Raw genomic sequence first — 138,789 nt, 5'->3', positions numbered from 1 at the left:
TTTTAATCCTTAGTTATAAACGCAAAAAATTTTATGATTTTTCAACTTCAAAATTACTTTCAAATTTTCGCGTTTTCGACAGATTTCGTAAAATTTTGAAATATAAACGCTTATTAAAAAAAATTGTGAATTACGATTTTTAATTTTTTTTAGCTACAATAAGAACAACTCATAAGGAACCTTGTATTAAATTCTCAAATCTTAGAATTAAAAAGAAAAACTTTTATGAATTTCTATCTAAGATAATTTGAACATTGCCGTAATTTTTATGTACTTAGTCAAAATTTGAACTGTAAAATCTTATAAAAAAAATTTGTGACAATATATTTCTTTTATTTTTCAACTGCTATTGTAAAAATATGATAGGAGCCTTGTATTAAATTCACAAATCTTAGATTTAAAAAGAAAAACTTTTATGAATTTCTATCTAAGATAATTTGAACATTGCCGTAATTTTTACGTATTTAGTCAAAATTTGAATTTTAAATGCTTATAAAAAAAATTTGTGACTACACATTTCTTTTATTATTCAACTGCTATTGTAAAAATATGATAGGAGCCTTGTATTAAATTTTCAAATCTTAGATCAAAAAAGAAAAATTTTTATGAATTTCTATCAAGATAATTTGAACATTGCCGTAAATTTTACGTATTAAGTCAATATTTGAACTTCAAATACTAATAAAAAAAATTGTGCCTATGTATTCTTATAATTTTTTAATCACTATAATAATAACTTATGAGGAACTTTGTATAAAATTTTCAAGTATTTTGATATGGCCAAAAAATTTTTACCGACACTTCAAAAAAAAAATTTCAGACAAATTGAAAATTTCAGTCGTCTATTAATATCTCAAAAAAAAAATAAAAATATTTTAAAAATAAAATCATGTAAATTAACTGATAAAATTTTCACGTATCTACGACTTATACTTTTTGAATAATAACAAATATTTTAAATCACACTAAGTTACACTATTTCGTAAAAATTTAAAATTTAAACGCACTTAAAATTTGTCCTATAATGATGCTTCGAGTTGTCTCTATAACTACTTTAAAGGAAAACTTATGGAAAACTTAGTGTTGCATTTTTAATCCTTAGTTATAAACGCAAAAAATTTTATGATTTTTCAACTTCAAAATTACTTTCAAATTTTCGCGTTTTCGACAGATTTCGTAAAATTTTGAAATATAAACGCTTATTAAAAAAAATTGTGAATTACGATTTTTAATTTTTTTTAGCTACAATAAGAACAACTCATAAGGAACCTTGTATTAAATTCTCAAATCTTAGAATTAAAAAGAAAAACTTTTATGAATTTCTATCTAAGATAATTTGAACATTGCCGTAATTTTTATGTACTTAGTCAAAATTTGAACTGTAAAATCTTATAAAAAAAATTTGTGACAATATATTTCTTTTATTTTTCAACTGCTATTGTAAAAATATGATAGGAGCCTTGTATTAAATTCACAAATCTTAGATTTAAAAAGAAAAACTTTTATGAATTTCTATCTAAGATAATTTGAACATTGCCGTAATTTTTACGTATTTAGTCAAAATTTGAATTTTAAATGCTTATAAAAAAAATTTGTGACTACACATTTCTTTTATTATTCAACTGCTATTGTAAAAATATGATAGGAGCCTTGTATTAAATTTTCAAATCTTAGATCAAAAAAGAAAAATTTTTATGAATTTCTATCAAGATAATTTGAACATTGCCGTAATTTTTACGTATTAAGTCAATATTTGAACTTCAAATGCTAATAAAAAAAATTGTGCCTATGTATTTTTATAATTTTTTGATTACTATAAGAATAACTTATGAGGAACTTTGTATTCAATTTTCAAGTATTTTGATAGGGCCAAAAAAATTTTATCGACCCTTCCAAAAAAATTTTCAGAAATATTGAAAATTTCAGTTGTCTATAAATATCTCAAAAACAGTCAAAATATTTTGAAAATTAAATCATGTAAAGAAAATGCCAATCTTAATAACTGGTAAAATTTTCAAGTATCTAGGGCTCATACTTTTTGAATAATAACAAATATTTAAAATCGTTTCAGGATAAATCGTTATCGTTACGCTATTTCGTAAAAATTTAAAATTCAAACGCAATTAAAATTTTTCCTATAATGACGCTTCGAGTTTTCTCTATAGCTACTTAAAGTAAAACTTATGGAAAACTTAGTGATGTATTTTTAATCTTTAGTTATAAACACAAAAAATTTTATGATTTTTCAGCTTCAAAATTACTTGCAAATTTTCACATTTTCGACAGATTTCGTAAAAATTTGAACTATAAACGCTTATAAAAAAAAATTGTGCCTATGTATTCTTATAATTTTTTAATCACTTTAAGAATAACTTATGAGGAACTTTGTATTAAATTTTCAAGTATTTTGATAGGGCCAAAAAAATTTTATCGACACTTCAAAAAAAAATTTTCAGACAAATTGAAAATTTCAGTCGTCTATAAATATCTCAAAAAAAGTCAAAATATTTTGAAAATTTAATCATGTAAAGAAAATACCAATCCTAATAACTGGTAAAATTTTCAAGTATCTAGGACTTATACTTTTTGAATAATAACAAATATTTAAAATCGTTTCCGGATAAATCGTTATCGTTACGCTATTTCGTAAAAATTTAAAATTTAAACGCACTTAAAATTTTTTCTATAATGATACTTCGAGTTTTCTCTATAGCTACTTGAAGGAAAACTTATGGAGAACTTAGTGTTGTATTTTTAATCCTTAGTTATAAACGCAAAAAATTTTATGATTTTTCAACTTCAAAATTACTTGCAAATTTTCGCGTTTTCGACAGATTTCGTAAAATTTTGAACTATAAAAGCTTATTAAAAAAAATTGTGACTTACGATTTTTAATTTTTTTTAGCTGCAATAAGTATTAAATTTTCAAGTTTTTTTGGTCGTTCAACATTTTTTTACCGACACTTCAAAAAAAAATTCTCAAAAAAAGTGTAAATTTCAGTGGTCTATAAATAACTCAAAAAAAGTCAAAAATTTTTGAAAATTAAACTGTATATAGAGAACACTAACATAAACATTTGGTGAAAATTTCAAGTATTTCAAGTGATTATTTTTTGAATTACAACCATATAAAAAAATCGATTTGGTCAAAAACTGATTTTGCGTAAAAATTCCCGTTTTTCTGTCATTTTTTTTTTTGTTATTCTCGATTTTTTTGAAAACTGTTGGAAAATGTTTACTTTTGACCTCTATAATGCACCAAGGATCTTCAATTTCACATCGGAAACCACCCCCAAAGTTTGAAATCGAAGCATTATTTCGACTAGTTATGCTGTACACAGACACAAAAAAAAAAAAAAAAAACACACACATCATTGTAAAATCAATACATTCATCACTTCGTTCAGAATCTAAAATCAAATGATTTTTCACTTTAATCATAACAATTGATGAATATTTTATAATTATAAAATATATTGTACACTTATTAATTATTACTATCGCATATTCTCTGTCGATTATAGAACCGAGTAAGTTGATTTAATTTTAAATAATTATTTAATATTTCACTAATTATTATATGCATTTTAAAATTTTAAATATAGGTATTTAAAGTTTATTCTTATGTTTGTATAATATTCAACATAATTTAGACAAGAAGTGTGATTTTTTTAAATATCTGAATTATTGTTGGATACAGAATCGCCCATTCAAATTTCGCGCGATCGTGGTTGTCACGTCCCGCGATGTAACGTTGTCATCCTGGTTGTCCGCGGCTGACACCACGGAGGGGGACTTTCCCGTTGTGGCTATCCGCCGCGCCGGTTGCTGTACACACACCACCGTATTGTCGTCGTGTGCCAGCCGTATACATGAAAACTTTGTTGTCGCGAATGACGCGAACCGGTGCGTCGTTTTCCATTAACACCGCCTTTTTATTTTCTCATGTTTTTCGCAACCGTGACGTCCGTGCTCATCTTTCTATCGCAACTGTCGTGTTCGCGATTTTGCGTCGTTTTGGCCGTTCGTGTCATATACGACCGTTTTGTTGTCGTCGTCCGCCCGAGCGTGGTCGTGCGATCTGAGCCTAGCTCGCTCACAAGCACGTGTTTGGTTTTCGTTCGCCCGTCTTACGCTGTGTCCTAGGTGAATCCGACAAATGCGATTATCGTTATACGACGCGACCAATACAATTCGCGTATCGCGTTGTCGTCCGTCGATCCGACTGTCGCTATGGTGTCCAATGTAAATACGACATTACGACGAATACGATAATATTATTGCGGTGGATCGTGCTAGACTCTAGTGGAATATGCAGCAGCGCAGAAACGGTCGTGTCCTAATATTCTAAAGTTGTATTATTAATATATACATTATACCTATATAATATATATATACATACAGACTACAGTGTTGGTTAAATATGTCTCTGCCATTAACTTTATTAAATAAAATGGTTCTAACTAAAAATACAGCACTTAAGTATTTATTATATAAAAGGTATGTTATAAATTACCAAAATGTATATCAAATAAAATGTGAAATTATAAATATTAATTTGTTCAGATACAAAAAAATGAAAAGATCGTTTCATACCAATTCAGGCATTTTAAAAGACCGTTTTGTTTTTGGAGAGTTTTACCATTTATATAATCAACTCCGGAATAATGATGTTTTGTTTCGATCGTATACCAAGATGACCGTTGAAACATTTGACTACTTAGTAGAAATGATAAGACCAGAATTTAACCTTAAACATACAAATTTTCAAGATCCCATACCAATCGAAGGAAGATTAATTGTAACGATCAGGTAAGAAAGTAATGCCATTTTTAATTGAATTACAAGTTTATAAGGAGCTAGGTAAATTGGGTCCGCGATAATTTGGGTTCGTTTTGAAAGCGGTAAGTTGAGTCCCGGGTATAAAAAGGTAATAGGTAAATTGGGTCCCGGCTATAAATCATTGGCGCAATTAGGTCTAAAATATTAAAAACTTAAAACTTAAATATTTCATACTTATGTAATTTACTTTTGAATAATTATGTTACAATAATACGTCATATTGCATACAGTGGTACACCGCCTGGACACCAATTAATTCTACGCATGATGTTAATGTGTGTATTACACTGGCCGTAGCCACTTTTCTCCAAAAATTAAATACCGTAATGTTGTAAACTCGTAACTTTGATTAAACCTAATAGATATATATACGAGTATATTTATCAGTATATTTGTGTCAGTTAGTAGTTATTATCGATTTTGATGATGATTACGTACAGATACACGTACGATATATGGGGTATTTCATTATATTTTTAGTCGCCTGCTGAACGTCAACTTGTGACTATATCGTGTCTTACAGCTATATACAGTTACACAATTTTACAGTTATTGTTTTTTTTATAAATCTTGAAAATGGAAATAATGACTAGCGAAAAAAACAAAACTGTTATTATAAAATATGGTCATAAGTTTAGGTTTCACAAAATGTTGAAAAATGAAGTACAGAGATGGACCTGCTGTAACAGTACATGTAAGTGTTTTTTTAAAACTTATAATGGTGTTGATACTGAGATTTTTAATGATCACAATCACAATAAACCTAGCGAACAACAACCGGCAAAAATTAAGTAATAATCTCAAGAGAAAAGCGGTAGAAGAGATATCGGTGTTGCCATCGAAACTTATTTGCAGAGAGTTAAAAAACTCTGATATAAATAGTTTATCTTTAAATGATACTTCTTTAGTAAAAAGAAATATAAGAAATGCACGTTTATCTGTTCATCCCAACATACCAAAAAACATAACAGAAACGCATACTGTTATGAATGAAATGGCATTAGTTACTAATAAAAATGAATCATTTTTATTAGTTAATGATTGCAATAATGGTATAATTGGGTTTTCAACAAAAAGTAATTTAGAAGTGTTATGCGAAATTAGTACAATATTTTTCGATGGCACTTTTAGAAGTTGTCCAAAATATTTTTACCAATTTTTTACCATTCACGGCCTTGTTGGCGAATCATATATTCCACTTGTGTTTTTTTTATTACCTAATAAAGAAACAGAAACCTACGTACGTTTATTTGAACATACTGTAAATAGTTGTGCACAATATCAATTAATATTTTCTCCTGATGTAGTATTTATAGACTTTGAGATTGCTATACATACGGCTGCAAAGCTTGTTTGGCCTAAAATCAATATAAAGGGATGTCGTTTCCACTTAGGACAAAATTGGTGGGAAAAGATTCAAGCTCTTGGTTTAGTAAACACATACAACTCTTTAAACACAGAAAAAAGCGATTTTTTAAAATGTTTTTTTGGTTTGCCGTTTTTAAGACCCGAAGAAGTTGGCGAATGTTTTGCACAAGATTTAATGGCAATACAACCAAATGACAAACAAATAAAAACATTTTGCGATTATGTACTAGATAACTACATTTCACCTGATGCTACATTTCCCCCAGATATTTGGTCTGAATTTGCAGCCACCACTAAGCGTACAACAAATAGTTGTGAATCCTATCATGCTGTACTAAACCGAAGATTTTATAGTCCCCATCCTAATATTTTCAATTTTGAGGACGAACTATTACAAATACAGTCTGAGACACATATTAAACTACGAAGTACAATACAAAAAAAGAAAATCACGCTCGGTAAAGAAAAATACTTAAGAGAACAAATGATGAAATATACTAATAATATAATAACTCGATTAGAATTTGTTAAATGTTTATCATTTAAGTTTTTACCTAAAGCATAATATTTTTAAATATTTTTTGTAAAATTTGACGTACTATATCATTTAGCGTATTAACATTTTTTCCCGGTACACAATTTTTTAATTATTTATACCATATATTATTTATTTAGAACATAATATTATAAAAACCACATATATTTTAATTTATATATTTTTTTCCGGGACTCAACTTACCTACAACCTTTTTTTATCCGGGACTCAACTTACCTACTACCTTTTTTTTTCCGGGACCCAATTTACCGAGATAAGGTCATATGGGACCCAATTTACCAATCCCGGTCTATAAACCTATATTATATTTTTAAAAAAACAACAAAAAAACTCAATATAGGTATATAACAGACATAGTTAAACAATATGATTGTCAAATATTCAAATTTAAACAAATAATAATAATTCAGTGTACCTTCACTGAAAATGATTATAATAATAATAAAACAAATTCTCAAAAAAATAAAAAATACTTTTACCTTCAACAACAAATTATAACCTATATAATATTTAAAAAAAAAAACAAAAAACCAAGGAGCCTTGTGTTAAATTTAATTAATACAAGGCTCATAATATATTTTTACAATAGCATTTGAAAAATAAAATAAATATATATGAATATTTTTTTTTTTAAAGCATTCAGTCTGAATTTTGACAAAATACATAAAAATCACGAAAATTCGCAAATAATTTTAAACTAGAAATTGATAAAAAATTTTCCTTTAATATCTAAGATTTGAAAATTTAATACAAGGTTCCTAAAATATTTTTACAATAGCAGTCGAAAAATAAAAGAAATGCATAGTCACATTTTTTTTTTACAAGCATTTAAATTTAAAATTTGACAACATACGTAAAAATCACGATAATTCGCTAGAAATTTATACAAAATTTTCTTTTTAAATCAAAGATTTGAAAATTTTTATTAATCTATAATATATCCTAGACTGACAAATCATCTCCGTTCAGAATCGTTTTTTGTATACAATGATACCTATCATTGCATTCAAATCTAACCTACCCTAGTCAGAGGTCCACCCCACCACCTAATGTACAGCAGAGCGACATCCACTTACCAGCTTTTTTTACGTTTAAAATGTTATTTATGTGTTGAGCTAATACCTTAGTATAGATAATTATTTAAATGATTTTTTCACGTATCTACTTACAGCTCCACATATTTTTGATTAGCTTAGCACATATTTTTCATTAGTTTTTTCGATTTACAGGGGAATTGTTATTTATAAATGTTGGACTGACCCAACGGACGACCGAAGATTTCTCGATGACCAGGCCTGATAGTTATATTATTGGTTGACTGGCTATGAAAAAATAAACCTTTTTTTTCTTTAGATCTTCATAAACAGAAGAAATATTTTCTCATTTCTCCCTGGTTAGAGATTCAGTTTTTTTTAACTTAACAAACTTAACCACGTTCTATGTTTATTTCTACCAAAGCTTGCGTTTTATTTACATTTTACGTACCAATATTAGTGAGGCTATTTTCAACTTTCCAATATAGCCAATATTTCCCAAATATATTACTCGAAAATTCTGAAAGTGGACTCGCAAATTCTCGCAAATAACTCTACTGAGGTATTAGCTCAACACATAAATAACATTTTAAACGTAAAAAAAAAAGATGAAACATGGAAGTCAAAAAATACTTTACGCAAAATAAGCAAAATAAAAAAAAGCCATTTTGAATATAAAATAACATAAAAAACAACTAAATTAATCAAATAAACTAACTTAATTTTTTAATTCAATTAATATTACCTAATTAAATTCCCTTTAATATATCAACCAATATTATTTTTATTCAATTAATATTTTTTTATCAACTGAGGTAGATATATTTATTTAATACATCATGTTTTTAGTTGATTATATTTTTTATACACGGTTTTTTTAATTCAATTATTATTTTTTATTTAAATTATATTTTTTGTATCAATCAATATTTTTTAATTTCATTATTAATTTTTAATTAAATTGTATTTTTATATCAACCGATATTTTTTTTATTCAACTAATTTTTTAAACCACATTATATTTTTATATTACTGAATTTTTTTTATACTTTATTATTTTCTTTCGTTAGATTATATTTTGTTATCCTCAGTTTTTTTAATTCAATTAATATTTTTTAAACAAATTATATTTTCATATCAACTAATATTTTTTAAATTAAATTATTTATTTTTAATTAAATTACATTTTTTATATCAACCAATATTTTTTTAATTTAAGTGGACTCGCAAATTCTCGCAAATTAGAGGCTATCATTTGATACCAATTTCAAAGTTTTAGGACAACATGGGTGGGCCAAGTTCACGGTAAAAAAGTGGGTTTTGTGGGTAAATGGTCGACTCGCAAATTCTGAAAGTGGACTCGCAAATTAGAGGCTATCATTTGATACCAATTTCAAAGTTTTAGGACAACATGGGTGGGCTACGTGAACTTGGCCCACCCATCAATATTTCACAAACGGCTTACTTGCAAATTCTGAAAGTGGACTCGCAAATTCTCGCAAATTAGAGGCTTTCGTTTGATACCAATTTCAAAGTTTTAGGACAACATGGGTGGGCCAAGTTCACGGTCAAAAAGTGGGTTTTGTGGGTAAATGGTCGACTCACAAATTCTGAAAGTGGACTCGCAAATTCTCGCAAATTAGAGGCTATCATTTGATACCAATTTCAAAGTTTTAGGACAACATGGGTGGGCTCCGTGAATTTGGCCCACCCATTTTTATTTTGCTTGCTGCTCATAAACGGCTAACTCGCAAATTCTAAAAGTGAACTCGCAAATTCTCGCAAATAACTCGCAAAATATTGGTGAAGATTTTAAGTCGCTACTCCAAAGTGGGTGGGCCAACTTCACGTACGTACTTTTTTGCTCTCGATGTTTAGTAAATCTTCTAAATATTTATCTTTATTTTTTTTTCTTGCGAGGCAGTGAGTGATCGGCATTATTAGTAGATAAGTTTGTTGTTGACATTGATATTGATGGTGAACTGCATGATTCAAATGTTGGAATACATTCAATTCTTTGAGTAGTTCCTGTTTCAGTTTCCGACACATTTAATATATTCATAGTATTTGAGTCATCGTTATCAATATGATCTATATCACTATCATGGTCTCCATATTTGGCAGGACATTCTTGAAGTGTATCTTTTAAAAACATCATCGATTTATAATAAGACCATTTTCCCAAATACACCTCAGCCCCTTCTTGCAAATCTCCGGAACGACTTTTTTAAATTTTTTTTTTCTCTCAAAAATGTATCCCGTAAACTTCTCCATTTCTTTTTTACTTCTTCCTCTAAAATTTAAATTATTTAAGAAATTAATAAACCAACGCGACATAGAACCAACGAAAAATAAATTAACACACACACACACACATCATTGTAAAATCAATACATTCATCACTCCGATCAGAATCTAAAATAATACATTTTTTTATTATTTTTTTTATGTAGGTACTTGGCAACAGAATTAGCATTTCGACAATTAGCGCTAACATTTCGAATTTCAAAGACTGCAGTATCAAACATAGTCATCGAAGTATGTATCGTTATTTGAAATGCATTAAAAAAAAAACATATGCCTACTCCTACAGTTGATGATTTTAAAAGTGTCGCTAATGAATTTTTCACACAATGGAATTTTCCAAATTACCTTGGAAGTATTGGAGGGAAACATATTAGAATAAAATGTCCTCACAATTCCGGTAGTATATTTTATAATTATAAACAATACTTATCTATTGTTTTAATGGCTGCCGCTGATGCCAATTCTAAATTTTTAATGATCGACGTTGGTTCATTCGGCAAAGATAGTGATGGCAGTGTTTTGTGTAATACGTCGTTTTACAAACGTCTTGAAAATGGTACTCTTAAGCTACCAAGTCCATGTAATTTACCGAATTCATATCAGAAAGTATATATATATATCATATCGGCGACGAAGCTTTTCCGTTGAGAAATAATATGAAACCGTTTCCTAGAAAGCAGTTGGACGACCACAAATCATATTATAATTATCGACTCTCAAGAGCAAGGATGACGATCGAATGTGCTTTTGGTATTGCATCTTCGAAATTTAGAATTCTTCTAAAAGCAAATAGAAACCAAAGTCGAAAATGCTGATCACATCGTTAAAGCCATTTGCATATTACACAATGTGATAATTGATAAGGAAAAAGAAATATCGTCATGCCAAAATCACCTGTCAGACAATTTGAATAAAAATGTACGTGAAAAAAATAATGCTATGTTGGGACTTCGTAGATCCAATAATCGTGTTTCGCGTACTGCAATTGACGTAAGAAATACGTTTGTAGAATTTTTTTAATTAATAAATTAGCGTAAAAATAAGTATTCATAATAATTGCAAGGGATGTAACTTATTATTTATATTAGTTTATTTTATATTAATTTATTGCATTTTATTGTTATTTATTAAGTATAATTTTGCATATAATTTCTATCAATTTCGTCTTATCTTATCTTAAAGTTTCAATTGATACGTATTTTATATTTAAGATTATTTTTCCTAAAAAATCATATTAATATAATTTAATTGTATTTTTATTTTATTTATTCTAGCCTCTATGTCTATATCTAGATATATTATAATGTAGCCAATAAAAGTTATTAAAATATACAATACGTATTTTTCATTTTTGTTATTTTGGCTACTTCGTCCCATTCCTTGTCAGAAATTACCCTGTCTTTATATTTTTTGTCCCATTTATTCCATAAAATTTTTCTTTTTTGAACTTCCGTAATTAATAATTCCATGATTACGATACGTATGAATCGCACGACGCAACGACCAAACACCAAAAACAAACTATTTTGTTTTTCAATTAGTACGACTAAACGCATACGAAAAACCGGTCGTATTTGTCGTGTCACGTAGGCCACTTCCATTTGTTTGGGTTATTTTGTTTATTTTAAGAATCGCATCGGTCGCTTCGTATAACGATTATCGCATTTGTCGGATTCACCTAGGACACGGCGTTACGCAGTGCGTTAACCGCCGACCGCGGGATTTGTTAAATTCGTTGTTATTTTGTTTCGCAACATCGGGCTTCCACCCCGTGAATAAATTGACACATCCCGCATTGTCAGTAGTTGTGGGTGTCTTACCCGAATTGTATCGCAGCAAGCAACACTTGACGTTGCCGTAATCAACATTCGGAGCATTGGCGCAATCTGGCACAACCTTACCTTGCCGATCATCGTTGTTGCGGAACAGCTGCACCGTCGCCGTGTTGTCAATCGTCATCCCACCGTTATCAGGTCGTACGCACGTTACTATTTTCACTACTGTTTAACTTTTGTGTTCGCATTACGCTACATCATTTTTTATATAATATTATTTGAATGTTTTGTATTTGAATTATTCGCGAATTTAGTCATCACCTCGTCTTGTAATCGCGCACTTTCTGTTGGGTTTATTTTTACTAACCTTAGCTCGTAAGCAATTTTGAACTTCATAAATATCAAAATAAATTGTTATGAAAATTGTTATACCCAAAAGTAAACCGTTGTTATTTTCCTTTGCTATAGTCCTACCTAGCTTTTAAGTTACTATACAGTCCACTCCTTACCTTCTGCACATCTCGACAGAAAACTCACGACGGAGATAGCGAACGCATCGGTTGTACGTATAACGGTCACCTGCACATACACACACTCACGTACACTCGTTGCCCGGCTTCATTGTGCAGCCGCAATCGCACAATTATTTTTTCCGAGCTGATAAGAAAAAAACATGTGTTTTATAATCTATTATATATTAAATATTAACTACGTGTTTAAAAGGTTTAATGCTACGCATTGCCTGATAGTAGATATAAGAGTATGAATATGTTATAAGTTATAAACTTATATAGACACCGTGCAGCCACAGGAAAACAGCGCGCTCTGGTAGTTAATAGTTTAAATTGTCACAGGATACAAATATTCGAATGAAATAGGACTAATACTTAGGTAAAACTTTAAAAAATTTTTACTTCTACTTACATATTTTAGAATGATTAATATTTAAACTTGTATATTTTTTGTATAATATTTCATACCTAGTTAAGTATAACAAACTGGTAAATAAAATGAATAATAAAAATGTTCTAATTTTGGTATGATAAAAATTGTTCATCGACAATAATTCTGGTTTAATATTGTTGTAAATAAATAAATCACATTCATTTAACCCTGAAGTGAACATTAATATCTGGCATTGTGTGTAGTATATATGACTTTTTTCAGACTGACTTTTCTATCAATCATTTTTAAATAGCTTAAATTAGGTATATTAGTAATGGGATCAACAATGTCCTTATCTTTAAATGAAATTGGACATTTAATTTCTAGAACTTTTTGTGGTGTACCATCAACTATTAGTATACCATCTGGTGTAGCACAAATCCATGGTTTCTTTATATGAATGACTAGTCCAAATTTTATTACCAATAAGTTAACCATCTTGGAATAGACTTCAAAAGCTATATCTTCACTTTGTAGTCCATAAGTTACATATTTTACTGCAGCCTTTCCTGTTAATTGTTTGTTATTATATAAACTTTTTGCTAGAGCCAGTTTTTTTTCATCTGTTGAGGTTTTTGAAGTCTTGATTTTATGAGCTTTATTACTTGCTGAAATCCTAAATTTTCTATTTTCTAACCAAACATGACCAGATTGTTCTAGAGTCTTATTAAAAATATATTTTATATCTTCTTCAGAAACATGAATGTAATTAAAAAAAAATTCTTTCTACTTGTGTTTGTGTTTCAATTTTCAAATTATAACTCAATGGACTAGACAATGACAACAGATTGGAATTTTCGATGAAATAATTTTTATCAACAGGAGCTACATCTAATCAAGGTTTTTTTGGATTAAATAACTCTGCAATTTGTTTGCCTTTTTTATATTTTTCTTCACCAGCTTTAGACGGCTTACCCCATGTTTGAGGTAAATCAGTTTTTGATGACGATTCTTCATTGTTAATATAGTAGTAAACAGCACCAATGTGTTTACATTTTTCGCCAGCCCCAGCAGCACATTCACAGTTTGCAGACTTGATTACCCTTGAACCATCAAGCTAATAAAATAGGCAAAGTAAACATTTGTTGACAACAGTTCAAAATACAAGTATTAGTATTTAGTATCAACCTAGATACTTGTCTTAATTATAATTGTAATGAAATAGTTTTGGAATATTTTTAACTAATGTGTTTAAAATTGGTAGGTATGTTTATTTTGTTTATCTTTCATATTATGAGTTTATTATAAAGTAAAAAAATGTAAAACTTTAAATTAAAAATTAATAATATATTTATATACTAACATTTTTTAAATATATAGTATTAGGTACTTATTTCATAAGTAACACACAGAACACTATTAATAAAAAAACAATTATTGTTGATCTTACTTCAATTTTTACTCTGTAAGGTGGAGAAGTAACAGAAGCTTGTCTTATAACTTGACCACTTATAAAACATGGACCCATAACAGTTTTGAGTTCTTGGACATTTATGACATGTCCACTTTTAAGTAAATTTAATGACTTATCTTTATTATATTTTTTATTAGAGAAAATAGTTTGAAAACCATAATGTAATATTAAATCACTCATTGTTTATTTCAGTTTTCACTAATAATTACTAAATAATAACTATTTAAAAATATTAGTTGTTTGATACTTTCAGTTAGTATATGCAGAAGCAGAGGGCAGACATGCAGTACGCCAGTACCTATACTGTATAGGCAATATAGCTGATAACTTTTAGCATTGTTTTCAAAATATTGATTGAAATTATTACATTAATTGTGTTACATTTTCAAATACGAATATCAAATAACAAATATTTTTTCTTAAAATACCATTGAAACGTGCGTAGTAATATCCTGTAAGTACTTCATAAATAGTCAACCCGGAGCGCTAGCTGTACTCCTGCACGGCGTCTTATAGTACTTATATTTCAATTTAAGGTCAAACGATTTTTCTACCTTAATTATTATGTTTCGAAACTTATATTCTACCGAAAAACTTAAAAATGCATTGCAAATTTCAAATATATGATTTGATTATCCACTTTAATCATAATATTTTATAAATATTTTACAATTATGAACTATATGAAACACACATTTTTACTATCGGGTATTCTCTGTCTATTATAGTACAAGGTAAGTTGATTTAATTTAAAGTTATAATATAATTTCACATGATTTATAATAAGCATCTTTAATATATTTAAAGTTTAAACTTATGTTTATATAATATCCAACATAATTTAGATAAGAAGTGTGATTTCTTTTTTTAAATATCTAAATTATTTTTTCCGAGTTGCTAAAAAAAAAACCTGTCAGATATAATCTATTATAATTAAATATGAACCTTAAACTACACGTTTATAATGTTTAATTCTAAGCCTGGTAGTAGACATATAAGTATGAATATGTTATAACTTAGAACTCTATTTCAATTAGATTCAAATGATTTTTTTACCCTAATTATTATGTTACGAAATTTATATTGAACTGAAAAACTTGAAAATTCATATCAAAAATTTTAAACAAATAACTTGATTTTCCACATTAATCTTAACATTTGATGAATATATTATAATTATAAAATATATTATATACTTATTAATTATTATCGGGTATTCTGTGTCTATAATAGCACAAGGTATGTTAATTTTATTTACCTAATAATATAATTTAATTTTCCACTATTTATAATATGCATCTTAAATATGTTAAAATTTTAATCTTAAGTTTATATTATACTCAACATACTTTAGATAAGAAGTGAGATGTTATTTTTTAAATCTCTGCATTCAATTTTCCAAGTTTCTAAAAAAAAAATGCTGTTAGTTATAATCTATTATAATTAAATATTAACCTTAAACAACGTGTTTATAATGTTTAATTCTATGCATGGCCTGATAGTAGACGTATAATTATGAATATGTTATAACTAAGAACTCTATTTCATTTTTAGGTCAAATGATTTTTCTACCCTAAGTATTTTGTTTCGAAATTTTTATTCTACCAAAAAACTTAAAAATTCATTGAAAACATTTCAAAAAATCGCATGATTTTCCACGTTAATCATAACATTTTACGAATATTTTATAATTATAAAATATATTATACACTTATTAATTATTATCATGAATTCTCTGTCTATAATAGAGCTATGTAAGTTGATTTAATTTTAAATCATTATTTAATTTTACATTAATTATAATATACATTTTAAAATTTTAAATATATTTAAATTTAATCTTATGTTAGTATTTAATATCCAACATAATGTAAATAAGAAGTGAGATGTTAGTTTTTAAATCTCTGCATTCAATTTTCCGATTTTCTTAAAAAAAAAGCTGTTAGTTATAATCTATTATAATTAAATATTAACCTTAAACTACGTGTTTATAATGTTTAATTCTATGCCTGGCCTGATATTAGACATATAAGAATGAATTATGTTATAATAACCTAGAACTCTATTTAAAATTAAGGTCAAATGATTTTTCTACCCTTATAATTATGTTTCGAAAATTATATTCTACCGAAAAACTAAAAAATTCTTTGCCAACATTTAAAAAAAATCAATTGGTTTTTCACTTCAATCATAACAATTTATGAATATTTTATAATTATCAAATACCTTATACACTGATTATAATTATCGGATATGCTTTGTCGATTATAGGGAAACGTAAGTAGATTTAATTTTACACGATTTATGATATGCATCTTTTATATATTTAAAGACTAAACTTATGTTTATATAACACTCAACATAATTGAGATAAGAAGTGTGTGTGTTTTTTTTCAATATCTGAATTTTTTCTAAAAAAAAGCTGTTATAATCTATTATAATTAAAAAATACCCTTAAACTGCACATTTATAATGTTTAATTCTAAGCATGGCCTGATAGTAAACATTTCAAATTAAGGTCAAATAATTTTTCCACCATAATTATTATATTTCAAAATGTATATTCGGCTATAATAGATATATAAGTATGAATATGTTAAAATTTAGAACTCTATTTCAAATTAGGTTCAAATGATTTTTTTACCCTAATTTTTATGTTTCGAAATTTATATTTTACCGAAAAACTTAAAAATTCATTGAAAACATTTCAAAATATCACATGAATTTCCACTTTAATCATATCATTTTAAGAATATTTTATAATTATAAAATATATTATACACTTATTAATTATTGTCGGGTATTCTCTGTCTATAATAGAGCAACGTAAGTTTATTTAATTTTAAATCATTATTTAGTTTTACACTATTTATAATATGCACCTTAAATACGTTTTATGTTCAATCTTAAGTTTATATTATATTCAACATACTTTAGATAAGAAGTGTGATTTTATTTTTTAAATATCTGCCTTCAAGTTTTTTGAGTTTTTTTAAACATAAAACTGTTAGTTATAATTTATTATAATTAAATATTAACCTTAAACTACGTGTTTATAATGTTTAATTCTATGCATGGCCTGATATTAGACATATATGTATGAATTCATATCATTATAACTAAGAACTCTATTTCAAATTAAGTTCAAATAATTTTTCCACCATAATTATTATATTTCAAAATTTATATTCGGCTATAATAGATATATAAGTATGAATATGTTAAAATTTAGAACTGTATTTCAAATTATGTTAAAATGAATTTTGTACCCTAATTCTTATGTTTCGAGATTTATATTCTACAAAAAAAAATTGAAAAATCATTGCAAACATTTCAAAAAATCACTTGATTTTCCACTTTAATCATAACATTTTATGAATATTTTATAATTATAAAATATATTATACACTTATTAATTATTGTCGGGTATTCTCTGTCTATAATAGAGAAACGTAAGTTGATTTAATTTTAAATCATTATTTAATTTTACACGATTTATAATATGCATCTTTTATATATTTAAAGATTAAACTTATGTTTATAATATAATACTCAACATAATTGAGATAAGAAGTGTGTGTTTTTTTTTCAATATCTGAATTTTTTCCTAGTTTCTAAAAAAAAAGCTGTTATAATATATTATAATTAAAAAATACCCTTAAACTACACGTTTATAATGTTTAAAATACTTATTAAATTTTACACTATTTATAATATCCATCATAAATATGTATAAAGTTTAATCTTATATTCATATAATATTCAACATAATTTAGATAAGAACAGTGATTTTTTTTTTAAATTTCTGCATTCAATTTTTCGAGTTTTTTTGAAATGAAACTGTTAGTCATAATCTATTAGGTATGTTTCGAAATTTATATTCTACCGAAAAGCTTAAAAGTTCATTGTAAACATTTCAAATAAATCACTTGATTTTCCAATTTAATCATAATAATTGATAAATATTTTATAATTATAAAACATATTATACCTACTTTTGTTAATAATTATCGGGTATTCACTCTGTATAATAGTAAAACGTAAGTTGATTTAATTTTAAATAATTATATAATTTTACACTATTTTCAATATGCATTTTAAATATACTAAAAGTTTAATCTTATGTTTATTTTATATTAAACATACATTAGATAAGAAGTGTGATTTTGTTTTTTAATTATCGGCATTATATTTTCCGAGTTTCTAAAAAAAAAAACCTGTTAGTTATAATCTATTATATATTAAATTTTAACCTTAAACTACGTGTTTATAATGTTTAATTGTATATTTGTATGCATGACCTGATAGTAGAGATACATTCAAGCCTGGGCATAAACGCGTTAAAAAGTTAAAAGTTAAGTTAATTTTAACTTTTAACTTAACTTTTTAAAATTTAATTTTCATAAACTTAATTTTTAACTTAACTTATTTTAATTGATATAAACTTAATAAATAACGAGTTACTTTTAATCAAATTCGAGTTTAGTTAATTTATAAATAATTAAATAATAAATATAATGAAGTATATAGTTGGCTATATTCTCAAACAGTTTTAGACATTTAGTTTCCTGAAAAAGTATTCAGAGTACATTCTTAAATACCATGTTATTTTTATTTAATAATTTAAAAAAAATGTAAAATACTTGTCAGTTGTCTGTATTAGTGTGTTAATAAATCAAAAGAATAAAAGATTGTATTTTTTTCATTCTTACTACATAGTTATATTAATTCAATACCTATATATAGAAAAGCTATTGGCTATTTCCTGTGGTCAATAATATTTAGGATTTTTATTATTTATATTGATATTATAAATATAAAATAAAAAAAAAATAACTTAACTTAAGTTAATTGAAAATGTTCATATAACTTTTAACTTAACTGAGTTAAAAAAAGAATTAGATTAACTATTAACTTTAAACTTTTTAAAATGTTTTCCATTAACTTAACTTAACTCAGTTAAAAATTATCATTAACTTGCCCAGGCTTGTAAGTATGAATATGTTATAACTAAGAACTAGAATATTTTTTAATATTTGTTAATATTTGTTAATATTCAATTGGTCTACAATATCTTTTTCTATTCCTAATATTACTAAGGAATTTAACCGGTCATCATTCATTGTTGATCTAAGAAATGTCTTCACTAATTTTAATTTACTAAATGTCCTTTCATTTGAGGCAACATTCACTGGAGAGTTAACGCCAAACGACATAATAAATTAGCACATGGTAAAATATGTTTGACTTCCTCAGACTTTTCCATTAAGGATTCAAAATTTTTTGAATCATCTGGTAACATGTTAAATAATATCTCTAGTTGAGTTTGGACTAAATCTAGATCTTTTAGATTAGAGCCTGTATAAGTACTATCTACTGGAAATAAAAAGAGGGAATTTGTAATATTTTATTGTATATCAAATAATACATGAAAAACGTTACTTTAGTTTGTTTTTTTTGTGCATAATGTACCAATAGTTCTATATATGTATATTTCATTGTATTTTAATGTCTTACCTCATCTAATACAGATTCTGTTATTCCTTCACGTTTAGCTTCAGTTTGGATACGCTACATATTGTTTGAGTTGAACTTGACTAAATTAAAAATTATACATATTATATAGTAGGTAGTAGGCACTTATAGTGAAATCAGAATAAAAACATTTTTATATTTTAAAATTTATTTAGCACTGTATCTGTATGTCTGTATATTTAATGTTATATGAAAATTCTATTCTCAATATTTTTTACCATACATAATGTATCAAGAACTAATATTATAAATGTGAAATTTAAAATTGGATTCAATTACGGTGTATAACAATTAAAAAATATAAAAGCTTACCGGAATCATATTATGCAGTTTTATCTGTTTGGATAAAAGTTGTGAAGTTTTGGCCGCACTTTCGAACGGGTTTTTAGGAGCGCCAACATGTTTCACATTTATCCGTTTACCATTATGTAACTTCTCTTCGTGCTTTTTCTTAAAATCATCGTCAAATGTATTTCCACATTCTAAGCACTCGACTTTAACACGTTTTCTCTTACGTTTAACATTAATTGTGGCACTCATTATTATAAAAGTAAAAATATAAAATTATAGAGACTGAAAAACTTTTGCAAAATGTTAAGCTTAGTTTAGAAAATAACAGCGTATTACTAACTGTTCAGTCTATCATGTACACTATGTAGTGATATTGTATAGCCATATGGGTGACAATACAGAGTACAGACAGTCGATTTGACGATTTGTACTTTGTACATCAGATCTATTTTTAACATATTGACATATTGTTATCGAGAATCGAGCATATTATTCGGATGGAACGACAATATTTCATTGTCATTTTATTATTATTTTACTTATCAGTTATTACTGTTAATAGTTATTAATTTATTATTAATTATGATATTCTTATTGAATTATAAATAAAGTAGTTATATAAATTTCATAGCAAAATATTTGAACTCATAATTTGACTGTGCAATATAAAATATTTTTTCAAATACTTGAAATATTATTATAATATTATAATTGTTGAATATTGTTAAAATTGCCGACTCAACGGATCGCTGAGCTATGTGCCGACTGGGCCCCACTAGATGAGTTGTGGGGGGTGGCCCCCCCTACACCCCCCCCCCCCTCGGGACGGCCCTGGTAGGCAGTAGTAAATTAATTCACTACTTACAATATATAATAATGATAATTGTATATGATAAAGTTAAAATTTGTATATAATTATATTTATCAATAACAACAATAGTCTTCTTTTTTGTACCCACTATAATAATAAATACCATATAACAATATATAATAACGATAATTTATACAATTTATAAACTCCGATTCAATAATAATGTCAATTAAAATGAATGCATTTAATAGCCTTATTGGCCCAATATAGTACCTAAATGACAAAAAAAAATAGGAACAATGAGTAAAATAATGTAATATAATTGTTGGCCTACCTATGCCAGCTCAACAAGAGTATAATATGAAATAGAGCCTGTTGGCTTAACAATGTACACTATTGACACGGCTACGGTGGTGTTGATCCTGGTAGGTGTCCGCGGTTGGCCGGTCGAACCTTGTGGAGGTGGAGGTAGTTTTGAAAAATAATACGCACGACACAAATTGTTTCGACAATACTATTATTTATATTTATTTTAAATATCAGCACGACAGGTTGATATGCGACGATACAGAAAGAGAACGTGGTTTAAGGTTTTCGTCCGGTCGGTATGTGTTCGTGGGGGAAAACAAAATTTTCAGCTATCAAATAGTCGGTGCGATGGTTGGATTGCGAGAGACGTGCGGGTTGGTTCGTATCGACGTCGGCGTGTTGGTGAATGTCGCGCGGAGGTCGATGAACGAGAGAGCGTATCGCCGGAGGTTAGCCACTGGCTGGGACGATGACCGTGCAGCTCGAGAAGTGAAAAGAAAAAGAAAGAGGAAAGAACGAACGTAATAAAATTATAAAATGTTTTTAGGTTGTTGGAATGTTGGCTAGCCTCTAGCGATAGAGGTGTAGAAAGGGGAATTGTACGTGAGCTAATCTAGCGCAGCCTAGCTTACCACAGACATACTACCCATTTCTTCAAACAATAAACAATTAAACGTAGTCCGTGCTTTAGAGTTAGGAATGTTCGGGTGAAACATAATATATGACAATATTATGTTATAGTTGGTGCTTATTATAATTTAATATTTATGTAAGTTTATTTGGCGTGAATGGTTTATCATTAAAGTATAAATGGCGCCAGATTCGCTCATGTACGATTCCCCCTCGTACACCTCTCTCAAGGACACTAAGAGGCCCGGCGGTAAACGTCTCGTTTCCAGTCCAGTGTTGTACCTAGTAGCAAGGGGTAGACAATTAAATTTTATAACTTGGTAATCATACTTATCACACAAAAAGGTGGAGGCCATATTCTAATTTATGAATCAGTCTGTCCACACAATGGTAATAACATATCTACAATTATATTGTGTAAATATATAATGAAACTTAATAACAAAATACACAAAATGATACGGTTCAAGTTAAAAATTTAAAATCTTTAAGTGTTTAAGTCCAACTTTTTGCAATTTTGGCTTATTTTTAATTAAATAGTACCTAGGTATATTATTCAATTATAATACAATTTAATTCTAATATGATATAATATATCATATTATGAATACGAACATTTGATGTAATTCTTTGAAGTATTTTATGTATTCATTGTAAAAATTAATACACCGACAACCACAATCAATTGACAAAAAAAAAAAATTCAATTAATACAAATAACAGTTAGCACAAGCGCAAAATAATATGTGAAATTGTGAAAAAGCAATAGGTCAAAAATATGTATACAAACATTACAAACTCGATGTATGATAGTGTTCATTAAAACTTAATTTCATAACCTAACAAATTCTATGACAGCATAAATAAGAAGATGACGGCCACCATCCCCACTACATGCTAAACGTTCCTTGCTTTAAATGTCCTTTCTAATTTCATCTATTCTTTGGTAGTAGTCCGTGCCGACAGGGAGAGAACGTGCGAAGTGATGGCACAATAACAATAATAACACTCGCGCTGCTCAATGGCGCGAACAACCCTAATTACTATGTTTCGAAATTTATATTTTACCGAAAACCTTGAAAATTCATTGCAAACATTTCAAACAAATCACTTGATTTTCCACATTCATCATAACATTTGATGAATATTTTATAATTATAAAATATATAATACACTTATTAATTATTGTCGGGTATTCTCTGTCTATAATAGAGCAACGTAAGTTGATTAAATTTTAAATCATTATTTAGATTTACACTATTTATAATATGCATCCTAAATATATTTAAAGTTTAATCTTATGTTTATATAATATTCAACATAATTTAGATAAGAAGTGTGATTTTATTTTTTAAATATCTATATTATATAGATAGAAAGATAGAAGATAGATTTTATGGTATATGTGTAATAATGCATGAAATGCCTATGGAATTAAGTAGACATCCTTATTATAAGGAGCACAAACATCGAAAAATAAGTAGGTACAGAATATCAGTAGTAAATTATTAAAAAAGACTCATTTTGAGCGTTTTGCTGGCACCCCCAATATAGATCTCTTGTATTTTATTAGGGGTTGTAACACAAAATATGATCCATGAGCACATATCAACGCAAACGAAATCTTTAGTAGTTAGAATTTTAAAGTCTAGAGGTGGGATGCTAGGAAATTAGATTTTTTTAAATTATTATTTTGTAAGCTAAGTGCAACCAACTGGTACTACAGCTGTTGATGTATATCTTCTAATTGAATATGATTTTTAGTGAAACAAATACTATTATGAACTAAGTATTTTAATTTTGTTCATATTTATTTGCTGTAATTAACTAATAAATTATGAATAACCTAATCTTAAATTGTTTATATCAATATAATACTTATACCGTAAACCTGAATTTAAATCATGCGTTTGCTTGACTTCCATCGTTTGTTCGTTGTAAAATTCTACAAATTAAATGTTTTGTAGAAGGTCATATTAGGTCATCCATGTAATATAATTTTTGTGTATTGTGGTTTATTAAATAATATGTTTATTATTTTCTTTCTAGTCAATGCAGTAAATGCAAATAGTAAGTGAATATTGTGGTATTTTTTTTTTAATTTTAATTCTGAAATTAAATTTATGTGATTTGTGTCTCATAACTTTTGTAAAAATGACCACCCTCAAATTTTTAATTTTTTGATGAGTACTATTGTAGTTATGAATCCATTCAGTTAGGCTATTCATCTTATTTAACAATATTTCGACTCTGAATTCATGAACTATAAAAAAAACTATGTTTCGTTTGGTTTGGTTTCAAATAAATCAATTAACTTTATATTTTAAAAGCGTTTGTATGTTTCAATCAATCCGTATCTAAGATATTACAGTAGGTCTACTATTAATATCCCATAAATAACAAATAATAATAATTTTCTTTTTTAGCTATGGTTAATCGTACGTGTAATATTTTCAATTTAAATTATAATACGTAAAATGTATTTATAGCATGAGTTTAATTTTTCAACAGTATTAAAATATTTTTTTTTTTTTAATATTTAGTGTACCTATCTATGATTAATTTAGGTTTTTTAAATGTATTAAAAATTAATATAAAATATAATATATAATAGCAGAGTATAGTTTATTATAATATAATACAGTTGAATATCGGTATGATAAATTTTACAATCTAATATTCAACAAAGTGAGCAAATGTATATTTTTTTTGTGACAATAGAGAGAACAAAATAACGCAATTCGTACATTTATACCGAACAGACATTGCAGAATATATATCATTTACGGATCAGGTTGTTTTCGCCCGATTTTTCTTCAACAATCCCCAATTATTCATTTATTCTCTGACGATGCATATACCAGAATATTACGATACAATAAATTTTACTATTGCAGCAAACCTTGTTGTGTTTTTGGGCATGCGCAGAAGATAATTCCACACATGTGCAATGCACCCAATTTTTCCCGCGAGAACTATCATCGTGCTCCATCAATGAGTAAAACTGGTATCTACCTTCATAATTTTCAAGGTTAGGTTCAAGGCCGGATTAAGCACCTATTGGGCCCCGGAGCGGCCGGAACTGAAGTTTTATACGGGCCCTTTCGACAAAACATTCTTTACAAAGCCGCTCGCTACGCTCGTGGAACGATACATTTTTTAAAACTATTTCACAAATTGTCAATAACACGGTTATCTACACAGGTTGGAGCTCGCGCAATTGCGTGTGGTCACAGGCGGCGGACATGTGAACTAAAAGCGCTAGTTGTTTCCAACCCGGATCTGGATACAATTAAAAAAAGATACATTTTCTACAATCTGTATAATTAAATAAACTTCTCGCGACCCCCCAACAATTGAATCACAACCACCCAGTAACACAATGTAGCACGTTAACCACAACAATATATCTATACTATAAAGTAAACCACAAGTAAAGGTATTGTTCGCGCCGACTGTGAGTATCGCAAGGCTCGCCGCATTTTAGCATTTATGCGATAAGATCGTCCAGGTAGTCTGCGCGGTCGAGCTCCCATCCTCCTCCTCCCATCGGATAATTATCTATGTAAATATTGTTGTGTAATTAAGAATGTATATTGTCTTTGTTTTTTTCTCGTTTGTTGTATTCTATGTAATGTCTTTGTATATATTCATTCGTTTATCATATCTTTTTTTGTTTTGTTGTTGGTGTGTGTTCGCTATTACAACACTCGTTTTTTCTCATGTGTTTTTCTCACCATTTTTTCTTTATATTGTCAATCGCCACTGCGGCATTGTTGTTTGTATATTGTTAATCGCCACTACGGCATTGTTTATCTTTGTATTTGTCAACGTACCTTTGTCGTGTGCTAGTAAAGCCACCCTTGTTGCACAATAAACTTCACCACAACACCCATAAGTGAGTCATTGTTCTTTTTATACTATACACGTTCTTCGCCCATGTCTGAGTGTGTTGCAACATGGCGTTACGATCGGGCGATCCTCAGTGACGTATTTAGGGGGGGGGCTAGAGGGGGCGATCGCCCCGGGCGGCATTTTTATAGGGGCGACATTAGATTTTTACATAACCCATTAATTAATGAAAATGAAAATGAAAAATATGTGAATTTTAAATATTTATTGTTTTGTAATTATAGTTGATAATAACTAAACCTATTTTATATTAAATATTTAAATGTGATTAATTTATAAAGATAACATAATGTTTAAAGTTTGAAATCTGCTTTTTTTTCTAACTTTTGTTCTAAAAAGGATGACGATAACGGGTTGTCATCGGAAAGTAAGCTCCAACGCGCTCGGTAGGTTGAAAAAGTCAAAAAAATTGGCGGAAAAACATTGGCACCCGGGCGCCAAATTTCTGAATACGTCTCTGGCGATCCTGCGTCAGCTGTTGATGTTGGTTGTCAGCACGCGTAAGTCCGCCAGCAACCGGTGTGGTGTGTGAGAGGCCGCCAAGGCTACCCAGTTCATCTTTACCACCTTCAACACGCATCGTACTCATCTTAGTTTTTAATTAATTTTAAGACCCCTTTCTAGTTGTAAGCCCTGCGCGTCATTGCATCAAACCGGACCAGACCACAGCCCCCCCCCCCCCCGCTATCATAGTGTAACGATTGTTACATACAATATATATTATATTAACATGATATAGAAACCTATGTACTATATATATATGTATATCATATACATAACATAAATAATATTATGCTGAATATGTATTAAGCCCCTCCTGTTCCGTAATATAAATATTATTGTAAGGCTACGGCCAAATAGGAATATGGAGAAGAAGCTAGTTCTCCGCGATTACCATCACGCTCACCTGAACTCCGTACAATTCCACATTTTTGGTAACTTTGTTCGTAAACCGTAAGTAATAATAAATCTGTTTGTATTAATAATAATTTAGACCAATCGTTATTTATTTGTAATATTAAGATCCTAATAACATTCATGCTCCCGAGCTACGGTGACAATATATTCAAAAGAACGATAGTTTCTTCCCTGAATATCTTATATTTAACGGGTCATCCCCGACTACGTTACAATAGATAACCTGTACCATCCTGTCTCCCGTGTAACTTGGTTCCTGTCCCTTTGTCGTGTAACCGTTGGTCCAGGCGGCCGCCGTCATCGTCGTCTATTAATTATAAATTGTCGAGTAGTGATTTGGGTTGCCTATTCACATCGTTGTTAGGGGCATCGGTAGGACGTGAGAGGAGTTGCCTACACAGTTGAATCGCGGGCGCTGGCCACCTCCGTTTGTGGCAGTTGGTCCCGTTCGGCATCAACTCCAGTCACATAGTGCCTCACCGTACAGGCATCATAAAATTAATTACAAAAAAATCATCAAAAATTGCATTTAATCATAAAATACAAGATTATTTTATGAAAAATTAAACAAAATATGTATTTGGCACATTGCTTCTCTGCTGTGAATTAGGTGTAAATGTAGTACAGTTTTACCTCTGTAATTTAACTAATTATAAATATAGAATAATGTTGACTGTATTTTTTTATAATTATATATTATAAGTACAATTAAATTCCATTAAAAAAAGTTACCTTGTTATGTTGAAAAATGAAACTGTGTAGTTTGTGGATGAAATATTGAAGCATTTTTTTTTCTATTTTTCTCTTTTTCATTAACATCTTATTTGTACCTACTTGAATATTAAGAAATTATGCGTAACTTATTAAAATAAGTTCTGTAGAATTCAAATAGATATGGTGATTTAATTAAAATGATGAATTAATGGTTAAATCTATTAAATAGATTAGGTAAATTCTAAAGAGTTACTGATGTATATGATGTAGAATTGGAAATTGTCATGATGTTTATTATTACAGATCTACGTAAAGAATACTTAAGGTTTATAACAAGTATGTACAATTTGTAAAATAATAATCTGGTGTTAGAATGATGTTATAATTTTTCTTATATAATACAATATATACACGATAATAAATAAATAAGTATGGGGGTGTAGTGTCCGGGCGGATTAAGGCGTCGGTTGCGATGCACACCGTCGCGCGTCGCCGATTCGAATCCCGGTCATGGGCGGCATCGTTTTACAGGCAGTACACGGTGTCTGGAAAAAGAGGCCACCTTTCCCACCCGGGCATGGCAGAAACCTACGGGTGCCCATATGAAATTCTGCCAAAAACATCCACGAGTTCCAAACCAACAGTTCCTCCCTCACAGTTCCGCAGACTAATGACCCTTGCTGTCGAAGCCTCAACCTAAATAATAAAAAAAAAAATATTAAATAAATAAGTAGGTACTAACAAATTGGGATAAGTGATGCTTGTTCAAGCTATCAATAGATTAAAGCATCAATGCTGTAAAAAATGTGCAAAGATGGGCCGTAACTTGCCATTATTAAAATAAAAGTGTAATGTTTTAACATAAAAGAAAAAAATTGAAAAAAGTCTTCTCAGTTTTCATAGCTCAATTAAATGTACTAAATTTAACAAGTTACCCCGTGGGATATAATGTAGTGATTACCAAATCCAATGTTTTATTATGTAGAGCTCGGGACTTAAACCACTAAAAATCATTAAAATAAGCCCTTAAAAACATCATTAAAAGCTCTCAAATAATCTTTTAAAAAACTTAAATTTTTGCAAAAAAATTTATCAAAAGACAAAAAACTAAACAATTCTAACTAAAAAATGAAACAAAATAAAAATAAATCTTTAACTTTAAATAATAAAATAAATTTAACTTAACTTTCGAGACTTTAAGGATTTTCCGAGGGATTTTCTGAAAAATTAAATGTAAACGATATTTATAATAGTTGAAAACATTATAAAAACGTAGAAATTCTGTATCAAATAAGCAAAAATAATAGAAAAACGGGAAATAAGCATTTTTTTGAAAAATCGCTGAAACAATCGAAAAAAACACTTTCAAACTTAATAATTAAACGTATTATAATATGACAAACAATTCCATCATAGCACTATGCTACATTTTAAGTCAATCCATAAAAATAAGCAAATGCTTTAAGTCCCGAGCCCTGGTTATATGATATGCATAATATTATTTTTCTTTTTTCAATTTTTTTTCATGAAATTAATCCGTCTTGATAAGTGTTAACAGGATTTAACAAATCCAGGTCATAAAATATATTTTATAATTATTAATAATTACATTTTTTTAGATGATGCTAGTACGTATCATTAAATTATATTATTTTGTAAAACATGTTGTTTGTTTTAAGATTTTTACTCATACAAAATTTTTCATTATGAGAAGTGTAGGTAGTAGGTATCCATTACAAGATCCAAGGAACTAACATTATAAACATCTAAGCAAGCATCGGACTTCGATTAAACACAACTACCTAAAAACAAATTTTGGTGGAGTGGGGTACACTAATAGAATAATTTGAAAAATGTGTTAGTATATTCAATTAGATATTGTTTATGTTGCTTGATAATTAATATTAAATATTAAACGTGTGAATGTAAGTGATCTGAATCATAAATATATTATTCCCTAGAATATAAAAGAATAATAAAAATAATTTTGGATAATTCCAAAACCCTATTTAATCCGTGTCTTATTTGTTTAAATTTAATTCAAGTGCTTAAATGTCATTTGTCAGCGTACATCTGTGATTTTAAATAATTTCTCTAATGATTAAACGACTTTAAATTATTAACCAATAGGTTAGTTTTTTTTTCAATTGTATTGAATGATTCACATTTTTTTTTTTTTTAAGGAGTTTTCAAATTGTCTCTGACGGCTGTAGCATTAAGTGAACATCAGTTTATTATTCTTCTTCTCAGCTTACCGGTCTATTAAGGACCATTGTTGCCTTTAAAGGCCACTACATCCCTCTATATTGTAAGTCACCTCATATGTCACATTCTGGTATATGGCTTTCAAATCCTAGGCAACTACATCGATCCACCGGGTCCTGGATCTTCATAGGGGTCTTTTTTAGTTCATTTTTTCCACGAATACTTTTTTTATTAGTTGACCATCCGCTTTCCAAGTGTGTCCAAACAATTCTAATCTTTTATTTCTAATAAAGGCTAGAATATCTGATCTTTTGTATAATTTCTATAGCTCTTCATTTTTTCTTCTATCAAACGTGTATGTTTCTCAGTTAAATCGTGGTCCAAATATATTCCGGAATCTTTTTCTTTCATATATTATTAACTTTCTCTCATCACCTTTTTAATGACCTTGTTAATGGCCATTGATTATAAATTATAGTATTTATAATCAATGATTATACGTAGTATAGTAACACCTGCTCTCGCTCATGATTCTTTCATTTATTTCTTGGTGCATATTGTTCTTGTTATTGACGTTTCCTCCTAAATACTTGAAGTTGTCTACTGCATCGAATATCCATGACATCACCATGTATTTAATTTATTTTTAATTTATATTTAAGCTCATTGATAGGATTGCCTTAAGTAGTCTCTCGGTTGTCTGGGTAACTTCCTCTCTAGTATCACCTATCACTAAAATATCATCTGCGTAAGCCAACATCACTGATTCTCCACTTATCTCTATTTGCCGTTGTTCATGGATACCGTTGTGCCTAGCCACCGGTCGTTGTGTTCACGCCACCGACTTTTCGTCGTTGCCCAACCGTCTTGGCCTTTACTTGTGTTTTGTTTCTCTGTCTACCGGAATTGTTTTACGTCGCGAACCGGTGCGCCGTCGCCGTCAACAACACCATATTGGTTGTTTTCGTGCGCCCGAACCGTGTGGTGTTTCGTTTTCTCGTGTCGTATCGTCCGTTTTTTGTACGCAGTGCGTTTCCGCCGTTATCCCCACTACGTGTCTTGTCGTTTGTCATACGCCGTTCACACGCGCCGGCTCGTAATTATTGCCCGAACCGTGTTGTGCTCGCTTCTCATTGTCGTGTCGTCAAATGTTCAACGAGAGCTCAACCATTCTGCGATTGATTAGTAACGAAGTCCACGAGGTCGTTGACTCGTTGGCCGATTTCGCCATCGTTGATGTTCGGTGTATCGTCGCATTCAGGACTACCTCCACCTGCTGATTGTCATTCCGGGGCAACTACACCGTCACCGTGTTATCACCGCTATTCAACTCCGATACTAGGTCGTACACACGTTATTTCGTATTTATTGTTTACTTTTTTATTCGTATCATCGTGAAACGTATTACCACTATTACCTGTGGTATTACTTATTTGTTGTCGAGTTATTATTAAATTGATTTATTGATCTGCTGACCGGATTGTGGTAGCGCATTTTTATTATTTACTAACCCTAGTTGATAAGTCATTTCCGTTTCAGAACATTACAATAAAATATTGTTCTGTACATTGTCATATGCCTACCACAAGACATTGTTGTTGATAGTTACCTCATTATTATACATAAACTCAAAAGCTTAGCCCTTTCCTACACAGTCCATCCTTTCAATCTCTTCCCTTCCCTTAGATCTACGAGGAAGGCAACTCGACGAAGACAGCGACGCGAATCGTGTTTACATGTAACTGCCGCCTGCGCACACACACACACACACTTATACATGTGTCACCCGGCTACGCGTGCAGTCAATCGCGCACAATACTATCGTCCTCTTCGTCCTACTACAACTATCATCACACAACTAGTACACGTACATCGTCTGGGAGGCTAGGAATTAAACATACGCCAGCGATGTAACGTAAGCGGGCAACACCTGATGAAACAAAACGACGTCAATCTGAACGGCTGCTCTATGCAGCTTTTCCAGGTTATGTAATGTTAGTTCCTTGAAAGGTATTTCTGCATTTTGATTGTTACCGGTAATTCTTTTGAGAATATTCATATAAATATAGCGGCACATGACAAACACAGTTTAGTTTGTGGTGTCATGTTTGAACATTGTATATTTTAGTATTTTTTTGAGATCTTTTAAAATAATTATTTTCTATGATATTTTGATTCTGTCTCTGTAAAAAGTATTAGGTATTATTGACCAAAACTTTGAAATTTAAATTTTTTTTTACAATAAATAACAATTTAATTTTTTTCCAGTACAATCCAGAAGTATGTTATCAGTTTTATTTAGTAAAATATTTAAATATGTTTATCTTATGGTATATGTTTTTACAAAATTTCCATTGCTGAAATATAGGCAGAAAAATCAAAACAATTTCAGGGAGGGCTAGTATTTTAAAAATAAATGTGTGTTTGTGATACTGACTTAACCTAACTAAAAAGCGTTTTGTTATTGTGGATGGAAAATTTACTCAGTGATGTTTTCTATAAATTTTTAGTAGTATTTCCAAGTCTAGGAACTTATCGGAAATATCAAAAAATTTAAAAAAATTAATATTTTGAAACATTTAATTAAACTTGTGGTTGTAAATGATTTGAATCAAAAATATAGTATCCCTAATATCACTGTAAGAGTGTCTTATTCAAATTACACAGTGAAAAGTACATTTTCAGCGTAATTATGGGCTTTTAAATAATTAAAATGATAATACTTGTATAAATTTAAACCGTATATTCTGATTGGCGTGTTATTCATACTTTAATGATCCAAGAAGGTCTTAAAAAGTATTTTTCTCTTGAGTAACACATAAATATTTCGGTAATATTCTTTGTTTTTGGAAACATTCTATGGATAATAATCCTATTATATAGGCAGTAGCCTATATAATGAAGTTGGAACAACATCATAGTTTATCCAACTCTGTTAAATTTCGTCAAGAACAGGTTATCCCAGGAAACATACTATAATATTATTATCTTTACATTGACATTATTATTATTTTTTGTACTTTTTTTAGCACAATTTTATCAATATTTGATCTTAATAAAAAGTATTTGTAAGATTTATTAAAATCAGGAAATTTAGAAATATTCTATAATTAATGTGTACATTTTTATTTAATTTTAGACGATCGAAGTGAGAAATCAGTTTTTTTTCTAAAATATGTTGTTTTATAGTTGTATTTATTTTAAAATATATTTCATTTTGAGAATTATTACGATCATCTATTTATTTAATTGTATAAGAGCAATGTAAGCGAAGGGCTTCAATTCCGCATTAATAAAATCTGTCTATTTTATAAAAAATGCTAATGAAATATATAGGAAGTTTCTTAGGGAATTCCCGGGAATATTCCAAAGTCTAGGAATTTATCGGAAATTACTGTTGCTTTGCTCAGTGTAGCTTTTCATAAAAACATTTTTATCGTTTAACTAAAATTCATCAAATCTATACTAGCTATTCAAACTACATTACATCAAATACTTTTATGAATAGGCTTGAAGCTTGAGGTATTCAATTTTCTTGAAAAATGTACATGCATTTTTGTTAATTAACTTCTCATGGGTCAATGCTGTGCAAGATTATTAATATCTTTTTTAAAATTAAAATTGTATTTATACTTAATAGCTAACCAAGTATACATAAAATTAAATGTTATGAGAGATACGCATTATAGTTTTTGGATAAATATGAGATTCATCTAAAATTGTTCACCCTATGAATATCTTGTAGAATCTTTAGAATATTTGACCTATAGTTTGACTGACTATTGTATGATTTAGAATGTAAAAACACAAAAAAAAAAAATGAAAATTTCCACAATGTAGTTAATTTTTTACAGACTTGACTAATCGATTCAATGCTGATACCGATGAATCAACTGGTAATATATATATAATATATAATGATAACTATTATAAGCGTGTATTAAAATTAACCCTTGTAAATTAACCCTTGTCGTATTGTCTCGTCGTACAAGTGCGTAGAATAGCAAATTTTACGCTCAGCAGATCACTTTTATCTCCGTTAGTTTAAAATTTTGAGTGATTTTTTTGAAATTGACCTATTATAAAAAATTATTATCTAGGGCATCTCATCGGCTTTTTATTATATTTTAATTTTAAAGCGAGTTATGAGTGTTTTCAAATATACAAACAATTTACAATTTTAAAATAAACTTGTACGACGAGCGATCTAGTAACTGGTGTTTTGGGAATTAATAATCGATGGGTAATATTTTTAAATAACAAACGATTCGTTGAAACTACGAGACAATTTCATAGTTTTTTTCAGCTCAAGTAATTTACATCAAAGGAACAGGTTATTCCAGGTGACATAACATATTTTTTAGCAAGTCTGGAGTTTCATATGTTGGACATTATACATTTTTGTACTTTTTTTAAATAATATTTTTATGATTCGTTAAAAAGTATTTGTAAGATTTATCAAAATCAGGAAATTTAATAATATTTAATAATTTATATGTAAAATTTCTATTTTATTTCGGGGATTGTATATAATCACTTTATATTTATAAAATATGTGTTTATTTTTACTAAGTTGTTTATGAGAAGTCGTAACGGTTACACCATGTGACGAAATAAAAAAGTCATTATCAAAACCATCTGTTATGAACCCCGATTATTATAATTATTAGTAGTAGTAGTAGTATTAGTAGTAGTAGTATATAATTTATTATCATAATATTATTACTTATTTGTGATGTGGGGAACGAACGCTAACTCAACACTCAACGGGCTAATCAGTCGATGTATGTTTGCGTCTGTAAAGATAGTGTGTAGTAATTTGTATCTTCAATAAATATTTTTACTTACCAAAATTAAACCTTTCAGTGTATTATCACATTTCATATCATTTCATCCTTGAGACGGCATCGAACCAAAAGATCAAGTTTTCGATGGCTAAATTTCAATTGAATGACGAGTGAAAAGCGCATCGAGTAGTGTTGACGCCAACAAGTGACCATCTACATATTACCTATAAATATTGATATCACGTCGAGGTCACCAAAATGTAGGAGCCGGGAACGAAACAATAATAGTCCGCAAAGCCCGGTCAACAAAATACTTCACGTGTTATGTATAATATACTCTGATATAGAAACGCGCGTGCCGATACTGCTGCTACAACGTTCGGCACAAGACAAAAATGTCACGGCGGCCGTGTTAATTAATAATATTTGCATAACTGTCGCGGCGGGCGGCGGCCGTGCTAACAGTCCGCGCTCCGTCGTCGATGACGGCGATAGCGCGTCGTATAATCTATGCATTATATAATAACTCATGTGAAACATTAAATAATAATTATTACAAAAATACAACAAAATAAAATAAATAATTATGTGCGTGGCGGCCGGTGCAACGTGATATCAATATTTATATGCTATATGCAATATGTAAATCGAAATAAGCAAAACGCCTATGATTATCTTATATTATTATCTTGTATTATTATCTATTTCGAAATTTTGCCTCGCTTTTTTTGTCATTTGATTCAGCTTCTGATTTTATACTATTAATTCTATTATTATACTTGAACATGGACTTGAATACTTTATTTTATGTATAACAATAAGTAAAAGACAATCTTATATAATAATTTAAAATAAAATTAATTTCCTTAGATAATAATAAAAATTTTCCCTATATGTGGCGACATTGAAATACAATTTTCCCCGCAAGGAGCGTTGAGAGTTAATTTTTTTCAAGTGTCAGTTCTAGAGTCACAATATTTGTCTTCGTTGTGCAACCTGTATATCTTAAATCGTGGTTACAACCATAGATAATAAAGAAATGGATGGGCCATGCTATTGTTCTCATCTGTGACAGAAGAGAACTTAAGTTACCAATATGGTTACAAAATGTATCACAGGTTACTGATTATTGGTATCATAGGCTTTATCAGTTTATCACCATAAATATTAAATAATAATAAATCAATATATTACTATATTCGTATCTTGTCTTGAATAGGGAAATAAAATAATTAAAGTTTTAACTCTTAATTTATAATATTGTGAATTACAACTAAAAATGATGTACTAATTTGCATCAATTAAACATATATTTTAATAAAAACGATTGCAGCGAAAATATATCCATTTAAGATACTCACTGGGACCAATTGACGAATTTAATTATCTTAAAATATTTAGATATAGGTACGAATGTATCACGAATTAAAAAATAAAAATGATACCATAACAATTAGGTCTAAATACACAAAACTTGTTTTATTTCAAAACCAGTAACTTTAATATGTTTTTGTGTGATTTTTAATTTTAATTTTAATGTAACTAAACTTATTCATTAACCTATTATTTAACCTATGTTTATACTTTATCATGACAAATAAATTAAATAATTTCTTATTTATCATGTATTTTATTATTATCTATTGCCAAAATGACAACATAGACCTCATGCTAGACTTAACCTAAGTCTATAATTGTCGATTGACAATAACAAAATTGAAAATATCATTATTTATCATTAGTTAATATTAGTTATATCATATTTATTTATCTATTGAATAGATTCTATTCTGTGATATTATTATAGATTATATTATTATAAGTTTTTGACATAGTTCCCTATAGCAGATCACCCATTTTATTTTAATTTGTATTTATACCGAACAATTATTATTTTATTATATCAATATTATTGTCATCATTAAAAATTATTAATTATCTATGGTTCTATGCCCTATCTGATTGTTGATAGTCGAATGGTAATTAATGGGCTGGCATATTTTAAAATTTCGCGCGCCGAGACGTCATGCTTTAAAATTGTGCTACCCGGCAACCACTATCTAACCACTGTGGTAACATAAGTTCTCTTCGATCACAGAACGCTCCGTGTATAAGGTATAGGGATGGCCAATCCATTTCTTTATTATCTATGGTTATAACAACCAAGCAATGGTGGCAATGGTGCTATGATCCCTCGCCATACCAAGAAGTTTTCGAGCAATCAGCACTGGTTTCAATCACTAAACGTATATTTATATCAGTATATCCGTTGAGATGGGATACTTCAATTTCAACATTCTTATAAACGATTCCGTTTATACGACAATCAATCAGGGGCTCGCCGACCCACCTGAACCAATATCAGCGAACGTGCAGAATCTGCCAGATCCCCGAATTTTGAGAGACGTAAGTCACCGTACCGGATTCTCGACCAATGTAACCCACCTCTGTCGCTTTTAAAAGCCGACCGTTCCCGGTTCCGACTCACGGCAGCAGTCGCTATTGACAGCTAGACTCTACTAATGATTGACCCAGTTCCCTAAACTCTTAATCCCTCGAACTATATTTTAACTTACTTTGTAAATGGGATGGTGCCTTTTGCCCGTTGTGGAATTACGCCGAACACTATACAGTTGACTTTCCGGCCTGACTGTCGTCCTAGTGTACTCACCACCCATTGGACATAAATAAAAATGTCTACAGAGATAAACAGATGAAATGATTGCCAGAAAGTCAGTATTATCATTTCAAAATATGAAAAGGCCTTAGGGCAACTGTTTCAAAGTATAAACGAAAATTCCTTACATTTTTAGAGGAGTTCACAATTTGAGCGGAGGGCTTCGATCCCAAGCAACTTGAAAGCTGTCTATTATTGGAAATACTAATTAAATATATAGGATATATAGATATAGATTCATATCTGATCTCAACTTACCGCTTAAAAAATGTATACAAATTATCACGGAATTAATTTACGTAAGGTGATATAAGGAAGATGTGCTTTGTAGTTTATGAATAATTGTGGAGGTTTAATTAAAATGTTTTTGTTCCGATAAATAGGTTTTAGAATAAATATACTATATCTATCCTAATAAGTGTTCTTAACTTATAAAATGTTTAATGTAGATATACAAGAAACAATTAGAAATTATCATAAGGTTTTTTTTTACAGATTGGGGAAAACGATTCTCATTATTTTTATTTAGTATGTATTAAAATTATAAATTATTATAAAAGCTTTGATTGGGTATCTCGTGTATTTATTGTAAAGTCCAGAGTACTATACAGGGTGATTTTTTAAGCATGCTCGCCCCATTTTTATGCTTAAATTATGCATATATTCAAATTTTGATTTTTGGAATATTTAAGTGTAGTTAAAGGCGATATTTTTGAGTACTTAGATTTTTCACAACTTTTAAGGAGTATCCTGTAGCGATACCAACTTTGGTTTTTCAAATGACAACCTATATGTTTTAAAGCAAAATGTGATTCAGATAATTTTTCTGAAAATTTTGACATATTGCAATCAAAATTCGAACGAAAACTTCCAGAGTTATTCTACTTAAAATACTAAGGAATAAGGATAAAAGTCTAATACTTAAATGCCTACGTTGTAAATGGATACGATAATTATAATTCGGTATACAATATAAAAATAAAATATTTGTTAATAATCACTACTTATTACTAAATGGCCAAATATTGCATCTGACAATTTTCAAAAGAAAAGAAAATATGAATAAAATAATATCCTTTTTATTTTATCCATGTTACCTATACCTTATAGGCAACGTTAATATTTGTATAGCATAGGTATACCTACTTATAATAAAATACCGAACAATAGTGTACAATAGCACAAATGCGAAATATGTACGTGTATCCATTTACAACGTAGGCATTTAAGTATTAGACTTTTATCCTTATTCCTTAGTATTTCAAGTAGAATAACTCTGGAAGTTTTCGTTCGAATTTTGATTGCAATATGCCAAAATTTTCAGAAAAATTATCTGAATCACATTTTGCTTTAAAACATATAGGTTGTCATTTGAAAAACCAAAGTTGGTATCGCTACAGGATACTCCTTAAAAGTTGTGAAAAATCTAAGTACTCAAAAATATCGCCTTTACCTACACTTAAATATTCCAAAAATCAAAATTTGAATATATGCATAATTTAAGCATAAAAATGGGGCGAGCATGCTTAAAAAATCACCCTGTATATTGGGCATCATACATTTTAGTATTTTTTTAATTATTCTTGATGAGATTTTTCTGTTTTGGTAAAAGCATTTGAAAGACTTCTTAAACTTAGACAATTTAAAAATATTTAAAATCGTTAGTAATCAGTTTGTTTTGTAAAATATGTTTGTCTAATTGTCTTATTATAGTAGTGTATATTCATACGAGGCATCCATTGATATGAGAAACTTAAGGGGATTCGATACCGACTGGTTTTAAAGATTTAAATATAGGTAATTTCTATATTACGTGCGTGCAAGGCATGGTTATGCCGTTATGCGTGTGTAGTAACTGTTTATTAGTATGAATGACTCTCAGACCACCAACTAAAATGTGAACACTCACGCACGCTTATGCACATATCACACCTTGTACCACGTAGGGCACGTGAGCAAAATTAAATCGACCAAAACATCCAATCTTTTGTGCATCAGTCCGATTGACCTAATTATGCGATGAGACTTCTAAAAACTGATTTAAATTCGTTATTATGTCTTCTATAGATCAACCGAGTCACTATTTAGAATTTACAATTTTAATTTAGTGTAGTCAAAACTTAATTTTTTTTTTAATTTCACAAGTTTTTAATCCATATTTAAAAGATTAGGGGCCAAAATTTGAAAAAGTGGCTCGACTGATCTCAAGAAAATATAATAACGAATTCAAATCAGTTTTAAATATCTTATATTCTTATCACATTATTAGGTACATCAGACTCATGGACTAAAGATTGTTACGTTTAAGTCAAAAAAAACGGTCAGTATCGAATACCTTTAAGTGAATCCATAAATATTCCAGGTAGAGCTAATATTTTTAACTTAATTTTTTTCTGGTGGGGAGGGGGTCTGATGACACACAATCTAGAAGGGGAATCGTAAGTTCCTACACGAGAGTAACAGGTAGACAATTACATACGTTAATTCCTACATATGTGATGTGTAAGTTCCTACACGAAAAAAAAAAGGTACGTATGTTAGTTCCTACACGACGAAAAACAGGTACATGTGTAAGTTCCTACACGGTAAAAAAAGGTACACGTGTAAGTTCCTACACTAAGAATATTATAAGTTATCAATCTAAAACAGTTATATCATATTATAATACTGTCATACGTATTAACTCTTTACAATTACGATTATTATTTTTTAAATTATTAAATATTATATAGAATGGATAATTTTTATTTTTATTTTTTTCAATAAATGACAAATTATTATTATATTATTACAATTATTATTTTTAAAATTATTAAATTGATAATATTTATAAGGTAAATTATTAAATATAATAAAGAATTATATATTATATAAAATAAAGAATTAAAATGTATGACCGTATTATAATATGATATATCATTATAACTAGGTAATATCATATTGATAACTTATAATATACTTAGTGTAGGAACTTACACATGTACCTATTTTTTACTGTGTAGGAACTTACACATGTACCTGCTTTTTACTGTGTAGGAACTTACACTTGTACCTGGTTATTACTGTGTAGGAACTTACATATGTACCTTATTTTATCGTGTAGGAACTAACATATGCATCTTGTTTACCTGCTAGGTCTCGTGTAGGAACTTACATTCGCCCATCTAGAAAACCTAAATGTTTCTAAGGGGGTCAATGGAATACTTTAGAAAATTTGTTATGAAATTCCCAAGTTCATGAACTTATTGGATACATTATACGTACTTTCTTCAAAATTTAAATATGTTTGAGCATTTATTAAACTTACATTTTTTTTGTAAATGTATTGGGTAAAGTCAGTGTCGGCCTGGCCATGGCCGCTGGGCCGCGAATGCGGCCGGGGCCCCTCCGTTTTTTTTTTTTTTTTTTTTTTTATAGTCAATTTTGTTCTTATTGGGTTTATAGGGAATAGGGACCCCCCTCCCCCGTAATGTATTTATCGAAATATTCAGCTGTTATAGGAGCAATTTTTCTTTAGGGGCCCAGGAAATTGAAAATTCATTCAATAGTCATATGCTTTTCCATAGGTTAGGTTAAGCTAAGTTAGAGGAGGTTTTTTTGGATTAATAGCGCTACTGCAAGTTAAGTTAGGTTTTATCTTTATTTAGGACAAGACCACGAGGACCCCGCTTGCCCGACCCTACAGCCTGTGGGGGCCCCGGTGCCCCACTGTTGGATTCAGCAATCATACAAATATTGCATAAAAAAAATGTATTATGTATTAATTTACAAAACCTACTATACGTCTATAATATCTGTATAACATATAAATATATAATAATGATGAAGGTATGACATTTACTTATGAAAGTAACTTACACAATATTATTCTTATATAGCTTATGGATATATCTCCTAAGTTTAAATATTTTATAATAGAAATATAATTTTAGTTTTCGTAATTTTATTTCTGTGTTATTAATAATTATTATTTATTGTTTTGTAGCTTCAAACGTTTCAATAGTTTCATAATTTATTTTTAAACGAGTGATTTCCATCGCGTCGGCTTCGCGTTTATATTATAATATTATTATAATGTTATTATTTATAAATAATATTATCGTATCCCATCGACCATAGTTATTTATAAAAATATTGTCGACTAACATAACTAGGATAATAATATGTACACAGCTATGATTATTGATTTGTTATTTTATTAATCTGACTGCTGTAGTCGTGTACTCGCGTGCTGTCAGTTATTGTTAATTGTTATGCGATACCTATATTTGATGTTATACTGTTGTCTATTGTTAATTTATTTACCGTGAATGTGTGCAATTAATTTATGATCATGAAACGTATATATAAATTTGGGGCCGCAAAAAATGCAGAAAGAAATAAAAAAGGGTATTTTCAAAGCTTAAATGTATAAAAACAAAACTTCGCTCAACGTTACACCAAAATCACCTTACTCCATTAATGTTGATGGCTATAGAAAAAAATATAGCTATTGATACTCAACAGTTGATAGAAAAAATAGCTTATTCTTCTCAAGAATTAAAAAAATTACTTATTTAAAAATTGTGCTTTATTATTTAAAATATTCTTACTAGGTAGGTATTTCAAAAATAATTAGTTGTAAAATTGCTTTTATATTTAAGTTAACTCATGAATCGTGATCATGATATTATATAGGTATTATATATTATGATCCATATTGCTGAAAATGTAAAGTACCTATATTTAAAGAAGTATATTAAAATAATGTTTCAACAAAACACAGTGTACATTTTTTGGGGGCCCCTTAAAAAAACTGATCCACAGGCCTTTGATATGCCAGGCCGACACTGGGTAAAGTTGTGTCAAGCCTCAACTGATTTTAATCAATCTAGAAATAAAAGCCTGACAAAAATACGTTAACTCAGAATGATCGGATTTCAATTCTGTAAAAATATTAGTACTTATTGTTGTTATTAAGTTATTGTGGAGATACATTTTAAAATAACTGTTTAATTTTTTTTTTAAAGACATTAAGGTGAATCTAAAAATTACAAATAAATTAAGAAACTCAACTAAAATTTAACATCAATTTTTAAAGAAATATTAAAAATCGATTTCCAAAACAACCTAGAAAAATGTCGATCGACTCAAAAAAATTTTCAAAATTGAAATCCGATAATTTTAAGTATGTTTAATCTTATCAGGTTTTTGTGTCTAAAATGTTAAATAAAATCCAAGTTTCCAACCTCCTTGATCAAATTCAGTAAATTTTAAAATATTAAATAAGCAAGTAATAACTATCTAACATTTTTATTTATTTCCAGATCTCCTCGGTAGGTTATCACTTTCATTTTGTATAATATATTTGTCTTATAATGGTATATGTTTTTCTTATTAGGTTTTACATCAGGAAAAGCTTAAGTGTAAATCCATTAAAATTCGAGGAAGGGCTAACAATTTTAGCATTAATGTGTTTTGGGTTGGAAGGGGGCTAAGATCCTATGCAACTAAAAATCGTTCAGTTTTGGTGAGGCTTATGGAATAGGTACATATTTTCTCAGAAAATTCCTGAAAATAATCTCAAGTCCAAAAATTTCAAAGTAGATATTTAAATTTTTTGTTTAGATGTTTAGATGTTTAATTAAACTTGTAGTCATAAATGATATATATCACTAAAAATATTACAGGGTAATATTAAGGCTGTTAGATAATTCCAATATTTTTATTAAATTATATTAATTAATGATATTCAAAATATACTAGTAAATATCAGTTGGCCGTGTAATAATTTGGTTTTAAATAATTTCTCAAATGTAATAATTATTTAAGCTGTCTAGTATAAATGTTGTTCTATTCGTACTATGAATGATTATTTATTTTTCATGAAGGGATTTCTACAACAATTAGAGTTATATTTTAGAAATATTTCTATTCCCGGAAAAATTTCTTGGATTGTAGGTATATAATTAAGTGGTAGTTAAAACAACATTTTTCCAGCTCAGGTTTATGGTGTAACAAGGGCAGGTTATCCCAGGGGACATAATAAATTAATTTCCGAGGCCAGAATGCTGTGTGTTAGACATTACAATAATAACTTTTTTGCATAGTAAAAAAATATATTGTATTAATTTGTGAAAATCGTTATACCTACTTCAAAATATTTAATAAATAATAGCAGATTTTTTTTTATTGTTATTATTCCAATAGGAGATAACTGTACGTAATCAGTTTTAATTCGTAAAGGGTGTTTGGTTTAAACTGTATCATTATTTATCACAATTTGTCGAAAAACATAAAAATTGATCAATGTTAAAATACGACTTTGTTATTAATATCTACTAATTTTAATTTATTCCAGATTCAACTTGTACGTAATCAGTTCTATTTTTTATAATGTGTTTGTTTTAGACTGTAGCATTATTAAATATATGCATAATTTGTTTATAGATTTTCCTTGGGGGGGAGGGGCTGGCCAAACGTTCGTAACAGTCGGGAACTGAATGTTATTTGCGCGGCCGGCGTGGCACCGTGTAATAGCCTGCTTTATCATATACATAATTATTTCACATATAACACAATATTATAAAGAAGAATTAATACAAAAATAAACAGATATGTTGTGTACTTGTGTTTGCGTGATGCGTAAGTCGACTGCGGGATATAGCGAGTAATCATTTTTTAATTATAGTGTTGTCGTATCGACAGAGGGCTTCGTTCCTACACAAATGAATGCTGAATGTTTTTAAGGAATTCTAATGAAATATGTAAGAAAATTTCTTAGGATACCCAAGTCCAGGAATTTATTATCATGAATATCCATTAGAGCATTTTTGATCAGAATCGACTAGCGTATACAATGACCTTTTATCTTTGAATTCATATTTAACAAATCTATAAAAATCATTCAAAATACAATCATTGTTCTTTAATGTGATTAATGTGAATTTTGTCAATATTTGAACATTAAACATATAGTCATTAAAATATGTAAATCCATTGCTTTTTCTTTTTCTTATTTATCTTGCGTCGTGACCAGTGCAGCAGTTAAAATACTAAAGCAGATATAATGCATTGAATAATGTTGTTCAAACTACCTAATGGTGGATTGCAAAATATTGGATAGTTGAAAAAAAAAAATTAATGATATTTAATTTATTAAAAACCAAAACATGTTTTCCTAATTTATCGATAAAATTCAGATTTTATTTTTATTTAAATTAAAATTTGATTTGTAAGTGATTATTGATTAAGTTTAAGTAGAGTGACATAAGTAAAATAAGCTAAATAGTTTTCGAATTAATTTAGAAATTTGTTTAAAATGTCCCACCTGGTATTTGAAGAATTTACAAAATATTTATCCTAAAGTGTTACTGGTAGTATGATGATGATATGCCAAAGACAAAAGGAAATTATTCTAATGTTGGTGTAGTTTAATAGATATTAAAGATAGGATCATTGAAGTTAATCCAAATATGTATAATTACTATTAAAAGTGTATTCTAAATGAAAACAGATTATAAACAATTTCCGAAGAATATTCTAAATGTTAGGAATTTATTGGAAATAACAGATTAATACGTCTTTTCTCAAAGTTGATTACCTTACAATGATGTTATACGTATCTTTCAATTCAGATTTAATCGTATTACTGGTGTGCCCGTCTTTTTATATTTTATTGTTTTATGAATATCTCATTTATAGATTGGGCCATTTAAATTACTCGTTGTAGAATCATTAATTTTAATAAAATAATAATGAACAGCAATTTTTATGTGTATAATAGTAATTATCACTTAGCAATCAAATCTATTGCATAATGGTTCTCAGATAATAAATAGGGATACCTTTTCCTGTGAGCCTCGAAGACAGATTTTTAAATTTTGAATATTTCTCTCGAAAACAAATACTTTAATGAGTTTATAAATTGTGTAGGGTTGCTTATAACATTAATGTGTGAAAATTTGTTTGATTAAATTTATTGTAGTTAAATAATTATGGTAAATCATTGGGCATCAAATTTGTCAAGGACTTTCCCGTGCAGGATCATTTTATACTTTTTTTACATTTTTCTTACGTGATTACTATTATAGAGTGAAATAAGAAAGATACACTTTGTAATTTTCTAATAAATGTGAAGATTCAATTAGGTACTATGTTTTCCTCATAGTGAAGAATTTATTGAATCTACAGAATTGTTATCCCATACTGTGTTACTAACTTATATAAGCAAAATATTATAGAATGTAAATACATTAAAAACAATTGAAAACTATTAAAATGTTGTTACAGTTACTGATGATGAAAAGAGAAAGGTTTTTTGTTCTACGGGTATGTAAAATTCAATTTCTGTGTATTAACATTAAAATTAATCATGAAGACATAAACAGTAACTATGTACCCAGTGCTTTAATTGAGTGGGGACGCGGAGAGTCTGAGTCCATTTTCTTTGTAGAAAATATTTATGCATACCACTTTTAATTACATCAGAATCAATAAGATATTTCAACATAAAGGTACGCACAAATTTTTTACAATTTTGCATTCCCTTTCTAATTTTTTAGAATTAAATACAAAAATAATTTGAATAAGAGGTTTTGACCTAGGCATAAGTTATCGACAGGAGATTATGATTTATGAGAAATTTTCATAGTATATCTAGTCCAAGTGAATGGTATCAAAAGAATAGGTTATGCTAGGAGATAAAATATATAAATTAGCGATTCAAGTGCCATTATATTGAAAACCATATTTGTTTATTAGTATATTAGTATATTTCATAATTTATAACAATTTTTATGTTTTTCTAGATAATTCAAGTACGTAATCAGTTTTATGATAAAATATTTTAATTGTCTTATATTGGAGTTTATCAAATTTCCATAGTGAGAAGTTTATTTGGAAACTCATTAACATTTCAAGGAGGGCCAACAATTTTAATATCAGTTAGGGGGCTACGATCCCAAATTATTACAAGATAATAGAAAAACTTTTGGATAATACCAAAAATGTATTTAATTTTTAAGATGTTATACAAATCAAATTTAAGATGTACTATTAAGTGTAATTTGGGTGAGCAATGGTTGGATTTTGAAAAATCTGTCCATTTGTTTTTAAAACATGTATATATTAATAATCGAAATAACAAATACTTGTAGGTATCCCTTAAGTAGTTAAATATTAGGTACATTAGAAAAGGAAGATATAAATATAATTTTAAAAATGTAACTATTTACAATAGTAATCAAGTACCACTTACGCAATCACACGCTTTTTGCTTACAAATCTTAAGCTACAAAAGTTACGAAATTGAAATTTGGAAATGGTTTCTCAATTGATCTAGATCTGAAATATAACTGGAATTTTAAATATTCACATTTTACAGAGGAAGTGAAAAATGGATCTTGAGATTCACGGAAGGAATTGAAATTGTTTTATAGTTTGTGAAAGTTATCCTAGGTTGAAAATTATAATAGTAATAATAGAAATTATTAGTTATTAATTTATTATCAATTTTCTCCGTCATATGACGTAAACTCATGTATCAAGTTGTCGTTCTCATTACCTCAAATAAACAATTTCTATCTTGAAATAATTAATATAATATAATTATTTGTTGACTTCTAATTCGAAAACCACTTCACTGATTTTAACGAAAAAGCCGATGATTGTCCTTAGACCTATCTGGAAATTTTAAAGAGGAGTTTGAACCCGATATCGAAATAACGCTACGCTGAGAGTTATAGAATATGAATCGCGGTGTACCAAAACGAAGATACACCAATTTAACGGCATATTTTTTATTGAATTATTTTAGGCAATAAGAATGTTGTCGCTTAAAGCATTGATTGTTATATCAACGTCTTTTTTAATTTCTAATTTGATGTTGAGATGAGTGTTGATTGAAAATATTTCGCGGGATTTGGGACAATTAACATGATTTGAGGTGGATTTGCTTGGGGCTAGAGATTTATTTGCAATATACCTAGAGGCAGGATCAATTAGGTCGGTCGTTTAGGTTTGGACATCATCGAGTGAGGTGACATAATAATATATATTGATTTGTGAACTGTGAGTGTCTCATGTTGGACATTTTACATTTTAGAATTTTTTTTCAAATGTTATTGGAGAAAATTCTTATGTCTTAATAAAAAATATTAAAAACAGGAAACTTAAAAAAAAATTTTAATTAATGTCAATATTTTAATTTTATTTTTATTCTAGATTTATTAGGTACGTAATCAGTTTAATTTTTAAAACATACGTATATTTACACAAAGTTTTCCGTTAGGTATGAAAATAATAGGTGGTAATACATTAATTTTTAAGGAAGGCTAACCTATTTAACATCAATGTGTCCGAGTGAATATTCTTGATTCCAGAAATGTGTAGTTAATATTTAAGCGTTTTTTAAAATATTATTCATAATGTGTTTCAATGTTTATATAAAATTGTGGTTGTATAATATAATCCGAATCCAAATATTTTATATCCTAATTCTACGACACAGTTAATGCTGTGGTAGGGTCCACTGTAGTATCAATTGAACATTAGTAGATTATGTTCATACATACAAATTGCAAGTGGCATGAGTAAGTACACAAGGATTAAATTATACTTCTTTACAGTGGGTACGAATAAAAAACCACCAAGATCAGCATCATGGCCAGCAATCACGACACACACATTTCTATTGTTTTTTTTTATTCTAAATTAAACTTTGCAATATGTGACACAACCACATTGTGTTAAATAATATTTCACCTAGTTTGGGACAAAATGTCTCATTTATAGTTATATGCAATACCTATACATCATGTTATATTAATTTAACAAGTCGGGAGTATCATCTGTTGTCAGACTTGTAAAGTACTTGAGTAAAAGTATTCAAATACTTTTTAAGTACTCAAATACGTATTCTAAATACATTTGAAAAAAGTACTTGGGTATAGTATTTGAATACTTTTTAAAATACTTTTTTCGTCTTACTTTTTAATTATTCTAACTTAATTATTCTTATTCTAATTAAATTTTGTTCTAAAATTAGAGTTCTAAAATAAAAAAATAATTTAGTTGATTAATAAATAATAATTCAATTTATCTATAAGGTCATTAGTCCAAGGAAAAAAGATAAAACATATTTAAAAAAAAAAGTATTTGAAAGTATCTGTAAAGTATCTTTTACAAGACTAGCTGTGTGTTGTGCATTATATGTATATATTTTTTCGTTTTTGGTTTGCTTCTAAAATTTTTGTTGATAATGTTTTTCCGTCATGATGAATTGTACCAGTAATATTTATTAAAATCTTAAAACATTAAAAAATTTATATTAATTTTTTTTATTCTCCAGATCGTATTGTATCGAGTACGTATTGAGTTTTATTTTGTATACAGTGTTTTCGTATAGAAAATGTTATGTTATGTTCATACAAACATACATTTCGAGTTGTAAGGAGTACATCCAGATTAAATAATACTTTACAAACAAAAAACCACCAATGCATCATGGTTAGCGATCACGACACACACATTTCTATTGTTTTTTCTTATTCTAATTTAAACTTTATAATATGTAACACAACCACTTTGTGTTAAATAATATTTCGCTTAGTTTGGGACAAAATGTCTCATTTATATATTAATATGCAATATCTATACATCATGTTATATTAATTAACAAGTCGGGAGTATCATGACGTGTTGTGCATTATATATTTTTTTTCATTTTTGGTTTGCTTCTAAAATTTTTGTTGATTATATTTTTCTGTCATAATGAATAGTTTTAATAATATTTATTAAAATCTTAAAACATTTAAAAATTAATATCAATTTTTATTATACTCCAGATAATATTGGTACGTAATGAGTTTTATTTTGTATACACTGTTTTCGTATAGAAAATGTCAAAATTTTCATTCTTATAATAATTAGTATCGCTTTGGGACTAGTATAGAATAACATTTTAGTTTAATTTGCGACCAAAATTCATCTTTATATGTGCTTAGAATCATCATCCACCATGTGGTATGGAAATCTTAGTAAATAATCTATGAATTATGAATCTTAGACACAGTTGTTAATATGCTGTAGTGGAATCCACCGTAGCGTCAATTAAAACATTAGTGGATTATGTTCATACATACAAATTGTGAGAGGCGATGAGTACACGTGGATTAAATAATACTTTTTTACAGTGATACGAACAAAAAGCTACCAAGATTGGCATTATGGTCAGCCATGGGGGTGTTCATGTTTTATATAAATTATAAAAATATTTCAAATTAACGTATATTATGACTATTTTCATAATATATTATGCCGTCATTATAATATGCCGTCAAAATAAATAAAAATAGAAATATATTTTATTGCCCATCCTTTTAATTATTTCATTTTCGTGCCCATGGCCCTTACAATAAATAATAAAGTTACATTTTAAAATTACTGTTCGGTAATAGTATTTAATTTCCATAATGTAATATGAATAAAATTTAAGTTATATTATTTAATGTTAGTCATCAGTATAAAAATTAAATTTTTAATTATTTCTTTAATATACTAATCGTTTAAACTGCCTAATATGTCTAATATCAATTTTCGTCATACTCATACCACACCCACGGCCAAATTTTCCATCTAATATCAAATACACGGTTAGTAGCTAAGTCGAAGTAAATACATAATGAATATTTATTTTTATGTTTTTAGAATGAATGCTAACTACATTTTTTATCGAATTTTATCCATTCCTATATAAAAATGATTTGAAAACATAAAAATTCACTAAAAATTTTCAAAATATTCTCATAAAAAGTTTAAAGTAATACATACATTATCCCCCTCCCCCAATCTGAATTTTGCAATTTTTCGGGCCAATAATTAGTATTCAATTCCTGTGAATTCCTGACCAGCTTTTTATAATTCCTGGTCTGATAAATTTCCCGGAAATTCTAACCCCTCTTTATAACGACCCGCTAATGCTACCCTACCCGATAGCCTGGGTTGTAAACCACATAGCGCATGGCTGTCGCATTGCTGCTCATAATGTATAACATTATGAACCCCCGCGCCACGTGGCGAACTGGTCGCTAGATTCATGGCGGCCGGTGGACGCTTCTCGTGTCGTCGACTTTAATCAGTCATCTTGTTTATATTATCAGCTATCGCTTATGGACTGAGAAAGCGATCATTATGTAATTGACAAGAATAAATCCTAAATACAATTTCTCATGAAAAAAAAAAATATTTATTTATTTAATAAATTATTTATATAACACTTAATTTTTTTTATATATTTTTTCATTGAAAACGACCTTAAGGTCTTTGTCAGTGCGTATCTTAAGTGGATAGTAAGGAGACTATGTAATCTTTTTATCTATGTATAAATCACTATATACATGATACTACCCCCTAACTCCAAGAGGTGACATATTATGTGGTATTTACTTCTAGTGGAGTTGGACCTATTGGAAACTGGATGACGCAATCGGACGAAAGCATGGGAAATTTGTGATCGCGTAAAACCACACAAATTTTTTTACACTTTACTGTGAATCGAATCGATGACTGTGTGAGTCACGATCAACTGCGTGAGTGGGTAACTACTACTCCACTTTGGTTCTACTTATAATTTAAGTATTTAACCCTAATAAGTAAAAGTAGCCCTAAAAAAATAAGATATTCAAACATATCTTGGGGGGTTATCACCCTCCCACAAATACGCCGCTGTAGAGTCCGGGGTATCATGATATTGTATTGAGCATCATTTGAGCATCATGTGTTTTGATAAAATTTATCAAAATTGGGAAATTTAGTAATATCCATGTTTATAAATTGTATTTTATTCTATAATCTAAAAGTACCAAATACATTTTTAAATATTATTTGTTGGTTTATGATTGTTGAAAATGTTAATAATGTCATTTGTAAAATAATAACAATTAGTGTGTGTTGCACCTAATACACTCAATCACAAAATGTAATATGAATTTATTTTTCAGTAATCTTACAACAAACTCCAGTTACTGACTTCTGTGAAATTATGGTTACCGAAGACGATTCCGCAACTTTTTTTATAAATGTATTATATAGTGAAATATTATTTACAGTTTAACTTAATATATTAGTATAAATATAAATTAAATTGATTTAGAAATATTTAAACTTGATTTTTGTTATATTGTTAAGTTGTTGTCAACTCCCAATGGATGTATTTTAAGTTATGGCTAAAATTAATGTACACGTTTATAGCGTTAATATTTTGAATTTTAATGATTACAATACAATAGATTTTTTTTGTTTCACAATGTTTTACAATAAAATATATACATTTATGACGAGGGAGAAAAACTCTTATTTTTTCCTGATAATTGCTATGTACTGACGTCCCGCTAAGACTACTAAATACGTTTTTACACGTAGATGTACATAAATGTCCCTGGGGCATATGATTTCACCACCGATCACATTGTGCCAAACCTCGATCGCCGGTGCGAGTAGAATAGAGATTAGAGAGGAAACGCGGAGTTTAGGACTATATAGACGCCGTGCATTTGACTGAACACAGCGCAGTGTAGTGGACAATGACCGAACTAGTCAGGGGATACACAACATTATTATAATCATTGATTATAAATACTATAGATTGCTCACTGCAATACAAAATACGCTGCGCGAAAATTATTTCCGATAGAGTGCGGTAAGGTATTATTTTCGTCTACAATAAATTTAATTCTAATCGCCGGCCGCATCGTCGTCATCGCCGACCGCCGTCGCACGTCGTCGTCAGCCGTCGTCGTCATCCGTCGTCACCTGACCGAGTGAGTCAAGTTACCCGCACTCTCGCGTCGAACAACTATTTGCGTTTTGCGGGTTTGCACCACGCAGCTTGCGCCTCGTATTCCACCGTTCACCGTTCACGCGTGGCAAAACTCGAATCCAAAAAAATTATTAACATATTCAATCGCTAGCAACAGTAGTACTAAGGTTGAAACTAGATTATCATTTTTGAAGGGATAAAATACTTATTGGTACATATATTAAGAGTCCCCACTCTTCCAATATACCAACCTCATTATTTTAAATACAATACAATATTATTTTTATTTATACGCTTTTTTATTCATTTTACAATGAACTATAAACACAAATATTAGGATAACACCATTTTAATCGATGGTTTCATCGAAGAAACGATGATCAAAAATCGAAAACATAACAATTGGTCTATAAATATTGCAATATATTTAAAAAAAATTTACAACACGCAATTTTGTAATACCACATGAAATTTTAAAAAGTACAAAATAAATAAATAATAACTGATAGTTTTTAAAATGTTTCAACTCAAAATAAATTTTACTGTTTTGTATATTATGTTAAAAAAATCTTATTTAAATAAAATAACATCGGTATGAAGATTAAAAAAATAATAAAGAAAATAACACAAAGAAAAAAATGTAAAATAATAATAATATAATATTATAATTAATTAAAAAATAAAAATAAAATAATAACATATGCAATGAATATTATACTATTTATAAATATTTATCTACATTAATGAAATATTTATTAATAATGTTTAAACACTTTTAATTTTGCAATTTGCTGGACACCCTTATTGTGTAACTCCGTGTTATAGTCCATTTACACTCTTTAAATATTCTTGCTCTAAATAATAATTCAAGTATATATAAATAATGTAGTTTACACGGTGACACATTTAATTTAAAAATATGTTTATTAATTTTTCTTTTAGATATGTCTAAAAGCTTAAAAACTATTTGTTTTTCGTGTTTTATTTTTTCAAATTCTTCTTTAAAAATATTAAGGCATGTATTTGTGATCTTAACAAGGATATTTGATGGAGCTTTTAATCCCTGTGTTGATTGTTCATTTACATTAAACATCTTGTATGTTAATAATTATTGTGATTTATCGTTTAGATCTATAGATGTAATAAGATTTTTTTTACATTCTTCACAGTTAAAATTGTTTAAACATTTGTACGCTAAGTATCCTGCAAAATAACTAATAGCACAATTTTCTAATGATGTTTTATTATTTGTCATGTTAATTACTATAGAATCAGAACTAGAGTCAGTATCACAATCGCCTATTAAATTATATTCATCACTTAAATTGTCTTCTTGAATTTCTTCAGAATATGGAGGTTTGTTAATTTGCACATCATTTAAAGTTTCCACATTAAAAAATTCATCACCGTCTTCTTCACAATTAGAACTTTCAGAACATTTCATTAAACTGTAAGAACAAATTGCACTAAAACAGCAACGGAATGTTCGCGCAGTTGGATTCTTATTATACCCGTTTTTCTGTCGCATTATGGAAAACATTTTCTAACGGATTTTGTGTTAATTTATTAGTCATTAAAAAATATTCTTTATTTGGTAAATGTGCATGCATTAATGTTCTTTCTGATTCGTAAAGACCAATAATAGCTGTTAATGTCCACCTAAGTCCAATAAAACATGGGGGTGTAGTTGAATTATTATTTTTTAAATTTATTTTTACAGCATTTTCGAAAAGTGCACAAAAGTTTTTTAAATTTTGAAGGACTTGAGGATTTCGTTCGCTTAAAGGACGTCTATTCCGATTTGCGTCATACAAGTTTTTGCTATTTGCAGAATCAAACATATCATCAACATTTTCAATAAAGTTTGTTGTGTCTAGTGCGGTATTGGTTTTTAATTCACCTGTAGCAATGCACGTTTTAATAGAAGCTGCAACAGATCTGCTGAGTATTTGTATTGCCAACTTACACGACATTTCTTGAAAAGCGTTTGGGGCAATGTGAGCTGGTGTAATTTTACACATTGCTCGTGCAGTTTTACTTTTTATGTCCATTTCATAAGCTCTTTTAATATCACTAAATGAAATTAATTTATTTTCAATTTTTATATTTCCATCTAACAAATTATTCCGTATGCTTTTAATCAAATGAGGCATATCGTAAATTAAAAATAATTTTTGACCATTTATGTCTACTGATGGGTTATTGTACGCTGCACCGAGTAATGAAAATATTCTTCTGTTTTGTGATCCCTGATCGCATACTATAGCAGAAGGTATTAAACCAAGTTCTAATAATTTTAATACACATTCATTAAGTATGTTAACTAAATTATCACCTTTTATTCCATTACCTGTAAAAAAATATGAGAATGGAAATTTCCAATTGACGTACAAACCACGGATCATTATAACGAGTGCATAGGAACCAATTTTGTTAGTTCGTCCTAAAGTTCCAAGATCTTCATATCCCTCTATTACGTCTAAAGCTTTGTTATATTCTATCGCTTTCTTAATTGAAATTTCATCTAATAAAATTATAACTTTTTTTTCTTGAAAATTCATACAAGAAACTTTAAGTTTAATTTGCTCCATGTACCGTGGTGGAAATCCAGTTGAATAACTGATCGAATTTAGCCAACGACGTACCGTACATTCGCCAGGTAAAATAATTTTATTTTTACGCATAAATTTATATGTTGATGGCGATTTGTAATAAAGAGATAAAGATAATTTTTTTTCATCACTAGTCCATTGCTTACGCGATTTGTGGTTAATTTGCATTGTAACTAAACTTTTTGAACCTATTAATGGAAATTCAATTGATTGTAAAAATTGTTTTATATTTTTTTTATGTTTTTTTTTTCATATGGTTTAAATTTATTTTTCAGAAAACTAATTGTTGCTCTTTTTTTATTTAATAGCTTTTGCAATCGATGCATCGGTTTTTTAATCGTTCATTTTTTAATTGTAGTTTTGAAGTAGAATTGAAAGATGTATCATTAATTTTTTCTGAACTTGATGGCAATTCGGATATTTCAGAAATATATTTTTGTGTGTTTGGTGTAATAGAAAGCGATGGACTAAACATGGATGTTCCTGCGTCGTTTAAGTTAAAACTATTCGCCATCACAGATTGGTACTTATTTTCGGGAGTTAAAACTTTTAAAACTTCAGGTGATTTAGAATCTATAAAATTTATATTTAACATCAGTTACTAATTTATAATTTTTCAGTGTGATTTAATAGTAAATAATTACTGAGTCAATAAATCTAAATTAATATATGCCTATATAGGCTATATAAAACTAAAAAATAATACAATTTTAAAATGCTATATAACTAACTCAAAAAGAGTTGAAATATTTTTAAAATTATACCATACCTATATAGAAAATACAAATATAAATATTTGGGGAAAATTTAAATAATCTACGGTTATTCGTTTTTTAATTACGATATTAAATAAGATCGTTAGTTTACGTATACACATAGGAGCACATTCAGTCTTAAACTAGGGAATGCTAAAATGTTTTACCTTAAAGTGACCCGTGGGGGGCTTCGCCCCACCCACCGTACGATTATATATACCAAACATATATTATTATTTTCAAATAAAATTAGAAATAATTAAATTAAAAAAATATAATATAATTAATTTTCAATAAACAATGTTTATTCTGTCTAATATATTATAACCAACACTAAATACATTCCTTTAGTATATGAAATCAATTAACAACAAATTTGTATTATTTAATATATTGTAAATTTATAAATATAAAAACTGAAACAATTAACAAATTAGAAAGAGATTATAACAATAAGAGATTTTTTTGAAAATTTGTCAATGATATTTTCATTTTTTAATCCATTCGTCAGTTCTCTTTCTGTATACAAAGATGAAAGAGTAGTAAATCTAGATTGTACCATAATAGTATGTAACCAATTTTTTATACGGCGCAAAGAAGAAAATGATCTTTCGCACATTGCCGAAGAAATAGGTATAGTTATTGCAACTTGGAATTTGGATTAATTTAAAAATCTTTGGATATACACTTGGATACAAGCATTCATAAGATCTTTTAGCAAATAATTTTTAGTCAGACAATTTTTGAATACATCATCTCTGCTTTCAAACTTTCATATGAAGTTCCTAAAACATTCTGAAAATATGCAAAAATTGAAAAAATATGCTAACAAAATCCTATTCAGTATTCTAGTAATAAATACTAAAAATATACCTGAGTTAAAACAGCCAATAACATAACATGCATTTTTCGATGCTTTTTAAACGCAGCGGGAATAACCAACAAAAATCAAGGAAAAAACGGAAATTTTTACGCAACGCATTCTTCTGTTTGGTGTTACACAGTAGATACATGAAATTTTCACCAAACGTTTATATGTAAAATCTCAATACACCATAAAATTTTCAAAAAATTTTGACTTTTATTGAGCTATTTATAAGCATTATAAATTTTCGGTTTTTTTTCGTTTTTTTTTTTTGCTAACGTCGATAAAAAAATTTTCCTTCCGTCAAAAAACTTAAAAATTTAATACAAGATTCTTCATAACTTGTTTAAAGTGAAAATCAAAAAAAAGTTGAGCGTAAATGTGTCGGTAAAAAAATTTTGGATGACCAAAAAAACTTGAAAATTTAATACAAGGTTCCTTATGAGTTGTTCTTATTGTAACTAAAAAAAATTAAAAATCGTTAATCACAATTTTTTTATTATAAGCGTTTATAGATCAAATTTTTACGAAATATGTCGAAAACGCGAAAATTTGCAAGTAATTTTGAAGATGAAAAATCATAAAAAATTTTGTGTTTATAACTAAGGATTAAAAATACAACACTATGTTTTCCGTAAGTTTTCCTTCAAGTAGTTATAGAGAAAACTCGATGCGTCATTATAGGAAAAATGTTTTGAGCGTTTGAGTTTTAAATTTTTACGAAATAGCGTAACGATTTAACGATTTATCCTCAAACCAGGTATAATATATTATATGTATATCTATGATAATATAAGCCATAAGGTATTATGAATTATGATAACTACATTCAATGTTTTTGGAAAAATTGATTAACCATGCCTTTTGCAAAATGCGTCCTAATTGAAAAATAAAATATTTGTTTCAAAATAGAATATAATATTACAATATTTAAATATAATATAATATATCCTAGACTGACAAATCATCTCCGTTCAGAATCGTTTTTCGTATGCAATGATATATCATTGAATTCAAATTTAACACCATCCATTATAGTGACCCGCTATGTAGTAACCTACTGTACAGCAGAGCGACATCCACTTACCCGCTTTTTTTTAATAAGCATTTTAAGTTAGAATTTCGACCAAATTCATCGAAATCTCGAATATATTTTTAAAATTAATTTTCAGTTCAGCACCGACAAATTGTCTCCGCTCAGAATCGTTTTTCGTATACAATGATATATCATCAGCAGTGTTAGGAACAGATAACAAAAAAATCATCTGGATAAAGATAAAGATAACAACACTAAATTGTATCTAAGATACAGATAAAAGATAAACAAATTTAATTCATCTAACAAAAAGATAAAAGATAAAAATATTTTATCCAGATAAATAACAGATAATTATAGAAATTAAAATTAAAACAACTAATTTAAAAAAACATATATAATGTCATGTAAGTACATGCCTATATAATATGTTTATTTTCGACTTAACTTATTATATCATGATGTGTATCACCAAACATTAACTTCAACACATATAATTATATAAGGAACCAATAAGATCCAAGGGACTCTAGGGAGTAACAAAGTATAAATAAAAATTTGGGAAGTCACCCTGCTGAAGTAGTTGTCAAGTGGACCAAAAACAAAATTCACATAGTTAATAATATTTTTGGTACAGATCTATCTAATTTTCACTAAAAAATTTATCTTTTAAATTTATCTAGATAAGTCAAATATTTATCTAAAATAAATACTTAGATAACTTATATTTATTTATCTAGATAAGATAAAAGATAAAATAATTATTATCTGGATAATTTATCTAGATAAATTTATCTAGATAAGTCCTAACACTGATCATCAGAGACGTAACTAGAAGCATTAAATTGAGTGGGCTAAAGCCCATAGCTTAAATTTTTAACATAGGGAATGGGTTATGGAGCTACTCCCTCACCCATAGGCCATAATAAACAATAAAATATACTAAATTATGAACACCAAAATTTTCAATAAAGAAGTAAAATTTAAAATATTCAATAGCAAAGTACATTTATTATAAAATACTATTTTTTTTTATTATTATTATTATAACTGCATTTTTCATTGCAATCATCATTTTTAATTGTGTTTGATAATTCACGCGCAATGTTAAGAATACTTAAATTTGTAAATCTGTTTTGTGCCATATTTGATCTTAAATAAGTATTAATTCTTCTCATTGAGGAGAACGATCGTTCACAAGAAGCAGAACCAATAGGAATAGACAATGCAACATGCAATAATTTGTAGATGTTTGGATATATGTCATATTTTACAACAGAATGAAGTATCTCTCCTTGAGTTAGAGCTTCACAATCCTTTTTTTTGTTTTCCAAACAATTTTTGACTACAGCAAGTTCACATTTTAGATCAGATTCTTCAATTTGTAACAGAGACTGAAACAAATATTTTTATGATAAAGAAATAAACACAAAAAAAACATTTAATTTTGCATGAATCACTTACCTTATAATGATTGACAAAACAGGAATATTTAAAATTAAACAGGAAAATAGTTGTATTACACCCGTCCTACTAGCTTTAACTGTTGCACAACCTGCAGCCGTAACTTGTTTCACACTATTATCGCAATATTCGATATCTATTATCATTTTTTTTCATATCACACATGATTGTGTTCTATTGCGATTTATGTAAACAAAAATGTATTATTTCAAGTATTTCAACAATTTGCTTGTTTTCAATTCATATTTCATATTAGATGGGCTTGAGAGGCTAAAGGGAGGCTAAGCCCACCCAAGCCCCCCCCCCTATTTACGTCTATGTATATCATTGAATTCAAATTTAACAACATCCATTATAGTGACCCACTATGTAGTAACCTACTGTACAGCAGAGCGACATCCACTTACCCGTTTTTTAACTATAAAATGTAAATTTAAGGGAATTACCCGTTTCCGCCAAAATTTGAAATGACCGATTCCGCCATCGTCCGTTTCCGCAAATTTAAAAAGGTTCGATTCCCGTTTCCACCAATCTACCTGCTATGGAATAATAATTATTATTATTCATAGTTCATAAATTTTAAGTGTTTTGGTTCATCGTCAATCGTAAAAATGTTTTAATTAATTTCAATTCACTAACACTACGTACACATGATGCGTTAGTAGGTACATAAGGAGATGTTAGATACAAATGAGCAATAAGCGATAGTCATAGTTGTACACATTAATCTATGATAGTGGCGACTTTAAATACACACATACATACAATATACAGGGCGATTTTTTTATCATGAACCACTCATTATTTCAAAAAGTATCAATGTTTTTGAAAATATTTTTTTACAAAGTTTCATGTTGTTAAAAAAACAACGTTTTTATAAAAAAATTATATTTTTTAATATTTTTTATCCTTATAATTTTTTAAGTTTTTTACTTTTTTGAATGGCAACCTAGAGTTTTAATTTCATATTCCAAAGCAGAATATTTTTCTAAGTATTTTGATACGTAAAAGTCGAATTTTGGACGAGTAGTTTATGAGTTATAAGTATTTAAAGTTTAGATTGGCGGAGTGGAGTGGTACGGGGTTACCCCGCAAAATGTTTGTCCACTACTCCGCTTGTCTAAACTTTAAATACTTATAACTCATGAACTACTCGTCCAAAATTCGATTTTTACGTATCAAAATACTTAGAAAAATATTCTGCTTTGGAATATGAAATTAAAACTGTAGGTTGCCATTCAAAAAAGTAAAAAACTTAAAAAATTATAAGGATAAAAAATATTAAAAAATATAATTTTTTCATAAAAACGTTGTTTTTTTAACAATATGAAACTTTGTAAAAAAATATTTTAAAAAACATTGATACTTTTTGAAATAATGAGTGGTTCATGATAAAAAAATCACCCTGTATATTAGGCACCTATCTATACATACTTTATAAAATATATATTTATAACTTAAATATGGAATCATTGTATATAAATCTATAAGATTGAAACTACCGATAAGAACATTTTTTACTCCATAAAACTACTATATCTATTTATGAATAAGTGACTTTTACTTTATTATTGTACTTATTAAAACTACATAACAAAATATTATGTAATTATTATTTGCTTTATTGTTTGTAAATATATTTTCCAATATTTAATATTATCATATTATATACGACGTACAATTACTACTTCAAGTTGAAAATAATACGAATAATACTGCAATTAATACAGAATATTAAAATATAATATATTATATTATTATAATATATATAATTATAATAATTTTACCATAGCAGGTAGATTGGTAGAAACGGGAATCGAACCTTTTTTAAATTGGCGGAAACGGGCGATGGCGGAATCGGTCACTTCAAATTTTGGCGGAAACGGTACATGCCCAAATTTAAATGTAGAATATAATACATCTTACTTACCTGAATGAATTATCCAAGTTTTTAATGTGTTTTCATTGCTTGGAAACGTATGAAAATTTGAGTTAGGGTTATTTCTTTTCGATTTATTACAGTTAAAATACTTACACTTTTGGCCAGACATAATTCAACCATAAAACGAGAAATAAAATTGTAACAAAAATATTATTAACGAATACGGTGACTAACGTTCACGATAAAGGCTCGTTGACAATTTAGTTACTACTCGAATAATATTGTACTACTGTTTTTCTTTGATAAACGAATAATAATAACTTATAACTAATAATAAAACTGAATGAGTGGGAATATAAACATACAAATACTACCGTACCATCATTGATTACAAAATACAAACACTATAAAGTATAAATACTACAGGTTGATTTGCCTGCATTCCTGAAATAAAGTGGAAGAAAAATGAAATAATTTTTAATAAAATACAAATTCTAGTATACATATTAAAGAATTATAAAATTTAATTTCTCAAAATAAAAATTTCCAATTTAAGAAATTTGAATACGTATAATTTGTTAACTATATAATAAAAACGACGCTGTTTCTACTATTTGCGTTATTTAATTTAAAATTGACAATAACAATGAGTATTTAAACTCGAAAAAAAGTCCCCCTGAATTTTAGCGTTTTACATTTTTTCGTTTAATCCAACGCTTTAAAACGCTCCAAAAACGAAATAAGGGACCAAATCAGTGTTTTTCGACAATAATATGCAATTTAGGAAGTAAGTCGGCGGCCGAAACACTGCATTGTGCATGTTGCGTTGGACCGCGGTTAATTGCACTGTTGGCGCAGACCATCTATTTTTGGCTATTTCAATAATTCCAATAACGCGGCGGTCTCAATATCGAAAGTCTCGACGGCCGACGTACATGGGCGCAACTAGGGTAAAATTTATGGGAGTGCTAAAATCTAAAGCACAACACGAGAACCACCCCCCCCCCCCCTTGTTTTAGGCAAAATTATTTTATGTTTATACAAATTTAATGTTTTTATACAATCATTAAATAATCTAGCATAAAAAATCAATTCAGCATATCACAATATAAATTTATTAAATAATAATGCTCATATTATAATAAATTAATTTTTCTATTATTAGTTAATGCAAACTTATTCAGAATCTTTTCATTATTAATGTTATTTGGAATGTCTCTTTCAATACATATTGAAGCTAGACTTGTAAATCGATTTGTCCCATGCTTGTTCGAAACCAATTCTTCACTCTTCGCATGGCTGAAAAAGATCTTTCATATGTAGCTGATGATGCAGGTATTGTGATTGCAACTTGAATCAATTTATATAAATTTGGATGAACATTCTTATTTATTATTTTCTTTATGTCTTCAAAATTGTAATTAGTGGGTAAACAGTTTTTTAGAACAATTATTTCTGCCTTTAAACTATTAATGCATACTCCTAAAAGGTCCTGCATAAAATATAGTAGGGTTACACAATTTTATATGTTCATAATAATATTATAATTTATAATTACTTTATAGTGGTTTATAAAAAGCATGCCATTTTCAAAATCAAGACTTAAAAAGTTATCTATTGATATTGCTAACTGTAAGCTTTCAGCTGAGAACCTTTTTTATAAATTAGTTATCACTTGATCAATTACACGCATATAAGCTGTTTGTCTCCAATAAACATTAACTGCAATATCCTTATCTACTGGTTCATGTTGAGCACTAGTATTGGTAAATAAAGAATAAAGCAAAATCGTTCAATTTATTTGGATGATTTCGTTTACGTTTTGATCCTAAACAAAACATATTAAGTACCTATCAAGCTATAACTTGTTTTTATAAATTTTTATATACAATTAAATATACAAGACAAAAAATATACATGTGGTTGGAATTTGAAGATCTATTTCATTTTCCTCAGAAAATTGTTCAATTCTTGTCCAAAGGTTACTAAACGACTCATCAGATCTTAGGCTTTTGAATGTTGATATAACTCCATTAATAATATTTACTGACTTTCCTAATGTAGTATCAGTATTCTGTAGTTGGTTGCTCAATACCTTTATTATAGCTAATACCTCATGGACAAAAACTAAAACAATAAATTCACTTCTTCCTATTGAAGTAAGAATTCCTATTATAAACAGTTTTTAATAATTAAACTATTAAAGAGAAAAAATATATTTGTATTTATACAGTTGAAAATAACAATTACCTATTGCTTGAGGCACATTCTTATCAGCTTGATCCTCAATTTCGATCTTAAGTGTATCAACAATAGCAACATAGTTTTCAATGATGGCTTTACAATTTTTGAACCGACAAACCCAACGAGTATCGCAAACCCTCATTATAGAACCTTTTTTCAAACCTAATTTCTTTTGTACTTCACATAATTTAATATTGTTTGTAGGCTTTGAAAAGTGAACATACACCGCTTCAAGGGTATTGAATACATTACGAGCCTCCTAAATCAAAATTTAAATACATAATATTATACTATTTGTTAATATATTTAATAAAAAATTCTAAATGTTATACCTTAATTGATGTACATACATCCACAACAACTAAATTTAAACGGTGTGCCATACAATGTATGTAAACAGCAGTTGGATGGTGCTCTTTTATTTTAGTTTGTACACCATTTAAGTGACCAGACATTACACTGGCGCCGTCATATGACTGTGCTACAATATTTACATGTTGTAGACTATTTTTTTGTTTTTTAAGAAATTCAAATATGGTTATTACAATCTGGTCTGCCTTTTGACCACTAGACACATCAACAAACCCTAAAAACCGTTCATGAATATTTAACTCAACTGTGTATCTAATACATATAGATAATTGCTCTTCTTTATGGCATCTAAAACATTAAGTTTTTACTAAAAATAAATGAATATTAAATATTAATCCTACATGCAAGACTATATTACTAAAATTACCTTGCTTCATCACACATCAGAGCAAAAAATCCAACAGAAGAAACCTCACTTACAATAATTTCATTAACTTCATCGGCGCATAATTGAATAATTTCATCCTGGATTTTCCAACTAGTATAATTAACATGCCGGTTATGCATATTTTGAAATCCAGGTACTGATTTTACATACATGTTGCATAACTCTTTGAAATTACCTTAAAATTAATTATTAATTTTTATTTTTAAATAGTTAAATAATAAGTAAATGTAAATCTAAAGTTAAAAGAAAGAAAAACAATTAATCCTATACTGTAAGCTAATGTTTATTTTGCTAAGCTCAAAACTTAATTCTATATTTTTATTTAATTGTATTCAAAAAAATGCTTATATAATATTATTTTTAAAAATTACCTTGATTAAGTGAAGTAGTTTCTTCATAATGGCTTCGAAATGCCATTCCTTGTTTACTGAGGTATAAAACTATATCTATAATATGGCACATATAGTTTCGATTTTGCTTAATTTCTTCTTGATGTGCAGCAGACAGTTGTGATAGTACACTTCCAGCCGTTTTAGCTGATATACTAAGAGCCAGTTTTGAAACAAATGTCAAATGGCTCTTAGAAGAATTATGTTTCTTCAATCTTTCTGAAAGCTATATAAAATAACACAGTAAGTATACAATTTAATTTTCAAAATCAAATAAATCTTATTTTATTTATGTATGTACGATTTTAACTTCCGACTTCCCTAGTCAATCTAACCCACAAGTTGAGCATTTAAAAGTATTAAATCTATTCAAATTAATTATTTAAACTTACTTTATGCCAGTTATTAAATCCTATTGTTGTCCAAGTATCTTCCATATTTTTATTACCAAACATCCGACAAGCATAACAAAATGTTGCATCGCACATAATACTGTATTCAAGCCACTTATATGTATTGAAAATTGAAATATTCACGGCTGAATGACCTAAACTGAAAACCAAATTTCGTTTTTGGATATGCCTGAAATAAAAAAAAAGAAAATTAATATTTGATACCTATAAAATTATTATACACAATAAATTTCTATCTTTTCTAAATATCAAATTGAAAAAAAAATGTGTCAAATAAAAATAAACAAGTGTAATTTCTTAAAATATGGATGTTTAAAATATTAAGCATATAATATTATAATAATAAATCAATGCTTAGGTACTTTAAAAATAAATCGTAATAAGCACAAATAGTTAATCCACTTACTGTTAGTATGGGGCGCATAGGTCCAGTTTCTATGTTTCCCAAATCATTGCAGTTGTGTTCGACTACATTTATTTTATTGATCGATGGAATAATGGGATCATCAATATTATCTTCCTCTAGAAGTTGGTCATTCGTAAAAGTAGGATTTTTAATGGTGACACGAGAATTTGTTTTATTTTTATTAAAAATACTAAACATTTTAGTTTAAATAGATGTAGTAAACCGACGGAGTCGCTATACTATTTTTTTAAATTACATTAACATATTATAATTACAATTCACACTCTCATATTATACTGCTGTCTTCCTGGACCTCGAGAATGACAGTTTTATCGATACCAGATTCAACCGTGTATCAATTATAAATAAGTACAAAAACAGAGAAATAAATTAGATTAGAATATTGCCGAATGTACGGGCGTTGGCTCGCTGAATTACTGAGAATACAAACATTCGCAATAACAACCACTTTGCGGTTCCTTTGATCCACTTTCTACAATCTCTACCGTGTAAAAATTCTGCATAAATACAGGACTAGGTCCATTGCAGAATTAGAATTAGTTTGTGTCTCACTCAATGTAGAACTTAGTATAGTCGTTGGGCTTGTCCTCAACATCGCCGCTATACATAAGTTCATTCCATTTTTTATTACTAATTTCTCGGGCAGATACTTTACGTTCTGTCCTCAAATTTATATAACTTTATATTTTTACTTTAATAAAATACTTAAGATTTTTAACGTTGTGTAACTTGTAACTCTACCACCGTCTCCTTTGAAAAACCTGATTGTCAATCCAACGTCGCTGAACTCAAATAATAGGCATTAGTGAGGGATCACTACACGTTTTTGGTGTCAGGTGTGGGGTCACCTGAAAGAAGTATTTTGGTATCCAACCCAGAATCAAGTACATCAGCGGACCTCGAGTTCAACCACGTCACCGATTCACGCATCAGGAATAGGAACGGACAGAGCAAGTATATCAACGGCGAGCCAGCAGAGCAGTCATCAGCACGCAGGACAATTTTTAGGACCAGACAGCATCATGAGCATCATAACCTGTACTAATAATAATCCAAAAACAATTGTTATGATAAATTCGATAACCGGCCGACCGGCCGGATATAAATTTTCATGTTCGGATAACAGAACGTTCGGATACGCTAATTATAGTTCGGATAGTAGAGGGTTCGTATAACGGAGGTTCGGATAATCGAGGTTCTACTGTAATTATAATCCATGTTTTGATGACTAATACCCATAGAACTATTAACTAGTTTACAGGCCCTAAAATTTTCAATTTGTTGTACCACATACTATATTTTGATTAAATATTTATAGCTACTGATGTAGGTACACAGATAATGAAAACCCTTTTGAAAATTAATTTTCTTCATCAAGCAAAATATATAAACCATTAAACCAATACCTACCACAATATTTGTTTATCTAAAAGATTGTTTTTGTAATTCCAATTAATAATGCAATTTAAACACATATTTTTTTACCTAGCCACCTAGGTAGGTACCTATTTAATTAATTTAAGACATTTATTTATTTTAAATTAAAAACTTTATAATGAACATTAACTACCTATGTTAAGATGATATGATCAACGACCTATATCTATCATGACGGATTGCAGGGGAAGAATGATTTTCAGAATCATAAAAAAACCAATATTATTTGCTAATTTGCTACACACTTTTAAATATAGTAGACAGTAGTACACACTTCACATTTAGTACCACACAAATTTTGTCACAGACACACATAGGCCATAGACCCATAGTGTACACAATTTTAGGGCCTGTAAGTGTATAGGTTTATGCTAATACCTGATTTACAGATCCATTGTCATGATCTATTGACATTTTTAGGAAAACGGTATAGTTTTAAATTGGGATGATTTCGAGGACTCTTTCCACAGTTAAAAAAGCAACATTTATTGCCATGTGCACATGTGCAACAGACATTATCGAATGGTAGGTATTATGAGAATGAAAAAGCTACGTAAAAAGTAGGTACAATGCAGACAAAACTAATACGTTACTAACACGCTTAAATGCAACAGCAGTACAGCAGAATCTAAAGCTAATTTATTACTTTATTAGTAGCTTGCTAGTTATAAATAATATTATTTCTTATTACTGTTTATTTTAATCTAAACAACGACACGCGCCATTCAGGGCTATACACAAATATAGAATTTTTTTTACATGGTAAAATACATGCAGTTCCGATGTCATTGGCGTTTAAATTTTCATCGATGTTTCTGGTGATAGCATCTCTTAAATGGATGTATTCCTCTGATCTTAATTTAGTCTGGTTGTATCTAATATACCATAAACGTTCACTTTCGATCTTAGCGAACATATCCACTACGTATTGATGGAATAGTTGACGATATCGAAGGATATTGTTGAAGTACACCAGATACACAGAAGCTAAAGGTAAATAATAATAAGATCGGATATATGTAATAATATAATAATAATATATATAATTGATACGAATAACTATAGTGCTCCGAGGCGTAATATAAAACAACGACTAATCGTCCTACAGGCTACTACATAGAACGAATATGATGCTAGTAATACAAAATGCCTAATCAGCGTCTGCTGTACTACAGTGTGAATAATTTTACTTATAATCTACATACTATAGGGTGTGTTGTTTACATTCAACACTTCCCCTTAAACAATATACCCTAACTTAGAATTAATATATCTTATTCCCATCATCTCCCTGAGTTCCTGGAATCTTGGTCGTGGAGTTGGCTTAGTCAATATGTCAGCTAACTGCTCCTTGCTTGGCACATACTCCAGAGAAAACATCCCTTCACTGAACTTCTCACGAATGTAATGATAGCGAATATCGATGTGTTTTGTTCGCTTATGGTATTCTAGATTTTTCACTAGTTTGATGGCGCTTTGATTGTCTGCATACAAAACAGGTGTATCTCCCTGTGGCTCCAGAAGATCACTGATAAGTAGCGTCAACCAAGTGAGTTCCTGTATAGATTGGCTCAGCGCTATGTATTCTGCCTCAGTAGTCGAAAGTGCTACCGATTTTTGTCTTTGTGAACACCATGCTACGATTCCATCTCCCATCATGAAAATGAATCCTGATGTTGATCGTCTTGTTGTTGTGTCATCAGCATAGTCTGCGTCACTATATCCACGCAACTTCGGTGTTACACTAGAATCATAAATTAAACCATAATTAAATGTTCCCTTTAAATATTTAAATATACGTTTCACCGCATTCCAATGAATTGTCAGAGGCTTTTCTAGATAACGACTGACAAGATTTACTGCAAAAGTTATATCAGGCCTTGTTATTTGGCTTAGATACAACAAACTTCCAACTGCTTCTCTGTATGGAACTTCCCCTGCTTCCAATGATCCTGACAAATTTGGATCTAATGAGTGTTGTGGATCTGTGGGAATATGCAGGACTTTGGTTTCTTCCATATTGAACCTCTCTAAAATGCGCTTGCAATATGAAGATTGGTGTATGAAAATTGAACCATCAGGTCTCTGATAAATTTCAATACCCAAGAAATGATCAAGTTCACCTTCCTTCGTCTCGAAGTTGTCCTTTAGATACTTCACCATTATGTCCACCAGCTGGTTATTTGTTGCTGCGATTAGTCCATCGTCTACAAAAATAGCGACAATTAGTAATTGATTGTTTTTATTACTTACAAATACACAAGGATCTGCTTTTGTTTCCTTTAGGTCAAAGTTCATCAGCATATTTTTGAACATTTTGTTCCAGCACCTGGGTGCCTGTTTCAACCCATATAGGCTCCGTTGAAGTTTGCATACTAACTGTGTTCCATCTTCGTAACCTTTAGGCTGTTTCATATAAATGTCTTCTTCAAGATCTCCATATAAGAATGCTGTTTTAATGTCAAATTGTCTGAGTACTAATTTTCTGGCTGCTGCTATCGCAAGTATTACTCGAATAGAATCATATTTCACTACTGGGCTGAACGTTTCTTGAAAATCTATTCCATGAACTTGCGCACATCCCTTTATTACTAACCTTGCTTTGTACCGATCGACATCTCCGTTCGCTTTGTATTTAGTCTTGTATATCCAACCATTATTTATAGGTTTTTTATTTTGAGGCTAGTCCACAAGTGTCCATGTTTTATTTTTATTCAATGACAACATTTCATCGTTCATTGCTGCCTTCCAATCATCTGAATTGTCACCTGTCATAGCGTCTTCGTATGTAACTGGATCATTACATGCTGAAAATAGTGCATCTTTATACCTTATAGGTTTATTGAGTTTTCCTCTGTCTCTGAGTGTCATTCTTGTTTGCTCTTCAGCTGCTATTGGTATCTGTTCATCATCATCCAACTTTTCTTCGTCGTCGTTGTTGTCTTCCTCATCTCCAGCTTCACCTTCCGAATTTATTTCTTCCTCTTCTTCTTTATTTATGATTTTTACTTGTGTAGCTGTAGATGGACTTGTTGACTCTTTGAATATTACATCTCTGCTTATTGAAATTTCTCTTCCATCAAAGCATATACGATATCCTTTGGTTTCTTCTGAGTATCCAACGAATATACCTTTTCTACCCTTTTGATCCCATTTTCTTCGTTTTTCTTTTGGTATATGTGCATATACTTCGCTACCAAAAATTTTCAGATGATTTATATGTGGTGTTTTATTGAACCATAATTCATAAGGTGTTTTTCCTTCTCGATCTGTGTTACCTGTACGATTTATTGTATACACGACTGTATTCACTGCTTCTGCCCAAAGTGTCTTGGATAGATTTTTGCTATATAACATAGTTCTGGCCGCTTCTACAATTGTTCGCATTGATCTTTCCGCCTTTCCATTTTGCTGGGGTGTGTATGGTACACTCGTCTCATGTTTTATTCCAAATTTATCCAATAAGGCTTTTACTTCAGTATTTTTATATTCCAGACCACAATCACTTCTTAAAGTAATTACTGAAATATTTAACTGATTTTTGACTGTATTTAAAAATAGTTCAAATTTATTTTTAACTTCTGATTTTTGGCTCATAAAATACACATATGTATATTTAGAATAATCATCCTTGAATATAACAAAATACCGTTTACCTCCAAGTGAATTTTCCTCCATAGGGCCACAGACATCACTGTGAATTAATTGACCTGGTTTTGTAGTTTTTGTATAGCTCAGTGTAAATGGCTCTCTGTGTTGTTTACCATAAATGCAAGCTTCGCAGAAAAATTTGTTTTTCGTTTCTGTAAATGGAATCCGCATATGTTTCAAGTAGCTCCAAACATATTGGACATTCTGATGACTCAACATTTCATGCCACTGTAGTAATGTGAGAGTTTTAACTGCAACATTTGCTTGTTCAGCTTCTTGCACTGACTTTGTCTTCAGAGCCATTGAAAACATTTTATTCTCACGAACTCCAATAGCAACTATTTGATTATCCCTTTTAAATGTACATCCATCGCTGTCTGTCATCATTTTTATACCTTTGTCAAGGCACGCTCCACACGAAAACAAATTTACCTTAAGATCAGGTACATGTAAAACGTTTGACAAATGACTGTCAACCCATTTATTACCGATTTTCGCTTGAACATTTATATTCCCTTTGCCAATTGCCATGATATGTTTGCCATCACCAATACGTACTGGTAACTGAACTTCAAATGACTCATAGTTACTGAACCATTCTCTTCTGCTAGTCATGTGATCGCTAGCACCTGAATCCACATACCATTTTTCTGACTCACTGATTTTGATGTCCTTTGATTGTACACCAACCAACGCATTTCCTGAGTTGCTCTTATTTCTTTCTTTTTGTTCTTTTAAGAAAATCCGGCATTCACGTCTCCAATGCCCTGGTTTTTTACAATGATTACACTTGCCTGGTTTTTTATCATTGTTCCATTGATTTTCAGAATTGCCAATTTTCGTACGTTTTTCTTTATTTGTTCCAAATGATTTCTTTGCCAAAAATGCACTACTACTTGCAGTATATCTCTCAGCATCATAACTTTGAGTTTGTCTTGTTTCCTCTACCATGAGTCTAGATGACAGATTAGACAATGTTTTGTCCACATTTGGTATCGAATCCCACGCACTGTAGAAATGTTTATAATTTTCTGGCAAAGTCATTAGTATCTTGGTCATAAGCATTGAGTCGGATATTGGTTCACCTAACTGCTTTAATTTTCTACTAAGACTCTCCAATTTCGAAATATGAATCGCCATATTGTCATCTGGGTCTTTAACATAGCTGTAGAACTTTTGTTGAATCAACGTTACACTCGAGTCCGACTTTTGTTCATATACACTAAGCAACTTGTCCCACATTTCCTTAGCCGTGTCACAATTCATTATGTACTGCAGTGGTTGTTCATCCACTGACGTGACTATATACTTTTGACCCTTGTTGTCCGCTTTTTTATATATTGAATAATCTACACCATACCTTTTTCTTGCATCTTCTTCAGTTTCTGAACTTGATTTTGTAAGAGCAGGTTTTTTCGATTTTCCGGTCACAACATCAAATATATCGGCTGCAGTCATTATGACTTTTATTTGGAATTTCCATGTTTCCCAATTGTCATTACCGGTTAGTTTATTAATTTTTATAGATTCGTTTTCCATAGTAACAAATTATCTGTACAATGTCTGTACACTATACATGTAATAATAACAAACACAATTGCTGCGCTTCACACGATCGATGCACTAACACTGCACTGCACTATACTTCTCGAATTATTATTGCTGTACACTGTCTGTACACAAACACGCGATTCGTAAATCAATAATTATTGTATCAAACATACACGACTTTATTATAATTACCTTACTATACTGGGCCCATAACCTGTTGAAGTACACCAGATACACAGAAGCTAAAGGTAAATAATAATAAGATCGGATATATGTAATAATATAATAATAATATATATAATTGATACGAATAACTATAGTGCTCCGAGGCGTAATATAAAACAACGACTAATCGTCCTACAGGCTACTACATAGAACGAATATGATGCTAGTAATACAAAATGCCTAATCAGCGTCTGCTGTACTACAGTGTGAATAATTTTACTTATAATCTACATACTATAGGGTGTGTTGTTTACATTCAACAGATATAAATATATAATTATCTTGATTTAGTCTAATCATCAATCGATGCGCGTAGTAGTTCATTTAACTTACTTTTTTATTCATTTCATTACCTAAAAAAAATGAGTTATTAAATCGTTATAAAAATTAAGAGTAAGAAATTAAAATCACCAAAATAAGGTATTAAATAGTATAGATTATTAAACGTACCAGTGATTGGATTATGCTGTTTGATGTTGATGTGATATTCAACCTGTCCTTGCCAGAATATTAGGAGATACTGAAGTGTGTCATACGAACGATGAAGGTCTGAAATTATATGAACGGTGCTGTATCGACGTATGATTTTGAGGTCTCTGTTGTTAATTTGATAACCAACCATAATAATAGCAACTTCATCTACGGTTGGCGCATTGAACCTTCCAGCGTGTCTCCTTGGTACTTTGTCGGCGTTGATGACAATTTGATAATTATCATTTCTTAATTGAGGCGATACTCTTTTAAATAATTGGATAAGTTGATTAAAATTTTCAAAAAAGTTTTCCAAAAATTCCACAATTGCTCTCTCTCTTCTGCTTGTTCAATGAAATTATGTACATTATGTGTACAATACAATGTAAATTTTTTTATTAAAATTTAATTTATAAGTTTATTATAATAGGTAATAATATTATTATAGTACAATACACTGAAATTATTAAATTTGTGAAAAATTTTGAAATATAAAAAAAAAAACGGCCGAATGATATTATTGATAGGTATTAATGTTAATGAAATTATTTGTTCTGAAACCAAAAAATTAAAATACAAAGTTAGAATAACAAAAAAAATTAAGTAATTACATATTTCACGAATAGGGTAAACGGAAAAAAAGTTTACCGTTGCAGTATAAATAAAACGATAATAAATTCCACTACACTTATTATTTTATTTATAAAATAAATTGGGTTTGCAAATCTTATCTGAAAACGGTACATGACCAGTGCCGTAGAAACCGCGGTGCGGGCGGTTCATTGCACCGGGGCCTCGCGTTAAAATTTCTAATATGTTTTATGACGCCCATACTTAAATAAAATAATATAAGAATTAAGAACCCATGCTAACAACAATTTTTTTTCATAAGATCATAATATAATGATAATGCCGTTAGCACTTTGTTATTTTAGTATAATATAGCACCGCCAGGCTTCAAATTAGCACTCCCAGTTCCCATATCATAACATGTAATAATATAATTATTTTTAAATGTTTTGAATACATAATATTATATTATGTACAGTATAGTTGCTTAATAGCTTAAATAAATAAAAAGTAGCGATTACATTAACATTTATACAATTTCAACTTTATTATTAGTTATTAATTTGTCTATACAAAGTATTGAAGAAAAATCAATTAAAATTGTAATTAATTATATTTGTATTATAATTAAGAAGTAAGAATATAAATAAGTAAAAATTTTAAATTTTTGCAATGCAGTTTATCATATTATTGTGGGGTTGTGGACTGTGGGGGCTATAAGCCTCCCACAAATCTGTGAACCATCAATATATCAGTACCCCCTACATTCACACCCAATGTGCGCCTTAAAAGGGGCCATAAATTTGATTTGCACTGGGGTCCATCTATTTCTAGCTACGGCACTGTGACCATGACAGTTTATTGATATAAGCTATATAGTTTTTTACCTTATATTTTACCTTTATTAACCTTTTATTTCTGATTCTAATTTACTCCTTTCATAAATTTCTTTCAAATATTCATCATTTTGCCAACTGTTTGTGAACAAAAATGATTATCATCATCTTTTTCATCGCTATAATTTATATTGTTGTCCGAATCATCTACCTCAATATCATTGATGAAAGTACTTTGTGAAGAAATTCCTCTTATTTTCTCTAAAATGAACTGTCGGCTACTTTCAGATGGTGTTTGAATCATTTCAGACCCTTCTCAGCCAAAGTTTCTGAGGATAGAAGAAGCCTTAATCCACGAACATAAAATTCCTTAAGTGCTTTGTTTTTTATACCAGTTAAATGTTTTATTCGGCAAAATATTTTGATAACGTGTGCTACATCTATACGGATATAAGTAGCAGGCAATTTTTCAGCTAGACGCCTAGACCATTCAGTACATCAAAACAGTCATCCTCATACATTTTAAGGCTTCTGCCATTACAAAATGCTCTTGATATAGCGCCTGATGGCTCGCTATCAGCTCTCTATAATTTTAATAGGGACGACTTTGACGGCTCAGGGAATAGGCAATTAACACGGCCTATTGATTGCTGTTCATTAATTTAATATTAATATTATTTAATAACAAACACTTGCGTTAACAACAATTAATTTTTATTGCAATGTATAATAAGGAAAAATGATGATAATTATGGAATTATAACAGAATATAAATAAAACAACACAGCCTATATGGCTAACTGATACAATATAAAATACAATTTAGGCCGATATGGCAGAATAATACAATGTGTCTCTTTGGCGGAATAATACAATTAATAATATGACTATAATAATAATAGTAGTATAAATGAACCTTTAAGGCCCGTCGACCAATATAATAAACTTACCCGTGGTACGTTAAATGGCGGATTTAATCCCACGCGACTCGTGCCGGGGACGTAATAATAAATATAATAATAAATATACAAGAAATAACTACAACCCGCGCACGTGCGACCATTTAGCCGTACCACAAAGACGTACAACACAATATACTAAAAAACAATATTTGCATATGCGCAAACATAACCACGCTAACCAGGAGCAAACAACGCAGACAGGAACTACGGCGAGCATGTACACCCAAAGCAAGAAAACAACTTTAGAATAAAGAAAAACGTGGTTATTTGGCTGCAACAAACGGAGTATAAGGATTACAGAACGGCAGAAAAAACAAGTAACAAGAACAACGAGCAAGCCAAGAGAAGAACAGAACACACACAAAAATATGGAAAAATCGTTGCCTACTTGAGAAGACTAACAGTGTCACCTGCACAACAATACAAAAAAATAAGAAATTACCAAGACTAACCACAGTGTAGGTGACACAAAAACATGGAGAGAATTCACAGTAGGATGAAGGCAACATGACCGAACGACGACTAGTAATAGTTATTAATTGCAATATTGGCACAAACATTTTACCCCCCTTGAAAGGACATAGGCCTTTCAAAAATAAATATAAACATTGGACATGAAAAAATCACAGAATACAATTACTATAGTAATAAAATTAATACAATTGAATAATAAGTAAATACATAAGGTAAATAAGGTAATACAAAAATAATGATAGAAGAATGGTTAGGCTGCATCCTCTTCCTCCTTGACACTTGGCAAAATTGCAATCTTAGATGTTGGACGCTGTAACTCCCTACCAACCGAGTTAACAACAGTGACCACACGAACAACTCCATCAGTTCCTGGATGGACCTTGGTGATTCTTACCATATTCCACTTCATTGATGGCATATTATCTTCTTTTAGAATAGCTAGTGAACCGATCTTAACATTATCTTTTTTTGACAGCCAGCAACCTCTTTTATGAAGTTGGGGCAGATATTCTGCGCTCCACCTCTTCCAAAATGTTTGAGCTTGTACATTAACCAGACTCCATCTTTTGACTCTATTAAGTGGTATTTCAGTGCTGTCAGGTTCAGCTGGTAGTGTTAAGCTTCCTCCAACTAGGAAATGGCCCGGTGTCAGTGCGTTCAGATCGGAAGGATCATCGGACATTGGGGAAATTGGGCGAGAATTTAACACAGCCTCTACACGGCACAGCAAGGTATTCATCTCCTCAAACGTTAGAAGACCCATTGTGTTCATTTTTAATAAATGCCTTTTTGCTGATTTCACAGCCGCCTCCCACAGACCACTAAAGTGTGGTGCGGAAGGGGGGATGAAATGCCATTGAATTTTGAGATCCGATAGTGACTCTTCGATCGTACATTGTCCCTCAACTCGTAGGAAATATGAGTGCAAAACCTTGTTGGCTCCCACGAAGTTTGTGCCGTTGTCACTGTACATATGACTACAATAACCTCGACGGGACAAAAATCGCATAAGGGATGCTAGGAACGCCTCGGTGGTAAGTCCACTAACCAATTCAAGGTGGACAGCACGTGTCACGAAACAAACAAATACAGCAATATAGCATTTAATACTGACTACTTTACGTATGCCACTACGAATTAGAATCGGTCCACAAAAATCAACTCCAGTCTTGGCGAAGGGACGTTCAATATTGACTCTTTCACGTGGAAGTGGTGCCATGAATGGAGCAACCAGAGATGGGCTGGAACGAAAACAAATTATGCAGCGCCTGACAGTTTGATTGGCAATAACTCGTCCTCGAATTGGCTAGTAACGAAGGTGAATGTTGGCCAGCAATCCCCGAGGGCCAATGTGAATTAAACGTTTGTGTTCATATTCGAATATCAGTCGTGTTACTGTACACTTCGCTGGTAATACAATCGGACATTTGCTAGTGTAGGCAATATCAGCATTAATAAGGCGACCTCCCACTCGCACTAGACCATCCTCATCAACAAATGGGTTTAAAGCACGCAGTGCACTACGACGTCCAACAGGTCTACCGGCCTTGAGGTCAACAATTTCTGACGCAAATGAAGTGGACTGTGTTTTTCGGATTAACACCATGGCAGCATTAGTTAATTCAATTACACTTAGTGAATTCAATCGCCGGTCAGTAATAATTTTGGTACGAGCATTGTGACAAAACCTCAGAATCTATGCAGCGATACGGTTCATTCTGGACCAAGAAGAGTACCTCTCCTCGAATTGGCACTCTACTGGTTGAATTCCTAATAAGACAGGACGTATGATTTTGACTTCGGGTAAATCTGTAAGGGTGGCATAATTGGATGGCCACAAGTCTTCGGAATGGGCCAACCATTTAGGACCGTTCCACCAGAGCTCATTTGACAACAGTGATTCAGCGGAGCATCCTCTTGTAATTACATCTGCAGGGTTACTTGTAGTTGGTTCATGGCGCCATTGGGAGGGCTGGGTTAAGTCTAATATCTGTGCTACTCTGTTGGAGACATAAGACTTGAGCGGTTTGTCAGTATTAATCCAGGAAATCACAATGGATGAATCTGACCATAATATAACATTAGATGGGTCACAATGTATTTTGATACGTTCCAGTTCCCTTGTAACCATGTTTATCAGCTCTGCCAATAGAAGTGCCCCGCAGATTTCCAACCGTGGAATCGTAGTAGGCTTTAAAGGAGCTACTCTTGATTTAGAACAATATAGATGACTCTGAGATGTGATGAGCGAACGGAAATAAACACAGGCACAAAAGGCATTTTGTGATGCATCACAAAAGCCATGCAATTGGACTGATGTAACATTATCAAATGGAACTCGACGTGGAATTGATAGTTGTTCAAGAGACTGGAGACTCTGATAGAAATTTGTCCATTTGGCTTGCATATCAGGGGATAGCGGTGTGTCCCAGTTTAACTTTGAAGACCACAAATGTTGCATGAATATCTTTCCTCGAATCAAGGCTGGTGTTAGGAATCCCACCGGATCATATACACTATTTATGTTAGACAGTAATGTCCTTTTAGTCATGTGCAACGGCCTTGACAAATCCTTAAAGACAAACTTAAAACAATCATTACTGAGCTGCCAAGTGAGACCTAGCGTGCTGACAGTGTCTTCCTCATTAATCGACAGCAGGTAAGTAGGATCACTTTCAGGAATGGACATTTTTGACATTACTAATTTTGAATTTGAACACCATTTTCGAAGAGGTAGGTTGGCCTTGTTGAGTTCATTTGTTAGATCTTGAAATAATTCATAACACTCAGTTTCATCTTGACCACCACTCAGCAAATCATCAACATAGAAGTCTTGTTGGATAGCGCGCTATGTTGCATGATTGGTGACGCTGTAACTCAGCTCAAGCAAACACCTAGTGGCTAAGAAAGACGCGGCCCTAGTACCGTACGTTACTGTTAACAGCCTATAGTCTTTCAATGGATCAGCAGGGCTCTCCCTATAACATATTCGTTGCATGTCACAATCTTCTGGCGAAACCCGTATCTGCCTGTACATTTTGGCTATATCGGCAGTAAGAGAAACTTTATGGACACGAAATCTTAAAATAATAGATATTAGATCAGGTTGAACAGTCGGTCCACATAACAAGATATCATTGAGACTATGACCGGACTTAGTGGCAGCGGACCCATCAAAAACAACGCGCATTTTTGTAGTTAAACTGTTTGATTTAAACACAGAATGATGGGGAAGGTAATAAGTAGGACCATCAATTTTATAAGCCAACTCCATGTGTCCCAATTCAAAATATTCGTTCATGAACGTTTTGTAATCTGCAGCCAGTGTTAGGTTTTTTGACAGTTTGCGCTCAAGATTATAAAATCGTTGCTGAGCCATAAATCTTGAATCACCCAACACTGATGGGTCTTGAACAAATGGCAACCTTACAACAAATCGACCAAAATCGTCACGAGACACATTACATTTAAAGTGATCTTCGGCCTTGTGGTCAGATGAGAACTTATTCGAGCAGGTTTGAGTGAACAACGCTATAGCTGATTGATTGCAATTACTTGAAAATAAACTATTTGGAGGTGATAGCATTGTGCTCATTTGAATTGATCCGGTGAAAATCCATCCAAGATTAGTGTTGTGAAGAGTAACAGTGGACTAACCTTCAGTTTTTCTTCAGTAAATAACTCAAAAAATATCTCTGCTCCAAGTAAAATATCAACCGAAGCTGGTTCACTAAAATGAGGGTCAGCTAAACAATCACTAATAGTGTGTGGAATATTCAATGGTTCTACGTTAATGCAATGACTGGGCAATCTGTTGGTGATAGAATTGATGACATGGAAGTTGATAATAGCTTTAAATTCACTTGTTCTGGAACACATTGTAGTACTAATCATAGTGCCCGTCTTGGCAGTAATAGACCCTATGCCAGCTATAGATATTGAGCTATTGACAACATTTATTTTTAGTCTGGATGCACACTCTTTGGTTATTAGGCAGACTTGAGAACCAGAGTCTAGAATTGCACGACACTGAACTTGATGCCCAACTGCATTTTCTAAATTAACTAGAGCAGTAGCTAATATGATATGCTTAGTAACATAGGACTTGTTGCCTTGTTCGACGTATGTTACAATAGACTGTTCCTGTGACGATGATGACGGATCATCCACCGGATTAGGAGGATTCAATGGTGCATCATTATGTAATTTAGTGTTGTGCCGTTTCCCACATTTATTGCAGTTACCGCCACGGCACTGACGGACTTGATGACCAGGAAATAGACAATTATAACATAGCTTGTTCTTAAAAACTATATCTTGGCGCTCAGGCAAGGACATTTTATTAAATACGTCACAACTTGATAAGCGATGCTGCTCAGAACACATCAAACATTTTCTATCCTTGAAGGGTGGACTATCAGTTTGCTTGGTAAATAGAACCTTTTTTTGGATTGGGCGAGTACCAATAGACGAATGTTTATACTGGGTTGACTGGTTACCTGCTTCACCCCAACTTCATAGGCAGACACACGATTCGATAAGAACTTTTCTAAATCACTAAATTTGGGGAGATTCATGGTTGACTGTAATAGTTGCCATTCTCCGACGGTGGTTGGGTCTAATCTGCAACACAACAAGGTTACCAGCCATGCGTCCCACTGCTCCACCGGCTGATCAAGTGCCCTCAGAGCATTGACCTGTGATACAACATGGTGATGCAGTTGCCGTAACTCATTGGCAGTAGGCTTGTGTACTTGCGGTGTTTGGAACAATGAACGTATATGTGACTGGATAATGAGCGATTTGTTCTCATATCTTTCTACTAAAGCATTGTAGGCTGTGGAATAATTTACATCAGTTGTAGGAATGGTACGAACCACTTCCGCAGCAGGACCGACCAGACAGGATTTCAAGTAGTGTAAACGCTGTACATCAGATAATCCTTGGTTGTGATGAAACATAGCATTGAATGCGTCGAGAAATGATACCCAATTTTGTAGATCACCATCAAAGGTAGGAGCAGGAATGAACGGTAGTTTCATGGAATCCCGAATGATAGGCTGCGATGGTGTACTTGAGGTGTTGAATGGAGCCTTAGAATAGCGCTCAACTAAATCTAAAATCTCAGCCTTAAGTGAACAGAAAAAATCATCAACACCAGTCCTGTGATCTAGCATTTCAACTGTAACTGCTGCATGACCTTCAATATCATCTTGACAGGATTCATATTTAGACATGTATTGCATTAGACTGTCCAGTCTAGTTTGAAGTTGGTTCAGAGACTTAGTAGCAGGGTCAAACTTGTCTATGAATGTTTTAATTGAGTCCATAGACCTTTTGGCGGAATCTCTTTTGTTGATCATCTTTGTTAACTCGGGAGGAAGTCGTTCGTCGTTGACTCCCATCTTGATAGAAGAGTGAAGATTTTACAATTGTATAATAATATAAATTACGCACTAGTAATGGAACTAATTAACATATAATAATCCACAACGGTACGCCATTAATGCCTAATAGATAATTGAGATCTAATTGATAATAAAAATATTTTTTTTTTTTTTTTTTTTTCTAGACTGGTAATATGTCACAAATTAGGAACTTGATCAACAAAGTATCATGTAATTTTCCAATAAGAATTTAATAATCAATGCCAAATGTAGATAATAAAATTGATAATTTTTTATATAATATACATGAATGGCGCACACCTAAATAAGGTTTAACTGTTAAAACCTTATAACAAAAATGAGTAGTGCGTTTACAAATCAAAAAATATGGGTAAGATAGATTGCTGAATAACAATATTATAATAATTAAAAGTATATATAACAGCAGTAACTGCTTATTGCATAAAGGCAGTATAATAGTAAACAATTAACAGTTACCAACACAAGTGAAGTTTTAATATAATACAACTAGATCACGTCGAGGTCACCAATGATGGCTCGCTATCAGCTCTCTATAATTTTAATAGGGACGACTTTGACGGCTCAGGGAATAGGCAATTAACACGGCCTATTGATTGCTGTTCATTAATTTAATATTAATATTATTTAATAACAAACACTTGCGTTAACAACAATTAATTTTTATTGCAATGTATAATAAGGAAAAATGATGATAATTATGGAATTATAACAGAATATAAATAAAACAACACAGCCTATATGGCTAACTGATACAATATAAAATACAATTTAGGCCGATATGGCAGAATAATACAATGTGTCTCTTTGGCGGAATAATACAATTAATAATATGACTATAATAATAATAGTAGTATAAATGAACCTTTAAGGCCCGTCGACCAATATAATAAACTTACCCGTGGTACGTTAAATGGCGGATTTAATCCCACGCGACACGTGCCGGGGACGTAATAATAAATATAATAATAAATATACAAGAAATAACTACAACCCGCGCACGTGCGACCATTTAGCCGTACCACAAAGACGTACAACACAATATACTAAAAAACAATATTTGCATATGCGCAAACATAACCACGCTAACCAGGAGCAAACAACGCAGACAGGAACTACGGCGAGCATGTACACCCAAAGCAAGAAAACAACTTTAGAATAAAGAAAAACGTGGTTATTTGGCTGCAACAAACGGAGTATAAGGATTACAGAACGGCAGAAAAAACAAGTAACAAGAACAACGAGCAAGCCAAGAGAAGAACAGAACACACACAAAAATATGGAAAAATCGTTGCCTACTTGAGAAGACTAACAGTGTCACCTGCACAACAATACAAAAAAATAAGAAATTACCAAGACTAACCACAGTGTAGGTGACACAAAAACATGGAGAGAATTCACAGTAGGATGAAGGCAACATGACCGAACGACGACTAGTAATAGTTATTAATTGCAATATTGGCACAAACAGCGCCTATTATTGCTTTTGAATAATCACATACTACTTCATTTGGATTTCGTGTGCCCTCCATCATCCACTGGCCTAACCAGTAAAAAATCGTTAGAGTATCCTGTTTCTCTGAAAGCATTTGAGCTAATGATATGTTTCCAACACTTGAGCTTACTACAGCTTCATATAAAAATATATGACTTGATAAAATATTAATAGATGACCTTTTGAGTTTTTTTATCAAACTACCAGTCGCGTCTATGGATAGCTTACAATATGTTTTGCTCAGATCCTTATAAATTGCCATCTGATGTTTAGTCCAATAATGAACAATAAATGGATCGATGGCGATGAAATGTATGAAACCAGAATATACAGAATTATGCTTTAATTCTATCAATGATTGTACTGGACATTTATTATAGATTCCTAATTTTTTGTCTCTCGCTTCTTGTTTGACTTTTCGCAAAACATCATTTCGATATAGATTTGGAGGAGAAACGTTTTCAAATTCTAAATCTGACACATTTTTTCTTCTTCAATTACAAGCTAAATCATTCTCTAATTCATTACCTTTAGCTTTACATTTTTCTCCTCTTAATGGTCGTTTTTTAGTATGCTTAGTTTCGTGTCCAATTGTGTTTTTCGTTAATACAGATATTTCTAATGGTTCATCTTCATTTGGTTTAAAATCACTCCAACCATAAAGATTTGCACCACTTTTGCAGAAAATGTAATATAATGTTTACTAGGTATGACCTGATTCTGGAAAAACCTTAGCCCTTTTGTAAATAAAATTACATGGAAGTTTATGTTTTGACGAAAACGCGTCGTTTATAACATCTGCCCACAAATTTGGTTTTAATACTTCATAATTTCTTAATTTTGTTTTTCTTTTATATGTCACGGTATTTGGATAAATGGTCCTGAATAAATTGTAAATCAAATTAAACTTAAACAGTTTTCTTCCAGAATTTAAAGATACAGATACAGATGAAGCATTTGATATTGAAGGAGATTCAATGCTTGAGGTTTCTTTGTCACTTACCTGATCTAAGGAAACATTAGCCGGAATGATGCCAATAAGGTTTTTTAATTTTGTTTGAAAATTGTGGCGGTCATGAAAGAAAGTTAAGAATATGCTCGTTGGTGACAGTTTCCCTTCAAGTTCTCTAGAAATTTCATACCAAACTTTTTCTGATACAAATATCATATGACCGGATTCGTTAAATAAATCATGTTTTCTCTTTTCAAGAGCGTTATACAATATATCCAAATCAACTAATGGTTTCCTTCCTCTCTTAGTTTTTTGCTACAATCAATAACAAAATTAAGTTCAAATAAGTAATCGTAATTTTTTTTTAAATAAATTAAACATTCTTATAATTATACATAAATTATAATTTGAAACCTTATATTTTATAAAATTATTACTAAATTAGTCATTTATAACCAAAATGTACCGGGTGATTCTTTTATCATTGAACACTCATTATTTCAAAAATTATTAATGGTTTTTAAAATATAATTTTACATAGTTTCAAGTTATTAAAAAACCAACGTTGACATTCAAAAAAGTAAAAACTTAAAAAATGATAAGGATAAAAAATACTTAAAAATATAATTTTTTAATAAAAACGTTGGTTTTTTAACAACTTGAAACTATGTAAAAAAATATTTTTAAAAAAGTAAATACTTTTTTAAATAATGAGTGTTCAATGATAAAAGAATCACCCTGTATATATAAATTTATACTACTAACATTAATTAACATAACATTTATTTATATATTAGGTTAGGTATATTAGGTATTAGGTATTTCATGTATCAATAAATAATATTTTTAAATTAAAACAAAATAGCTTAAATCGTTATTCTTGTATTTAATATGTAATTTCGTCCAAATTTAAATTAAAATGTCTAATAAAAATAATTGTGATTATATAGTTTTTAGAATTTTTGGTTACGGTGTGAACTATTTATGATAATCTTTGTTTTAAATTTTGAATTCTTACGTATAAAAACTGAACATTTTATAATTTTTTAATTACCTATGGCCGGGCGGTGAGTAGGAGAGGTGGTGGTGGCGGTGGTGGGGATATGGTGGTGTGGTGGTGGTGGGACGGCGGCACCTACGGGCGAGCGGTGAGTAGGAGAGGTGGTGGTGGTGGTGGTGGTGGCGTATGATGAAGATGAGGATGAGGAGGAGGAGGATGAGGATCTTGTGATTGAATTCTCTATTTTATACTACTCAAACAACTTCTACAGCTTTGAGAATTGCCATTTCAAAGTCTATTGTGACCCATTTTGGAGAAAATTATATATTAAATTGATTTAACAGACTATTTATTTTATTAAAAGTATATACATAAGTTTCATAACTTTTGTTTAAGAATAAACAAAAAATTATAGGAATATAATGTAGGTGTAGGAACGGTTTGGATCTTAAATAAATAAATACTACAACGTATTATTTAGACACACACGTTTATTATCCGAATATTTATATATATATATTACGATTGTCACTGCGTACGACGTTGACGGCGGTCCGGCTAAAGCTAAAAGCTGCCGTCACCGCCGCTGGCCGGGGCGGCGGCCGTGCCGCAGGCGGCGGCCAGACCGGTTGTCGGTCGCGATCTCGCGGACGTCGATATAGACGCCGCGGTCGTTGCGATAACGACCGCGACATACTCCCCCCCGAGTCCACGAGACGCGACCGAGCAACCTAGTCCACGGGGAGGATTACCGGGTCCCCGGGCGTCACCTCCATGGCCTGGATCCACCGCTCCACCGTGGCTAGCTGCTGCTCCTGGGTGCCTGCTGGTGGAGTTAGCTGCTGCTCTGCTGGCTGCTGCACCACGGGCTGCTGGGCTTGCGGCTGCACCACGGGCTGCTGGGCTTGCGGCTGCACCACGGGCCGCTCGTCGGTCGGGTCGGCTTGCGGCTGCCCCGCTGGCCGCCGGAACCGGCCACGTCCATCCCGGACGTCGTGGCGCTGGTACGCCGGTGCTGTTCGACGAGGTGGCACTCGCCCGGGTGGTCCTGCCCTGGGCCTGGCGGCTTCGGGCTGTGGGGTGTTCGCTCGGGTGGACCGGCGTCCCTCGGCGAAACCCCGCTCGAACAAGGCCCATGCAGTCGGGCTTGCTCGTATCCGGCCGAACGACGCGGTGGCCGCGCGTTCGGCCGACCAACCGCTCACCGTGTCCTCCGGTCCATCCCCGGAGAGCCTCCTGGCTTCCCGCAACAACTGCGCGGCCATTGCCCGGAGCTTCTCCACGTGAGTGGCAATCATGCCACGGGATGGCCGGTTGTTGCGGTTTGGTGGCGGGTTATTGGCGCGTTCTGCCATCTGAAACAAGGTATGATTAGTTAGTGTTCTCTGACGGTCCTACAGCTCGCTTCATCGCTGAGACATGTAACTTAGTAGGGTGTTTACCCTCCGTCAAGAACACTCCAGTTCCTAGTGGTTTACCCAACTTAACCGGACCTAACCATTTCGGGGCGAACCCCGCGTGAAAACGCTTCTCCGCACTTGACTGCGGATGCGCTTTGTAGTATACCCAATCCCCTACCGACAGATTGTTTCTTCCCGGAGATTCTGGGGGTATATGGGTCCTGGGGCCCTTGGGGCCGGAAACCACCGGGTCCCCCCCCCCTCTACTACAGGAATATCATCTGGTTCCACCGGAGAATCTTCGATTTCTACCGGAGGTTTCCGCGCTGCTCCGGACAACTCCGGACCATTTTTGCCCGCGTCCCGGGATCCTTCGGCCAGCTCGAGCTGCCAATCTCCGGGGGCCTTGATCTCCCGACCAAACATCATTTTGGCCGGTGACTGTCCGGTGTTTCGGTTTTCCCTGTTTCTTACGGAGAACAACACGTGTGGCAGGTAGACATCCCACAGATGATGAGGCTTATCAACAAGTAAGGTTCGAAACCCTTTCTTCAACTCTTGATTTTGCCTTTCTACCGGGTTGGCACGCGGGTGGTATATTGGAGTCGTCCATCCTTCCACTCCCCACCTCCTTAGTGCGTCTCCCATTGCCTTGGACACGAACTGCGGGCCATTATCTGACAATAATGCCCTCGGGTATCCGAACCGTGGGAACAACTCCCGTTCGAATGTATCCACAATCGATTTGGTCGTCGCCTTTCCTAAGGGGTACGCCTCTACCCAGCAACTGTAACAATCAGTTACTACCAAAATCGTTGTCTTACCCCTCTGCGTTCGTGGGTATGGACCCATAAGATCGATGCTCAGCACCTCCCAAGGTTGCCGTGGGACTCGGGTGCATATCCGATCTTCTGGTTTGCGATTCAGTGGTTTTACACGTGCACAAACGTCGCATGCCCGCACGTAATTTCGCACTGCTTCACGCATACCGGCCCAAAAGAAACGACTCTTTATGCTTCGGTACGTTTCTTTCCACCCTGGGTGATTCGCTGTATCGTGGTCGTGAAACCTTTGTAGCAGAATCTGGGCCTTGTCCACCGGAACAACCACCCCCTCTTCTCCATGCGCGATGGATCGTGGGTGGCGGTGCAACACCTTGTCCCGGATGATGTACAACTTCCGAAGACGACCGAACCTTGCACCGTCTCCGGAGAGTTTACCAACTATCTCCCGTATGTTCGGGTCATTTTGTTGCCACTCTCGGACAACTTGCCATGTGACGTTTTCGTCATCCCTCTTCGGCTGGATCGCTCCACACTGGGTTGCACCCACACCGGATCCTCCGGACACGCCGGACAGATCACCGAAGACTCCGGAAGTTTCTTCGGACACTCCGGGCCGAATCACAGGGGGATCGTGGATATTGTTCTCCAACGATTCTTCGTCCACTGTATTCGGTCCCACCGGACAACGGGATAGCGCGTCGGCTGCTTCATTTTCTACTCCAGGCACGTGCCGGATTTCAAAATCGAAAGCCCCGAGTTGTAGCGCCCATCGCGTTAGTTTGCTGTTGGTACAGCGGGCTTGCTGTAACCATCGGAGTGCCGCGTTATCCGTGAATAACATAAACTTACCAGACTCCAGATATGGCCTAAACCTGTCAACCGCCCAAACTATGGCTAGACATTCACGTTCGACTGCCGAGTATCTTCCCTGTGCTGGATTGAGTTTTTTGCTGGCGTAGGAAATGATTTTCCTATCACCACTCTCCCCCCGCTGGAAGAGCACGGCACCAACTCCGACTTCGCTTGCGTCGGTCTGTAGATTGAATGGCTTACCCGGAAGAGGAGGGAAGAGCCGTGGTGCGGACACCAAAGACTCCTTCAACTTCCGGAACGCCTCTTGCTCAATTTCTGACCAACGCCATTTGGTCCCTTTGGCAAACAGACTCGTGAGTGGTGCTGTGATCTCGGCGTAGTGTGGCACGAATTGGCTGTACCAACCACAAACGCCTAATACCCGTAACACGTCCTTTGTCTTTTTTGGGACCGGTAGTTCTTGAATCGCCGTCAGTTTCTCCGGTTCCCGGTCTATTCCTTCACCGTCCACGACGTGTCCTAGGAATTTGATCTGTGCCACCCCGAATGTACATTTTTTCGGTTGGCACGTCAGACCGTAAGACTGGAGTCGCTCCAAGACTCTCTGCAAGTGGTTTAGATGTTGATCGGGACTCTCCGAGTATACCACAATATCATCCAAATAAACCAACACAAATTTACCAACTAACCCACGGAAGACCTCGCTTACCAAGCGACAGAATGTGGCGGGGGCGTTTTTAAGTCCGAAAGGCATTACTCTGAACTGGAATAATCCTCTTTGGGTCCTAAACGCCGTGAGTGGACGTGTCTCTGGTGAGAGACCCACCTGCCAGTATCCCGATTTCAAATCCATGGTGCTGTAAATCTTCGCTCCACCCATTCCTCGGACCATGTCATGGAGATCCGGCATCGGGTGAGCGTCCGACTCCGTCTGCATGTTCAGACGGCGATAGTCAACGCAGAATCTACGTGAGCCATCCTTTTTCTTCACGAGTACCACCGGTGCAGCCCATGGAGAGATGCTAGGTTCAACAAAACCCTGTTCTTCCATGTCTCGCACCATTTCGGCAATCACCTCGTTTTTCTCTCGGGAGTACCCGTAAGCGTTTAGAGCCACCGGATTTGGATCCTTGAGACGGATCTGGTGCTCTATCACCCGAGTTCTGCCTACTTCTCCGGAGAAAACCTCCGGATATTGGCATACGACTTCTTTGACCCGCATACCGTACTCTCCTTCGGGTAATCCTGTGGTTGTTAGGTCCACTCCTACGGTGACCGGAGTTACTGGATTTCTCCAACTCACGGAAACACGTCTTTCTTTCCCCAGGTGGATTATGCAACCGCTATAGTCCCAAGCGACTTGTTGCTCCACGAGGAAATCATGGCCCAGGAAGACATCTCCGATGAGATCGTCTAACACTGCTGCCCTGAAGCTTACCTCCAGATCCACTATCTGGGCCCGAAATTCGGAAAACTCCGTAATTTCTTGGGTCCGACCGTCCGCCATCCGGACAGTCTCCGGTTCTTCGGTAAAACTCCGGCCAAACTTCTTTGCCACCCACGGTTTGACGTATGTCCTCGCCGCCTGGGAGTCCAGTAGCGCTACTACTGCCCCGAGTGCAAACTCTAGTTCTATGGCCGGTAACGGAATATCCGCTACTGTAGTTTTCCCCGTTGACACCGTTGCAATGGATGGAGACTCTAACACTCCGGTCCGCAGATCCGAAAAGCGTTCTCTCAACTCGAACTTTGAGTCCGTATCTGAGTCTCTCCTCTTGCACTTTTCCCGTGGATAAGGAATAAACTCCTCGGAAAAATCTTCGGCTGTGACCGGACAAATTAACAACTCCTGTGTTAACTCATCTTGTTCCGCATCACTTGAAATGCTGTCCGCGACATTTTTATTGGAAACATCACTCACCTCGGTGGGATTTTCACTTTTGTCCGGAACACTTTCGACTCTTAAAGATTTTCCCGACCTGTTGTCCAGGTGGTCGGAACCCGTTTCCATCACCGAATCATTTTCCCGGTCCATTGTCGCGAACTGTGGTTCCTTTACCGGAACGTCGTTTTCAATGGGTTTTCTCGGGTGATTTCGGCGCTTTCTCCGGTGTTTCTCCGGAGGCTCGACGGTTTTCACCGGACAACTCCTCACTCCGGAGCTTATCTTCGGGTGACCAAAGTTTTTCTCCGGAGGAATGCCGTTCTTACCGGATTTTACCGGTTCAGAACTCTTTTGGTCCGACTTCTTCGGGCCATTTCCCGAGTCTCCGGTCCGTATTGCTCCGAAGTTCCGTTTTTTCGGGTCAGTTCTTGTAATTTGTGGTTCCTGTATCGGAACGTTACTCACTGCCCGAGTTGAACTTCGTTGCTTACCACTCTTCGGACGACTCGTGACTTTTCCGCCGGTTACTTCCTGGCCGGCCGGGACCCGGCGGTCCCGCCGGTCGTTTTGGCGTTTCCCGACTCCGACTTTCTTTTTGGACATGCAGCTTGCCAGTGGTCATGACTACCACATACCCTGCATCCTGCTCCCGAAGATAGTCGTTGCTTCGGATTCGGCACCTGGGATTTCTCAGCACTCTCAGCTTTTCGTTTATCCAACCATTTTAACTTTGGTGGTACGTTGGTGCTCACTCCCGCCTTATCCGATATTACGGCCTTGCTACCATCCAGAACATGGGCAAGCGCTCGTAATTCGCTGAACGATTTCAGTCGCTGTATACGTGCATGAATTCTAAATTCATCACGCATGAGTCCAATCACTGTCATTACCACCGCTTCTTCTGTCAGACCAAGGCTTAACCTCCGATACAACTGGTACTTGTGTAGGACATACTCCCCCAGTGTTTCGGTCTTGGTCTGAGCGGTGCTCAACAATTCTGATTGCAGACTCGACTGCAACTCGTCCCCGTTGAACTTTTCCAATAGTTCAGACCTGAACTCTTGCCATGGTAAGTCCAACGCTCTCATGGTTCCCCTCCATGTTCCTGCCTGTGCCTTCAGCTGAGGGGCCAAAACGGTCACCCATCTAGACTTGTGGATACCAGTTTCTTCAAGTATTGCCTCGGCCTGGAGCAAAAACCGCACTGGGTCTTCCTCCCTCTTACCGGCAAACTCTGGTATCGACGCACGGGCCATATTTAGCTCATTTTGAGGGATGAGCAGGCTGTCCGGGAAATGCACGCGTTTTACTCCGGAAAAACTACTCCGTAACGCTTCCTCATGACTTCCGCCGGACACTTCACCGGACACTCCGGACAGATTACCGAAGACTCCGGACATTTCACCGGACACTCCGGACCGGTTACCGGAAACTCCGGAAGAACTCCGATTTCTCGGGTTTTCCCCGGTCAATCTGCTCCGTATGTTCGCCCATCGGCTCTCAAAACTCACACTTTGAGTTTTGACCGGACGATTTTGACTTTCGTCCGGGCAAATCTGATTGGCTCCGGATATATGGCTGGTTGATGGTTGTTGGGAATTTTCACGGCATGAGCAACTTGCTTGCTCCACCCGCTCGGTCGACCTATGCTTTTCTTCTGCTAACTCCCGCTCCAAGCGTTCCACGCTCTCGCTGAGAGTAGCGATTGTCAATTGTTGCTTGTCGACCGTTGTTTCCAACCCCTCCAGCCTGTCTAACATCTGCTCCATAAACTGATTTATCAAGTTCTTTTCAGAGTTGACCTCATCCTCCTCAGTTTGAGCCTCCGATGTTTTCCCTTCCGGTACCTGGGCTGACGTCTCGTCAGTTTCCCCAAACCGTACTGATCTTGGGTCAATGCTTTCCTTGGTCCGAATATACTCTTCTAAAGCCAAGAGTTTATCGGCCTTGGACCCCCCGGTCTCAATACCACGTTTCAATAATTCCCTGTTAATATCGACAATATTTAACTCACTAATGCATTTAGTACCCATTGTGCAGATTAAATTTAATTGCTATTATCTATCTAATTAAATTACGATGGATACGATATTACGTAACTCGGGCTATCGCTGGTAGAGATATGTACTTTCCAATCTATAAATAGCCTAAACCAAGTTTAGCACTGTAGGAATTACGCTAAATTATGCAAATTTTGCTACAATTTACCACCTTAGATTGGACAAGCCCTTAATATTTTATTAATAATAAAAAAAAAAAATGAATAAAAATATTAGGAACCGGTATGATCAGGACACCTATTGTAGGTTCTTTTAACCTGATATGTGCTAATTTACTTTAATTTACGTAAAATTATTTTTATTAAAATTAGCACTTACCTTACTCCTTACTCGACTGCGCCAATGTAGGTGTAGGAACGGTTTGGATCTTAAATAAATAAATACTACAACGTATTATTTAGACACACACGTTTATTATCCGAATATTTATATATATATATTACGATTGTCACTGCGTACGACGTTGACGGCGGTCCGGCTAAAGCTAAAAGCTGCCGTCACCGCCGCTGGCCGGGGCGGCGGCCGTGCCGCAGGCGGCGGCCAGACCGGTTGTCGGTCGCGATCTCGCGGACGTCGATATAGACGCCGCGGTCGTTGCGATAACGACCGCGACAATAATGACCATTTTTAAGTATATGAATGGTAAACATTTGTGTAAAAAATCGAGGACAAAATTTAAATGTACCATCCATATATATTGTATCTATTTCAGATAGTAACTTTAAATTTGTGTTACAAGAAAATATAACCACATTTTTTCTATATCATTTAATAATAAAAAAGGCTCACCTTCTTTTGTCACTGGTTTCATATCGTCTAAAACTTTATGTACTCCCGCAAGGTCATTAGGATTAGCAGGAAGAATTTTCTTAGGTTTTTCATAAATAATTTTGCTTATTCTTTGAACGTCTATAGTATTAGTATTTAATGCCGGGGTTTTACATATTTCTTCCATGATAATTTCCAAATTATATGATAACTTCCAAATTAATTAATCAGTAATTAAATCTCGGTGTGGGGTATACAATATATATTATATTATATGTATTAATTTTCAATGTGTATAATATGTAATATATACTACTATAGTAGTTATACCTACTGGCTACCACCTAAGATTGTAATGATCATAAATAATAAATGTAGTTGACAATACAAGAACATAAAACAGCAATATAAAATCAATTACCTAAAATGTTAATACATTTTTTGAATTCGGTTTTCAATGTAGGTATTGTTTTCTAAAAGTTCTCTTTCAATATAAATATAATATTTGTATCTTAAAACAAAACTTAAGAGTTACATTAGTTATGAATTTTAAGATATAACTACCAAAAGTCCCAAACCCAATGGCATAACTAGAATTTTTTTTCTGGGTAAGCCGGAAAACTGATTTACTCTATAAAATATACATACAAAATATTTAATGAAACAATATCGGTTAGTATATTATATATATATATTTTTTTTAACATAAAATAAAAATAATTAATTTTATATAATATTATAAAATCAGATTAAGCTACAAAACTTGTATAAAATTATAAAATATAAAGTTAGAAATATAAAATCCAAATTGTTTTTTTTTTAAAGAAGTTTATAAGATGAAATACGAGTATTTTCAAACAATAAATTCTAATTTTATCAATCGAAGCAGATTTATACTAATTACATCGGATATAAATGCTTTACAATTAAATATAGCCAATATAGGTATAAGCTATTACAGTCGTACTGTGTGATTAACTATTATTTTTTTTATTGATTTTACCATGATGTGTGTTTTTTTTTTTTTTTTTTTTTGTGCGATAAACGGTTATATCGCATTCGACAAATAGTCGAATGATTTCAAGAATTGGGCCCCAGTAGTACGATTACATATTAATATAATACTTTAAACTCAATACTGTCTACTCAACTACCTACGACATTATTAAGTTAAGTAACTTGTCATAGTTTGTTAATACTATTTTGAATTATTTTAAATTTCATTATTCTGCCGTAAATATGGTTGACTGTGAAAAATTAATCAATTTAGTATTTGAAAAAGAGCGTTTGTGGAACATCAAATCAAAATATGTTACCACAACAGAGACGTTTGTAAAAAGTTGTGGAATGAAATTTCTGTAGAAATGGGAGTCAAAAGTACGTATTAAATCAATATTTATTTATACAATTACAATTTATATACATGACAACTGTATTTAATTCATAATAATATAATACATTTAATATTATGATTATTAATTATTATACAGTATTTTGTTATACAATTTGTAAAATGTAAATACATAGGTAATTTAGTTAAGGTTTGAATAAGTTGAATGAGTATTGAATAAGTGATAGAATATATAATCTACAAAAATACATAACTAAAATTAACATTTTTTTTTTTTTTCTGTAATCCTGAAAACTGACAGCACCAATATCATTTAAATATTCTTTAAATTTATCTCGTATAGTATACGCTTCTTGTTTTGAACGATTGTTACGTCTTGATGTATTATTGTGAACTAAATCTGGATTTGTTAAGTTCTGGTTTATTTTTGAAATTAATGTTTCGTCTACACCTTCTTGGTCTATAATAATATTATGAATCAAACAAATGGTCTTTAAGATTGTGTCAACATGTTTTGGATCAATTTGTACTTCAGTTTTTAAACACCTCCATTTTGATACTAAAATACCAAAAGTTCATTCGATCATTCGTCTAGCACGACTTAAGCGGTAGTTGAAAATGTCTTTTGTTTTGTCCAAATTATTATCAAAAGGATAAGGTCTCATTAGGGGCAGTAAAAATGCTTCGATTTTTGACTTCAGTACCTCGTTCGATCAGAAAGTGAATCTAGTTGGTACTTTGGGGGGTCAAAAGTTCATTCGATCATTCGTCTAGCACGACTTAAGCGGTAGTTGAAAATTTCTTTTGTTTTGTCCAAATTATTATCAAAAGGATAAGGTCTCATTAGGTATTCTTTTAATGGGTATCCTTGATCACCCAATAATACAAATGGCATAAGAAAAGTTGAATGAGGTAGTGTTTTTTTTGGTGGCAAGTTAAATGTATTTCCCTCCAAATGCTCATAAATATTACATGCTGTGAAAACTCCACTATCGCTTTGTCTTCCGTATGCTCCAACATCTATAGCAATGAATTTATATTTAGCATCGCATATTCCCTGTAGATGGATAGAAAAATAGTGCTTATAATTATAGAACATGGAACCAGTGTTCTTTGGGCATTTTATACGAATATGCTTGCCGTCAATACAGCCCACACAATTAGGAAAGTTCCATAGCATCTCAAAGTCTTGAGCAATTTTGTAAAACATATCTGTAGTAGGGAATGGCATGTGAATGTTAGCAAAAAGTTTCCAAATAATATTGCACGTATCATAAATAATTTCTCCAATTGTATATGAGCCATACGAAAAGAAAATGCTAAGGACCTATATGACATTCCAGTTGAAAGAAACCTAAAAATAATTGAAAAAGTCCGTAAACAGCAAATGTCAAAATACTTTGAAAATTTGTATTGTGTATAGAAAGTTATAAATATAATGTAAATACAGTTAGTGAAAATTTCATGTATCTACAACAGTCATCTGTTACGAGTTATACCAAAAATTATATAGGAACAAATTTTTTACTTATAAAGTTTAAATGTCTAGAAAATTTGGAAAAAAATTTATATATTGACAAAATAATATACCAAAAATTTGAATCTTTGATAAAATTGTAAAACAATAAGTTGTGCTATTTTGTTTTTGATATTTTAGTATATTAATTTAGAATAATGTATATGAGGAACATTGTATTAAATTTCAAAGATTTCTTTACTCTGAAAAAAGTTATTATTGATATTTTTTTTCCACTTAACTTAAACTTAAACTTATTTCGATAGTCTTAAACTCTCTTAACTGTAATCTTTCTTTCCTGTTAATTGATTTTTCATATTTAAAATTGAGATTGTCAAAAGCTAACTCTCTACTTTAACACAAGCTACACGACTTAAAGAAGTAAATATATTATTATATTTAATATATCATAATATTATATTTTTGTACATAATACATATTATACTTAAAAACTTAAGGCTAATAATCTCGTTGTTGATGCCTAAACAATAATAAAAAAATAAAAAAGTAAAAAAATAAATATGTCACTTTTCAAAAAAATAAACAACTTAAAAATTCCAAAAAAATAAACCATTTTTCCTAAATTACAACACGAAAATGTGATGTAGTTATTTTTTTATTTTATTTTAGATTTTGAGCGGAGCGATGAATGTATTGATTTTACCATGATGTGTGTTTTTTTTTTTTTTTGTGTCTGTCATCACGTTTTGGGGCAGTAAAAATGCTTCGATTTTTGACTTCAGTACCTCGTTCGATCAGAAAGTGAATCTAGTTGGTACTTTGGGGGGTCAAAAGTAAAAAATTCTTAATACTTTTCTAAATAATTGAGAAAAACAAACTAAAAATTAAGGGAAAAACGGGAAATTTTACGCACACTCATTTTTCGACAAAATCGATTTTGGTTTTTGATGTAACTTTAAAACGAATGACCATAGATACATGAAATTTTCACCTAATGTTTATATAAGTATATTCTATCCATCATGCAATTTTCAAAAAATTTCGACTTAAGTTGAACTATTCATAAGCATTTCAAATTTTCGATCATTATTAGTTTTTTTAAAATTAATATCGATAAAAATTTATTTGTTAGGCAGAAAAGCTTGAAAATTTAATACAAGGCTCTTAACATATTGTTACAATAGCAGTTGAAAAATAAAAGAAATTCATAGTCACAATTTTTTTTTATAAGCATTCAAAGTTTGAATTTTGACAAAATACGTAAAAATCACGAAAATTCACAAATTATTTTAAGCTAGAAATTCATAAAAAAATTTCGTTTTAAATCTAAGATTTTAAAATTTAATACAAAATTCCTTACAAGTTTTTCAATCTTTATCACAGATAAAAATTCCACCAGAAATTCAAATTAAATTTATTATGATACTGTATTATAATTATAATTATTACTTTTGTTTTGGCATTATCATTATTATAATTTTTGGCGAAACTTTAAAAGCTAAATGGCAAAATTTAAGAGACACTTTTCGAAAAGAGTGCAACAAAGAAAAACGTAATACTGGCGATGGGACACCTGATGTTTTATCATCACAATGGAAATTTTACGAAAATATGACCTTTTTAAAAGACACTTTAATGCCCAGAAAAAGGGTTTGTAACATTCAAAAAGAAACACACGAAGAAGGGCTATCATCATCTGAAATAAGTTTGTTCAACAATATAGTATCTGAAGAAGAACAGATTGATCAAGATCAAGATCGTCTCGATGAATCAGTTGTAAATCCCGATCTGTCTTCTGCAGTCTATTCAAATTCACAAACATCAATGAAGAGAAAAAAAATAAAAAATGATCCGATAGCAGATTTAATAGAAATTGAAAAACAAAAACTTAAACGGTTCGATACTAATAAAAATAATTCAAAAAATAGTGATAATTACAAGGATGATGAAGATTTTCATTTTTTAATGAGTTTGTTACCACATCTCAAAGATATACCAAAACAGAGAAAATTATCAGTAAGAATTAAATTGCAACAAGTACTTATGGAAGAAGAGGAACGCCGTGATATTTATGAAAACTCTACAAGACCATCTACTTGTCTACTTGCACGTCAAAGCCATTCAATTCTTATGTTCAAAGTCAGTCTGACACACTAACAAACTTAAATGAAACCTACAACATGCAGTATGTATCTAGCGGACAGCACAGTACGGGCTCACAGACAGCTACTGATCTTAGTTCATTTACACCATGGACACAACAATAAATATATTATTAAAATACATTCAAGATGTACTTATAATGTTTTATTAGATTTAATTTGTCTAACAAAGTTTCACACCTTATACAAGTTGTACAATTTCTTTTTTATTATTTCAACATATTTTACTTAAGATTTTTTTTTAAAAGGATTTTCAATCCATTAACAGTGGAATATTTTTAATGTATTTTAATTTTTTACAAAAAGGTTGATAGCCAGTTTTTTATTTTTTATTAATTTTTCTAAAGTACAAAACATACTTAACACATAAGTTTTAATTACATAAACATTAAAAAAAAAAAGAATGAAACATATTATTTAATGTATTTAAAGGTTATAATATTTCATTTTATTTGTAGCACTTACCTCAAAGTAACTGTTAATTTTTCCGCAGGTTTAATGCATTTCCTAAAATTTGATTGTTTTTCTAAAAAAGGTTGAATTTTTTCTAAAATATAATAAAAAGTACTAGGAGACATTCGCATGTACTCGAAAAATGTAATCGGTTGAGCTAAAAGCTTGGGGAAAAGTGTGTGAAATTCTCCAAATTTTTCCCTCTCTTCAAAAATATCATTAACCCAAAACTGTTTTTCTTTTTTTTTAGTCAATAATAAATACTTTATAACTGGATTAGTGTCTAATAAATACATTTCATCAGTGACGTCCATAGTGACTGAGTGTTGAATTGTTTTTGCTTTTACGGCGGTATAAGTATTTTCAGTATGTTTACGTTTATTACCCATGTTCGTATAATAACCTAAAATTGCAAATATATCTGAATTATTTATAATACTAACATGTCGTATAATAACATAAAATTGTATACATATCTAAATTAATTATAACATGATGTTTAATAAGAGTTTAAAACTAACCTTGTGCAGTATCCCGTTCATTTTCAAATGCATCCAAGGCAGCCATACATATATGATCGTCGCATTCTAAATCATCGGTTATCGCATTAGAGCATTCATTATTTTGATTTGATGGTCCAGCATGTTCATTAGGTACGTGAATTTGAGAAACTACTTCAATTATATTATTTGTGGAGTTGATTCCTTTGTAAAATAATTAAATTATTGTAAAAATATTTAATTAAATATATTATATACTTACGATGAATATTTTTCATATGACGAGTACGATTTGATTTGTTGGTAAATATCGCAGTACACATAGTGCACGAAAATCGTATGCCCGCATGTTTCTTTTTATGTCTATTTAAATTATCTTTTCGCGTAAAAGACGCTGAACATGTTTCGCAATTAAACATTATGACAATATATATATATATAATATTACACACACCCGGAAATATTAAAATAACGTGTTAAAAACAAAGATGTTTGTAGAACGTTTTCAATCGCGCTATATTCTACGCTACGTGATTAATGCGTTAAATAATATACATGAATAATATAATATGAACCAATGATATCGTTATAGAACGGCTGGAGATCTACTGTTAGAAAATCGCGAGGTGTTATTCTACTATATAATGTAATATAAGAAAATGCAATTTTGCAGAAAAATGTCATAAAGGTGGAATTTATGAGAGTCACACGCTACGACAATATAATGCATGATAATATTAATAATAATATATAATAAATGCTCTATGGATACGTATATAATGCACATGATAATGTGTGTGTGTGTGTGTGTGTGTGTGTGTGTGCGCGCGCGCGCGCGTGTGCGTGTAACAATATAGGTATAAAGGTATTATAAGTCTGATGATTGATGAGTATGCGTATATAGATGTACATTACTAGAAAATATAACAGTTAGTACCCAAAGATCGGACTTGTAACCGCTGTGTTATATTCATGTAATATTAAATTACAGTTAGTAAGTAGCTTAGGTGGAGTACGCCGAGAGTACCTACTCGTAAACTGTATAATATTAAGTTCACAGTAATGTGTTAAGTGATATCTGTTTAGGGTATAGAACTGCTCGCAGGAATGTGATAGCGTACCTATAATTAAATATACTTCACTTAAGGCGATTGGAAGCAGCATATTTATTTCACGTTTTAGACCTAAAAGCCTGACAAGATTACGCATACTTAAAATGATCATATTTTAATTCTGTAAAAAGATCTGAGTTGATCGACCTTTTTTCTAGGTTATTATGGAAATCGATTTTTGATATTTTTTAAAAAATTGTTTTTAAATTTTATTTGAGTTTCTAAATTTTTTTTTAATTTTTAGATTTACTTAAGTGCCTTTTTTAAGAATGTTAAACAGTTATTCTAAAATTGACTTCCGCAATAACCTAAAAAACACAACGACAAGTACAAATATTTTTACAGAATTAAAATATGATCATTTTGAGTTGACGTATTTTTGTCAGGCTTTTAGGTCTTCATTGATTGAAATTGTTTCCTCGTCGGAACAAAATATTTTATTTCATCAAATGTAAAGACTTGTGCATGCGCGTGCGGGCCATAAATTGTTTCCCGGAAACGTTTGATACCGGCGCGCAACGCGAGCTGCCAGCGTACCTAATATAATTCCTAAATAGACTTATAATGAATTCAAATGAATTGCAATATATTTATAATTTGGTATCTTTACTGTAATGAGTTTACACAATATACCTACTGTACGATTATGCCCGAAGTTATCTATGGATTTAGTCGACACTTAGTAGTTAGAACTTACCGGCGCTCCATCTAAAGTTTAGTTTCAGTGCATTATTAGTGTATTAGTATCAGTGCTTTAGATATTGGTTATATTTTTATTATTCCAAGTTCTCATAAAAAAATGAATAACAAAGATTATAGATACGGGACGAAAAACGTCGGTATTTAAGTAAAACAATTAAATCTAAAAAGCAAAAGTTAAAAAATTTTATTAAAATAAAAGAAAACCCAATAATTGATCACCAGGTAAGTACTAAAGTTCCTACTAAAGTTTACTAATTTGGTATATTTTAATTCCATTAACTTTCATGAACAAATCATTATAATCTATTTTATCAGGTTTCAGATTTAGGTGCACCGGTTGCTGTTGGTGATGAAATTATTTGTAGCAATTACTTACAAAAGTATGTATTATAAACTACAATAAGTTGTAAAAAATGACGCATAATTTACATTATATTTGTATAACAGACATGATAATCGAACGCAGATTCAGGCTGAAAGAGAAAATATAAATTCTAATACCGGCGAAAAATCATTAAATAATATAAGACCTGTCGAGTAAGTGTCCAGCACTTTTTTTTAAAACTTTTAATTTTATAAAATTGAAAATTAAAATTAAAAAATAATTTTTAATTTTTAAAGGGTGAAATGTAGTGGTCGCCGTTTAGTTGATATAATGTTTTTATTTGATGCCATTAAAAATATTGACCACCACCCATTCGATTGTACTTTCAAAAACTTAATTTTGGTAAAAGAAATCAGAAATGGATTTTTTTCTGAATTCGTTTTTATGTGTAATTTTTGTAACAAACAAGAAATAATTACAAATGAAGATCGTGCTAGTATGCCTGTAAATTCGGCAATGGTGGCTGCAATCGTAAATACTGGACAAGGGTATACACAACTAGACACATTTTCAGCTTTTTTAAATATGCCTAATATGAGTAATCCGTTATATCAAAAAATTCATAATGACTTAATTAAACATACCGAGAACACAGCTATAGAAGCAATGGAAATGGCTGGTAAAGAAGAGGCTAGACTTGCAGTGGAAGAAAATAACGTAAATGAAAATGGAATACCACTAATTACGGTTGTAGCAGACGGTACATGGTCTAAAAGGTCTTACAAAAGTAACTGTAAAGCTTGAAAATTTAATACAAGGCTCTTAACATATTGTTACAATAGCAGTTGAAAAATAAAAGAAATTCATAGTCACAATTTTTTTTTATAAGCATTCAAAGTTTGAATTTTGACAAAATACGTAAAAATCACGAAAATTCACAAATTATTTTAAGCTAGAATTTCATAAAAAATTTTCGTTTTAAATCTAAGATTTAAAAATTTAATACAAAATTCCTTACAAGTTTTTCAATCTTTATCACAGATAAAAATTCCACCAGAAATTCAAATTAAATTTTTATGAGCATTTTAAATTTAAATTTTTACAACATTGGATTTTCACTTTTAGCGATTTCCTTATTTTGTTGTAACTCTAAAACAAATTACCGCAGATACTTGAAATTTTGACTGAAATTTAATACAAGGCTCCTAACATATTTTTACAATAGAAGTTGAAAAATAAAATAAATACATAGTCACAATTTTTTTTTTTAAGCATTCAAAGTTTGAGTTTTGACAACATATTATGTAAAAATCACGAAAATCACGAAAATTCGTAAATTATTTTATGCTAGAAATTCATAAAAAATTTTCCTTTTATATCTAAGATTTGAAAATTTAATACAAGGCTCATTATATATTTTTACAATAGCAATTGAAAAAATAAAAGAAATATATAGTCACAATTTTTTTTTATAAGCATTTAAAGTTCAAATTTTGACTAAATACGTAAAAATTACAGCAATGTTCAAATTATCTTAGATATAAATTCATAAAAGTTTTCCTTTTTAATTCTAAGATTTGAAAATTTAATACAAGGCTCCTAACATATTTTTACAATAGCAGTTGCAAAATAAAAGGAATACATAGTCACAATTTTTTTTTTTAAGCATTCAAAGTTTGAGTTTTGACAACATATTATGTAAAAATCACGAAAATTCAGAAATTATTTTAAGCTAGAAATTTATAAAAAATTTTCTTTTTATATCTAAGATTTGAAAATTTAATACAAGGCTCATAATATATTTTTACAATAAAAATTGAAAAATAAAAGAAATGCGTAGTCACAATTTATTTTTTTACAAGCATTCAAAGTTTGAATTTTGACAACATATGTAAAAATCACGAAAATTCGCAAATTATTTCAAACTGGAAATTCATAAAAAATTTTCTTTTTAAATCTAAGATTTGAAAATTTTTAATAATCTATAATATATCCTAGACAGATAAACCGTCTTCGCTCAGAATCGTTTTTTGTATACAGTGATATAATATCATTGGATTCAAATTTAATTCCATCTATTATAATAACCCACTTGTAACCTACTGTACAGCAGAGCGACATACACGACTTACCCTCTTTTTTTTAAATATAACTTTGGCAATTTAAATTTTTGAAAAAAAAAATTGTAAAAAAGCGTTTAGCGGGTAGGTGTCTAATTAATCCATATATATTATATACTTTTATTTGTTTAAAATTTAATCATATAATTGTATCGTACCTATATAATATTAAACTTGATATATTTATTATTAAAAAAATAAAAGCATTTTGCCCTCTATAACCCTCAAAAGTTATTATTTTACTACGTCCTTTCTAAAGTCATAGGTATATATAGCGTTTGTAGAGGATTGGGTCTTTTTCCCATTAGATCCGCCACTGTTTAATTGCACTACTACGTACCTATTATGTAATATATGCTTATCTGAGCAAATACACATAATATTTTTATTTTTGTAATAAATTCATATTTATAGGTTAGGTATGTACCTACCTACGATAATATATTTTTAGATTATTTTTATATTTATCGGATTATACATACAACCCATAATGGTTTTTTCGATAATAATATATTATAATTATTATATACGCGCCGATCGCGCACGTACGTCTGCAGTATAGGTACACTTACATACTACAAATTTCAATATATTATATTAAACGTCTTTTCAGCGATACAAGCATCACAACGAGGGTGAATCGGCAGCGGCGGGTGAGGTGGGGTTGTTTTTTTTTCTGCCGTCGTTGTCGCCGTTGTTCACCGGTCCGAAAAGACGAAACGACCGGTCGCCGCCGCCGCAGCATCCAAACGAAGAATAAATCCAACGATGGAAAAAAATATTGTATAAGGAAAAAGTGAAATAACGACCGACAGAGAGAAAAGGATAAGAGGTGAGAAAAAGATAGAGTGAGCTGTGCAAGGATAGAGCGAGTGAATGAGACTGCACCGAGAGACAAATAGATAGAGATCGAGCTAGGTGGCGATGGTGGGGTGCAAGTATAATGCGCGCGGGACAACGAGAGAAAATAATAATAATAATAATAAACCATCCGACGACGACGACGACGACACACGGTGTTTCGTTCACGGGATTAGGTGGGACTGCCGCGGCGCGCCTGGAGCGCATTAAATCAATATGGAGCCTGTGAGCGGCGGAGGCCCCTTATAGCCCCGCACAGCGTGCGCGCCGCCGTTCAGTGTACGTACGCCAGTCGTCCAGCGCAAGACCATACAACAGCCGCCGCAGCCGCTTGTTCACCCCGCTTACAACTACACGCTCGCCATACGTAGGATCACGCGCGCACTCCCTCGCACACGCGCGCGCAACACGCCCGGCCGCCGCCGCCGACCGCTCTCTGACGCGCATGACGAAATAAATAATAAACAATAATACCACCTCCGATCACAAGTCTCGCGCACAGCATTATATTGTACCGTAGAACAGCGTACTGTCGTTGCTATACGATCGTGTACTACAAAAATCTCCCGACGACGCAGGAACCATCACACACACGCTCCGCCGCGTATACTCAGTCCGCCGCCGTACCGCTCGAAGACCGACGTATACCGGTCCACGTCTGTTCTGCACACGCGTTTCACACCGACAGTTAATCCACACACACTCACATCAAGGTACGTACCGTCATCGCAGCCGTACAATGTTTATATTAACGTTTAATATCATAATTATTTTACTCATCGCCATCGGTGACATGTTATTTACAATATTATGTTAAAAATATGACAATGTTCGATTTATTGCGAATTATTTATACGAAATCACATAAATCCGTATTTTTTTTTTTTAACATAGGTTCTAAATTTTTCGTCTTGTCCGTGATGACTTGTGCGAACTTAAAAATTCTTTAGCACAACTTATAAGCGATTATTATTAATTTACGATTAACATTATACAGTATGGTTTTATTATGTTTTGGTATATGAAGATTATCATTATTATTATTTTACATACATGACAGTAAACGATATACGACTTGAGTTGTAAACACATGAGGGGTGGGTTAAGGGACTCACAACTCCCCTCCTCCAAAAAAATGATTTACTCGATGAAAACATATTTCTGCAAAACGTGCTTTTCCTCTCTCTCTCTCTCTCTCTCTCGCTGTATACACATAAATATATATTTGAGTTAATAGCTGCAGTAGTATTATAATTGTGTAATTTCGGGAAAACTATAATTATCATGAGCACAACCCTCTCGGTAAAAAAATCCTATGCGTGCACAACTGCAGTGATGATATTACGATATTAATTTATGATAATAATATATTATTTTAATGACAATATGGTGGTGGTTGCGTACATTAATTTATTGAACATAATTATGTGTTATCCTCCGTGGGGGAGATTGCAGGTGCAGCAGTTTATTGTCAACGGGTTTTCCATTACGGACGTTTATCCGAACTGAGAGACATATGACATTGTTGACAGGTAAATTGATAGGTATAGATGGATAAGTTCGTACCTAAGGGTGGTGCATCTCCGGACTGTAGATTTGTATGTATAAATCTACCGGATGCTGTCGAATCACGCGCTGCACCTTTGCATTCATCTTTGAATTCATATAACCCCATCATGGGTATGTCTCTGCAGCATTCGAGCAGTAGTCTGCACACACTGTAAACCGTGTACGTAAAAAATATTTAACCAATGTGCCTACGTCGTCGTAATAATGATATATATATTATTATTTTACTCGCCGCATCACGCGCCGATCAGACTTTGTGCGCGCTCGTGTTATTTTCCCCGATATAAATATACATCACACTATACGTTCATAATCGATCAGAGATAATATTAAAATATGCGGCCAAGTCGTATCTCGTATATGTTATATAATTATATAATATTTATGATAAAATAATATAAAATATTTTTCAATGAAACACAGCAGCACTGTAACGTACCTACTATGTAGTTGTTGTTAATCACTACGCGTTGCACAATAATAATATTATATATCGAATATTACACGAGCTTTAGACAATATCAGATTTATATATATATATATATATACATCAGTGGTATAATTAAGGGGAAAAGTCCGTTCGTGTAGATAAAATGGCGTTTTATCACCCGGACGAAACGGTTATAATAATAACATTAAAACGTCGAGGTTAAACGGCAACGCGATTAATTATACCTGCCGAGGTCTATAAGCATAATATTATAATATTTAGAATTTAGACACTAACAATATATTCAACCGCTATCGACGACGATGATGACGTGATGTCTTAAATATCGCCATTATTTTGTTTCGCTGATCTTAAAACGCGCCTTGAATTATGTATATAAAATAAATCTATAGGTATTACGTCAGTGTAATATTACCTGCAAATATACGCGATGCAAGTTCTGAGTAGAATACCATGGGCTAAATAAATTATTTTTAAAATAGTTAAATTTTGATTTTATTGAAATTGAACGTAATGAATGTGGTGAGGGAGGCGCTTACACTGGACTATCCATTGTATAGCCATCATAATATTTATAATATATCAAATATCCTGAAACGGCTGAAACAGAACCGAGCATATGACAATATTATTTTATTTTTAAAAGATCTGAATCATATAATATGATTATATTATTATTCTAATTAATTCTTTTATTAACACGCTCCGACCACGGCGATGACAACGATGACTTTGACTCGATGGTTCTAAATAACAATCACAACAATATAATTATTATAACGTCAGGGCACGTCCATGGCGTTTATTTTCCACGTACACAATAGGTTAGGTTAGGGAGTCGATAGTCTATAAATCGAGGGGGTAAAAAAAGTGAAAAAAAGTATTTTAAATATTCCGTTTTATCTGCTATACCCTGGGGGTTAACGTATTACGATAGGATAATAATAATATTTAACATACGTACGCAAATATATCAATATTGTTATAGGTAGGACTGTTGGGGGAGATGCGTGCGCAAAACGACTAGTTCGGACCGCGGAGAGTCATCGTATATGTATATAAAATTTATTGTCGAATTCGTCCGCGGGAAAAAATAATCATCTACAGATCGGATCGAGGCACGGGATAAAAAAAAAAACAACAAACCAGTATAATTACCGCGCCCATAAAAATATTCAACACAAAGAAACGTCATAATAAATTTGGCGATTATAAAATATATCATACTAATATAATTATTATGATATAGTATATACACCGTCATCGTACACAACATCCAAACGATGGTAAAATAATTATTATTATTGAGAAGGCAAGGATCACTATAATATAAATCAGCCGCAGCTGTGCGCTCTTATTATTTTTCCGAATTTCCCGCATATTATTTATGCACCCACACGAATATTATAATATCGAATATCCACCACATACACCCTTCCCCCCTCCGGAAAATCGTCGAAATAATATATTATTTGCGTCGTGTCTTCGATAGTATCAGACGACATTGCCAAGCGCATCGTATTTTTATGAGGGCGACTATGTACCTTTATAGTGCAGCAGAAAAAAACGCCCTCGCACGTCCGCACACTGCAACTATACTGCTATAACATTATAATATTATTATTATATTAATATTGTCCACATGTGAATATTGAGACCAACATTGTACAATATGTATACAGCAGATACACAAGATCGCCGCAATAAAAATGGTCCAAATAAATGTGTCACACGTGTTTTTACTCTGTAGGTTATACATGTATATATAAATTTATTTATTTATTTTTATTTAACAGGGTGGTCCAACAAGCATTCTCACCCCTTTTTTTCTTCATTAATGCAATATATATAATTGTATTGTAATAGTTTGTATTTAATGCAATAGTTTAATCTGATTTTGGAAATATTTAAATATAATATATATATATATATATACTTAAATACGATACTTTCTGCATACTACGAGACGTGTTATGTGAAGTGTAAAATTTCTGTTTCTCAAATGAAAACTATATGACTGTAAATTATTTGGCCGATAGATTTTCTGAAAACTTTGACGTTCAAAATCATCCTCCTTAAGAGATGCAAAACAATTCTAAGAATTTGAAAATATGATCTTAAGGGGGACTATATCGAAAAATCGAAAAATCAGAGTTTAAATAAATTCATTATTAAAGGAGAAATAGGGTTGATCATACTTGGTGAACCACCCTGTACAACGTCCATAATGTTTTTTCTTTTGCCATATATGCACACGGTACATGATATAATAAATATATATTATACGACATGTGTGTGCCCCGCACGACGTTTGCGACCGTCCACATATATAATAATATTGTACATCATATTATTATGTTAATATAATATATAATATATATGTTTGTGTGTGCCACGTCCGCTGCAGCATCTGCTCGGTTCGATTCCTGATCGAAATATATATAACACGACAACAGTAATAGTAACAGTATAATTATTAGAGCTCTGAAGTTATAGCACTCTAAAAAATGTTACTTTGTTGCGCTTTATAAGATTGCATTTTAAGTGCACTTAAAAACGTCAAAATATACGCTGTAAATAGCACTAAAAATATAAAAATATAAATTCAACTTTAAAAAAGTATTTAAATTATTTTTATCTTTTAATATACTTTTTTAAAATCATAATTTATATATAGTATTATAATAGTATAATAGGCAGATAATATTATTTAAGGTATACTCCGCACTACTCTGCAGGTATTATTTAAGTACCGACTGTTTCTTTGATGTTAACATAAAAGTATAAGAATATTTCTTTTCTACAGCCTTTGCTCTGCAACATCAACGTGATTGGCGCGCTCTTCAAAACAAATATCAAGTCATTACAATTTAAATCTTCAGAAGACCGCGTCTGAATTTGAAGACATTTCTCCAGTAATGCAAAAAAATAATTCACTTCAATATAATATACGAGCGTTTCCAATAAATAATATTCCATTTCTAAGTTTAGATATTCTCGATGAGTGACTATAAAAAAAATTCAATAAAATGCTTTGACCTGAAAACTGCAGCAAAAATATAACAAAATTAAATATCGTATGCGAAATCATCTTTATAGGAAGCGTGAAACACACGTAATATTATGTAGGTATATCGTACAACTTGGAATGTTTATTAACCTTTTCACTACTAAATTATTTTTCTCAGTTTACATACAGTTAAATAAATCCCAGCATAGTGGTATATTTATTTTTTAATGTATTTTTTTGTCTCGTTTTATATATTGTTATAGTTCAAATATTAACTATCATTAATTTTTTTTTCTATAAATATTCTTTTAGCAGATTTTAGTGAATTAAGTTAGCTAGTTATGTTTCTTAATTATTTACAATAATATTAAGATCCTAACACATTATTGATTGCAGCTTTTGTTGGTTTTTTAAATGCTATAGAACGCGTATAATGTGCGTTCATAGCACACCAGAGTCGTTTACATTATTGGACGCAATATGCATTTGTTAGAACTTCCAAGCCTTGCTGCAGATTTTAATAGTTTTCTTTTTTTTTTTTGCGGTTCGTCGAAATATAGTCGAAATCTTGCATCTGCAGAAAAAGTCCCTTTGCCCACGTAACCACTATACTGCAGGAGGTCGTCTTGTACTTGGTGATATATTATAGACGAGTCTCGACTTACCTAACCGCAAGTAATCGAAAAAAAAACAACAACGACATAAATAACTGCAACTGCCAATCGCAGTTATATGCATGCATAGACTCTAGAGACAAACCTTGATGTTCAATTATTCTTGTACGTATTATACATCATTATCGCATGGCTTGGGTATATTGGTATATACTATATATATATATATTACACGACTCGTTGCAGACAATATATTATTATTATTATAACGATCGTATAGTATAATAATATTTATTATTTTACTCACGTAATATATACCGTTATATGTCATGCCTATTATGTACACAAAGACAGTGTGCAGCAGCTGAGAAGTTCTGAGAAACGACTTACCTTGTATACTTTACCAGTTACCTGAGGAGGATCGCGAGAAGAAGAAAAATGTACACGAACGCTACAACCGCGGAACCTGCAGCACGCCGCGGAGTTCAACGGTCGACTGCGACACACACGTCGCATACGTACACACATGCATATCGAGCGAGTTGTGCACATAATATACCTAGCTATACATTTTATCATTGTACAATAGTAATATTAATATGCGATGTTCAAGTTCGCGTGATCCGGCGAGGTTGATTTTTTACCATGCATACGTACCTGTAGAGGTGCGTGTGTTCGAGAGTCTGTTATATATACATATACATATATTATATTATAACGGCTACAATAATACATATTATTATTTTATGATAAATATTCGATCGAAAACGGAATTCTACCTAAACATGATAATATTATTATAGTGATTAGTGGGTACTACTGTATGTATACAGCTATGGCATGCTCAGCGCAATAATTCTGTGCTCTTTAATGTAATAAAATTATTCGAGTTCAGGTTTTTACATTTTTGCAGGGATTCCGAACTTTTAAGCATATTTTAAATTATTTAGATTTTTCAGGTATACAATATTTAAAGAATGTCGTTGTGCGGCCATTCAAACTTCTTTTTTCAGACCAACCTTTTGTAATGTAAATTATTAAGCAGACGATTCTTTTGAAAATCTAAATAAGTATCTAAATCAAAATTCGAATTAGTGGAAAGGATAATAATGTGTATAATAATAATAATAATAATAATAATAATAACAATAATGTGTCCTTAAAAATGGTTTTACAAAAATACATAACAGTATACTAAATATGTAATATCAAATCTAGTCGAATATGTTCATAAGTTTTTAAAAGTTTTCAAAATATGATATCTTTCGAACCCATTATCATGGTTCTTATCTTTAATGAACGTAAGTTCAATAAGTAAAAACTAGTCTTTCAAATTTGTGATTTAGAAACATCAACATCTCGAAAAGAGTCATCTGATCAACAAAATTTACAAATTCATTATCAAATGAAAACATACACCTGCATAATATGCTCACCGGACTTGCAGCTCCAAAAGATTTTCGGCTCGTTGATTTACGTATTATTACAATGCGAGGATGTCGTACAAGTGGCAAGGACGGACATCGAAAATGCTCGCCATGAATTGATAATAATTTTTTCGCGATTTAAAATTATTTTGTCGCCAAACAATATTTAGGCACCTATTATACCTATAGTATAGGCACGCACATAACTATCACGATCTTATAGACCACGCCACCACACATACATTAAAATACAATATAAAATATAAAAATATTATTAACGTTGCTAAGTATCGGAAGACCCGAATGTGAACTCTGCTGACGCCATAATCATACATGAGTGCCGTCACACAATAATGATATATATATATATATATATATATAATTTAGAACTGCCTTAATTGTTGTCTGCTCAGCCGCCGTATAAAATGTATACGCCAACCTATTGAATCAAATGTCATTTGTCGCGCCACTGCGACGACTACAACCACGGTCACAAAACGCTTTCTGCTACAGGTCTACCTATATACGCGTCAGATTAAAATATCGGAGGTATATATGTATATACATACACCAGGGTTATTGTTGACGTCTATTCATTTTGAGGAAGCCATTGTGCGCCATCACGACCGACACCACTGCACCACACCCTGCGGAGCTGAATGCGATCGTCGAATAATAATAATATAATAAATACAATACTGCAGCAGAGGTATACCAATAATAATAATAATAATAATGGCGAGATCGCTGCCGTTTTTATAGTATGATATATTTTCTGCGTGATATAGGTATATCAATGTATAAAGGACGTCACCCATAATATGAGCTCAATGCGTATAATAATAATATTTGTGATATGTCGTTGGCGCCCCGCTGTCGTCTCGCCGTCAGGCGCCTCACTCGAACAAAATCGTAATATTTGTTTTACCCTGACAATGCAGTTTATCGACCATATACTTCCATCATACCTCCTAAACCAGAAGAGTCCAGGTCCCCTGACCTCGGATCGGGTTTCTATAAATCGAATTTAGGCGGTAACCGATATTTTGATGACTACACCTATACCCTCCACGTTTCCGTGCGAACTTAATTCTATATATATGTGCACGCGTTCGAAACGCCGATTTATCATTGTCTACAGCATCTATACCTACCTATATGACATAATATCATCGATATGAAAATCCTTACCTGTCGTCACTCGCGCTTTTCGAAAGCTTCAGTCGGCCAATGTAGTAAATTGGTTTTCTTTTACGTTCGCGCGTTTTCTTGATTTTCGCATATCATATGCGACCGATGCTTATGTAGGGTATTCTGTTCAAAGCCGAGCAGATTGAAAATCAAGTCTTTATAATATTATAGTGCAATATATTCGTTACGAAACTTTCATATATTACTACGAAATCTCTCGGGCTACAAATTTTTTACTACTTACCTATATGGACAAATTCGTTAGATAGAATAGCGTATACATATCATGATAACATATGATTGATGGCCCTCGACATTGTTATGGTGCTCAGAAATATTTAGTTAAACAGAAAAGCTATTAGTTGATTTTAAGTTGGGTACGATATGAAGATTTAGTAAGAATATCATCTATTCTATTTATCCATATTATGTTATATAAATGTGAAATGAGCTTTTTTAGTAACGGCAAACATCAGAAACGGTAAAAGAATCGATTTCAATAAAAGTTATATCAACAACGCCTTGACCGTCTGAGGTGTATTCTTTCAACCCTAATAGATCGCACATGAATTTAGTTTTGACTCGCGAAAAACGAATACATCTTTATTGATATATAAGCTGTTATATTGATTATCGAAATTAATCATTATGTAAAAAAAAGCTACTCGCCTTACGTTGCATTGTTATAAATTATATTCAATAAAAGAAAATAATATTAAATTTGTTAATCAATTGTTGAAATATCTAACAATGCCCTTATGTTTGTACATAGCTTCTAGACTGAAAAAAATACTAGAACGATTTTGACAAAAATTTAGACTGTTCTATAAGAGATATCAGGAAAGTTTATAGAAAGCGTCAGAGTGGTTTGAACCACGTTCGAAAATATGCCAAGAAGTTTTATAGTACTTACTCCATCCAATCCACCGCAGCCGTGTTGTTCATCTCTACCGAATTAGTTCACAAAGCGAGGTATAGACCGATACTGATTTTCCCGTGAATAAATGAACAAAATACAGCGCTATGTAATATAGTGTATTAGTGTGCCTATCTTATTTTTGGTATAGGTATTTCAGTACACGAGAAAATCGGTATCGGTGTACTACGCCCCGTGAACTAATTCGACCGGTAAATATTTAATTAGAAAAATTAGTTAAATTGAAGTTTTGATGTGTTATATAGTAAATAGTTTATGAGTAACTATACCTACCGTTTTTCTATTTGATCAATAGTTCGTCAATATTGTATAGGCGTATAACTGAACCGTTTTTCAAATGGCTACAAGTTTTTTTTTTTATCATCAGCGATTATTCATTGCTTTAAATTGACTTTTAACAAAAAATTAACTTGCGCCTGTATCCTGCAGCAATCGACTGAGATTTGATCGCTGTTTATGTCGTCCGGTTTTCGTATCTTCGAATTTAGCGTTGAATCCTATAAGTATACAATAATAATATAGAATTTAAATTAATTACAATCGGTTCAGTGCACTGTTGTGATAACTATTTTTATGAAATTGATCTTCATTATATATTATTCGAACCGTTCCAACGCAAATATAGGTATTTATCGTATTATTTTGTTTAATATGTATAATATAAGCATTTATACATAGTAAACAGTGGTCGAAATGGATAAAAATAAGTGAAAGGATAGAAAATGTAAATTATAAAAAGAAAAGGGATGACATTTCCCGTACCCCCTCCCCCTGGCCCTCTAACCACACCAACCAACCCCTCACTACGACCACTGTTTGTGGAGCCAATAAAAACTATATGCGCGCATATATAGTATGTATAATGTATATTTCATAAAGTTGTTTAAATTTTAGTTTTACGAATAATTTTAAAATTGTTTTCATTCACGTACGTATTGACAAGAGGATATTTTTCAATTAAGCGTTTCTGTACCGCGAAAACTCAATTAACCCACGCGTTATAACTTCCATATAATTTATGGAACAGCAGCTACTGAACTGATAAATGTATGCACACCAGTATTTGGAAACCTCAATTAGAGTTCGCCGACATGTTATTTTTTCTCGCAGTGTTACACAAAATTAACTCGATTAGTGTAATTACTCCAGTAATAAATGTATAAAATGATAAAAAAATAAATGTTTACGGTGTTTCATTTAGATTAAACTAAGCAAAAAAAATAAAAAAGTTAAAAATTAGGTTTGAATTTATGGTTTATATGTTTAAGATTTTTTAGCGCATATTCAATTGATTTTTAATGCATATAAATCCGCGCTCTAAATTAATAATATAATATTCCTTATATTATAATATGGTGATTGGATAAGTTTGTTTGAGACGAAATACAATCGAACAACGCATAACCCGCGCTGCACCAGTAAAGCCTTATTACTGTATATACCTATAGCCTTAGGTACATATAGTTTGAAACTCTGCAGAGAATCCCTCCCGATTATGCTTTCGGGGATAGAGAATTTTCAAAACATAATTTTCAGGGTAGTTTGTTACTATTCCCTAAGGGTGTTCGAAGTGTACTTAAATTATTCAAAACAATATGTGCAGCACACTAAAGCGTAAAATAAATGGCCGAGTTAGGTACACGAATTCCTATTAACCTACACGGTACCTAAATATCATATTAAACATCATAACTGAAGTCACACGCGCGCGTAGAATATGATGGCCGATGAGTCGGAACGTCCACCGTGGGAACAATTTCAACGGGTTTAATCCAAACAATATACATCACATGACTGCAGTAATCTTCACTCGACAATATCAATTCGAACAGAAATTTTAAAACATTTACAATTTTTTCCCATTAAACAGATGGAGAGGCTAAATTACGTGGTGCAAACCGTTTTGTGCCGGTCGAACGTCACTTTTTTTCCTGGCTTGAAAAACTTTATATTTTACCATTTATAACCGGAACGTAATTTAAAATTATTACTCTTTGTCTTCATATCGTTTGGCGTATAATATTTATTTTAAATAAAGTATGTAATATGTCATATTATTATGCAATTCTGAAATAATAATCATTTACAAAAGTTAGATACAATAAAACTAATAAAATTATACGGAAGGAATTATTAAATACTGCGCATCAAACCAATATTTGTATACAAATATGTCAGTTACAATATATATACATAAGAATTTATAATGAATAAGTCTACTTTAAATTTTAAATTCTAGTTTAATTTATCATATTTATCATTACTCGTATTACTCATTATTCATTATCATTTAAAGTGATGACTACTGCAGTTGTTGGTCAATAATTACCAAATAGTTTTGAGTTAAATCGTGTGTGTATAGTATAAAATATGTGTAACGGACACCAATAAAGATTTACAGTAATAATATGTTACGCTCGAAAGTTTAACACTGACTGAAGGTCATTTCCTGTGAGTGACTTAAACCGAAATACATTAATAAATTATAAATAATGATCGTGTGTACATCGGCCGTATCTATACACGTATAATGTATATAGCCAGACATTATTTTGTAATATTTTTTTTTTTAACACCCTCATAATATATTTAGCACTTACATCTACGAGTATAGTGTCATTTACATGAGAATAAAAATAACTTCAAAGTTATTGGTGCTTAATTTGTTTTTATGTAGTGAGTGTAAAAAGTTATGTTTTAATTACCCAATGTTTTTTTATAATATTATCTGTGTTGTATGATATTTACGGTATTCATTAAGAATTTTATTACCCAATAATTGTATATAATTAGACGAGTTTGATTGTTTATTATTTTTAATATGATGAAATGTATTTGGCAACGCTCTACGCATCATAAACTATTTAAAGTATACTAATCACTGAAGAAAAAACTTTTCTTTTTTTTTTTGTAATTCAAAATTTTTTCTGATTTTACCAAGAGACAAAACGTTAGCCCAAATTAGTGATTTAATTTAGCTTGAAGATTAATATGAAAATTAGTTAGGTACATTTTATTTATTCAATTAAGTTAATCAACAGTTTTTTTTTATTTTAATATGAAGTAAACTACTGCAGTGTTGAATCCAAAAGATTTCGTTGAATTATTAAAAGTTTTAAATCCAGATTTTATAGAATATATACCATAAATAATAAAAATACAAAAACGTATATATATATATATATATATATATATATATATATATATATATATATATATATATATATATATATATAAGGTGCTTTAATAATAATAATTAAAACTTTAGTTTTAATGCATTTGATGCCTGCAGTTACATTCCCCTGCGATTCAAAAACTAATTTGGTCCAAAATTCAGAACAACCTTTTACAAAACAAAATTATATTATTACATCGAGAGTATAATAAGATCATGTCAACCAAAAATTTCTAAAGGCAAAAGATAATATTTGCTTGTCAACAACTTTTATCATTCTTATTTTAATGAAATAGGATCTCTGGAAAATACACAATGAAAAGCATTTAAAATGATATTTTTATTTTTATTTTCTAACCCAACAAAACGGATTGTTTTCGTTCTTTTGTTTCAATTACACCAAATTGTATGTTTAAAACAATTTTAGTAGAATACTATTTCCAGAAAAAAACAAAAACTTTGATTTCAATTTAATTTGCCAACACACTTCTGCCTACTATACCACATTAAATCTTACAATAAGTAACAACAAGAATAAGCTATATTTTCAACATAAACATATAATATGCCACCATTTGCATTATTATAATGCACCTATTGCATCTTACAAATGTAAATAAATATGTGACTTGTTAATTTGGTATGAATTTTAACGTAAAATAAATTTTATAATATAAGGTAGGTACAATTATTAATAGGTACTAGTATTTTTTTATCGATATCAAAAACTAAGTTAGATTTTAACTTTTAAATTTTTAACCTAACTTGGTAAAAAGTTTATCCTTATAATTTATAGTATTATATACCATTTGGTATCGATCTTGTAATGTACTTACATAGTATGGACCCATTCAAACATCTAAATATACTACCTATAAGTATTTATTATGCTATTCGTTAGAAAATGTCGTTAAATTTTTAAGATTTGAATTAAAATTTATTTTTCAAAATACTAAATATGGGAGAATTATAAACATAAATGCAAAAACACTCAACAGTATGAATAGGTTCTCTTGAATAATGGAAATGTGATTTTTCTCTTTTTATCTCATAAATTCGGAGCATGATATATTTTCTCTGGGTGTCTCTGGAAAGAGGTGGTTATTACTGTCATAAATACTTCATCCTTTTCGTCTTTACCGGTCGTTAACACCGCAAAAGCCAACAAAGGCCACTGATAAAATTGATGACTCTTATTATACTTCTACATAAATATATATATATATATATATATATATATATATATACGTGCAAACACACATATATATATAAACTGTGAATAAACCAAAAACTTGGCAATCATCCACCGGATATGTTCTAGTAAAGATTTATACAGCACATCTTTTGGGGCGCCTCCTTTACCCACCCGACCTTCCAAGAAGTTTATCTTTGTGTAGGTGATAATTATTTTCAAATATACGTTCCAGAATATTATTATAACGGTGTACCGTTAGTGATCCATTATAACTACTACGTAGCCTTCTGCAGATATGTAGGTCATTGTTGATTCATTGTACCTACATATATATTGAAATATAGGTACCTATTACACATAATTTTACAGTTTTATTTAAAACTTCAGAATAATATGTTTTCATAAATTTATTTGATCCATTAATAAACAAGAATATGTTTAGAATAAATCATTAATCTGTAATCAGTAATAATTTATAATAATTCATAAAAAATGTCATTTAAGCTTACTAATTTCCGATAAATAAAAATTGCCATTTATTGACCTGCAAATAGAATCGTAAACCTATGATAATCAATGAATTATTATTATATCTGTACATTAATTTTCATTTTGAAGTTTAAAATAAATTAGTTCTAATTAGGTATTCGGTAAAAAAATAAAATTTAAACGCACAAAAAAAGAATATCATACTAAATTGTAATTGCTGATAAACCTATAAAATAGCTCTAATCAACGTTTTAACTGTAGCTGATAACAATATTGTACTTGGCACTACGATTTAAAATAATTTTCTTTTGTGCTGAGCACAAACCAATTTATCGCAATAACCAGTAAGCACTTATAACTTTGACCAGTTAGGTCATAATATATAGTTGAACTTAAAATCGTTTGATAAATTTATTGTTCCTAAAGTTAAATACATTAGTAAAATACTATCGTAGGAAAATTTACAGAAATTCTGAAGTGGTTATTTAGAAAAAAATCAATATCTATCATTTACACAATACCAATCTTTTTTTATGGAATTTAAATTTAATTATATTACGAACTCGCTCGAAACTTCTTTTTCTGTGTAAATCGAATCATGGTTGCCTATAAATTAGCATTTGGTGCTAACGAAACCCGATCAGTTTTGATTGAGTGCACTTTTACAGTAATTTTACCATGTACGTTTTAAAATTAGTCGCATATAGAAATTGAACGGATTATTGAAAAGTTGACTTGTTTTGCGGTTCGATACAGCAGAAAAAAACATATCGATAAATTGAATAAGATTCGATGAAATTCCATGAGATTTTAGTGCAAAAGCTTCTAGCAAACACGTAAACTTCTATCAAGGTTAAAGCGTATAGCTAGTACACGGAAAAAGAAAAACACAATAAAACAGATAAGAATTGAGAATAATAACCGTGATTTCTGTTTGTACAACAATTTTTAAGGGTCTACGCAGGCATTATATTATTATTTAGTTTAAAAAATATCGTAAACGCAGACTACGTGTAGTGTACAGGACCCTTAAAACCATAAGCATACCTTCACATTTACATACGTCCACACAATAACAAGATCTTTGAATGTTAAAGCTCAGTCTTGCCTTTATATACAACAAGCATCGTATTATTTCTTTCTCAACAACAGTAGGTTATGTCTTATTTAAAAGCCGGTATAATACTATACAATTTTCCTCTGCAGTAGCAGTAATACTACTACAGTGTCAGTGTGTAGGTATGTTATTCATTTATTATACAATTATAAGTGTTTTTCGTTTTACAATTTTCTTACAACCGTTTTCTATATATGCAGATTACCTATACTTAGGTATTACATCAATCAATATCGTTATTTAAGTAATAAAAGTTATATGCACACTAGTATAAGACATTAAATTATATTATTATTTATTGTGATTTACGCGAAATGAAAGAGCATTTACACAATTTTCGTTTCGATACTGAAACCTATGTTATAATTAATTTGTATTATTTTGACCTATCTATTTGTGTTCACATAATATTTTAGTCGAGCGTGAATCATCATTAATTAATTTTTAAATACATCGGGAATCAACATCATAATTCTATAGGTATAAATAATAATAAAAATAATAAACAAATTCCTCATTAAATAATAAATATAAAACAAACACTGACATGGAAATTATGCGTGTTCATATGTTATAATTTAAAATAACAATAATCACCAGAGGTCTAAATAGGTAATAAGTAATGATAAATAAAGATATAATGCTTATTACGTATATACGGCAGTGGCAGGAACAACACTTCACACAAGACGGCCTTCTTCTCGAAATCGTTCACATTCTTCACTACGATCCCAGAGAGTCGGAGTCTTGTGTATTACTCGCATGGCTTTAAGTAGTGCATTGCTTTTACAATTATGCTGATCTATGTCTTTATAATTGACGAGTCACTACTTATTTTGTGCTAGTTGTGATTTTCCCATTCGGCATTCACGGTTGTTTATTAAATATCGTACATTTATAGATGTAATAATAGGTATTACAACATACCCCCGTTAAAAAAAATTGTATGTGTCCTCACATACATTAACATATATATTCATAATTATATAAAGCATGGTTAAATAGTGGAAATAATATTAATAATGGTGATAATAACAATGATAATTATTAATAATTATACAATTTTTGGTGTGGGTGTGCTTTTTGATTATTTCATAATATAATGCCAGTCTATCTATAAATGGGGAAAAGGAAGTTATTTTATCCATGTCCTTTTCTCTTGATGTTGTTTTCGATGTTCATTTTCCATTAAGTGCATTGTTTTGTGAAGAGGAGTGGACATTGACTAAGTTGTAATTCAGTATTTGTTTTTTTTTTTGTATTCAGCCGTAAACATCCATGTGATATAACTTCTGTAGATTTGTTTGTAGTTGTAGATTCCGGTTTTTTTGTTTTGTGGTCGAGGTATGAAAGTGTATATATATATTGATTTTTGTTATGGTAATTATTATGATTACTGGTCAGTGGTCAATCAAGCAATTCTACCAATCATTGTTTACAGAGAGAAAAAAAAATATTATATGCTTAAAATATTTATACATTATAATTTATAATGTTTAAAGTATTAGCTAAAATTATGTTATTTTTATAGAACACCAATTAATATAAGATATATATTTTGTGATATCAATATAATTGATATTAACATATTTTACAAAATGTGGTCATAATATTACCAATTTTTTTATTTTCATATATAACACAATTAAAAGTACTATTATGATTGCTATAATGCTATGGCATTACAACACATATCCTAATTAATCAAAAAAACTAGATGTTGATTTGACTATAGAATTGTTGCTTTTTAATTATTACCCATTTACAATACACTACTTCACTACTCTAAAATAGATAAATTAATTATTCCCAAGTTTTAAATTGTTCCCCTTATATTTAAATATGTTTTTTTTTCTTAACCGCGTACGAAACATAATAATACTTTTCTAGTTCTCTGACATATACAAAGAACAGAGATGCTAACAAACAACTACCTAATAATACACATTTACTAACCAATGACCACTAATTTATGATTTCCGTGATCAAAGTGTCATGTTCACGTTTAGGATTTACAGACAAACCGACTGGGCTGCATTGTGAAACGTGACTTTTCAAAACGACGAGAAATACTGAAAGGGTTTTTAGTACTTACTACTTACATCACGTTCGAAAAATAAATGGTTTCTCTCGTATTTTCAATCCCTCATTGTGAAGGACCAATCAAAACATTTATTTGTTACAACAAAATCTTGTAAGCCTGCATGTTTTGGTTTTCTATTTTTCGTCAAAATTCACGCAGTTGGTCGAAACACTAGAAAAATAAAATATTTATTTACGTCTATATGTATGTAGCATGCATGATATAGTATGTTTCATGTATGTGTTTATGTGATGTTATAATGTGTTTAAACATAAGCCTTGCAGTATTATAACAATACAACACACTACATGTATTGAAAAATGGATTAAATTTTATTTTAATCAATTAAATGAAAATATCTATACAAGAATAAATTGTTATTTTTGGTTGATATGTCTTTAAAGATGATTTGATTGCGATTTACGTCTGTAATAACTAATAACTAATATTAGATGTTGATTGGATTGATTTCATCTATAGTCAATCGTTTACCGAAAACAAAAATTTGTTAGATATTAAAAATGTGTTATGTGTTCCGTTTATTACACATTTTCATTTCTATTTTATGTATATTTTGACATTGATTTAATTTTTAGCATGAGTGAAATAACCAATTTCCCTAAAAAGTACTAGATCCATAGACATATATTTTCGAAAATGTAACTCGCAGTTGTTTATTATTTCAAGCTTTTTAAAAGGGGTATATAGTTTTCGGTATTTTACTTCAATTTTAGTGAAATTTATTATATTTAACCAAACATAATATAATACAAAACATTCTATAATATGTACTTTTCGCTTCACTGATCACTAACTAATACCCATATTAATGTAATTTTGCCCAATGTTTATAAGTAATTATAATATAATTATAATAATATAATATAATTCATCCATAATGAAAATTAATTAACTAATAGATGATTTTTTATAGATCTGCTTACTTGAATAAACATTCTACTAATTCAACGTAGGTATTATATGGTATAATAGTATTCATAATGTGAAAAAAAAATGTTGGCTATGAATAAAAAATAAATTGAATATATTTTATTTTTACAAATTGTATTTTAAAGCTTTTATAATGTCAAATTTATATATATATATATATATATATTATGTCTATAAGCTCAAGTAACCTAGGTAGATACATCCTATAAATACTAAATCCACCTTTGAAGATCAAATGTATTTTGAATTTGTCAAAAATAAAATAATTTTTTCACGCACTTAACGATGTTAGTATCGTTATTTTATTTAAAACATAGTACCTTGTTATGATGTATATGTTCAAACACACACGATTTATACGGTTTGATGCAGATTGTATGATACATTATTCAATTGTGTGTGTTTTTTTTTTAGATGAAGTGCTTAAGTATCATGATGGTTAGCTTCCTGTTAGTGGCCATTGCAATGGTCAGCTCAAACGAGACCGGACCGAACGAACAATCATTGAACCGTTTGGCCAGAGCTGCCAATGGTGGAAAAGGCAAGTATTCCTGTTTTAAAATAAAATAACATTATGTGTTTATTTTTATGGTGATATGGTATATTGATACCATATTCATCATATTAATAAAATTACGAAAAACCGACAGAAAAATAGTAATATTGTTTTAAAACTTATTTTTAATGAACAGAAACCAACTGTCACTATGAAAAGACTCAGTGGTCCCCATGCGATGAAAAGACCAATGTGAAGGCGCGCACGTTGACACTGAAAAAAGGCGACGAGACGTGCGAGAAGACCAAGAAGATTGAAAAGAAGTGCAAAAAAGGTACGATCTATGTTTAAGATTTATTTAAGCTATAACAGCGACTAACTAAAATGCGTGGCATGCGATTATTGAGGTTTTTCATTTATAACAGGTCAAATATACTTGCACGGTATATTATTATAATATAATATTATTATATATTGTAAACACAATAGGGGTGATAAGAATCATTTGATCGCATTAAAAACCCATTACGGAATGACCAGCGAGGTAACAAACGAATCTCTTCTCGTTTAAAAACGACCTCGGCCACCTAGAGCTTCTTAATGGGCTTTACTTTATAAATTAATGTTTTGTGGGCTTAACATTTTTGTTTTGAAAACACACATCGCAATGGTAATAACGACAATCACCAACATTACATAGTACCTTCACCTCTGCTCAACCTTTTTATACTTAAATAAATTACGTCTTTTTACAACCTTTCAAGTACATATAAAATACAAAACAAGCTGTTGTAGTATATACCCATCATAGACCGGCCCATCCGATACCAAATATATTGATAGTCGCATGTCGACATGGCGCAGTGATGCAGCCCGGTCGATTTAAATATGTATATATATATATATATTTATTTATATCACTGAGTTACTCAGTCACCCATCTTGACACAGTGGAAACGTGAAGAGGGCTGGTCAATTAGTAAAAGGTCTCTATCTATATATACCCCATCTGGATATCTGTAGGCTTATCAGATTAATTTCACAATATTTTCACATTAAACAGTAGGAAATAACAAAAATTCTACAAATCCGATAATAATCATCATATTATTAAATTCGTTTCAATCCTAACATTTCCAAAATCCCATCTTAATATTATAAAATATCAAAATAATATAAATATATTTTTAAAAATTACCTTCACATATTCTTATCAGTCACCAGTCATCGACACTTTGAGCAGCAGGAAAAAATTCTTAGAATAATAACGGCTTCAGACTGCTCTATATATGAAACGTGATTTCCGAGAAAAAAAATTTATCCGTGGTTTCTCAAAATTATATTACTTTTCATTTTGGTGATGAATAAGTGGTAACCGGTTTCTTGTTATTACAATGACCCAATCACCTATCAGTTCAACTTTTTACTTGATAATTATTTTCATAACCAGTAACCACATAATTGTAAACGAATCAGAAAATCGTTGCCCTGAATTTTTTTACGGAAATCACGTTTAACGGATCACAGAGCAGTGTCACAGTTGACTTAAGCCCATAATCTGTTTATCAATTCTATTTCTGGAGCTCAGCTAGTCATTTAACTTTGAAGAGTTATAGTGGTCACGTCCACTAATTATATATAGTTACCACACATCACACACACGTATTATAGCTAAAGCTTTTAAACAATATTTAAATGCATGTATATATGGTTGTACGTATTGGGTCGTGTATTGTTTTAGCATGCCGGTATGTGAAGGGAACGTGGAGTCAATGTAACTCGCATAACGAAATGATCAGGACGGACACACTCAAGGATCCGTCTACTGAGAACTCAAACTGCGAGAAGACCAGACAGATCACGAAAAAGTGCAAGAGCAAGGGACGGGGTAATAAAGGTAATTATATAATACTTTACAGGGGGCAATATCAATACGAATAAGCTATAATATTTATGGATAACTACAAACATGATATTTATGGTATCTCGCTATACGACTTAATCTTAAAATAATATTTCAATATTTTTGGATATACGCATGATGACAGCATGTATAATTAGATCGAGAAAGAAAATTGTTTTTAAACGATTGGACGCTATACGAAGTTAAATATAAAGAGTTAATCGTTTCGCAATTGATTCACAAAATCCTTATTTTTTTTTTATTCGTTTCACAATCTATAATCTCTAGCACAAAATTTCACGAAAAATCTATCACGAGAATTGAAAAATATTACGAATTAAATATTTTATGAACTCAATTGGGACTGTAGAATATGCTGGGTGTAGCGATGATATATTGGTATACACTTTACAATGATGAATTTTTTTAATCTAATTTTTAATTTTAATTTTTTGGATTTAACACTTTTTGTAATAGAAAAATTGCTTCAATCTTCAATTTCAATGCTAGTTTTTATTTTGTTTTCGGGTGTCAGGACTCAGGAGTCAGGAGTATAAAGCAAAAGTGTACTCTTTTAAAAACAATCAGGAAAAAAAAATGAACGACAAGCAGGAATTTGTATATAAAACTGGATTTCGACCAAAAGTTTTTGGTTTTTTGTGGTAATTCAAAAATTAATAACTGTATAGAAACTTGAATTTTCAGAAAATATTTTATATTAGGATATTCTATAGACGTGATATAATTGTATATAAACAATTTGGCCATTTTGTGCTATGTATAGGCATTTGAAATGTTCTACTTTGTTTTTTTCGACTTGTGTATAATTTTTTTGTAATTCGTATCTGGAGTAAAACTGTTTCATAATATTGTTAATACAATAAATTAGTTTTTATACTATAGGACACTCCTATACTATAATAGGTGTACAATTTCACGCAAAATTCTTAAAATTATATATGATATATTTAATGCAAATGTCAAAGTACCTTCAACGCTAATGATTAATAATTGTATAATAAGAACACCGCTGGGGGCTTACTGCTTTATAATATTGATAACCTGGGGACTCGCAAATTGTTCGTTTTAGATTGCTATATTTGCTGCGGTTTATTATATGCAAACGACTCGATATTTATATTTAACACCAAATCCTTCTTTTGTCATAATATCATACGCATACACGCACAACAACAGTATAACACTAACAGATTTGTCTAAATAATTACAAAGGATAATATTATCACGAGCAATTTTGTACCTACTCTACTTATGTGCATAAATTATATAATATACTATGTAACTCGCGTGTATACCTTTTTAATATTTTGTATACACTGGTTAGCTATTCGGAGACAATTAACTGAACGAACTATATAGTATATCGCATAAAACTATACATCTCGTTTTGGAAATTATCAATTTCAGAAATATTAATGAGAACATATTTTGACTTGAGAGCCACTTTTTATTTGGCGTAACAATAGGTATATACTAGTGTACTATACATATATGTATATATATATATATATATAGTAGGGAAATGGTAAATTCCAACAAAAGTAGGTGATCTCTTACATGGACATAGTAATTATTAAGCGAGATATTGTTTTTACATATAAGGTTTTATTAAAAAGTTGCAATAAAATAAAATTTCTAGAAAACAGTCTTATAATTTTTATAAAAATATCAGTTTCGTAATAATGATATTTATTGTTACGAAAAATTCAAATCATTTATAAACTATATAAGGTGTAACAGGACTATTTAATAAATTTCCATTACAAATATTAGTGTTACACCCTGTATAAAGATATAAAGTACAAACAATAAAATAGTTATAGCAATGTTAAAAATTAAATCATCCCATAAAAAAATGTGGATACATATCTTTAATATTATAGATCTGTAAATAAACTAAAAAACATAATAAAAAAAAATTCAAAATTTTAAAAGATATAAATAGTACAATTCGTAAAAAAAAACTTAAAAATTGATAAAATTCGTCGACATAAATGTATTTCCATAATACACAGCGCATTAAAACGTTAAATACGTGTTTGAAGTTTATTTATAAAAACAACTTATTAAATGTTTAGGAACTTAATGTGATTTGAAATAAGGCAAAAAATATAAATAAATTTTATTTTAAAACCTTTTCAAAAGTAAACGTGTAATATAAAAGTTTTATTATTTTCAACTAAAGACTGAACTTATTCCGAGACATTTCCAACTTGAGTCGCTACGTAAAAAGTCAATGTAGATTAAACGAAATCGATGAATTCTTCATATATTCTGATGTGTATATTATATGTAATATTTCTATGAAATATATGTGTTAAAAATATACGTCGATAAATAAACTAAATCTAACGATACAGACGACTTGATATATATATGTTAGCGGCAATGTGTATAATATATTTAATATATAAAATGCCTAGGAATTCTATATAATACCTGGTGGTTTTTAAAAAAGTGTATAATAATTTTTTTTTTTATACACATTTCCTAAATATTCTGTATAATAACTAGGCATTTCATAAAATGACAAACACAAATTGGTAATCTGTAGAATAGTGAAATAATCCAAAAAAATAAATTTCCTTCTATAATAATTAAGACAATTATTAATTTTATTAGCTCACAAAAAAATATTTATTACAAAGTAGGTATGAATTTAATATTACAGAATATAATGCATAAAAATGAAAAAAAATAATAATTTGTAAATTGTATGGGTAGTGTACTAACATGCAGTTATTAATTATTATTACTATCATATTATTCTATAAAATACAAAAATCTATGTAGAACGTAATTAAGAATAAATAGAATATACTTTTTTAAATTTATTTTAAACTTTGTTAAGACAAAAAACAAAATAAATGTTAATAATAGGATTCTATTATTACAAAAAAAAAAATATATATATTAATAATTTCATATGTTTAAGTTAATAAAAATTGGTTAAATTTATTTATTGCAACACTGTAAATTAGGATGACATTTTGAATTACAATGAATTTTATTTTTTAAACGCTTATACATCTGTTATTTTGACATCTTGTTGAACATGAACATTTAATAAAGCCTTGTCCAGGAATTCTACTTCATTAAATTTATTGATATTACAGATTACTAATGGATTTATTTTAGGTGAAGTTACATTGTCAAATATCAATAGGTACTGATAATATGGATTTAATATATTACCTATACATAGTTTGGCATTTCATATAATGCTTAGGTAATTTAAAAATTTTTATAAATTGCCAGCTGTAGTTGGTGTTATATATAATTCCTAGACATTTTATAAAATACCAATATTATACACATTGCCGCTAACATATATACAGTCGACTCTCGATAATTCAAACCTTCGGTAATTCGAAAATCATGTTCCTTGAAAATCATGCGGTAATTCGAACAAAAACAATGCATTTAAGTACACTCGGTAATTCGAAATTTTTCGCTCCAGTCAAAAGTCACTGTTGAGGTTTTTGATGCTTTATTTACAATAGAAAATACTATTGAAAAAATGAAACTAAATTCAATGAAGCAGAAAACCATTGCAGATTTCTTCAAAAAATAATAATCTTTTATAATAATAATAAATAATTAAAAATGTTAAAATTAATAATAAATAACTCTATCATGTATCACCTAATTTACTGAAATAATTAATATGTATGTATGTACAATAATAAAAAACAAAATTTTTTTCTCAACTCTCTATAATTCGAATTTTTTTTGCCCTCTCGTTATTTCGAACTACTCGACAATTCGAATTCTCGGTAATTCGAAGTTTTTCAACAGTCCCGTCAATTTCGAATTATGGAGAGTCGACTGTATATGTTCGTTAGTCTGCTAGGAAAAATATACCTTATTTTTTGTCAATGTATTTATCGATCTGTACATCAAATATAATTTATTGATATAAAAACGTCAATTTTATTCAAACGAGACTCAAAGATTTACGGTAAAATATCTGTTTTTGAACACTACCTATAGTTCACTTAGTTCACTATATAAAATCGTCGAAACGAACCAACTTTACACGTTAGTGGTTAATCGATGGTTGTTAATTATTACTTATTAGTATTGAATGTATAGATGGTATTTATGATATTTAACCTAACCTAACCTATACCGAGAACCGATCTCTCATGATTGAAATTGTATCATAATATGACTCTTACAATATTATTGGAACGCATGTTTATATCGAGCCGACCGGTGGCAATGGCGTGACGCATTAAAAGTTGGTGGATTATTGGTTTGAAACCATAATCCGTTTGAAATACCTATTTTATGATAGAAACAAATTCGATTGGAAATGCATTTTTATGGAAAATATTTTGTTGTGATTGTGTTTTCTCGGAAAGGTATATTATTGAATTATACAACACGGTTCTGAAAAAATACATACCTATCCAACAATGTAGGTACGTTACTGAACTTAAACTATTCCGACAAAATACGTTTCAATTAAATACGATTCCCGAATTCCAGATAAATACAATTTTCTATTTAGTAAATGTATTTTCCGAAGTTTTACGTCCCTACCAATTATTTTCCAAGTATAGTCCTCTGACAAAAGACCATATATATGATACAAATTTATTAATCGTTCATAACAATATATTAGCCAATTATATAGATCGACCGACCCATCGTGATTACTGCAGATGACATTGAAAATTCGCTTAACGACAGTATCACCAACGCTACATCGCGTTTCGATTAACAGACTTAAATAAATTAACGATTTAATCTAACTTGACTACAACTTACTTTACAGCTATAATATTCCGAGAAATTTAATTTATTCTGTAATGCCGGTATCCGGCGTGTATACTTGGCAATCGGTAGTCTGCGGAGTGCGGACTTCGTTCGTTTCCGTAATAAAAAATTATTTCCATCGCCTGCAGCATATTATACAAATATTATATATTTTCATGATATTTCCGTATGCCTAAGAAATCTATCGATAAAAATAATTGTTTGGAAGGTTTTACATTTAATTTTCGTGTCCTCATTTTCAAATAAGATCCACCTTTTTAGGTAAAAAAAACAAGACACTCCAGTACTACAAAAAATCTAAAAAAATATTGGAAATATATTCTTTAACCTTTAAGTATGTTTAGAAATTCCAAAAATCAAAATCTGAATAAAAATTGTGGTGGGCATGTTTGACGAATCACTCAGTATAGCTGATTGTTCAACTATTGTACATTATATATTTTTTAAATATATAACTAAAAATAAAATATTTTTCTTTAAAAAAAATTATAAATATAAAATATTATTTATTATACTTATTACTATTACTTACATATAAATATAGGTAGGTTGTGGGTAGTGTTAATTAATTATAAATCTGTCAATTATTTCTGTTATGATCTCTGTAGCTATATAATACTCGGCTGGATGTCCGTCCATGCCGTCCCAGGTTAAGTGGGGTGAAGGCTTTGAGGGAGTAAAATAACCATATATATGATAATAATACAAATGTGAGACTAGGCAGTATTTTAAATATTATTATTTAATGTATTTGCTCCATGAATTATTTCCCAGTAAATATGTGGGTTATTAATTATTTATTATTACGTAGACCTACTAAAAATTTCTGTTTGGGAATTTATTACCATACGCGATCACAGAGAATTTCGACCGAATGCACACGACCATTATCAAACCATAAAATATAATATATCCATAAAATTTTTCACGTTTGTGCGCTTATGTAATATACTAATATACATAATATCATGACATCCCTATGTGTGTCAGCTGAAAAATATACGTATCACGTATGGAGTACGATGATTAGGCTATCGGGAATTCGGCTTGCCGGTATCTCTCTGCTGCAGGATAATAATATATGCGTATAATATATGTATTTCAGAAAAAAAAAAAAAAAACAATGACTATAACTCAAAAACGACAAATTTATTGCACCAAAGGGTGATATATTTTTGTATGTTTTATATTATTATCTGTTTGAAGTTTGAATATTTAATTTTCTATAATTTCGTTGAAAATAATTATCAATTATGATTTATGAACTATATTTGTGTACTTTTATGGCTGTATGTGCAGGAATTGGCGTACCTATTTGCTAATATTCCAGTTGAGTTGGTTCAATTATTTTATATTAAATATAATTTGTTTATCTCATGAAATACCAAAATAATCCACAAATATGTGACCAACACCTAATGCTGCTATTTGTTTAAAGTATACTAATAATATTCAAATATTTGGTCGTTGTGTATAGTGTATACCATTTCAAAAAAACTGAGTCCTTCGTTGCGATTAGTCTTGCGGGTTTTTTTTTGCTAGGGAATGGAATAGATACTAAAGGTTGAACAAATTCAAAAAAACGTTCTGTTTGCCATAAAATTTGTATAATATAAAAGCACTCAATTTTGGATTATAGAATATTATGTCAGCAACAACAGGTCGTTATTGGATGAAAGCCGAAATATTATGTCACGACTCATTAACACATACTGCATGTTGCATGTAGGTATATGATGGTACTGCAGGCTGCAGTTACGTCATAGTAGTATTAGTATTATTACATTATAATGTGTGACTGTACGATGTATATTATACATTATATTATATACCATGTTTAGCCCTATTTTTCATTTAATAATGAATTTATTTAAATTCTGATTTTTGGAACTTTTAGAATTGTACTTAATCTTAAGATATTTGTACTACTGACTACTGAGAAGAAGTGTATTGTGGTTGTGGTGGTACCTACACAAACTTAAGTCTTAAAATTGGAACTCGTTTTTACTGTAAATTATGTAGCGAATATTTTTTTAACGATGTTGGCGTACTTAATTCAGAATTTAAATTAGTATTTTTTCAGTCATTTAAATGTTTATCTCTACAAAGATAGAAGTTCTAAAAAATGGTTTTACAAAAAGTAAAATAGATGTAATATTGGATCTAGTGTTTATAATACTTGAAACATTTTCCTAAATTATAAATCTTGATACATTAATATTGACTACTAAAATCATTAAGTCATCATAGCGCTTCTTGAATCTTCCAGACGCTGCAATTATCATTGACCTATTTTATCATTAGAACTCAATAAGTTTAAATATACTCAAAAACTATACTCGTTCGAATATCGATTTTAATGCGGCAGTTTAAAAAAAAACAGTTGAAAAAATAATGGTTCTTATTTGACAATTCCCCCCAGGAAACTCTTTAAGTAGGTAGTATAGAAAAAATTTCAAGAATTTAAATGTATTTTATTTTAGGATATTTAAAGATTTAAGATTATATTAGATTTAAAAATTCCTAAAATCAGATACGTAATCAACGCATTGTTTAGCAAAGAGGGGGTGAGAATACTTGGTTAATTTTCATGATACCCATTTAATGTACATTGCATCCTGTACCTACATAAAATCGAACCGTTTAACCATGAAACACTCTAGTGTCTAGTACGTGCGATACGGAACACATGTGTCACTTATTTTTAGCGGTAACACGATCTTCGGTCGTATAATCCTTCGTTAATTAACGACTCAGCTGTTTCCTGTTCCTCAGAACGACCGACATTGCACGTACGATTAGAAAAATAAAGTGCATGCAAAAATCACGTACGCATCGTATTTAAACTGTATACAAAGTCGTTATTGTGCTAAGAATTTCTGTCGACCGTGTATCTCATATACCATTGAGGTAAATAGTTGTATTTATTAATATTACCTATATAGGTAATGTATTTGGAACCATATTTTAGGTACTATATTTTCTCACCTCTAATAGCGAAGATTTCTGGTAAAATTATAAATACAGTGCCTCTATATTATATTATTATGTTCTGCGGCGTTACAATGAAGAAAAATGTTGCTTTTGCTATAACTTATTATTTGTATTGAATCCCGCTATCATATAAAATGTATAAAATAAAATAAATAATTCTGTGTATTACCTAAACCTTTTATAAGCATTGCAGTGGATGGAAATCGTATATACAGGGACAAGGGTTGACAAGGTGTGGCTGCAGGGATAAAAATTTAAAAAAATATATTCTTCCCTAAAATAATCGAAAATATCCGTGAAACAATTGACACACGAGTAGTTTATATAATTTAAACACAGTATCAGCAGCACCAGCACCTTTATCTATATTTTAAAATAAATAAAACCTAATATAGAATTAATTTAATTTCTATTCGTGCTGACTGAATGATAGATTAACACTCTTACGGTAGAAAATATATCAGTTTTTCATAACGTACTCTATAGTCCATATCTAGTCCTAAGTCGGTATATATGTATTTGTGTATGGAATTTAACTCATTTGATGTTTTTATTGTTTAACAGGAAACAAGCAAGCACGCAACAGGCAGTAAGCAGCCAAGCCGTCATGAACACACGCAAACAAGCGCGTAAACATGTATAACAAAAAACCAAAAAAAAAAGACAAAAATAAAAAAAAAATCCATCTTGTCTTCTCCTCTTCTTCCTCATCCGTCATGTGTGTAATCGTTCAAAATATAACATTCGTCCCATTCCCTTCATCATATCCGACTTCAATGATTTTGCTTTAATCGTATACAATATAAACATAATAATAATAATTAAGTTTAACTATAATTATATTGTGATTATATTACAATATATTAAAATGATAATATTAATATCTATGTACCTATGTTATAACTTATAATATATTATGAACGATGAACAAAGTTTTTTCGTACCTTAGGGTTAATTTTCTAGATCGTTAACATAAAAAAAAATTATACATTTTTAAACTTCAAATGAACAAATTTAAGATCAAATCAATATATTATTATTATATTATATTCTCAGGATTATTATTATTACTACAATTATTTTTATTATTTTACTACTCATATATTATATAGCAGTTTTAAATGGATCTTAATAGATATAAAATAATAATGATAAAGTTATTATCTATACTCAGTGTTTTTTTAGAGTCGTGATGTAATATTATACCATATAAAAACCATGATATAAAATACGCTTCATTTCAAAAGTTCAAACGATATTATAAACAATATTTTAGAGCGGTCTTCTGTTGCTGCATTTTAATTATCATTATTATTTTTTTTTTTTTTTTTTATTATTATTATTATTATTATTATTATCATTATTATATTATTATTTTTTTTTTTTTTTATCATTAATATAATATATTATATTGTATACTTGATGTACGATTAGTTTATATAAATTGTTTTTATAGGCTTGATTTGTCTAGAGTAGGGGAATATTATATACTCCTTACTTTGATTCTTCTAATTTTAGCAGCGCATGATTTTATAAAACCAATAAAAAATTTAAAAAAAAAACAAAAACATTTTTTTTATTTCAAAATATTCACGAATTTTTTGCCAACATTATAGATTTATATCACGTGGTAGGTAATATAATTAATATCATTTATTATATCACCAACTACATCTGATACAATTACAAGAAGACATAAAAAAAATATTATATATCAGTCGGCAGACGTACTAAACACATGGTACATTTTTCCATCATATTTTTTATTCATAAGATATCAAGTTATTTTTACACAATTGGCATCGCAACGAACCAATTAAAATGCAGTGTACCTAGAATAGTTAATCATTTTTATTTTTATACCATTTTCCAGCCAGAAAAAAATCTCTTTCTGTGATTTATATTTAAATATATAGATAGCTACCAGCTATACATGAAATATAAAATCGTTGATTTTGTGACCATATGTTTTTATTTTAAGAATTGAAAATTGAAAATTACGAAATATTATGTATGAGAAACCGCAGGAGATGATAAGACATCATCTAACATCAAATTTATGTGAGTACGTATGTGGGATAGCTATAATAGTAGATATATAATATTCGATCCAAAGTTCGATATTTCAATTTTACGCTATTTAACGCGTCGAGATAGCCAATATTTTTGAATATTAGTGCATAGTTTTCAGATACCTATACGTACATATGTAAACGCCAAACACAACTAATAACGCACTAACTGAACACTATAGTGTATACACAGAAACGGCTCCAGGAGGTGATTCGGAGTGGGCCAGGGCCCATCTTAATAAGTCTTGGCCCTCGTGGGCCACTCTAACATTTAAATTTAAAATAAATTATAATTGGCTATTGAAAATGATCTCATGAACCATGACAATAAGAATAGGTTTATGAAAATATTGAACGTGGAATGGCATTTGTATACATACATACATACATATCAAATTAACATTATTATAGCCTTCCTAAACAATTTTGACCTCAGCCAGGTCCACCAGCTGATCCTAAAATTCTAGCACCGCCACTGTAGCTACATCTCAAAAACTAAAAAACGTACAAACTGTAGAAATTTGGATCCAATGATTTAAGATGTGCTATATATATGAGAAATGATTTTCAGAAATTGGCATTTTAAATAAATATATATAATATATTCAACAATTACCCAATTGATTTGACGAAAATCTCCTATGACATTTAAAAAATGATTACACAATCACGTTCAACTTTGTTCTTTAATTATTGTTGTAGGAAAAAATTATAAAATATCTTGTAATATAATATAATACGCAAGTTTTATATATAAATAGCGTATGTAATACGAAAAAATAATGTAATATTTCATATAACCTTTGCCTCGCAGTCACGCGTCAGTATTATATACGAGTATATAGCGCACTATTTAAAAATCGACTTTAATTAGGTTTCTAATGTGAATATATTATAGTCTTTAGAAATCAATCTCTGAGGTCAAACTAATTTATATATACGACACTTGAAACACTTACACTCTAGACATTGGTGTTTTTTAATTGTGCATACCGTATAAGTTATTCATATTATTTGGCTAAAAAAAAGCAAATTTTTTAAAACAAAAATAGGCAATACCTAAAAAGTTCCCGTGGCGCATTGCTGAGGCCTGTCCATGTCATTAATCTTGTATCGCATTTACTTATTATTCTAATTATCTATGTATTATATTGTATAGAATGTAAATAAAATGTTTAATAAAATAAAAAATAAATTAACAGGTACATTTCATATCAATATAATATATTATAAAGGTAATACAATAGTGTCAATAGTTGTCTCGTTTTACCCAATAATATAAAAGAACATATACTTATCAATGATAAGTTATCATATATTTAGTACTCTGTTTCTGACAACATGCACTATTGGATTTTTTACGACTTTTTTTTTTGGCAAAGTCGTTCCAAATACCCGAATACCCCCTCCCCGGCCTATCGTTTTCTTCTTCCGGTTGTTGGCCAGTGGAAGCGTGATGTACATCACTAAACACATTGTATTTTGTTATTCCACTTTTCCGATTACACTTTTGAATAAGTTCACGCGTTTTTTTTATCTTCACAAAAGTTGTTCAAACTAAACCACCACCCCATCGCCTGCAGTGCATAACAGCTTCGACGTTTTTTTCTATTTTTGGCTCGGGAGATGGAGGAGAGGGCACACATTGTATTTCAATGTTCCGGGTTTATGGCAAAGCATTATTTGAATAGTATTATGTGATTTTTTTTTTCATAGAATTCTTATATATACGAATACCACTTCCGTAACGTCACCCACGCCTAACTGTTCTCATTTTTATTTTTATTTTGCGAGGGGAGAGTATTTTATGCTGAGGTCCACATGTAATTAAATAAATGTAGGTACCAGCAGTTTTTTTACAAAGCTTTTTAATAATTTCATTTTTTAATTTTTATGTTTTTCTCGACAAGCAAAGTCGGCCGGGTTAGGCTAGGTTAGAAATTATAAAATTAAATTTATACATCATTGTGTTGCAGTGCCTTATTTAGGCATTGGCAAGGTGGGCGGTGGCTAAGGGCGCAGTTTAAAATGATCGCACTAGGGGCGCAATTTGTATACCATTTAAATACTAAAAATTCATCATAAATTTATAAAATTGGTTGCCAATAAGGGCGCACATAAAGTTAGTTACGGCACTGTTGTGTTGGTTATAGGTCAGCATTCGAAACTAAACGGTTTTGTATAATATAATATTATTATTGTGAACTATGAATTGGATTTACCATAAAAGATACACTATATATTATTAGTTGTGTGCTCGTTATTTCAATTATCGCGAATTCGCATAAATTTAAATTATTAATGAGACGATACGAGTAGTGTAGTACAAGTACAACGTATAGTCAAGAATGTTTGTCAAATATCATCTAAATAACTTATCATATAATACTTATGTATATAGATACATAAGTATTATATGTACGATGGTGGGCAATAGTTAATGGAAATAATTAACTTGAGTCAAGTTGAATCCTGTCAACAGGACACATGATCGATAGTTTGAAAATTAACTTTTAACAAATTATAAATTTAATTCGATAAATTAAAAATTAATAGTGCACAAATATATCGACTTAGTTTAAAAAAAATTAATCTATTTTTTTTTTCAATTAGTATATAAAGAACTTAAAGAGTGAATTAATGTATCTATTTAATTTTAATTAAAAATCTTAATTTAATCTTAAGAACAGAAATGTTTGTGTTATTATAATGGTATTAACTAATTTTTATTTTATTTTAATATTTATATACGTATAATATAAACGAAAAATTTCGAAATATTTTTAACTCAACAGGTTGTTTTTAAATCAACCGACAAAAGTTATTTGGACCGCAGTCAATTAAACCTGTATAGTCAAGTTAAGATGTTAAAAAAAAAAAAATTAACTTATAAATATTACAACCAATATCGTCTCGATTGCATATGATATTATTATTTATGATAGTGTTTCAAGGTTTCAACTATTTGGTTAATGTAAGTATTCATGTGATGTATCGCAGCAAATATATGACGCGAAGCTTTCTGGGAAAATTATTTTCGATTAGGAAATTCGTTACTTCGTAATCTTGATTAAATCGCGTAGTTCTATATTAACCAAATCGTATCCAATTATAATATTGGATTGAATACATCGAATAATATGATAGTATCAAATTGGCATAAATATAATACCTGTGAACGGCAAAACGTTTACGAGTACAACAAGCATTGGATTTATATCGAGTTTGAATCTAAACCGTTTTTTAATTATTGCCTATATTTTACAATGATGTGTTTTTTTTTTTTTTGTGTGTGTCTGTGTACAGCATAACTAGTCGAAATAATGCTTCGATTTCAAACTTTGGGGGTGGTTTCCGGTGTGAAAGTGAAGATCCTTGGTGCATTATAGAGGTTAAAAGTAAACATTTTCCAACATTTTTCAAAAAAATCGAGAAAAACAAAAAAAAATGACAGAAAAACGGGAATTTTTACGCAAAATCAGTTTTCGACCAAATCGATTTTTTTATATGGTTGTAATTCAAAAACTAATCACTGTAAATACTTGAAATTTTCACCAAATGTTTATGGTAGTGCTATCTATATACAGTTTAATTTTTAAACATTTTCGACTTTTTTTGAGTTATTTATAGACCACTGAAATTTTCGATTTTCTTGAGAATTTTTTTTTGAAGTGTCGGTAAAAAAATGTTGGACGACCAAAAAAACTTGAAAATTTAATACAAGGTTCCTTATGAGTTGTTCTTATTGTAACTAAAAAAAATTAAAAATCGTAAGTCACGATTTTTTTTAATAAGCGTTTATAGTTCAAGATTTTACGAAATCTGTCAAAAACGCGAAAATTTGCAAGTAATTTTGAAGTTGAAAAATCATAAAATTTTTTGCATTTATAACTAAGGATTAAAAATACAACACTAAAATTTCCATATGTTTTCCTTCAAGTAGCTATAGAGAAAACTCGAAGCATCATTTTAGGAAAAATTTTAAGTGCGTTTGAATTTTAAATTTTTACGAAATAGCGTACCGATAACGATTTATCCTGAAACAATTTTAAATATTTGTTATTATTCAAAAAGTATAAGTCCTAGATACTTGAAAATTTTTACCAGTTATTTAGATTGGCATTTTCTTTACATGATTTAATTTTCAAAATATTTTGACTTTTTTTGAGATATTTATAGACGACTGAAATTTTAAATTTGTCTGAAAATTTTTTTTTAAAGTGTCGATAAAAATTTTTTGGCCCTATCAAAATACTTGAAAATTTAATACAAAGTTCCTCATAAGTTATTCTTATAGTGATTAAAAAATTATAAAAATACATAGGCATGATTTTTTTTTATTAGGATTTGAAGTTCAAATATTGACTTAATACATAAAAATTACGGCAATTTTCAAATTATCTTAGTTCGAAATTCATAAAAGTTTTTCTTTTTAATTCTAAGATTTGAGAATTTAATACAATGCTCATAATATATTTTTACAATAGCAGTTGAAAAATAAAATAAATGTATAGCCACAAATTTTTTTTTACATGTATTCAAATTTTAATTTTGACAACATACGTAAAAATCACAAAAATTCCGTAAATTATTTTATCCTAGAAATTCATAAAAACTTTTAGTTTTCCATAAGTTTTGCTTCAAATAGCTATAGAGAAAATTTGAAGCGTCATTATAGGAAAAATGTTTTGAGCGTTTGAGTTTTAAATTTTTATGAAATCGCGTAATGATAACGATTTATCCTCAAACCGGGTATTCATATATCTATGATAATATATGGTATTATGAATTATGATAACTACATGATAACTACACTAATTGATTAACCATGCCATATGCAAAATGCGTCTTAATTGAAAAATAAAATATTTGTTTCAAAATAGAATATATGACAATATTTAAATATAATATATCCTAGACTGACAAATCATCTCCGTTCAGAATCGTTTTTCGTATACAATGATACCAATCATTGCATTCAAATTTAATCCCATCCATAACAGTAACCTACAGTACAGCAGAGCGACATCCACGACTTACCCGCTTTTTTTCTATTTTATTTATAATATTAGATATCTTTTTAATTTAAATAAATAATGTTCGTTCACATGACTTTTCGTACATATATCTTTTCGAACAAATAACTTCTTACACTCGTTATTCGAAAACATGACCTTCGAACACATGACATTCGAAGACATAATGTACCATGTACCCAACCCATATTCAAACCGTACCCACCCGCAACGATATTATGATGTAAATAATATTATACATTTCGAATTTCCGCTCGCGAGGGATTACTACAACATTATAATAATTTTGAATTGAAAGCGATTCGATTCCTGACAACTATTAGTCGATTCTCTGAGCATTGCATTATAATGCGCGTCATATATACATCATTACAGATCACAGCATACATATTATTTATGTCATATTATATATACGCATTATTTAATACGCATACGCCTAATACACATATTGTGGAGTAGCGGGATGGGGAGGGGTTATTTTTTAAATTGTATATATTATGTGACACATAAAGATGTGCACACGCCGCGCTGTAGTTATAGTTATTAATATTATTATATATAATATAGCAAATTTTATATAGCTACTTAATTTCGTTCATCTCTCGCATGAGTAAATTATTACATATATAGAGACATTGTTTAATTGTTATAGGTATGAAATTCGTGTTCTGGACGTTTTCACGTAAAAAAATCAAACGAACAATTGATGAAAAATAAATTATAGCCATAGGTATATTATAACGGCTGCATACTAGCTGCGGTCATGACGATTTTT

General features: G+C 30.7%; 5 protein-coding genes, 4 long non-coding RNA genes and 1 pseudogene across 10 annotated transcripts; 3 read left to right on the top strand and 7 right to left on the bottom strand.

Annotated features, from left to right (window-relative positions):
- Nucleotides 1-19,737: 19,737 nt before the first annotated feature.
- LOC149056923 (uncharacterized) lies at nucleotides 19,738-20,316 on the bottom strand. Its single transcript, XR_016190900.1, has 2 exons — nucleotides 20,089-20,316; nucleotides 19,738-19,838 (listed from the first exon to the last, which is right to left on the bottom strand). It is a non-coding gene; the product is annotated as an uncharacterized LOC149056923 (long non-coding RNA).
- A 6,917-nt stretch (nucleotides 20,317-27,233) lies between these two features.
- LOC149056922 (uncharacterized) lies at nucleotides 27,234-34,724 on the bottom strand. Its single transcript, XR_016190887.1, has 3 exons — nucleotides 34,415-34,724; nucleotides 34,293-34,362; nucleotides 27,234-28,057 (listed from the first exon to the last, which is right to left on the bottom strand). It is a non-coding gene; the product is annotated as an uncharacterized LOC149056922 (long non-coding RNA).
- Nucleotides 33,421-35,877, top strand: LOC149056921 (uncharacterized). The gene is made up of 3 exons (XR_016190888.1): nucleotides 33,421-33,462; nucleotides 35,687-35,760; nucleotides 35,811-35,877. It is a non-coding gene; the product is annotated as an uncharacterized LOC149056921 (long non-coding RNA).
- Nucleotides 35,878-48,293: 12,416 nt separating this feature from the next.
- Nucleotides 48,294-51,345, top strand: LOC149056920 (uncharacterized). 2 transcript variants are annotated; one of them, XR_016191139.1, is made up of 2 exons: nucleotides 48,294-50,579; nucleotides 51,010-51,345. It is a non-coding gene; the product is annotated as an uncharacterized LOC149056920 (long non-coding RNA). The 2 variants fall into 2 exon arrangements; XR_016191138.1 differs by having other exon boundaries at nucleotides 48,294-50,606.
- Nucleotides 51,346-54,740: 3,395 nt separating this feature from the next.
- On the bottom strand, nucleotides 54,741-64,851 carry LOC149056919 (zinc finger MYM-type protein 1-like; annotated as a pseudogene).
- Nucleotides 64,852-75,101: 10,250 nt separating this feature from the next.
- Nucleotides 75,102-76,070, bottom strand: LOC149056918 (uncharacterized). The gene has a single exon (XM_089223230.1). It carries the CDS (start codon nucleotides 76,068-76,070, stop codon nucleotides 75,102-75,104), a length of 969 nt encoding a protein of 322 aa, XP_089079356.1.
- A 477-nt stretch (nucleotides 76,071-76,547) lies between these two features.
- On the bottom strand, nucleotides 76,548-77,540 carry LOC149056917 (uncharacterized). Its single transcript, XM_089223229.1, has one exon. The coding sequence runs from the start codon at nucleotides 77,538-77,540 to the stop codon at nucleotides 76,548-76,550; it is 993 nt and encodes a 330-aa protein (XP_089079355.1).
- Nucleotides 77,541-77,699: 159 nt separating this feature from the next.
- Nucleotides 77,700-78,437, bottom strand: LOC149056916 (uncharacterized). Its single transcript, XM_089223227.1, has one exon. It carries the CDS (start codon nucleotides 78,435-78,437, stop codon nucleotides 77,700-77,702), a length of 738 nt encoding a protein of 245 aa, XP_089079353.1.
- A 6,018-nt stretch (nucleotides 78,438-84,455) lies between these two features.
- Nucleotides 84,456-91,132, bottom strand: LOC149056915 (uncharacterized). Its single transcript, XM_089223569.1, has 2 exons — nucleotides 90,986-91,132; nucleotides 84,456-85,079 (listed from the first exon to the last, which is right to left on the bottom strand). Exon 2 carries the CDS (start codon nucleotides 85,077-85,079, stop codon nucleotides 84,456-84,458), a length of 624 nt encoding a protein of 207 aa, XP_089079695.1. The 5' UTR covers nucleotides 90,986-91,132.
- Nucleotides 91,133-102,802: 11,670 nt separating this feature from the next.
- LOC107162091 (uncharacterized) lies at nucleotides 102,803-131,737 on the top strand. The gene is made up of 5 exons (XM_015508819.2): nucleotides 102,803-103,211; nucleotides 121,122-121,248; nucleotides 121,400-121,537; nucleotides 122,945-123,100; nucleotides 131,471-131,737. The coding sequence occupies exons 2-5, from the start codon at nucleotides 121,122-121,124 to the stop codon at nucleotides 131,497-131,499; spliced, it is 450 nt and encodes a 149-aa protein (XP_015364305.1). The 5' UTR covers nucleotides 102,803-103,211; the 3' UTR covers nucleotides 131,500-131,737.
- Nucleotides 131,738-138,789: the final 7,052 nt, after the last annotated feature.

This window comes from Diuraphis noxia, unplaced genomic scaffold (genome assembly GCF_037042655.1).
Source record: "Diuraphis noxia isolate RWA-SAM2 unplaced genomic scaffold, SU_Dnox_SAM2 contig0003, whole genome shotgun sequence".
NCBI lineage: Eukaryota > Metazoa > Arthropoda > Insecta > Hemiptera > Aphididae > Diuraphis > Diuraphis noxia.
The sequence above is the reverse complement of the archived record's forward strand: the minus strand, read 5'-3'. Positions and strand labels throughout refer to the sequence as shown.

Excerpts from the sequence above, each read along its gene's own strand:
- LOC107162091 (XM_015508819.2), top strand. The coding sequence starts at position 121,122 with ATGAAGTGCTTAAGTATCATGATGGTTAGCTTCCTGTTAGTGGCCATT. Across the intron at positions 121,538-122,944 it reads TGAAAAGAAGTGCAAAAAAG|CATGCCGGTATGTGAAGGGA; the intron begins GTACGATCTATG and ends GTATTGTTTTAG. Across the intron at positions 123,101-131,470 it reads CAAGGGACGGGGTAATAAAG|GAAACAAGCAAGCACGCAAC; the intron begins GTAATTATATAA and ends ATTGTTTAACAG.
- LOC149056916 (XM_089223227.1), bottom strand. The coding sequence starts at position 78,437 with ATGCTATCACCTCCAAATAGTTTATTTTCAAGTAATTGCAATCAATCA.
- LOC149056915 (XM_089223569.1), bottom strand. The coding sequence starts at position 85,079 with ATGGCAGAACGCGCCAATAACCCGCCACCAAACCGCAACAACCGGCCA.
- LOC149056917 (XM_089223229.1), bottom strand. The coding sequence starts at position 77,540 with ATGTCCATTCCTGAAAGTGATCCTACTTACCTGCTGTCGATTAATGAG.
- LOC149056918 (XM_089223230.1), bottom strand. The coding sequence starts at position 76,070 with ATGGCACCACTTCCACGTGAAAGAGTCAATATTGAACGTCCCTTCGCC.